This window comes from Dreissena polymorpha, chromosome 8 (genome assembly GCF_020536995.1).
Source record: "Dreissena polymorpha isolate Duluth1 chromosome 8, UMN_Dpol_1.0, whole genome shotgun sequence".
Classification (NCBI taxonomy): domain Eukaryota; kingdom Metazoa; phylum Mollusca; class Bivalvia; order Myida; family Dreissenidae; genus Dreissena; species Dreissena polymorpha.
In genome coordinates, this window is record NC_068362.1 from 15,506,299 (window position 1) to 15,650,477 (window position 144,179).

The 144,179-nt window shown below is 35.9% G+C and overlaps 4 protein-coding genes, 2 long non-coding RNA genes and 1 pseudogene across 8 annotated transcripts; all 7 read left to right on the forward strand.

Moving 5' to 3' along the window:
• The first annotated feature begins 28,788 nt into the window (after positions 1–28,788).
• Positions 28,789–81,612, forward strand: LOC127841358 (transmembrane protein 209-like). 3 transcript variants are annotated; one of them, XR_008030943.1, is made up of 18 exons: positions 28,789–28,828; positions 43,673–43,833; positions 44,516–44,574; positions 47,459–47,590; positions 51,083–51,339; positions 52,398–52,569; positions 57,101–57,184; positions 58,768–58,940; positions 60,330–60,392; positions 62,950–63,046; positions 66,550–66,675; positions 71,575–71,678; positions 73,740–73,854; positions 75,685–75,779; positions 76,144–76,217; positions 78,530–79,086; positions 79,611–79,673; positions 79,922–81,612. XR_008030943.1 is itself a non-coding variant. In XM_052370165.1 (16 exons), the coding sequence occupies exons 1-16, from the start codon at positions 28,793–28,795 to the stop codon at positions 78,582–78,584; spliced, it is 1,803 nt and encodes a 600-aa protein (XP_052226125.1). In that variant the 5' UTR covers positions 28,789–28,792; the 3' UTR covers positions 78,585–79,604. The 3 variants fall into 3 exon arrangements, 2 of the variants coding, with proteins under 2 accessions (XP_052226125.1, XP_052226126.1); XM_052370165.1 differs by lacking the exons at positions 79,611–79,673; positions 79,922–81,612 and having other exon boundaries at positions 78,530–79,604; XM_052370166.1 differs by lacking the exons at positions 28,789–28,828; positions 79,611–79,673; positions 79,922–81,612 and adding an exon at positions 28,857–28,998 and having other exon boundaries at positions 78,530–79,604.
• On the forward strand, positions 52,860–54,718 carry LOC127841360 (uncharacterized). The gene is made up of 3 exons (XR_008030944.1): positions 52,860–53,842; positions 54,133–54,327; positions 54,636–54,718. It is a non-coding gene; the product is annotated as an uncharacterized LOC127841360 (long non-coding RNA).
• On the forward strand, positions 68,883–69,361 carry LOC127841361 (uncharacterized). The gene is made up of 2 exons (XR_008030945.1): positions 68,883–68,935; positions 69,241–69,361. It is a non-coding gene; the product is annotated as an uncharacterized LOC127841361 (long non-coding RNA).
• Positions 81,613–81,738: 126 nt separating the features above from the next.
• On the forward strand, positions 81,739–100,708 carry LOC127841359 (macrophage mannose receptor 1-like). The gene is made up of 10 exons (XM_052370168.1): positions 81,739–82,784; positions 89,143–89,320; positions 90,187–90,315; positions 91,088–91,129; positions 94,611–94,705; positions 95,542–95,713; positions 95,873–96,016; positions 96,848–96,898; positions 98,199–98,261; positions 98,843–100,708. Exons 2-9 carry the CDS (start codon positions 89,194–89,196, stop codon positions 98,237–98,239), a joined length of 801 nt encoding a protein of 266 aa, XP_052226128.1. The 5' UTR covers positions 81,739–82,784; positions 89,143–89,193; the 3' UTR covers positions 98,240–98,261; positions 98,843–100,708.
• Positions 100,709–106,277: 5,569 nt separating this feature from the next.
• On the forward strand, positions 106,278–108,416 carry LOC127840341 (uncharacterized). The gene has a single exon (XM_052368749.1). It carries the CDS (start codon positions 106,278–106,280, stop codon positions 108,414–108,416), a length of 2,139 nt encoding a protein of 712 aa, XP_052224709.1.
• Positions 108,417–108,538: 122 nt separating this feature from the next.
• Positions 108,539–109,690, forward strand: LOC127840342 (uncharacterized). The gene has a single exon (XM_052368750.1). It carries the CDS (start codon positions 108,539–108,541, stop codon positions 109,688–109,690), a length of 1,152 nt encoding a protein of 383 aa, XP_052224710.1.
• Positions 109,691–133,502: 23,812 nt separating this feature from the next.
• LOC127842785 (tetraspanin-9-like) lies at positions 133,503–144,072 on the forward strand (annotated as a pseudogene).
• Positions 144,073–144,179: the final 107 nt, after the last annotated feature.

The window sequence follows — 144,179 nt, forward strand, 5'->3', positions numbered from 1 at the left end:
GTAACAGTATTCATGTTAAGCTATCTGATGACACATTTAATGGCATGGCATATTATAAAATTTCTTTCTGGGTAATGCAATATACATTTTAAGACGCTTTTATCACGGTAATACAAATTACAGACATATATTATATCGTAATAGCCTGCAACAATATAACATTTCACATATTTCAGTTTCCATTTATTTGGTCAATAAATTCCACAATATTATATTTCGCATTTTGCATACAAATGTTCAACTTACACGCATATATTAACGTGATCTTTATGGTATCACAAAACATAGTTACATAGTGGGCTTATTATGATCAGTGGTTGTCCGTCATCATCACTGTATTTAAATTATCCTCCTCTGACACATTTGGAACATTTAAAATGTTAGATATCGATGGTAATTGGATTGCTTTTACAACAGTACTTATATACGATTGAATGAACGCATTGTCGGTAAGGATGTGGACTATGTCCTCTATTCTGCAATTGTATATTTGAATTAAAGTAAAATATATTTAAAAGCCTTAATGCTTTAGGCCAGTTTTTTTCTAGATATATCCATAATGTAAACTTTAAAACTTATCCTGTCGGAATTATTCTTTTGATTCTGAAGAAAATAATAACGGCCACCGGAAAAACTTTGCGAGACCGAAATTTCGCAAACTTAAGTACCCTTTTGTTCAACATTTACTGCTTTGAGATAAAGTATTAGATTAAAGTCTTATTTTCAAATAAAAATTGAGTATTCTTTGCTTACAAAATGTGTATTTTTTTCCTTATCAAATTTATTATCAAAGTTGGTCTTCCAGTGGAATTTTTTCATTTTCCCGTGGGATTTTTTGGAGTAGTAGTAGTAGTAGTAGTAGTAGTAGTAGAAGTAGTAGTAGTAGCAGTAGTAGTAGTAGTAGTAGTAGTAGTAGTAGTAGTAGTAGTAGTAGTAGTAGTAGAAGTAGAAGTAGTATTAGTAGTAGTAGTAGAAGTAGAAGTAGTAGTAGTAGAAGTGGTGGTGGTGGTGGTGGTGGTGGTGGTGGTGGTGGTTTTAGTAGCAGTTGTAATACTAGTAGCAGAAGTAATAGTAGTAATAGTAGTAGCAGTAAAGGTAGTTAAAGTAGTAGGAGAAGTAGAAGCAGTTGTAGTAGTAGTTAAAGTAGTAGGAGGAGTAGAAGCAGTTGTAGCAGTAGTAGTGGTAGTAGTAGTAGTAGTAGTAGTAGTAGTAGTAGTAGTAGTAGTAGTAGTAGTAGTAGTAGTAGTAGTAGTAGTAGTAGTAGTAGTGGTAGTAGTAGTAGTAGTAGTAGTAGTAGTAGTAGTAGTAGTAGTAGTAGTAGTTAGTAGTAGTAGTAGTCGTAGTAGTAGTAGTAGTAGTAGTAGTAGTAGAGTAGTCGTCGTCGTCGTCGTCGTTCGTCGCCGTCGTCGTCAGCGTCGTCGTCGTCCGCCGTCGTCGTCGTCGTCGTCCGTCGTCGTCGTCGTCGTCGTCGTCGTCGTCGTCGTCGTCGTCGTCGTTGTTGTCGTCGTCGTCGTCGTCGTCGTCGTCGTCGTCTCCCGCCGTTGTAGTTTTTGTTGTTGCTGTTGTTTTTGTAGTAGTAGTAGTAGTAGTAGTAGAAGTAGTAGAAGAAGTTGTAGTTTTTGTTGTTGCTGTTGTTTTTGTAGTAGAAGTTGTTTTTGTTGTAGAAGTAATATATGTAGTATGCTATAGTCTGGTTGAGTCGTGGGTAATTTTTATAAAGTTGTTACATCACAAATATTTTATAAATATATGACCATGAATCATTATGAAAATAATAATTAACCTTTCTTCTTTGAGATTTGATGCTTTTTTCGAAATGTTTATCGTCTTTTATCATCAAAATAATCGACTGTGTTGATAGTGTCAAATTACCAGCATGAAAATAAGCTTCCGGTTGATTCGTGGGTTCTGATTGGCTGACAGAATTTCAAGATTTGCATACTATAAATAGCCTTTAAACTGACTTTGCAGGACAGGTTTATTTCTTGTGAAAAAATGTCAACAGACGATGTAGCATGGTAAATACTTCTAAATAAACGATTTTGTGTTACTTTGAAACAATATATGAACAATACATAAATGAGGAAATATTTCATACCGACCTATCAAGTTGTGATGAATTGCACTATTTACTTGTTTTGACGCATTTTTGATCGGAAAATGGTGACCGTGTCAAAACATTTTTCCGCAACGAACTGCAACATGTGCGAACATTCTATCGCGAGATTTCAGGCGATTTCTATACCCACGAATCAAACAGAACCCACGACCCAACCAGTAACAACCATAGTAGTAGCAGTAACAGTAGTACTAGTACCTGCATGATCCAAGCTGCCGTACACATTTGGATAAACATATTTATCTTGGTTGAATTTGTAATTATTTCCGATAAGGGCCTAGTATCACGAACATACTTAAGTCGATATTTTGACTCAACTTTGAGATTTTGCTCAACTTGTGAGATGAGTGTTAACACCTTGCTCAAGTTGGTTATCACGAAACGTTTTTGAGAACTGAGTCAGACTCATCTTTGAGTTTGAGCAAAAATAATTGAGCCAGCGTTCTACCTGTCTCAAGTTATAAAGCAGTACTCAAACATGGCCGCTTTTGTTGAACGCATTCAACGTTTACGAGGACGTTAGCCGATTAAACGCGTTTTTGAAGACAGCAGCAACCCTTAAGAAAAAATAAGCGATATATATCGATTTCACCCGGAAACTAATTATTTTATTGTTGGCATTGCTGATTTATGAATTGGACGCACCACGGACTCTAGATTACACGGATAAGAAACGGGACCGTTACGCCAATTATCTTGTTGTGTCTAAGTCACGTGACCGTGTCGTTACTGTCGATCTTTTATCGAAGCGCCGAGGTTATACATTTGATGTACCCACTCACGTATTTTGTTAAATTTTGACAAATTATATATCATTAGAAAGCTTACGTAACGTTGTTTTCAGATATATAAATATATATTAAGTTTTTCTTCTGATTTCGGCATCCCGGCGAGTTATAACTTAAACTTTTGCAAATATCATACCGTTTTGGAGTTTTAGAATCTAGATTTACGGTTGACATGTTCGTACTTTATACCGATTTGTAGCGTTCAGTTTTAAAAATAACATCTTGCTTAGGAGAATAGAATTCTGTATATGATAGAAAAAAATGGTTTAAAAATGAAAGCAAGTAAGCAATGAAGGCGGAAAAAAGTAGCGCGCGGTCCTAACGAACCGAACTGATGCTAAGGTCTTGGCGATTATGCTTTTGTTTAGATACCGGCCATTGAATTTCCTTTGCCATGATTATATTATATTATTTATGGAATATATTGAAATATTTTGTTCTAGAGACATATCAATAAAGCTAAGTATTAATGAAGCTTAATAAATTAACGATTTCAGCTCTTGATTATAACAAAGAAAAGGTGTTAATTTTATGAGGAAACAGCGCATCTAGCGGACCCTCTTGATATTTTTCGGCTTTGCATACTTCAAATATAATGGGTGTCAATACATTCATCGTTTGTTGTTTATTATAAAAAAGGTAATTATGTAAAATTATATGAAAGGTTATTAACCATAAATAATCAATTAATTAAAATTGTTTAAAGATTCTTGAAAATCAGGGTCAACTGTCTATGCATGTATATTGAAATATCTTTATAAGTTATCAGAGTTATAAATATATAGAATTCTAAATTATAACTCTGTATTAGTTGTATTATTCGGAAAGATTATTTAACCCCGTTGTGGTCAGATGAGAATGTTGTTTTTAATCATGTTGTTCCGTACACTACCATACACTCTTTATAGGACTACGAAATGACGGAGTTTTTACCGGTACCCGCTAAATACGTTAACTGTTAAGTATTAGATTTTTTAAATGTTTAAAATGTACATGTATAGGTATTAAGCACTTATAATTATTATGATTAAGCTGGCTAACATCTATACAGTATGTAGTTTATGGCAATCTGTATGGGCAGATGACTATAAATGTTTTCAATACGCTACATATCTTATAAACGCAAAATTGAGTATTTGGCGTTACATTACTCCAAGAAATGACCACTAATACCACGAGAAGACATGGAGGTATCATAAAAAGTGTAAACTGACCAGACATTGCCACCTGTGGTTAGGGACCAATATACAAGTATAGGTCCCTGCTGTGGCGTATGACACCATAGTGTTATTTAGTATTGGTCGGCACAGTATCTGATCATAACGAGATAATTGGTTTGTGCTGAACACAGGGGCATAAAACCACAGATCTATCAATAAACAAGATTATTGAGATATCTTTTATTGAACACCGCGATAAAAATGCTCAAACCACGGACTCTAGATTACACGGATAAGAAACATGGCAACATTCTCAGGATCATCACTGCTATATGTGTAATCACCTAACAATTCGTCTACAAATAATGTATATATTTGAGTTGAAGACGATGTACTTTTGTATAAGTCTGAATAAACTATCAGTCTGCCTGTCTAAATCTAAGCCGTCATCGTCCCAGTGAAAAAAATCTGATTTTGAATTGTTGGACATGATGCCCTGATGTCAAAATACGAAATGACCCGCGTAACACCGACCGTGATTTTCAAGAATCTTTAATAAATTGATAATTTAAGGTAAATAACATTTCATATAATTATACATAATTACCTCGTTGATAATAAACAGCAAACGGTGAATGTTTTTGACACCCATTTTATTTCAAGTATGCATGCAAAGCCGAATAATATCGAGAGGGTCCGCTATATACGCTGTTTCATCAAAAATTTAACACCCTTTCTGTGTTATAAACAAGAGCTGAAATCGTTAATTTATTAAGATTCATTTATAATAAGCTTTATTGATAAGTTTCGTGAATAAAATACTGCAATATATTCCATAAAAGAATATAATAAGATTGCAAAGGAAATTCAATGGCCGGTTTCTAAACAAAAGCATAATCGCCAAGACCGTAGCATCAGTTCAGTGCGTTAGGAACGCGCGCTACATTTTCCCGCCTTCATTCCTTAATTACTTTCGTTTTTAAACAATTGTTTTTCTATCGTATACAAAATTCTATTCTCCTTAGCAAGATGTAATTTTTAGAACTGAACTCCAAATATAAACGCTACAAATTGGTATTAAGTACGAACATGTCAACCGTAAATCTAGATTCTAAAACTCCAAAACGGTATGATATTTGCAAAAGTTAAAGTTATAACTCGCCGGGCTGTCGAAATCAGAAGAAAAACTTAATATATATTTATATATCTGTACATCAAAATGTATAACCTCGGCGCTTCGCTGTACGCTAATTGTAAAAGATCGATAGCAACAACACGTTAAAACGCGCGGTGGTAAAACATAAAATGTGTATTTCTTGTGTTTAACTCGCTATAAATCCACTAATAACAACGGGAATATACTAAAAGTTATATTGTTTTGAAAGAGGAATTAATAAGCAACAAGATAACGTATAAACCAATAAAACCGGATGAATAGTTTTGCATAAGATTGAATTTACTACAGTAAGGGTCAAATACTCGATTCATCTCCTATCAATATACACTCCGTGGATACAGGAAGCGAAGCGCGAGAATGTACCACGAAATATCGCCCTTGTGTAGATAGCCCAAAAGGCGACATATCGCGGTTAATATCGCGTGTCGCTTTGAGTATCGCGTAAAATATCGTGTGTCGCTTTGTGTATGGCGCAAAATATCGTGTGTCGCTTTCAGAATCTGGCAAAAATATCGTGTCTCGCGTTCAAAGGGCGACACACGATATGTTGCGCGATGCACGAAGCGAAACGCGATATTTTGCGCGAAACTCAAAGCGACACGCGATATTTTGCTCGATACACGAAGCGACACACGATATTTTGCGCGATACACAAAGCGACACGCGATATTTAACACGATATATCGCCTTTTGGGCTACCTACACAAGGGCGATATTTCGTGCTACATTATCGCGCGTCGCTTCGTGTATCTCGCAAAATATCGTGTAAATTCACGACCGAAATAAATAAGTGCATTCAATACATACGCAAAATGATATCAGTGGGTAATTGTACCATACCGATTGGGTTACTTTGTTTCTGCACGATCCAAATAAATAGATACTTCTATATGCCTTTGTTAACTTAATCTGAATAGTAGGGCGACGCTTTGAATGTATCGACTAAAATTTGCCGCTGGCTATCCGATTGTATAACTCAAGCCAAATTACACCTAACTTTGAATATGTTTATTTTAAAACATCGTCTGTCAATACACTCCTGTTTTGCATTGAATTGGATCAATACCTACGAAGGTGCGTGCAGACAAATGACGAGACAATCCCAGGTCTAAATTACTTCGGATTGTTTCAAAACTTAGATTTTCGGATAGTGTGCCTTTTTTATTAATAATGTTCCTATTCTATTGCTGTTTAAAAAATAGTGGAGCAATATTTTGGGATTAAAACTATCATGTTTTAAGAATACATTGTGCAGCAAAATCGAAGTGTATTTTCGAATTTGAACATACTAAACAATATCACGCTTTTTATAGTTTAACGTGTTTGCCAATGAACCCATAGATATTGGTAATACGATATGGGTACTGGTAACAATAAAATCAGACATGATAAACAGTCACATGACCGGATATTACGTGAATTTAGTAACTAAGATTTATTTCAATGTTAAGTAAACAACAAACGCAGTTATCAATGTGACAAACATGGCTTCCAATTTAGAGGATTCATTTTGTACAGGATCAGACTCGTTCTTTGACTTTTCTTGTTTTACCTGTCAGGAAAGAAACGGAAACACAGAGGCTGAATTTTACTGTAAGGAATGTTCTAAATTTTGGTGTAATAAATGTGTGGAGCTATCATAACTATATATACATGAAGCATGCAATCTTGGGAAAGGAAAACATCAGCAAATGGCCGAAATCAAATGATGGTAAATTAGAACAATTTAAGAAACACACAAAAGGGAAGCTGACAGGAACTGTTGAGGAAAACAGGTGAGATGAAATATGTAATGTCTGACATGTCCACACTTAGTTCTGGCTTCCATAACTTTAAATGTCGCTTTATATGATTTTTGACTGGCGCGACTTTGTACAGTCAGTGAGTGTTGCAAAATTATGGTCGGAACGTTTTATATTCATCTTTACAGAAATATCGATATGTGGGTCTAATCTTTTACCAAAAAGACATTATATTCAACGTAAATTTTGGTACTGATTTAAGAAAACTCAAAAATTATTATTTGATTCAGACACCTTAAAAAGAAAACATCAATTATTTAATAAAGTTTGGTGTCTTTATACAATGTAATATATTGCTATGTGTATTAACTGTTAAATGAATTGTGATTCCTACCCCCCCCCCCATAAAAGTCCCATTGGAGTTCTTTTTAAATGGGAGTTAGACGGGGATAGTAGTAGTAGTAGTAGTAGTAGTAGTAGTAGAGTAGTAGAGTAGTAGTAGTAGAAGTAGTAGTAGTAGTAGTAGTAGAAGAATTAGTAGTCGCAGCAGCAGCAGCAGTAGCAGCAGCAGCAGCACATGCAGTAGCAGTTGTAGTAGTAGCAGTAGCAGTAGCAGAAGCAGTAGTAGAAGTAGTAGTAGTAGTAGTAGTTGTAATAGTAGTAGTAGTAGTAGTAGTAGTAGTAGTAGTAGTAGTAGTAGTAGTAGTAGTAGCAGTAGTAGTAGTAGTAGAAGCAGTAGCAGTAGCAGTAGAAGCAGCAGCGGCAGCAGCAGTAGCAGTAGCAGCAGTAGTAGCAGTAATAGCAGTAGTAGCAGTAGCAGCAGTAGTAGCAGTAGTAGCAGTAGAAGTAGCAGTAGTAGCAGTAGTAGCAGTAGTAGTAGTAGTAGTAGTAGAAGTAGTAGTATTAGTAGTAGTAGTAGTAGTAGTAGTAGTAGTAGTAGTAGTAGTAGTAGTAGTAGTAGTAGTAGTAGTAGTAGTAGTAGTAGTAGTAGTAGATGTAGTAGTAGTAGTAGTAGATGTAGTAGAAGTAGCAGCAGTAATTACGTTTACAATTGACTTTTTTCCAAAATAATATTAAAATGTCCAAGGCAAAAACTTAAAATGTATACTTATTTTTTCTACTGATTTCTGAGTGTATTCATAATTGTATTTGTTATTGGTGTTTTGCATAAATTTACGAAAATTAGACGATAGTCGCAATGACGGTTTATTAATACCACAATAACGTGTTTGCTATTCAGAAAGTGTAACTTATATAAAGCCAATATGAAAAAAATATTATTCCCGATTCTGAGCTTTGTTTAAAAATGTATTTATACAATATTAAATTATTGCTTTATAGCCGTCTCAAGGAAGGAAGTTAGCAAATCAGTTCCTAATCACCTTCCTAGTTTACAAATTTCAGAAAGCCTAATAATATAAATATTGATCGCTTCCGATTAATTCTAATCGAATCCAATACGTTCCTCTTACAGGGTCATAGATGATGCGGTAGTTCGGCAAAAGTAAGTTGTGCTTTTTATCATACATTATTACCATGGTTTATTCGGTTTTATTATCTGTTTCCCAAACGTTGTAATGTTGTATGGTATTTAAGCGTAACTGCTGATATACGGTCAATAAACAGACGCAATGTCAGTTATGAACGCCTTATCTGAAATACATTTTAGTTAAAGAATACAATTAAATTTAACGATACTTCCGAAATCCCACTATATGGTATTATACGTGCACCATCATTGTGTTTCATTACACTAAATGGTTAATAAACTCTAAAAATATCATTATTTTGTTCATTAAAAGAATACAACTTTATACGACGTATTGTTTTTTTTTATTGTGTATTGTTTACTGTGAACTGGGTTTAAAGATTCGTGCACAATTGAACAAACACACATTAAAGGTACCACGGCAATGAGTCTGACGGTGTCTATAGTCTCATGACCAGGAAGGAGAAAGAGTTTTCTAGATCCACTGTTGAACATGGCGGAATGGACAAACGGTATTTTAGTAACTAACTTATGTTCTATCTTTAACGGATTGTAAAATATCAAATTCCTTTCATTCAAATTGTCACATTATGTACCGCTACTCTTGTGTGTGTTGAAGATAAGTCAAGTATCTTTCGCTCTATAAATATGTTGTTGTTAGAAACAAAGATCGTAGATTATTATAACACGATTGCTTCAGTCATTACAACAGTTATTACAACACTATTATTCAATAGATGTTGTCAGGTTATTGGTTTTCATTTTCATAAATGAATATTGTGAACTCGGGGCCCGATTTTCTTAAAAGGTACCATGGCAACAATTCACATTGTGTCGCGAGTGCCATGAGCGGACATGCAACCCCGTCGGTTGACAGCGACGGTAGCTACATGCAGCAACTCCAAGCTCAGCGACACGAGGAACGATTATTGGAAGGTAAGCAAAACTAGAATTATGTATTGAGGTACGTTCAGCACACCATGCTCTCTTTAAACAGACACACGGATAACCAGGCTGGTTTGTTTCTTACAGCTAGTAAGCAGATGGTGTACAACGTCTATGGAAACGTGATTGGTATTCTTGAAGAATATGAGCGACGTGACTCCCCCGGCAAACGGTTTGCACGATCGGACATCCATATCCCTGATCAGTCACGGGAGGGCAAAGATGACGTATGTCCATTCAAATGCTTAACGTCTAAAAGTTTAAATACTTGATAAAGTTGTTATTGTAATTTATTTAAGTATAATGTGCTAAATTTGAACTTCAAATAGAGAAACATTGCTTTGAGGAAATGTCTGAATAAAGAAAGGAATATAACCAATTGAGTTTTTTACGATAGGAATATCTGAACCAACTGTAGGAATATCAGACCCGATGATGTTATGATGATTAAATATACGTGTTTTAGTGACGTTTTGTTTACTGCAAATTATGCAATCAAAACACGTTTAGCAAACATGATCGTATTGCAGCATGTCATAGTTCTTTGTCTTTTTAGGTTGAAAGCATCGTGGAGACGCAGCTTTTGTTGTTCGAAACACAACTTAAAGCGTGCTCAAGCGAAGTACGCAATCAGCTCGGAGAAGAGCTCAAGCCAAAGACAATCAAATGGGTCGCCGTACGCCACGGACAGACGCACAGCAAGACTGACAAGTTCATCGCCCAACTGTACGAGATCCTTGCAAAAGGGCGGACAGATCATGCCTTCCACTCTAGGCCAAGGTTAGATAAATATAGATATAGCAATCGGCAGCATACTTGTTTGATCCAGTTATGATCGATGATTAAGAATGAAAAATACATAACGCGTGTAGCGTACTTATTTTAACCTTTGTATTACGCCACGGGACGTTAAATGTGAATGAACTTAAACTAAACCTGGTCGATACAAAGAACAATTGCATGCGCACATTAACTATAGAATGCCAAAGCAATGCTTATATGCGATAAAAGAAATACATACCATATAGTGCGTATAGCAGTTACAACTTTGAATATAATGTATCCTTGGTATTATGAACTTTTTTGTTCGTCCGTATGACTACAATCTAGTTTAAATGACGTCATGTTCTGTAAGTAGATGTGTTGCGTGTTTATCATTATTAGGCCGGACATTACCCCTGAGGTAATGCGTGAGAACATTCCCTACCTGATGCGTGGTAAACACTATCAGGCCACCCTTGACCACAGTTTTCGGGATGACAAGTACCGCAAGGCTGTCGCCCCCAATGTCAGGGCGGGTCCGGTGGACAGCCTCCAAAGAGGTAAAGAACACATGTCCTTGAGATGCATTGCTAGATTTATATTGCCAAGGACATCATCTTTTTAATTTACAGCACACCTGTAATTGAGGCGCATGTTTAGATTAAACTTATATTACAAATACATTTATAATTTTAACTCAATGTTAGTGTGCATTTAAAGTACTAAAAAATTGCTTTTTTTGAATCGAATAACAATAATAATAAACAATAGTGTCGTATCTGTTAATTTAAATCCGATATTAAACCACGCTTAATTTATTTACTTAATGATTGTCCTTGCATTACATGAAAATCGTTATGCAAACAAATGTCGCTTAATTCCAGGTAGCTATCGGCTTGGAGAGATTAATCCGGACTTGAAAAGTTCACTTCGGGGATATAAGAATCTACCAAGTAATCGTTAAATTATGGCCAAACATATGTGATAAAGACCTGCGCGAAGAATTTGATGTGTGTTTTGCATAACTCTTTTTGTTAAGAAGCCGAACTGTCATTCGTATTTTAACTACTATTTTCCTGTTTGTAGTGGTTTGTGTTTTCATTCAATGTATTATTGTCTCTGTTTGTGAACAGCAATTGTTAGTTATGTTATAAAACCTCTTCATGGTTTGTATTCAATAAAATGAAGACTGATTTACCCCACCCGCTTATGTTGAACCAATCTCTTGCACTACGGTCACATTACATTCACCTCTGTGTTGGGCTCAGAACGGACTATTGTTTTGAAAGCGTCTCATTCATGTCATGATCATTCCAAGCGTTCATCATTGAGGTTACAGTACACTAAACAATCTCTTGCACGACGGTTACATTGCATTAACTGCATTAACGAAAACCATCTCATACCATGATATTTTATATCAGTCTTAATTAATTATTATAAAATTGATATGTTTTTATGTTAAGAAACCAACATACATAAATACGTCGAAGCAATGCCTAACGTCACTCAATAAAAAAATATGTACAATTGTTTACATTTGTGAAGTGCGTGGAATGATTACATCTGTGTAAATGGGCAATAAAATAGTTCCAAAGAGTTGCATTAAAACTCGCAAGTTTTTGCACGATTTATCGTACATTTAACAGTCATATTTCTTAATTAAATGCATGCGATCTTAAATATCCACTCAAATATACATTGTATGCGTTTGTTCGGTTTTAGCTATTTGGTAGACAAAATGGCGTGCTGAACCTTATGCAGAGTTGTATGTGAGAGCAAGGAACGACAACTCTGCGTGGAGATTGATGTAGAACGTGTTATACTTCAGGTTACAGTATACTAAATACTTTTGGTGTTCAATGCTATACCCTCTAAAAACAAAATCGTCATTTATTTGAAGACACAATTCTCTGTATGGGAACTTGCCATGACTTTATTATTGAACATGTCTGTGTGCATGTGGTAGGGAAAACATTGCTGCATACTAGAAATTCACTGTTTTGCTTTAGGTTGGAGACAGTATAGTACCAGAAAGGCCGTTGACCAAAAACCTTCTCAAAAAGGCCTCAAAAAAAGCATAAGTGAACCAAATAGGCGTTGGCCGGAGAACCATCATCAACTGGAGATAAGCCTGAAAAAGGATGGCCATAAAACAATGACCGTTGATTTGCGTGGATTTCTTTCTTACATACCACATGACCTATGTTTTTTATTGTCATTGTGAAGCAAATACAATAATCTGTGTTCTAATTCCTTTTCTATCCATTCATAAAATTAATGATTACATCATGTTCATGAAAATGAATGTGACATCAAAATACTGTGTGTGTTTGCTATTTTCAACAAGCTTATAGTATGGGTGAGTAAAGTAGATTGAATATTGTGTAATTATCATAAAGATTGTCACTTGTGCTTATTTGTATAATTGACTAGCTTGTATGTTTTATTTTTGGTAATATCATAGCAATTTATGTCAGTACATTCACATTGGATCATTTTAATAATTTGAAATTGAAAATGATCAAGCCTCATACAGGCTCAATTGATCATTGTCGGCTCGGGTACTACTAAAGTGTAATTGGGGTACTTTTTAGTATACCTAAATGTACCCCGGGTACGGAAAATATACTGACATGTACCCGGCCTATTTAGACTGTACCCGAGTTTTATTCCCACCCAAAATCCGATGTTGTAAATCAGGCTACGGAATATGAAAAACATCTCTTTCAACAAACTCTGCCCCGACATGCATTTTTTAGTAGGAGTTTTGATAGTATTGAGGCCCTTCTATAAAATATTTACATAAATACGAACATTATTAATTTGAAAAAAATTGCTGACAATGATCAATTAAGCTTTATAATTCCTGGGTATGTTTCAGTATATTTTCTGTACCTTGGGTACATTTAAGTATACTTAAATGTAACTTGGTTACATGTATAATTGTATTGTAAGTAGTACCTGAGTCGACAATGACCAATTTTGAATAGATCCTCATTTAGATCTTTACCTAGGCTAATACTACAAGATTTCGAATAGACTTCCGTGTTAGAGCTTTAATATTTAGAATTATCTTTTGTTGTTAAAACAAAATTGGGTTAATGTCCATTACATTATACATGTATTTATTGTATTTCCAATTGTTATACTCAGTTGATTAAAAATGTATATATATTTTCAGATTTCCACAAGAACCAGCTTTTCTGCTTTTGAAGCTGGAATTTTTCTGAAAATGTTGGCTGCCAAATGTAGTTGGAGCAGTAGACGGGACTGTAAATCTAATTATAAAGCCAGCTGAATCTGAAGAAGCTGATGTGTGCAGGAAAGGGTTTATTAACATTACTGAGCAGCTGTCATTGATGCCAACATGAGGTAAATGTAAATGCAGTGTTATGATTCATCACCTTATAATAAAATTTAATAATAAAGCTGAGAAATACCATAACTGATTGAACTGAGCGTAATGCTTATCATCTTTTACATAAAAATAATGATTATCAGGGTTCGACACTAAGGCTGTCCGACAGACATTGTCTAGTACGATCGGTGGTCGGGCTAGTAAAACTGTGGGCTAGCTTGTCCGACTAGTCGGACATAAGAAATCTATACTGATTCATATAACTATAGCTAACTGAAAACCTTTTTCTCTTAATGTGTAAAATAACTCTTGTATCCGTTATTTACATCAGAACAAAACTAGCGTATATAAATAAACGCGGAGCATTCACATGATTCATAGTAGCGGATCCGTGGTCTGGTGGTAACACACTGGCTTCACAATCCAGAGATCGCTGGTTCGATCCCCCGCTGCACCTAACCTTCTAACTCGTCTTTCGCATGAGACGTTAAACCGAGGTGCAGTGTACTAGGTGCTTTACACCGGGCTCTAAAAGACCCAGGGTCACCTCTGGAACGGGGTGTCTCCTGTATCTTGCACTATCCCCCGTAACCAACTAACACGTCTTTCTGGGGGCGATGGCTATATGGGAGACAATCCCGGTGCACTCGATAAAAATCAAAAAACAACAACAACAACATGATTCATCGCTATTTTTAGACGCGAAGGAGAGCTTCCCGAAGAAATTGCTTGTTTCCATTGGTCAAGTTGTCATGAATATTAATGATTTTCTGCAGTGTCTTAGAACTTAACCATGTTTTTACGACTTATCGAAAATCGGTATCATCAATGTAAACATTTTGGCGTAGCAGAAGAAAAAATGTAATTTAAAGAATGGCTTTGTTCAAGATTGGATTTTCGTCCGACAAATAAGTTAATAAAGATGAATCCGACGGTAAAACTGACACAGATTATGATGGAAAAAGGGCCTTTGAGCTGTGGTAGCATGGAGCACAGCGGTAAAGGAGGCCAATATTTGATGACGTTGAATAAATGTCACCTGCTGTACAGACATCATTTGTTTAACTGGTGATAAACAGTGAAATTATAACAAACAAGTTATGTTGTTAAATAGTTTTATTTTATTTTTTACTCTGTGCATCAAAATAACTTTCTTGTGTTCACTAATTATTTACTGATAAAACCTGATTAAACAGTTACACAACACAATTGTGTTTATTTGCTATGTAATTTATGGTCTAGTAGACATCAGATTCAGGCTAGTTCATTTTAAGAGGAGCTTGTCCGATGGTCTGGCTGTAAAAATATTAATGTCGAACCCTGATTATTGTATGTACATGCACAAATAACATTAACTACCACAAACTGACACCATGAGCACTGTGTAATCAAGCTTCTATTCTTTAATGCTTAAGCAAATGCAGCTATCAGTTATATCTTGAAAAATTGTCTTAAGTAACACATTAACTCTTCTTTATGGTTCATTGATGCTGTGTAAAGATGGCCTAGTGCTACATATTTATGATGCTTCGGGAAACAGCACAATTTTGTCAATTAAAATGTAGAAAATTGTGTTTTTTTTAAGGAGGGCAATTTTTAAGACTCTTAGTGCTATGTTAAAGAAAGACTTGTGATATTTTTTAGATGCCTGCATTGCACTGGTGGATGCCTGCTTTTCCAAGCCAAATGAGTGCTCTGAAACAGCAAAAATTTGCATGCGCCTGCACAACCTGTGCTTGGAATTATTCATTCCGCTGATAGAGGTAGAAGTTTTGGACATGATGGATCCTGCGGTTACAAATAACGCACTAGTAAAGAGAGCAGCAGTCAATAAGAGGCAGCAGCGGATTGAAAATGTCGTAAATTGATAGTTATATATAGGACCTGGTACGAGTTGTCATATCATACCATATCTTATTAAACTCGTCCAGGAATTTTGTTAGTAAGCTCGCCTTTTATGAAATGACGAGTGTCAGATTTTTTTATCACATGCTTTTAAATGAGCAAATTAAATAAACATTTACACAAACATAATGATAAATCCCGAATGTTGTTTACATTTCGTGACGTCATTTGACGTTGCAATGTCATTTCAGCAAAATAACAAAATGCGATTGGTTAATCAAACCTAGGTTCTCATTTGAAAACTTGGGTTCTTGAAGCAATGTGAAATCTAAACGCAAGAACCTAGGTTCTCATGAGAAACCTTGTTTCTTGGGATTATGCGTCGAACCGCAAGAAACTAGGTTTCTCATGAGAACCTAGGTTTTCAAATGAGAACCTAGGTTCTCATGAAAACCTAGGTTCTCATTACAAAACCTAGGTTCTCATTCTGAGAACCTAGGTTCTCATGAGCAACCTTGTTTCTTAAGATTATGCGCCGAACCGCTTGCCATACTGAAAGACATCCTTGATATGATGCTTTGTTAAAGAATCAAGTCTTTAGTTACCCTAAAACTATTATTCATGTTAAAACTGTTAGCTACTGGTGCAATTTGTTTAGTTATTTTATAAACATATTTATGATTATAACATTTACTTGTTTTTATGCCCCCTGATCAAATGATCGGGAGTATATTGTTTTTGGCCTGTCTGTCTGTCATTCTGTCCCAAAACTTTAACCTTGATTAAAGTTTGATAACTTTTGCAATATTGAAGATAGCAACTTCATATTTGGCATACATGATTATCTCATGGAGTTGCACATTTTGAGTGGTGAAAAGTCACGGTCAAGGTCATCCTTTAAGGTTAAAGGTAAAAAATCATTGTATTTTCTTTCCTGAAACTTTAACCGTCGTTAAAGTTTGGTCATAACTTTTTGAATATTGAAAATAGCAGCTTGATATTTGGCATGCATGTGTATATCATGAAGCTGCACATTTTGAGTGGTGAAAGGTCAAGGTCAAATATTCAATGTCAAAAGTAAAAAATACAATCCAAGGGAAGTAATAAGCTTTAAAAGGGAGATAATTTCTAAACCTGCCAAATTATATATTGACATTTTATTTCAACGCGGCGCAATAGGGGCATTGTGTTTCTGACAAACACATCTCTTGTTTTATAACAGTTGGAATTGCATGTGTATTCAATAAATAAAACATAAAGAACATTCATATTTATTAAGAGTTATTTTAGAGCATGACTAAAATGTAACTCAAAAGAAACATAGGCTACAAACCACGCATTTCCTATTTACTTCTGACTCGTTCAGTCATATAGCTCATTACAAAATTGTACAGGCTATTTTGGAGTTTCCGTACATTGTTATCTCTAGATGTATATCACATGTTAAACACATTAAATAATTTACTTGAAAAAATAATTTGCACACACACTAGCTCATTACCTTCGCAAATTTGTCAGCCTAGATTTCCATGTTTCAGCTCGCATCGTATTGCCGTTTGAGCCCGTTTAGTAGACCGTACAGCTCATCGTAATGGTTTATTATTTTTTCAGACAGAAAGAGCCTTTCGCTTTCAAAAAAATATCTCACCTAGGTATGTTCACTATCATAGACGAAAAGAAAACTGACACTATTTCCCGCAAAAATGTTATAAATCAATCTCCTTTTGAAGAACGTCGCTTACATCTTTAAGAAATAATAAATATTTGAATTGAGTCGGAAAGTTGAGTCGGTCTCAACTGAGATTGAGTTCGTTCGTGGGATCAATTCTCAGCTGAGTGGAAACTTAAATCTCATCTGCTGAGTTGAGTTTAAAACCTGAGAACGTTCGTGATACTAGGCCATGGTTACATTATAGTTATCACCATTGTTTTCTTTATATTGATTGTATACGCATTGCACAATTAAAATTAGTATGCCGCCATTCAAAGTTTAAAAGTTAACAGCTTTGTTTAGTTATTTTCTTAGTAATAAAAGCATATGTATCAAGATTTATAAAACGCTGTTTGATTCTACATATGTTTTATGATGATTTTACAAAAACGAACCAATGTGTTTAAACAAGTGTATGATCTGGTTGCTTTTCCTGCTACAGTAGACTCTCTGTAAACCGGACGGTCTCGGGACCGGCCTGATCATCCGGTTTTTAAAGAGTTACGGTTTACCAAGAGTATGCATATTGCCGAAATATACATGGTATGCATTGTGTACAGAATCACATACAAATAAAACAAACCATATACATTTACATGTCCCATGTGATAAGTGTACGCAGGTACTGATGATGTTAATTGTATTCTTAAAAAATGTGTTTTTCACGATTAAAAGCAAAAAAAATCCATACCGACTTGTTTTGATTAATCCCAAGTGAGCGATGTGCTTTATACATGTACGTACGTGGCATTTGTCATATAGGCGAGTGACGACACAAATAAGATTGTTGTAGATAAACGATTTAGAGATGGTTTTGGTTGAGCAGTTGATTCCGTGATGAGCTTTATCTTATCCTCTAACGTAAGCTCTACGCATCTGCGTTTAGCTGGAGGCTGCGACATTTTAGATGCGTTCGAAATTAGTAAACGGAAATGAATGAATTTGCATACAGATGGATGGAAATTTAACAGTCATATTTCTAACAGTTTATCTGACAAACAAACAAACAACCATTTCAGCGTTAAAAACATGGCTATAAGATCTTTTAAAATACCCGAGAAGATCACAAGAAAGTGATCGTCGTAACGGCATGCATTAATTTTTTAATTAAATTGTTTATCATAGGCGATAATAAATAATTAATAAAACGATCGAGTCAATCACTTTTTGGTGTTACCGCACGTCTATTATAGACATTCACAGTTTGTTTTACATTACTTAATCGGACTCCCATTGCGCGGTAACGACTTGACACCTTTATGGTATGTTTAATCCGATTATCGATAATTGCGCGAGCAAAATGTGTGACACCGCACTCGCTGTGCTGACTAGGTATTGTTATTTTCACGCCTCGGGCATCTTCAGAATTTAGACCGTCCGGTATACTCAGTGTATTTTACGTTGAAAATGACCAAATATACGAAGATACCCGTCCGGTTTCCGGTTTTGAGAGAGTTCGGTTTATTCAACATTTTTTGACAAAGAAATACTGGTAGAAGGAGAAAATACGGGACTTGCCCGACCGTCCGGAATCGGGCGAGTTCCGGTGGACGGTCGGGCAAGTCCCGGTATTCAGAGAGTCCGGTTTTGACAGAGTCTACTGTATTACATATCAGATCTATTATTACGTGTAAGCTTAGACAGCTGCGCCGAAATATTATGATATCAAATTTGGCTAAATGCAAAGTTATTTGCAAAATTGAGTTCGTGATCCATTTAAGCAAGTTCAACCACGTGTCTTATTAACGAAAAATGATCATAGAGATTTTCCTTCTTCCTTTTTAAGAAACAACAATTCCTTTTTATATCGTTTCTAAGTATTGGACCGTTAAGTTAAGGAAGTTTTATCGTTTTCAGACATGCCTAAACATCTTTACAAAACAGCCATTAGCCAACACTAATTTTATGGCAGGTATGCATTTAAACCTTTATAGAAGGATTGTAACGCGTGAATGTGAAACATTTGAACATGATACATGTTGACCCTAGAGCTATACTAGTCTACCCGTGTACAACAACTCATTTAGCAAACCTCGCACAACGGTTACCTCCGGCATTTCAACATTTGTTAAGAGATGTGAAGCTCATACACTTTAACGGCCTGCTAGGTTACTAATATTCCAGCATAGAAACTGAAGGTATACCTTATATAAGTATAACTATAAGTTACAGTTAACATATCACTTTCAAAATGGCGATTTGTGATTAAACCGATTTCCGAAGAAGCTTATCCAATCACCTAGTATAGATATTCGTTATCATAAATCGGCTGCCAATATAAACCAGGTAATGATGGTCGATTAAAACCTGTTTCATATCATTTATATAATTTTTCCGTTTGAGTGATCAGTACATAAAAGAAAGCCATAATGCCCCCGAAGCATTCATAAGGGTACAATATTCACCAATTGTCGTATACATTACCTGGTATCCTTGTTTAAATACCACTTGTCACAGTGCGATACGAGTTACATTACAGACATCATCTTGTATTTGTCATAACAAATACGAAGTTAAATTTACGTCCTCTAGGACATTACGAAGAAAGAGAAAACAATCAAGTTTGCTTCAGCTTGTACTGCGACCTTGACTTTCATCGAGAAGATTTACAGATGCACGCTACACATTGTCTTTTCGTGTGAAAAACTATTTCGAAATTATAGTTTAATACTCAAAGCTAAACAGAGGAACAAAAATGTATTACCGTTGACTTTGAAGTGTGGACTCGACTTAAAACCGATAAGCAATTGATTTGTATTAGACGATATCTGATCATGGAGGATTTATAGTAAAATCCTCCAAGGCACGTTAAACTTACCGAGCAGAAACACACACGTGTGTGAGTAATTGACATTCAACTTTTTCCTTAAATTGAGACAGTTCAATCATTGGCACATTAGCCTAGGACCAGTTTTATTAGGCCACGTACGCAATTCTAAAGATTACGCACATAATTTGACTAACATTAACATACGGCTGCGAGCTATCAACTTATGTGGGAATCAATAAAACAATCCACAAGAAAGGTAGGTCCTTTCAATATATGGTTTGTGCTGGATATTGATTATTCAATGGATGAATGCGATAAATAGAATCAGTTGCTAATTAAGTTATTATAAATAATTACTCGTTTGAGTTCGATTGAATACAAAGGAATCAAGGTGATCTGTTGATATAAATATATAAGTATAGCGCTCAGCATCGTGCTTCGCAAACGTTAAGCTTTTTACCACTCTAGAGCCCACATGTGCTTGTGAAACTTGTGTTTGAATCTGAGTCATGTTGAGTAACAAAATCAGTTCGCAATGTCAAATCTGAGACAGGCCTATTTACCCAAACACTCAATCCTTAATACCACACACGTTGTATATTCTTTTTTGTAATTTGTTTTTCGTGGACGACTAAAAATGTGCCCTCCATCTGTTATGTATGTTTGTCAGTTCGTCCATTATCCAGTTATACATAAATACGTATTCAAGTCACTTTGTTGAAACTTGGTATACATCGTGAAATTATTCGTCTTTGATTTTTACCGATGGTTGAGGTAAAATTCACAGTAAATAATACAAAAGCAAAACTCAGTAAATGCCAACAGCTTAAAAACGTGCATTAGAAAGTGTCATGAAACTTGGCGCTTTGGGCTATTTATTTCAATCTTCCATTTAAACTGATTCAAGCAACCCATCATACCTTTCACAACCCCAATTTCTAAAATTACATGGTAACTTGTAAATAATATTGTAGAAAAACGCACCATATACGGCAATACTATTCACTTGTAAAACTGGTATGATCAAATTTTTCAAAATATGTTTACATGACAATGCTTATTGTTTGTCTTGTTACAACCGGTTTTACTTATTACATCAGTATTTTTTATTATTGTAAAAAACGAATTCGGTCAGAAAAAAATATTGAAAGCTGTTCGTGGAATGTGATTACGTGAGCAGGCTGTATCAACAGTTTGTCACGTGGTCAATCGTAAAATCACGTAGTCCACAATTTCAAGAAACAATTCGTTTAAAATAAACTACCTTGAACTTCATAAGTTTTAAATATGCGAAAACATATCGAATGTATGACCTTAGTTTTAATTTACTAGCGCTGTTCGTGGAATGTAATTATATCAGCAGGGTGTCTCCAAAATGTAGGCCGTAGTAAAATATCATGCAACAAAGAAAATCTCAATACCAAGAATTCATATTTAAATAAGGGCTTATGTCTCATATTAGGCACAATATCGACATGAGAAAAGTGTATTTTCCATTACATCTCTTCCAAATACTACTTTTTATCCGGTTAGCTAAAGGCATGAGACGTTCTTCATATTTGTTTACAACGTTAGTGGGACCAATGTAAGAAAATGACAAAAACAAGCTGAGTGAAAAACAACACCATTAGTTTAATTAAATAATGCGGAATTAATAACACAAGTTAAAAAAGATAAAGAGCATACGACTGTGTTTGTATATAGATAATGTATAACGTTTAAAGTAAACCTATTTTGTTATTTTAATTGTTAAACAATTGCAATAACAATATACTCAATAGAAACAAATTATTTCGAAACCTATCGTCTCATTGAAAATTGAAACAGTTAGGGGAACACATACTTTACGGATTTAAAGTTTTTGTTGGAAATTCTAAATTGAAATTATTTTCCTCAAAGAGATCGAAAGTAAGATTTTTTGCGCGACTTTGCTTTGAGTTTGTTGATTGGGCATGCATGAAGTATAAACTTTTCTTTTTTGAATAGAGGTCGGACGTCTTGTGAATATTTAAATACTTTACTTCCTTGATGGCTTTATATAATAGTCGATTATGGACTTGGCCCATGTACATATATAACGAGCAATACAAAGCTACTGCTGATACTTAAAGAGTTACAGTATTTCATCATAAAAAACTCCTGTATTGCAAGAAAATTTGTAAATCGTCATGTTTAAATGAAACATGTGTTTTTCGGAAATTGTTCAAGTATTCATATGGAATAAATGCACATAACATAAACCAAATTTAAAGTGTATTTTTCCAATAGCTACAAACGTAAACATGCGAGTGTTCGATTTTTCATAAGTTACGCCACTGGAGCATTCCGCGTATATTTTTTCTACATTTTATTCAAATAACATTTTCTTATTACCGCTAAATATGCTTTTCTTCAAATAGTGGGGATCGAGTGAATAAGTTTGATTTTTCGATTAATGTGACTAAAGCTGTCGGTTAAATGAGACCTTCAAATGACAAAGTTCGTGCACCGCAATCACATGTAACTGTTTAATTTTGTAGTTAACAGTTAATGTGTTTAGTATACCGAAAACGTACCTATATCGCGGGTTGATTCTATCCTTTCAGACAATTGTTATACTTGGTAAGATTGTCAATTACATATGTTCAGATCGTCTGTGCCGAAAACGGAGACCTTCATGATATACAAAGTTATCCCACGGATGTAAATATGAAAATTGTATTGGGTACTTAGTATTTATTCATATACTTAAAACTATCAAGCACTGAGATCACTGGCGGCCATGTCATAAATAGGGTCCGAGCCATTTTCAGTCAATCATAGTTTGCATAGTTTGTTTATTAGTCCATTACCGGTGAAACCGAGGGGGGGTGCTTATGGTTTGCGCTATGTGCATCAATCCGTCACACTTTTCTGTTTTAATAAATGTGCCATATCGGTGTACGCTAAACGCCCCTACCCGCCCGATCTCAAGTTAAATTTGTACGACTTCACCATACGAATGTTACCAATTATCGAAACTTATCCCCTGTCTGTAACAACAATTGTGCTCGTTCGTTGTTAATGTTTTAATTGTCAGGCAATTGATTCCCGGCATCATTATGGCATGTTGTTTTATTGGCCTGACATCGTTAATTTACATTATATTGCGCGTTCAAGATCGAGGTTGTAAGATAAAGTCCTTGAACAATTATTTCATACAAAAGTTTCATGTTATTCTTTTATTGAAAGTTTACTGGTCATCTGATTTTTTTCAGTACTTACATTTTACAGTTGGCTTTTGATAATGACACTGCGCGTTCGGTACGCGGTTATTTGCTATTCTGTGTTCTTTACGTACCTTGATTAAGCTCTATCTTACTTCTTTTTAGACATGAGTTGGTCTTTTCGACACAATTCTATAGCAACCACAGAAAGCAATTTATATTTGTCTCCAAATTTATTACACAAGTAGCTTTGATTAGTTTTAATTGGTGTAGATTTGGAGAGATTTGGGAAGATTAATTAGTAAGTGGTGTATAACCTATATTTGATTTAAAGTATTTTTATTGGGAAATTACATATTGTCACGAGAAGAATGAAGCATTAAACGAAACAATAGTGCCCATCACACAAACATGATCATGTAAAATAATTATTTTTATGTAGATTTGGGTAGATTTGGGGTAAATTTGAGTAGATTTGAGTAGACTTGGGAAGATTTGGGTAGATTTGGGTAGATTTGGGTAGATTTGGGTAATTCGTGCCGTCCGATATAGACAAAGAAGGATTATTGGAAAGAGCGGATGATATGAACAGAGAAGGAAATAGGAGACGATGTGGATTGTTATTGAACAATTGTTTTGTAATTGTTCTCGCGTTATGTTTTGGTACTGGAATATTTGAAAGTAAATATTAAGTTATTTAAGTTTAAATATAAAGCACAATAGTATTTTTAGGCTACTGAATATATATGTATTTAGCAAATAATAATTTCGTTAGATATTGACTTAAGTTTAAACAAAAAGCAGAATACTATTCAATTTCTCTCTAAATATACATGAGGTAGTTTGCCAACAAAATGAATATGTGGCCCAGCTCTTGCCACGTGGAGGCCACCTCTTAAAAGAGCCAAATTTTGAAAAAAAATAGGCCGAAATCGTCACTTATATAAAGTTAATAAACAATAAATAAAATTTTGAAGCAAGTGTAATTAAACATATGGTACATTATATGAATACATATAATAAAAAATGAGTCATACATTACTATTTATCCCGTATTATGTTTTTATATAATAGAAGTTATTGCATGTTGCAAAAATAAGATAATTATAATAGAAAGTATAATTATTTTTTTTTAAACAGGACATACACCGGTATTTTGGCCGGAAAGTGTAATTAAATATATGGTACATGATATAAATACATATAATAAAAAATGAGTCATACATTGCTATTTATTTTGTATTATGTTTTTATATAATAGTAGTTATTACATGATGCAAAAATTAGATAATTATTATAGAAAGTAATTACATATTTAATAAAACAAACAGGACATACACCGGTATTTTGGCCGGAAAGTGTAATTATATATATATGGTACATAATATAAATACATATAATAAAAATAATAAAAATACTTAATAATAAAAAAGTGTAATTAAATATATGGTACATAATATAAATACATAACATATAATAAAAAAATGAGACATACATTGCTATTTACCCCGTATTATGTTTTTATATAATAGAAGTTATTACATGTTGCAATTTGGGCAAACAAATTGCACATCAACATTAGAAATGTCCGATTGTGCATGAACACATTGCTTGTGAAACCAGTTTGAGCATTTGTCGCATTGAACTTGATCTCCTACACATGATGGTAAATTACAAATACAATATAAATCAATTGTTATTGACTTGGATTTATTTTTGCGTCTAACACTGATAGTTTTACTGGTTGTTGGAAATTCAATCATATGTTCGGAATTTAACAAGACAAAAGATGTTCTCTTAACTTTAAGGAATTAAATATCAAATCAAAACAAGGTGTTTTCCTAAAACACAAAGATGTTGCGTGCGCAATTGCATAAAGACCACAATCGACGGAATTATCTTGTTTTTGCACTGACGGAACTATAATATTAATTTTGTCTTCGCCTTCACCATAAATTTGCGCCAAAATTTGTATTTTCAGACCATCAGGAATGATCTTATCATCGGGTCTTGTATTGTCCTAAACTGTCAAGTAAATAAATTTTATTTTTGTGTTCGAAAGATGTTACCCAATGATCGTTGTGGGTGTGATGGATCTGACACGACAGGTTTTTATATATTGGTTTTAAGGGGATATGCGTTACCCGTTTTTCGTTGTCTTGTCAAATTGTGGGACCTTCTCAGGTAATTGAAGGCCGCCAATATCATAACCGAATTGATTTCTTAAAAGCTTATTGACTGCCTCCATATGCTGAGAATGTAGTTTTTCGTTGTTTGTAATGTCATTTTTGTCATCAATACGTTTCATTTGAGGTTTTCGTTCCACCATAAAATGATTTTATGTGGACTGCTATCGCGACGGTCGCTGATATCAATACATGTACATGTGTTAATCGATTCTATCTGTGTAAGAGGTTTTTCTTGAACTGCTAAAAATTGTTTATCATCATTTGCTAGTTTAACATCATTTTCGCAAAATGTTATCACGCTATCATTTCGACGGTCGCTCAATTCAATGCATTCATTTATTTCGTGTATAATTGACAGGTCAGGTATTTTCTTAAATTTACATGGGTCTTCTGTAGGGGATAACTCACGTTTTATTTTATTTCTACTTGTGGAATAAGGCGTTTTAATGAATGATTTTGGCGTTGAGGCGTCAAATAACGATCCTACGAACATTAACGGTTTGTTTTGCGGCATTATTAGGTGTAATGGAGGACGTTAGCATGTCTTTTTTGAATTATTTTTAATTATAGAATTCGAAGCCGCATTAACTTGAATATCGTTAACACCCTTTCTTCCCCTTTTAGTTCCGCATTTTTTACTTATTATGGTACGACAGTTTCGCCTAAGTTGTGTTAAATTGTAAACTTTTTTGTCATCCGGTTGTGGCATACCGATTGCCATCATCGCTGAAATTATATGATAACACCTACTAGTCGATGGACACGTGCACGATTCTTTTGGAAACAGTGTAACGGAATACTTGGTATCGTTTGACCCCTGTACCATAAATGCCCCCATTTGCGGCACTAAAACTATGTTATTTTCTTCAATTACTTTAATTGCTAGCGATTTTTGAGTAGTACATTTTTTAACTTAATTCTCTTTTTTAATTTTGTCATCATTTTCAACATTAGAGATCTCGGCGTTGCCTAAAATACTATTTAATTCACCTTTAATCAAATCAATCATTTTATCAGGATGACATACATTTTTAGGAAGTATTACAGTGTCAGGATCTAATTTCGCGTACAAGCAATTCGATTTTAACGTCCACTCACTTTCATCACAGAACGCACGAATTAGTTCTGATTACATATGGCCCTGCATGTAGTACAAGAACAAAACTATTTGGTCGATTGCCTTTTCCTTGTTATCAATTAATTGTAACAATAAAATTGTTAATGAAAATTAAAGGTAAAGCTGTCAATCATTATAGCAGATCACAACAAATCCATGTATCAATCTGTGAATTATTACAAACGTTTAACAGACATGGTACCTTAATAGCATAATAAAAGTTGATTTGTTGAGTGTTTGTCTACAGTTGCTTCTAAACAAATTAATTTTTCCTTACTTATTAACTGGTAAGTTGTAAGACTTGGATGATCAAAAAAAAATATCAATAAGCTATGCATTTTGGTGGAAACGTGAGAAAAACATCGAATAAATTATTTCATTTATAAGTGAACATATGAATTGCGATTATATCGACATATTGTGAATGTCGTTTTTTTTTATTTAATTAGAACGGAAACAAACAAAAATTAAAACAACGACAAATCTATTATACTTTTTTTTATTTCATGAAGTTTACTTATTCATATTTGCTGCACAAAATACATACAGCGTTTATGTACTTTTACTTGCATGTTCAATTAGTGAAGATGTCTTTAGAAAATATGTCCTTTGAAATTTGTTAAGTTTAATATTTACGTTATCTTATTTATATATTGGTAAAAACCGTTTTGCTACGCTTTAATGATCTGGGTGACTTGTTCTCAAGATTATTATCAGCTTATCAACAATTAGTTTAAAATAACATGCCCATTTCTTGTGTACTAGGAGCAATCGATAATCAATAATGCGCTAAATAGCTTCAGTAAGGACACTAAGGGTGCGTATTAATGGTAACAATAGGGAGTCTTAACAGTTGTTGTTTACTTTTTCCAGAAAAAAAGACAATAACGGGGCAGATATTTTATTTTATTTTTTTCATTCATAAATGACCCTTATCACACAATGATTTCATCTATACTTCGAAAAACATAAAATTAACCCAATACACACACACACATATATATATATATATATATATATATATATATATATATATATATATATATATATATACCAATACATAGTGCCAGTTACGCGGTCTCTGTAGTTTTCAGACTGTACTTACGAGGTCAATATAAAAAACGGGGTCTATATACAACCCCGCAATCTAGGCTCCTTTAATTACTATGAGGGGGGTGTAGGGGAGGTAATGCAATCAAATCTCACAATAAGGTCTTAAATCGAAAACCACAATCAGGTCTGAAATTGAAATTGTATATACCTCGCAAATAAGTTCGCTATATATTTCCTTGTATAAGACGTTAAATAAATGACGTATTTATATACAATAATAATAGTAGGTACCCCTATATACCTTATTTCGTGTTTATATCGGATAAAAAAGGGTATGGAGATACATGTATTTAAAGTGGGAACCCCATAACCTATTTCTAAATCAGAGACCCCGTAACTGGCCATATGTGTGAATATATATATATATATATATATATATATATATATATATATATATATTATGATGCTTTTGTGGATAAAAATGTAATTCATTTTATAAATCTAACATTACTGATGTGTTTATTATCAATAAAGTAATGTCTTCTATTAAAGTTGGATGTGCAATAAAACTTAGTTTTACAAAAAAATAATAATCTTATCATCCTTTTTCATTGAATCATAGCCAAACATATTTTAAATACTAATTCTTGTTAGCCAGTCACACCATTCAGTGTACTGTGGTATATTGCCGTCTTTGTTTATCATGTCCACAGTTTCCTTATTTGTTCATATCATCCGCAGATTCATAATGTCCGCAAATTTAAAAAGTATTCATATATCCGCAAATCCCTTCTTTGTATATATCATCCGTTGTTTCCTTCTTTGTTCATATCATCCGCTCTTTCCGATAATCCTTCTTTGTCTATATTATCCGCTCTTTACTATATACCCTATATCATCCGTCCTTTTATCCGCCTTTTAGTACGTGCCAATAGTTTCCCTATATAATGCAATGTAAAAGCGACAACTTTGAGCGAAAATAAAGTCAACATTTTGCAAATAGAGACCCCATAACCATAACTTTTCTTAAAGGCCATTCTAAGCGGAATCGATTTATGCAATAAAAAAGATATGTCATGTTCAAACCAAAAAAGAACTTGACGCTAATCAAAATCGACTGTTTTTGCAACTTTTTTTTTCGGCCGTTTCTTAGTGGAATGTAACCTTTTTCAGTGCAAGGCTTTACTAAAGTCTCCAAGTTTATCATATTTCATGGATTCGGTCGTGAACACCTGTTTATGCCCTACCATTATCACCAAAAGGTAAAACCCGAACAATAGTTTAAGATGTAAAACATGTCTTCGAGTCAACTATGATATTTTTTTATAGAGTACAGCACATGAAACGAGTATTTAGTATATTGTAACCTGTAACCTCGAATGCAAGCGTCTATTGATGTAGATGAATTTAGCGAGGTAAGAAACAAAACTACAACTTTAACCAGAATAATCATATTTTTGTTTTCGCCTTTCTAAAAGTTTAGAAAATGAGTATAGCTTGCACAAAAAATACGTTTCATCATTCTGGTTTGATGTAAACAAAAGAAACCGTCGAACAGATCAGTATCTCAGGGTTTTACATTCATGTAAAATATTAGGGGTCCCCAGCCTAGGACTCTAGATCAGGGGACCGTTTCAATAAGCTCTCGTAAGTATGTTACGACTCGTAAACCAGTTGCGATTATCGCAACTTGCCATTTTGCGTTTCAATAAACTTTCGCAACTTACGATATCGTAGAATTCTCTCGTAAGTCTACGAGACGTAAGAAGCAGTCGTAGTTACGTCGAAAACAAAATGGACGCCGCGTATGTTGTGCATATAGACGCCGAATAAGAAGCTTTTGGCTCCGTCTTTTTATCGACGACAATACAGAGGAAGTAAACATGTTGTTTTTTATCCCTTGATTACTTTCTGCAAAATATTTAACGTTGGAATCAATATGTCAGTTACTGCCCTTTGTTTATATTCGATAAGGATGAATAAATCAAAATAAATTGCAATTTATCATACGTGAAAACCCTACGTGTTTATTATGTGTGTGGTTCAATTATATTGTTCAACAGCAGTTGAAGTATATGCGCTTTCCGCCGCTCAAATTATTGCGCAATGATTAATTTTGCTGTAAGCTTTTATCTCCATTGCATGTGATTTCGGAAGTTTTTTTGTTCGGATAAGTACTCAATGGAGCCTTGTTTTTTTATTGGTAAATGTTTGTTATCAAGGCTAAACAACTCCTTACAATCTATTCCTTTTCTTTGTACACTGTAACTCCAATATAGCGCGGTCAATGGGGTCCAAGCCGCGAAACAGCGTTATAACGGATCCGCGTTATAGGTTTTGAGCTTATTTACTGCAAGGCGCTAAAAAAAAAAACAGGTATAGAATAGCCTATAATATAGGTCATGTATATTGCCATGCTGTGTTGACGCAAATACATGCATATAAACCGAATCGTATCGATAACAGTATACATACCGCTTTTCTTATGTGCACATTTATCCGATAATCCAACAAAATTGCAACATCACTTAAAAAATAATAATCTTGAACATTAATGACGATATATGTTTAAGAAATTCGTAAACACAACCGTACGCATATATGCCATTTTCAGAAGTGTTAAGAGTACAGTGCATTATGGGGCAGAGCTTTCATTGGACGAGCGACATTAAATTTAGATTGAATGCAATACGACTCATGTACAAAAAAAATGTTTTATTGCGTCATACGCATGCAAAAAACGTGTTTCTCAGGGACTTTCTGATACCGCGCGAAAATGAAAGTGAACCTCTGTTAACAATTGCCGGTACACTGCGTTCGCATGTAAATAAATCGTCTGCATTATTTAATTTCTTATACACGAACTGAAAGATTAAATGACAAAATACCAGAATGATAATGAAATGACAGAAAAAGTTGTTTAATACAGTAGGCAGTATATTTCACAGCCGCGCATTTCATTTAGTCAAACTGCATCCATATCAAAGTAAGAATGTTTCAATCGTTTTGAATTACTTGAATTGTATAACTATCCCGCTTGCACTTATGGAAATTATCGCACTGAACCGCTCTGATGAGGAATACATGTAATAAACACTGACACGCGAGTTTTTCACACCTTTATTGACATTACACAACAGATTAACACCAATTAGCTGTCGGTGTTGTTTAACCTCGAGGCGATTATAATCGGATCAACGGACGGTTGAATAAAGCAATCAACATGACTGTGATTGCCGCCATCTTTGAATTGTCTGAAAATACATGAAGTTGCATAATACGGATTTGAATCAGAAATCAAATGGAAGGTTGAAGAAAAAATGGGATCCAAGCACCCTCCGCGTTATATTGGATTCAGCGTTATAACGGAGCGCTTTATATTGGAGTTACAGTGTAGTATGTTTATTTAATATTCTGTCAGAACGATACATGCATTGCTAAATTATGTTGGATTGTAAAATGTGCCCAGTTAGGCAACTGTTAGCCTACATGTGTATCAAACCTTCAACCACAAAACACCAAAGTGATGATCATCATGAAATAACAAATCAGTTACTGAGTTATCAAAATATCTTGTTGTTCTTGAACACACATACACAACAGTAACATATTATAGTATTTTCATTACATTAGAAGACTAGTATTATTCACTTTTTCATATTGTACTACACCAACAGGTACTCATCACTGACATCATTTAAAGATTTTTGGCCAAAGGAAACATCTATTCCAAGCTGGCAGATCTTCATGGAATCAGCAGATCATCTTTCATTATTTGACACGCCTTCACGAGTTCAATCAGCAAACATATGATCAGTAAATGTCTTTATTTCTATAATCAATTACTCAATCATGATTTTAAACTGTTGTAGAAAAAATGTTATTTATTTAAATACATCATGTCTTACATATAGGATCTGGAACGAGTTGTCATATCATACCATATTTCATTAAACGAGTTAAGAAATTGTGTAAGTAAACGAGCCTTTGGCGAGCTTACCAATGAATTTCCTGGACGAGTTTAATAAAATATGGTACATGTATGATATGACAACAAGTGTGAGATCTTTTTTATCACATGCTTTTAAATGAGCAAATTAAATAAATATTAACGCAAACATAATGATAAATCCCAAATGTTGTTTACATTTCGTGGCATCATTTGACGTTGCTACGTCATTTCGGTGAAATAACAAAATGCGATTGGTCAATAAACGAAAACTAAGCCAATGAAAACGCTTAAAAAGTATATTACACATGTGTAACAGGGTATAGCATGTGATAAAATCTCATATAGATTTTGGGTCAAATAATTGAAGTTAAAATTATTTTTCATTTTACAGGGATGGTTCAATCATAATTTATTTACTTTTCATCTTTTTTTATTCCTCATTTGTTTTTTTTATTTGATACATAAACTATATGTGAATAAAAAATCAATAGATGATGAAAACTTGAGCACAGTTAATCAATGAAAATTTAAACACAGTTAATCAAATCATGCATATAAATGCTTTATCATGTACTGTTAATTTTAAACACATGATACATTCCATAGGTTTCCAGTCCGTGTACAACAACAAACTTGCATGAAGGTTGGATTCTGCCACAAGGCCCGGGTGCAGTGGATGGGACTCTTATACCCATAATACTGAATACGTTATATTACACACATGCAGTTGACCACAGCAGGAACTCTTGAAGAAAAAAATGTGTATTTTTTATTCGAACTTAAATGTAAAATATATATTTAATTTCAGCTCGACTATACCTTGAATGATAAGCTGTGTATAAAATTATGGTAAACATGCAACATCCTTATATCACTGTTTCTATTACATATTTTCATTAAAAGCACTTATGTATTCAGGGTCATTATGTCATTGTGAGGTCACTGTCCAAGTTGCTTATCTCTGACCTGCATTTAGCTTAATAATGCCCCTTTTGTACTTAAAATGTTCCACTTAAATTGTGTGTACAGCTACTCCATATCCCTATATTTTCCACAGATAATCCTTCACATATGTCGTCAGATTTTTTAAAAATCATATAAATAATATTTCTTTGGGTCATTGTTATAACCACTACAAATATTTACTGTTGTTGCGAATAAAGTTGTTAAAACTGTTTAAACTCGATGTTGCGTTAGTGAATCTTTAAGAGAAGAAGCTTCTTGAATAATGTCACTTTAGCGCCTTACTTCACAATCTTTTTATTCAACATGTAATTAAATACACTTTAAATTATAAAGTGGATTGCAATACAGAGAACGCAGAAGAAGCGCTTACATTTGTACTTAAAAAGAATGATGTTTGAAGTTGTCAGCATTTTCATGGTGAACATTTTGATTGTATGGCCCCAATGGAAAAAATACTTTGTTTCTAATTTAAATTTTAGCAATTAAACACCTAATAATGCTTTTAAGAATGTTTCTAAAGTAAAAATATGTCCTAACCTAGAAAAGATACACTTTAAACATTTTATAAATTGAAAAGATGTACTTAAAACTCCAGTGTCTAAGAAAAAGTGGATTATTTATTTAAAAAAAAGAAAAATACACTTCCGAATTTAAAGAACATGAAAAAAGGCTTCATCTGTTTCTCATTAATTAATGCAATAAAGTGTACTCTCTGGAAAATGCAGAGATTAGCTTAAACAAGTGCAGATAAAATGCCATTTTTTAAGAGCATTTTGGTAAAAAGCACATTTCATTTTCAGAAGGGTTACTGCTGATGCAGATATTAGAAACAATGATAGGACACCATTTGAGATTCCAGTTTTTCTTCATTATTCTAGGAACACACTGTTATGTGAAGTTGGAATAAGACTTCAATTTGGGAATAAATAGTGTTTTTTCAACACTGAAGTACATGCAGTTGAACCTGTTATTAATTTGTACAAAATTAAGTAAAATAGACACTATTGCATATATAATCAGTGCTCCAGCTAGGCCTAAATCGAAGGGCGCCGCGCCCTGCCCTCCCGAACCTCCGCCCTGCCCCCCCGAACCTCCGCCCTGCCCCCCCCCCCCCCCTAAAAAAATTTTTTTTTTTTTTTTTTACATATGATAATTCATAAATCCCTTATTACATTGTAATTAGTTTAATCCTCATTGTAGACATTATCTTAGAATGGTTTAATAATAATGGGAATAATACAATTATTTATAACATGCAATAGGAAGCATTCCAGAAACACCCGTGCGCTCGAACGTGCCCTTTTCACAAAATACTGCGCGTCGAAAGTGCCCTTTTGACAGAATACTGCGCGTCGAAAGTGCCCTTTTGACAAAAAAGCCCCCCTGCCCTTTTCAAATCCTAGCTGGAGCACTGATAATTGTATCATTTTAATTGATTTCACTGGGTGTTTAATTTGATTTTTTCTTAAATCCAAAAAAAATGAAACCCTGTGGATGTGTGCCTGCACACAGTTTAAAAATACAATGAAAATAATAAAAATACCATCACCGTTAAACATTAGAAAAGTACAAATAATACAAAAGTATACACAGTATTTAACAAAAATACATTCAGAGCATGAAATGAATTTGTATATGCAAGTATCTATTTTACTAATAATTTTGTCAAATAAATAAACACAATAGGAAAAAAAGCACATTATAATTGTTGAACATATGTTATATTCCAACTTCACATAGTGTCACTGTGTATAATTTAACATTACAGTTTTATATTGAACTTGATGGGTAGCTATATTTTGAAATACTAGTAATAGCAATACAAAATGCATTTTGTCAACCATAAGTAAACCATTTTAGGACTACTGCTCATAAATAGGCGTTGGTACATGTATGTATATGAAAATGTAATTAATGCAAATTTAATACACTTGTGTGTACTTTTTCAGTTTTCTTTATTCCAAAAAGTTAATTAAATTATTTGAAAATATACTTAAAACACAATTAAAATGCACTTATGGTTACCTACTTATTTTCTGATGAAGTGCATTTTTCACAAGGAGAAATAATTTTTTTAATACACAAAAATGAATGTATGCAGGAAACATGCAGGAAAAACAAGAAATGTGTTTGTCGGAAACACTATGTCCCCTTCTGCGCCACTTTGATTTTTATATAGTCGCTGCTTCGTCTGTCCGTCCGTCCGTGTACAATTTTTGTCCGGGCTATTTCTCAGCAACTAATGACCGGAATTCAATGAAACTTTATGGGAAGCTTCACTACCAAGAGGAGATGTGCATATTATCAGCGGGTTCTGGTCGGATGATTTTTCACAGAGTTATGGCCCTTTGAAATTTTACATTAACTGTACATATAGTGCAATTCTTGTCCGGGCTATTTCTCAGCAACTAAAGACCGGAATTCGATGAAACTTTATGGGAAGCTTCACTACCAAGAGATGTGCATATTATCAGCGGGTTCTGGTCGGATGATTTTTTACAGAGTTATTGCCCTTTGAAATTTTCCATTAACTGTACATATAGTGCAATTCTTGTCCGGGCTATTTCTCAGCAACTAATAACGATTCAATGAAACTTTATAGGAAGCTTCACTACCAAAAGGAGATGTGCATATTATCAGCGGGTTCTGGTCGGATGATTTTTCACAGAGTTATTGCCCTTTTAAATTTTATATATAAATATTCTTGTCCCCCCAACTACTGTGCCCTCAAGACGTTTCCTTTTATCTGAATATATAGTGCAATATTGTGACAAAAAAAACTTTGAGGAGCATCACCCGTCTCCGACGGTTTCTTGTTTTTACCTTTGACCTTGAAGGATGACCTTGACCTTTCACCACTCATAATGTGCAGCTCCATGAGATACACATGCATGCCGAATATGAAGTTGCTATCTTCAATATTGCAAAAGTTATGGCAAAATGTTAAAGTTGGAGCAAACATACCAACAGACAGACAGGGCAAAAACAATATGCCCCCCACTATAGTGGTGGGGGACATAAAAATGATGTTAAAAGTATATTATTTTTCTGCATGTCAAGTTTATTTACATGATCATTAAACACAGACAAATATGGTGCAAATACCCTCCATTTCATTTGTCAAGACCTTTTTGTGTTGAAGTTTAAAAGGCAACATAGTGACTGTAATTTAGGAACAGTTACTGAGGCTTGATTGGTCATTTACGGCTCGGGTACTACTTACATGTACCGCTGGTATTCTTAAGTATACTTACATGTACCCCGGGTACGGTAAATATACTAAAACATACCTGGGAATTTTCACGCTAAATCGGTTGTTGTCTGTTATTTTTTTTTAATTAATTATGTTCACATTCATGTCAAATTTTCTGTACAAAGGCCTCTATATTATCAAAACTCTTACTCAAAAAGCATGTTGATACAGTTTGTGTTTAAAGATTAGTTTGTTGAAGATAAGCAATATCGTTTTAGGGTTATCGGTGACCCGGGGTACATTTAAGTATACTTAAGAGTACCCAAGGTACATGTAAGAAGTACCCGAGCCGACAATGACCAATCAAGCGTTACTGAGAGAGTTGGATGTGCATTGTGATAAACCATGTTTTATGAAGCAAAAAAATGAGTAAAACATATTGTAAACTGTTCTAATATGTAACTACATGTATTACAGAATCATCAATGATTATATGCACTTTTGAATAAATTAAAGCTTGTCGGTTTTTTTTAGGTCACAGTGACCTTAGACCTTGTTACCCAAAAATGGGTGTGGCATATAGAACTCATCAAGGTGCATCTACATATGAAGTTAAAAAGTTGCAGGTGGAAGCACTTTGATTTTAGAGCAAAATGTCAAAGTTTTAGCACGATGCGGAAGGCAGACGGCGGGCGACGAGCTGGCTATGACAATACCTTGGGTAAAAAGGTTTCCCTGGAATATTACATAATTATAGTGTCTGTCTAGCTACTTTTATCAGAAGGTCCCACTTTGATACCCACTGGCAATGAGGGAGGGTCCTCAAGATCATCTCTGAAGACACAAAGTATTGGTTCTACTCGGGAAATAGACTCCAGTGTCTTGATAAGCATCATACTTTTTCAGGAATCAAGCTTTAATACAAAGAGTTAAATAAATATTTATATGTGAAAGTGTATGATATTAATGTGAAAATACTGAGCAAAAGCCGGGGATTGAACCCACGACCTCCAGAGTGGTAGTCAGACACTTTAACCGCGTCGCTAAAGAGCTAGCCCAACAGCCTTAGTGACCTTATTTCACTACACTCCTCCCCCTTTTAATGTTTCAAGGCCCAGACACGCTCGCTACAGCGTGTCTTGCATCTGCATGGCCATCCCAGAAACCATTAAACAGCTCAGACCCAGTCCCGCATTCACAGTTCGTTTTTTGCCTCGTCGCCATTAATGTGAAAATACTGAGCTCAAGCCGGGCATAAAACCCACGACCTCCAGAGTGGTAGTCAGACACTTTAACCGCGTCGCTAAAGAGCTAGCCCAACAGCAAGGCTGTTGGAAGTGACCTTATTTCACTACAATATGTTAGTAAAATAAACACTGCACAATTATTTATTTTACCTGTATACAAGTACCATTCCAATCTTGGCAGATAGTGAACTATTTTAAAAGCACCATAACTATGAAACACTTATATAAGGCATATCGCAGTGTTCCACAGAAATGATGCTGTTGATAATTCAGCATGATGATTAGACATTTCTAAATTCCGTTTCCACTTACGACGTTAGTAACAATTCCAGTGAGTTCATGGACTTTGCACACAGTGAAAAACAACACTATTCCACTGTAACACGGTACGAAAGATTGATTTATGCAATAAATCGTCTATTGATTCCGTGTGAGCCATCTCACTCTCTGTTCAATGTTTGTTATATATGCTTTTTCTCAAATATTCGCAACACATTACGAAAACAACACTGTGTAAACACCCTACCGGATGTTGACAGTTTGAATATAACCCCAAAGAAAACCGAATGTACAATAAAGAAATCGTAGATTGCGAGAGCGATTTACGAGGACATTTACGAGGGCGTTATTGAAACGGTTTACGAGAATCGTAAATCCAATCGCAACTACCCGAGTTACGATATCGTTATATTTACGATACGATATCTTATTGAAACGGTCCCCGGGGTTTTTTCCCACGTTTTGGGAAGATAGCCCATGGCTTTGGATTTGGGAATTTTATCGGCATTTTCATGAAATTGGGAAAATAAATTCATTAGCCTTTTTTTCCACACGAAAAGTCCACAGATAAGGGAAATACTTAATTTGATATAACTCTTTATAATCATTCAAATTAAAAAAAAAAATCGTATAATACTTTGTTTGGGGTAATTGAATTAAAATTGAGATAAAATACACATTAGACACTTCTACTAAAAAAAAAAAAAAATATTTTTTTTTTTTGTAAATTGGGAATTTTTTGCCGCATTTTGATAAAAAAAAGTATACTTTTTGGGATTGGGAACATAGCCCAATTTCGGCTATAAAATCGGGCCAAAAAAAAACCTGTAGATAGTAATTTTCAGGGGTCCTGTCAATAAAAATGAGGGTCAAAATATTATGCTGGCTGTATCAAAGTCAATTAGTTAAAAGTATAGTTATTGATTATTTACCTAAACAATAGCCGAGATTTAACACTTACCTATACAATTAAAGATTGTATTTATTTTTATAGTTTGATCTTGCTTGCCAGAGAATATGCTATGGTAACCTCAGTAAGCTTTTCTTTCATAGCGACATAAATAGCTCACATTTACTCAATGTAATCTCAATTCGGGACTTAGCACCCTACAACAGCAGGTTCTCGATAACACGATTGGTTGATAAATCAACAAGCGAGACAACTCGTACATCCTTCTAGAAAACTACGTACTGCAGTTGTCTTTCAGAGTTTCTTGATAATATGACGTGAACCAATACATCAAAATGATTGTGCGCCCCATGGGACGCAAATTAACAAATATGACAGGTCCTGACTTGCATTTTATGCGTATTTGACGCAGAATATTGTGTCCCGTAAAAGCCTGGGGACCGTTTCAATAAGCTATCTGAATTTAGTTGCAATAATCCAACTCCCTGCTGTTTACCCTCTGGGAGTTGCAACTGGTTACAGCATATTCCATGTCATTATCTCCTGCCTGAAATCTGGGCGGTACTTTAATCAGTAATATAAGCAACATAAACTATTTTCTGGCATTAATAAACTCAAACAGATCATATATATATCACTAAAGCGCAAATCAAAAACAACTTACATGATGTGGTGTGCTCATAGAATAATTATATTAAGACAGGGTTTCAAACACTTCAATGGTTCATGAAAATTTGTAAGTTTTTGCAATTGAAAAATACGAAAATTCCGAACTAAACAATACGCTATTGATTATCCCCGAGAAAAACCTAATCAACCAATCGAGATCTCATGTCAAATCAAACAATCATAATACAGTCCAGGGGTTTTTATCTGATGTTGGGAAAAGGGCCTGGCCTTTTTAGAGGGGAAAAATCGCGCAAAACGTCGGATTTCGGGGGAAAAAATTGCATGAAACGCCGGATTTTGAGGAAAATATGCAGGGTCTTCCCCAGGCCATTTAAGCGCCCCTTTCCGGGGCGCTTGAATTTTGAAATCAGAGTCCCCGGGGCGCTTGAAATTTTCCGATCAGTGTATACTTCAGTAAAAGAAAGTGGAGATTGTCCAAAAAAATCAAGGTTTTCCTATCAGTGTATCAATATTCCCTGTTTAAAAAGAGCACTCGGTACCTACTTTCACAAGTAATCGCCATAAACACCACATGGGGTAATGGATAATCCACTGATAAGAGAATAGCATGACGCGCGTATCGATTATTCTAGCCACATTACACGGTCATTTAAATGCTGACAAGGATGTATCTGGTAACTTTCCAGTCGTCAAACTGTGAAGTTCATCATCCAATCGGTTACGCGAATGCTTATGAGGGCGGGGTTAACTATCGACCATTATTTTTGATTGACGTCGGGCATGAAGTAAGAGTTTATCGCAGCTTGATTAGCAAGAAGTTGTACCATTTGAGTAATATAAAACCGGTAATTAGTACAGTACAGAACATTAAAGACGGTTTCGAGCATCATCATCACACCTTTTTACTGTAAACAAGTGACTCATAATTAATACGAGAAATTAATTGCAAGTGGTAAACAATTAATTATTATAGCGAGTAAGTTGTGCAAATGACTCCCGGTTACAATTATGTGATAACAATTTATTTAATTCCAGTACATGTATATTTCAACATGTCCATTTATAGAACTGATTCACCTCGTTTTTCTGACATTTATTCGACACGTTATGCGCTTTAACAAATTTTCCTTGAATTAATTACGCACACTTATAAATGTTTCGTCCGATAATCGATAGTTAGAAGACTGATGATGGCAACCGGCCGTGATTCTCGTGGACAACGTACATTTCATGCATAATTCCGTCAAAACATTTATTCGACTCGTAAGTGTTTAAACAAATTATCGTTGAATATATAACGCAACGGTTAATATTTGTTGAAATCTCAAATGGGAATAATCAAATTTGTAATCCGAAACCCATTCCCGTAAGTCGATGTTAACGCGTTTTTAATCCGAAACGCACTTCCGAATGTAAATGTTACCGCAACGTTAAATATTTTTGCTTCAAATTAGCAGTGCAAATTTATTTTGTGTCGAATCTTTTTCTCAACTAAAAAGAGCGCGAAAATTATGCAACATGTACAACGTCGCGTCTATTGCATACAAATGGCGTGTATTGAGCGTTTTAACAAGCACAGGCATATTCAGAGGCAATATTTCATCAAATCTATAAATAGTCACTTAAAAAATGGCAAGGTTTGTGTTAAAGAAATAACTGAAAGCTTTTATCGTTAATATTTACCAGAAAGAGATTGATAAAAACGGAATAAACGGGATTATCGGGTAATAAATGGGAGGCGGAAAACTACAACGGGCGAGGCATGGTATGGTATTGCGCAAGGGGGGGTTAGAGGGTTAGGGTTTGGGTTAGTGTTAGGGTCGGGTTAGGGTTTGGGTTAGCCTAAACCCAACCCTAACCCTAACCCGACCCCTAATCCTAACCCTTACCCTAACCCTTTTTTGGGGTTATTACCCCTGACCATGCCTCGCCCGTAATAAATAGAAACTTGAAAAATAGTAAGTATACAGTAATAGAGTCGGGTTGAAACGGGTGTATTAGGGGAATCGTTCGAGTCGGGATTTTACTATCTGTGCGGAAAAGTTTTAAAACAATTTAACAATATAAAAGATATATATTTTTAAATGACTGGGGGATTTTTTTGAAGAGTCATAGCGCACCAAATGACGTCTTTTGACGCTGTTTTTCTTTGAGTTATAACGCACCACAGAACGTGAATTGACACGTTAAATTAAAAAAAAATCAACGTCGGGAGGGGACACCCCTCCCAAACCCGCCCCCGATCGGCCCCGGGGCGCCTGAAAAAATTCCTGCGGAAGGCACTGATATGGAAAGTCTTAAAAAATAAATATAACATATTTTACTGGGGTTTTATAAAACAAATTCAAGGCAACAGATAATCAAATTATGCAATATTTTTCTATTTTCTACACTGGATCAGGTGAACTTATATATTTAAAGGTTACAAAAAAAAAAATTGGGGTGGGGGGAAAAGAATATGAAATCTAGGGGGAAATTTACCTGCTGAGGGGGGAAAAAATCCGAGGGAAAAGGGCCGTTTTTCGACAGGTCACAAAGAAGGGGAAAAAACCTGTACACCGACTTTCTACGGAACCTTCGTAAGATAGATCAAATCAAAACTTCGACTTTCGGTTTGATACCGTAATAACTCTATGTTTTCGGACACTCTAAGTTTTCGGACACCCCTTTTTTAGCAAAAATAATTATTTTTCGTGACTCTTAATTTTCGGACACACGAGTTTTCGTCCATAATTAATGTCTCTAAGTTTTCGGACAGCATATTTTACAGCGCTATTTTGCCAAATTTCGGTCCTGTTCGATATCTCATGACATCGATCATGGGGTTTTACAACCAGATTAACATCATAAAACACAGCAGGTGCATGCTGAGGGCAACGGACCATTACATTTGCGTTTTGGGTGGATAACCTTGTAAACCGGTATTAAACAATGGTTTCGCCCGATTGCATTTGAATTGATGCCGTTTTAAGGAAGCAGTATGTTTAATATTATATATCTTTGTTCCATATAATTTCAGGTAGCAAAGCTGTGTGGTTGTATTTATTGAAAAGCAGAGAACGAAGAGTACAACACAATAAATTATTGCACATGGATTTATTGCTTTTATTTCAATTTACCGGTAATATAAGACCAACAAACACAACACACCCGGTTCATACCGGTAATGACATTCATTTTCATTCATGTTGGGCATAATTATTGATGAATGACATTTATAGATAAAACAAATTCCTTATGAACATTACAACTTCTGAAAAAAGGTTGTATTGAAATAAAAACGCATGTTACGATTACCGGAACATGTAAGAACAATTCTTTTGAAGGATTGAATGAGTCTTTTCCTAAACTCAGAGCCCCGTTTCTTTTACATTTTCACAAACTTATCCATAATTAAAAGTGAACAATTATATTGCTAAAATAACATTCGAAGTCTCAGGGTAATTTGAATGATGGAATTTATCAAACAGATTAAAGCTAATATACCGATAATGCAGATTGAACGTCGATTGGATCGTTATAATTCACCAATCAGATTAAAGAAATCAGTAATTAAACGTTAAAAGCCATAGTGGAACAACGTAATAATGTCAATTAGTGCCAATTATGATAATCTTAAACAACTTTCTTTTGAAAATAAGCGTTATGACAATTACCAGGCGTAGTGCCAATTAACAGTTCAATTATCTACCGCAATGGTACTACCCCTTTCTCAGTAAAATAACTGTGATAAATATACTTAACGCTTCAAAGTGTGATGCACCCTATTACAAGTTTTACGAACAATGGAAGGTGTTAGACAACAACTATTGGAAATGAACAAACAAAGAATTCATATTTTCCTTTTTTTATTGCGTAAATTACAGGTTCATACTAGCGAGTATCGGTACATCATATGCTCATCTTTGAACTCGTTGGTCAAAGTACAACCTTGTAGTAACTTTCTGTAAAATAAATTAAGCATTTAAAATAATTAAAAATGCAGTGCAAACATATATGAATGTAATTTATACTATACGGCACGGTTTTTTTACAAGCACGTGATAATATCGGTAGTCGTCGATACAATTGACGCTATTTTCGGACACTTTAATTTTCGACCCTAAGTTTTCGGACACCGGTATTTTGTGAATATTTTTCGTATCTAAGTTTTCGGACACGAAAAAAAATAATTATTTTTATGTGTCCGAAAACATAGAGTAATTACGGTAATGTTTTTTTTGTTTAAAGCTTTTATCCACAGACAACACGTAAATTGATATGGATTGTAACAGGTATTGTGTTTGTTACGCTGTTTTGGGATAATTGAATTCGAATTTATAGGCAAACTTGAGTCATTTTTTGTGTTAGTTTTGTAAAAAAAATAATTATAAAGATAAAAATATTTATTTATTTTTTTTTCTGTCTTTATTTTGTGGGTTTTTCAATAATACACACTTCTTAATGACTGGTAACTGTTAGATTTATTTTAATTTAGCAGGGCCCTCAATCTATCAAATCTGCGGCCGAAATTCGGCCGCGGTCCCCCACCTGAAAAGTATAATTTTTTCCCCTTTTGGGGGAAAAAACTCCCCCTGAAATTAATTTTTTTTTTTTTAATAAGATGTGTCTCATGATTATTATATCTCAATTCTATTTCAATTCAATCTTGTCAAACATACTAAATTATGAAAAAAGAAATGAATATAGTGCAAACATGTACAAATGTAATAATGAGAGAGAAAGTAAAAAAATATCCCCCCAAAAGCGAAACGCCGCGAAAATTCCCCCTCATGACAGTAGTGACCCGCTTCCCCTAAAATGGATTGAGGGCCCTGTTTAGAAGTCTAAATCACATTATTTTTTATTAAAAATTACAAGGTATTAAAAACTTTCATACCACTTGGAAATAATTCAAGAGAAAAAAACGTGAAATTACTTTCACTTTTTACCTCTAAATTAAGGGTCTGATGATATCTTACAGAAGTTCCCACATAATGCAGCTTCAGACTTGTAATAACTGTAAACCCCAGCAACAAAAAGCTGGCTATTAATTATTTGCTTTGGATAGACATGATTATACAGAAGGATCTATTCTTTCAGATGGGCCAGCCCGAAAGCCCCTCCCCCTTGCCCCAAGGAAAGACATCCACAGAAATTCTTGAGAAATCCTGGAAAAAACGTCTGTCATACCGAGATGTCAGACATTCTCAGAAGTCCACTGTGTTCTGCATTGTTGCGATTGTTGCAATATATATTGAAATGTAATGTTTTCCTTTACTTTGAGAAAGTATTATAACACCACCTTAGAATAAGATAAGCAGTGATAAATTTATTAAATGTGGTTAGAAAAAATTCAGATTCAGTTTTTAATCTTAGAGAAATTCCTATAATATTGATATTTGAATAATAAGTGAAAGTAAGGTAAATAAAACAGATAAAAGAATAGCACTGGTAAAATGTTTATTTTCCCCTACCGGTGAAATCGGAGGGGACTTATGGTTTGCGCTCCGTGTGTCAGTCAGTCAGTCTGTCCGTCCGTCACACTTTTCTGGATCCTGCGATAACTTAAAAAGTACATGTACTTCATATTTTTTAATGAAACTTTAAACATGGTTAGATGGCAATATGGGGATTATGCACGTCATTTCATTTTGTTCCTATGTTGAAAATTCTGGTTGCTATGGTAACAAATACATAAAATAAAAAAAATCTGACAATGGTGGAGTTTCACCGTTAGGGGACCATATTGCTTGACAATAGTCTTGTTCTAATTATATTCAAGAAATGCAGTTACAAACAAAACAATTTGAATCAGTTCAAGTTTGTAATTAATGTTTAATAAGTTAAATAAGTATCTGATGAATGTTATCAAGCTCTTCACACATTTTTGTCTGATACTTGTATAAGGTATATATTTTTCAAAACCTTTATTACGGATTTCAGGAACACACACATATTTGAAACGATTTTCAAGACCAACACATCAGTTTTTTGGTATATAGGTAATGTTCTGTTTTCTTGTTTTATTTAAAATAAAGATTTTAAATATTCTACTTTGTGTTCATTTGTAAATGCCCACACCATCAATGCAGTGGGGGGTCAAAATAGAGGTTGGTTAGTTGTTAAGATGTATGTATGATACCTATGTAGGGATTCTTTTAACTCTGTCAATTGTTGACATATTGACGGTCATTCAAATAACTAGAAATGTTAAACATATTGAGATTATGTGTCAGGTTGAAGAACCAGATCCATAAGTTAAAAGTCAAGGACACACTTATCGGACAAAGGTCAAATGTAAGATTTTGAGCCATAGATCCCGTTCAGCATGAAAACAATTGTCAGGGCTTAAGTATTCAGCTTGGGGAAATGGCAAGTTCTACACAAAAACAAGCACATAGGGTCATAACATTTGTCATTTGCAGGGTTCGACACTAAGGCACGTCCGACAGTGATTGTCTAGTAAGATCGGTGGTCGGGCTAGTAAAACTGTGGGCAAGCTTGTCCGACTGGTCGTACATACAAAATCTTTACTGATTCATATAACTAAAACTAACCGAAAACCTTTTTCCTTTGATGTGTAAAATAACTATTGTATCCATTTTTTACATCAGAACAAAACTAGCGTATATAAATAAACGCGGAGCATTCACATGATTGCTATTTTTAGACGCGAAGGAGAGCTTCCCGCAGCAATAGCTTGTTTCCATTGGTAAAGTTGTCATGAATATTAACCCTTTGCATGCTGGGAAATTTGTAGTCTGCTAAAATGTTGTCTGCTGAATTTCTAAAATTAGCATTTTCTTCATTTTTTTTCAAAGAATACTATCAGAATAGCAAACAGTTTGGATCCAGATGAGACGCCACAGAACGTGGCGTCTCATCTGGATCCAAACTGTTTGCAAAGACCTTCAAAATTCGGTTCCAGCACTGAAAGAGTTAATGATTTTCTGCAGTGTCGTAGAACTTTACATCATGTTTTTACGACTTCTATCGAAAATCGGTATCGTCAATGTAAACATTTTGGCGAAGCAGACGAGAGAATGTAATTTAAAGAATGGCTTTGTTCAAGATTGGATTTTCGTCCGACAAAAAAGTTAATAAAGAAGAATCCGACGGTAAAACTGACACAGATTATGATGGAAAAGGGCCTTGGAGCTGTGGTAGCATGGAGCACAGCGGTCAAGGAGTCCAGAATTTGATAACGTTTAATAAATGTCACCTGCTGTACAGACATCATTTGTTTAACTGGTGATAAACAGTGAAATTACAACAAACAATTTATGTTGGAAAATAGTTTTATTTTATTTTTTACTCTGTGCATCAAAATAACTTTCTTGTGTTCACTTATTATTTTCTGATAAAACCTGATTAAACAGTGACACGACACAATTCTGTTTATTTGCTATGTCATTTATGGTCTAGTAGACATCAGATTCGGGCTAGTACATTATAAGAGGAGCTAGTTTGATGGTCTGGCTGTAAAAAAAGTTAATGTCGAACCCTGATTTGTGCAAAAGTTATTATCCGCTGCATTTGGCAAGATCTCAACATGAAACTTCATGGGTTTATATATGTCAATTATGGGAAGTGGCATGCACAAGAACCACAAGAATCCTTAAATAAGAGTTATTGCCTTTGTTTTTTGTTGTTTTGTATGATGTAACTTTCCAGGACTAAATCTCAGATACTTAAGAAGATTTCAACATGAAACTTCATGGGTGTGCAGAAATCAATGAGGAGAATTACAATCCATAACATCAATAACCTTACACTTTGTAATTGTCCCCTACCGGTTTCACCGGAGGGGACTTATGGTTTGCGCTCTGTGTGTCTGTCTGTCTGTCTGTCTGTGAGTCTGTCTGTCTGTCACACTTTTCTTGATCCTGCGATAACTTTAAACGTTCTTCATATTTTTTCATGAAACTTGAAACATGGATAGATGGCAAGATGGAGATTATGCATGTCATTTCATTTTGTTCCTACGTCAAGATTTTTGGTTGCTATGGTAACAAATAGACTAGAAATACTGCTGAAAATGGTGGTTTTCAGGATCCTGCGATAACTTTAAAAGCTCTTATTATTTTTTCATGAAACTTTAAACATGGATAGATGGCAATATGGACATTATGCACGTTATTTCATTTTGTTCCTACGTTAAAAATTATGGTTGCTTTGACAACACATAATAAAAAAATTATTTTTGACAATGGTGGAGCCGGTAGGGGACCTATATTGCTTGGCAATAGTCTTGTTTTATTTGAGTTCTGCAACCATCCATGAACACAGTTTATTTGGCAGGGGATATCAATTCAACTAATTTGCTTGCTTTTTTGTCCCCTACCGGTTTCACCGGAGGGGACTTATGGTTTGCGCTCTGTGTGTCAGTCAGTCTGTCTGTGTGTCCTTCACACTTTTCTGGATCCTGCAATAACTTTCAAAGTTCTTAATATTTTTTCATGAAACTTGAAACATGGATAGATGGCAATATGGGCATTATGCACGTCATTTCATTTTGTTCCTACGTCAAAAATTGTGGTTGCTATAGCAACCAAAAAAAAAATTCTGAAAATGGTGGAATTTCTGACAATGGTGGAGCCGGTAGGGGACCATATTGCTTGACAATAACTTTGTTTAATTTAGCTTATTTATGACTTGCTTGTATTTTATAAACAAACATAAACTAGCACTTCTTTTTAAAACTTATTTGAATTTATTCTGGTACACGTGGTAACCTAAACTCTGGCAAACACTTTTTAATAATGCATTGAATTGTCAATGTCAAATTTTAAAACCCAGTATTTGTTGAATTAAATTATTATTATTTATGTTCAGTTTAGTCTTTCATTTATGACATATACTAATAATGGCTGTTTACTTTTCCAGAAAGTTGGTTGCTGATAATCTTTGTGTTAGCTGTGATTGTTGATTGCACAAGATTCCTGTGGTACAAGTGGTTCAATACACAAGTCCCAGTGACAGAGACACAGAAACGTCTACTGGGGGTCAGGGATAATGGTAGGTAACTCTTACAACAAGGTTATTGTGTTCATGCTAGCTGTGGTAGTCCACTGTGCCTGGAACCTGTGGTAAAAGTTGTTCAGTTTACAGGTCACAGTGACAGAGACTCAGAATCGTCTACTGGGGGTCAGGCACAATGGTAGGTAACTCTTACAAGGTTATTGGGTTCATGCTAGCTGTGGTAGTCCACTGTGCCTGGAACCTGTGGTAAAAGTTGTTCAATATATAATACAGGTCACAGTGACAGAAACTCAGAAACTTCTACTGGGGGTCAGGGACAATCGTTAACTCTTGCAAGATCAGATATAGCTTGTAAACGTTTTTAGAGCTTTTCTGAGTGAGTAAAACAGATATTTGTGGGAAACATATTTGTTCAAAATCACCTTTGCATGAATCTAATACTTCGCAAGTATGTCTGGAAATGAAATTACGCAAAATGTGTACCCTACAAACTCAAATGATTCAATAGTATTCCAGATCCAGGTTAATTATGACATGCTTTAGGGATTAAAAAATCAAATAAAAAATAAAAATTAGTATTAAAGGGGACTTTTCACGTTTTGGTAAATTTACAAAATAAAAAATTAGGTTCAGATACGCAAATTTTCGTTGCAGTTATGATATTTGTGAGGAAACAGTAATACTGAACATTTTCCATGCTCTATGATATCCATTATGTGCATCGTTTGACGCTTTAAAAACCTGAAAATTATAAAACGCTGCAAGTGCAACGCAAAACAATTGAAAAATTTGGAGAGTTCTGTTGTTGTTGTTATATTTTGTGATACTCTGAGGATTGCTTCTATAAGGTATAAAATACATCACTCATTTTATGAGCATAGATGGCCGAATGGTCTAAGCCATAGACTTTTACTCCAGGGGTCTGTGGTTCGAGCCCGGTTGAGGGTAACTTTTTATACGCCCGTTTTTTCAAAACGTCACATATTATAAAATCACCCTTGGCGGGCGGCAGCCACAGGAGAGTCCGCTCTCTAATTGAAGTAATTTTTATCCAATCTTCACCAAATTTGGTCAGAAGTTGTGTCTAACTGATATCTAGGTAAAGTTCAAATATGGGTCATGCCGGGTCACAAACTTAGTCACAAGGTCACATAGTGCATTTCAAGCATTTAGCATGGTGTCTGCTCTCTAATTGAAGTAGTTTTTATCTGACCTTCACCAAATGTGGGCAGAAGTTGTGTCTAGATGATATCTAGGTCAAGTTCAAATATGGGTCATGACTGGTCAAAAACTAGGTCACGGGGTCACACTCAGTGCATTTCAAGGATTAAGCATGGTGTCCGCTCTTTAATTGAAGTAGTTTTCATCCGATCTTCACCAAATTTGGTCAGAAGTTTTGTCCAAATGATATTTAAGTCAAGTTAAAATATAGGTCATGTCGGGTCAAAAACAAGGTCACAAGGTCACTTAGTGCATTTCAAGCATGTAGCATGGTGTCTGCTCTCTAATTGGAGTAGTTTTCATCGGATCTTTACCAAATGTGGTCAGAAGTTGTGTCTAGATGATATCTAGGTCAAGTTCAAACTAGGGTCATGCGGGGTCAAAAAATAGGTCACATGGTCATTTTGTGTGTTTAAAACAATCACCATTTAGTTATCAAGTTGTCCAAAACCTTCAAACGGCAGTATCGTTGACAGTTTGGCACTCTTGTTTTTCATTCTTTAATTTTTTAGCATTTATTTAAGCTTTAAATAAAAAATTGTTAATTTTGACTGCTTAATTATCCATCGCAATACTAGCTCATTTGCGGTGGTCGCAAAATCACGTTAAAATCGAAATAAGCATCTATGGAGTTGAATTAGAATGTGCAGTTTGCGGTTCCTATTAATTTTTGCAAAGTCATGCAGAACATTTCGCACTTTATTGCTGTTAATTTTGGTAGAAGAATCCTCAAACTAAACGTGCTTACATCTCAGTCGTCAAGCGCATGCAATATAAGGTAATGGATAAAGGGAAGTCAATCTTAATGTCTTCAGTGTTTGTTAACATTTTTTTATGATTTTGACAGAAAACTTCTTTATTGTAAATAAATTGGGAAAATGTCATTTATATTTGATTGGGAAAGGGGGCGTTTTTTTGTTTTGTGAATGCTTTCATTTTGCGGAGGCGCAGACAGTGGTGAAAAAAACCTGCAATCAGAGGAGATGAGTTTAAAGACATTGATTAAAACAGTTTATATTTTTTCCCCAACTATGTCTCTTTCGCACTATATTTTCCCCTTTCACCCAGCGTCCAGCGTCTTCCCCTTTTTCTAAAAAAAACCCCTGATAGCATAGAATACACTTATGTAGCCAATATTAAATGCTTGTTTTCTATATTACAGATCCATGTATCTTATAAAATAAACTAATGTAGCCAATATTTAATGCTGGTTATCTAATGTTCAAATATTGGTATCAAATAAAAGAAACTATCATAGGCAGTGTTAAATAGTGGTTATCTATGTTTTAGATTCAGTTTTCACATAAAATATTACAATCTAACCTGCCAAAGTGACCACCTTTAAATAGCGACCCCCTGTCCATAACCACCACATCAATTTCCTCCGGAACCATTTCACTATATATTTAGCTGCAAGTAACATTCCACTGCAAATAATGATAAGCAATCGCCATTTTACATTCCCCAAAATCCATTTTGAAAGCTACATTTAACAACAACCACTTCAATCATAACAATCAAGGATTTTGCAACTTTTTATAAAACAATGGTCGCCATGGTTTTGTGATAGTCACGTGATGAACATCTTACAGGTGCACGCGTCTGTTGGTATGGAGATGTTCACAAATGACAGTTTACTGAACTCAATTGCAGTATTTTGTTATTTAACACACATTGCTAATTGGTAGACGCCTGCTTCTTTTATGCATTCAACAGTTTGTCAAAAGAAGTTTCATTTTTACTTGAGTGGCTTTCCATTAATATACTAATTGCTGAAAATATCAAAGAAATTAAAATTTGGGGCCCATGGGGCTCATGGGTATGGCGCCGGAAACTCATTTAGGAAATGTACAGTTTCCTTAAAATTACAATGCCAATTGCACATATACATTTTGATATTCATTCTTTTATTAAATTTCAGTATTCAAACATTTCAACAATAGAGCACATTCATAGATAAGGTACCTGTTCAAAGCCCTGAGCATATTTTGCAAAGCTTCAATCAATCCTGTAAATAAAGACCACCTGTGAACAAAGACCACAACAACCCCATTCCTTGAGTGGTCTTTATTGGCAGGTTAGACTGTTGTTAACTATCATAGCATGTATCACATGCTGTTTATCTGTTTTCAAAATTCACATGTTGCACATGAAAATATTAGTAAACTATGATTGCCAATAGTAAATGCTCATTATCTATGTCTCCAGATCCTGGTTTCAAATTGTCACTGCTCCAGATTGAGGTTTCACATAAAATATCAGCAAACTTTCACAGCCAGTATGAAATGGTGGCTAACTTTATTCCAGATCCCGGTTTCACACTGTCACCCATCAGGAGCCCAGGCGCAGCCAGCAGTGAGCCCAGCCTTGTGTTCTCCAGCAGCACCCCATCCAGCAGTCACACTGCCTACACCCCAGGGTCCATCCCATCCAGCCCCTGGGGTAGCGGAGGTCAGCTGACCCCCACAAATCTGGGCTCCTTGTCGGACTCAGCTCATGGGTATGGCGCCGGAAACTCAAGCCACTCTTTCCTGTCAAACAGTGGACATGCATCTTATGATAGGGTAATTATAGCAACTTTTATTGCTGTTTGTTTTTAAGCTCACGTCAACACAACATGCTAATGAAAAACTTTTATGGTCTCGTTTTGTCTGTCCAGAGTTGTGCGTTGTGCTGCGTAAAAATTCACCTTGTAAATTTCCATGAACCTTGGTCAGAATATTTCTCCCAATGATATATTGGCAGAGTTCGAAACTGAGTCACATGAGGTGAAAAACTAGGTCACTAGGTCAAATCAAAGAAAAAGCTTGTTAACACTCTAGTAGTCACATCTTTAGTCCAATATTTATGAAACTTTGTCGAACATTTGTTATAAAGATAACTGAGTTTGAAAATGGATCTGCTTCGTAGAAAAACAAGCAGATTAGGCCTTTGGGGTAGCAGGGCAAACTGACCCCCACAAATCTGGGCTCGATGACTGCTTCGTCCCATGGGTAGTCCGGCAACACGAGTCACTCCTTTCTGTCAAACAGTTGGAATATCCCTTATGAAAGTTTAATCCTAGCAACTTTAATTGCTCTTTGTTTTAAGTTAACCAGAGCACAAAGTGCTCATGGTGAGCTTTTTTGATTGCTGTTCGCTTATTGTCAGCATTTGATTTGTCAGCTATCTAGAGGCCACATATTTTGGTTAATCTTCGTGAAACTAGGTCAAATGATACCTCAGCCAAGTTGTGAACAGGGTCATGTGAGGTAAAAAAAAGAGCTAGGTCACAAGGTCAAACTAAAGAAAAAGTTTATTAATTCTCTAGAAGTCACACTTATAGTTTTTGTCTTTATTAAACAGTGTTGAAACATTTGTTGTAAATATGAAATAAAAAATGGTTCTGGTTTGTTGGAAAACATGGCCACCCTGTCCAGCTTTTTGAACCAAACCTCAGCAAATATAAGGTTAAAAAGACTTATTCTCAATTTTATAGTATTTGCCAGCAAGAAAATGCTCAACTGAATTCCCCAATTTCAGTCAAAACAACACAATTTTTTCCCATTCAAAAGAGCCATTGCCCCATTTCCAAAATTGTAAAATTAACACTTGAGCAATGTCTGTGACAATCCACTTGTAGCACAGCACAAGCCTGCCAATAATGGGCAGCAACGCAAGCAGCTTGAACATGTCGTCACTTTCAAACGCATCGTTCCACAGCGGGGCATACTCACCTGGGGCATCCCTGTCTAGTCTGGACTGGAGTGGACTGCGGTCTAGACTCTCGCTGTCATCATCCGTTAGATCACCATGTAAGCACACTCATAGGATTTCTTGCTATTCTTAAGTCAGTTTTTCGTCACTTTTGTTTTCAGCAGAGTTGTGTTACTGTTTTTTATATTTACAAATAGAAATTAACGTTGCTGAATCTATATACCAATATATATATAAATGAATATATTGCTTATACCTTGTAATTGGGCTAGGGTGTTTTGCTCACCTGGGCCTGGGGTGGTTCTTAAATTACACACCCCTGATATATTCTGTGTTTAAAATAGTATTTATGATTTTTGTTTCACATATGTGACGTCGTCAGCGAAAATCAGTCTTGTGTACGCTGACGTTTATGTCGGGAAATCGCGAGATAAAAATCTTGTAAGAAAATGCGCTGGATATTTCGTCTTTTTAATACAATTTCTCGGCTCATTATTTTATGACATGCTTTGAAAATTTCCACAATATAGCATGAATATGTCCTTTAAACACTGGCACAATTGGTTGTTTGTTATCCGTTTATTTAATTCAAATTATTCCCCTTGAATGACACAGTTTCGTTTGAGCAGTTCATAGGTAGCGCAACCTGTCTCGTAGTGTTCATTTTCAATGGCTACTAAACGCTGTAAATCAAAATGACATCGTGCACTGTTACATGTCTTCAATCGAAGAGGGTTCGGAAATGATATTTCCACATGCTTAAAATAGGTAAGTGAAAGATATATGTGCATTTTGGCTTTGTGATTAATTTTCGCGACTCGCAAGTTTGACCCGGAAGTAAACTGTACGATAGCAACTGAATTGTTTACATGAAATGGTGGTAGATTAAAATTTGACTTCAAAATATCATGTCTCAATTTATTAACACCAACACTATTCCATGTGAAATTTCACAAGACCAGGACACTTCGTTTTTAAATTTAAATGATTTATCGAATGTAAATGAACTTTATTTTGAAACTTCTCACCCCGCTACTCAAGATTTGTTTGATGTGGTAGATGATTATGAAAGTGACCTTGAGTCAAACCATGATGAGTCTGATATTGATATTGATGTTGAAGCTGTCAAAAAAATACATCAGATACTGCGTTTATTGAAAAGTCTGAACTTGATGTGGCAGAAGCTGATAAACAAAACAAATTTAAGGTTGACTTTTTAGAAATGTTTAAGCACAAATTTAATTAATTATTATTATAAAAAAAGTGTTATGTAGATAAATAACCAATAATTTGATATTCTACAGATTGGAAAGTTATTTTTCAAGACCCTGAGGAAGTGTGAGGTGTATGGAATCAGCTGTGAAGGATCTGGTATTTGAATTAATTTTATATCATTGCTATGCACAAACTTAATCAGTCTAAATTTAATCAACTACCAATTGATTATTTACTTTTTATTGTTGTGTGTGTGTGTGCGTGTTTGTGTGCGTGTGTGGTCTGGAGGATATCATTCTTGTCTAATATCAATCTTTTATGATAAGACAATAACCATGCATTATCTAAATGTTTCAAACCACCTATTAATTAATTGGAAAAAAAAGAACTATTTGGGTATCTCTAGTAAGTTATTACGGTTTATTTATTAATCTTCTGTTTCACAGGAAAGCAGGTGTTTTACCTCGCAGACACAGGCCAGTCACATGGTAAAGGTGCAAATGCTGTGGTCAGCCAGGTTCACCACTACCTCAACACATACCGTTTTGGCGAACAGCATGCTCACTTTCAGTGTGACAACTGTTGCGGCCAAAATAAAAACAACATAGTCATCTGGTACCTTCTGTGGAGAGTTCTTGTAGGTAATAACAAGCCCTTAGTTATTGTGTTTCTGATAGCTTTTTTAATGTTGAGAAATTAATTTAGCTAAATCTGTTGTTAAAAATATTTGTTTGCAGTAATGCAATTGCAAAATGGTAAAGCGTGTTGATATGTAGTGAAAATGTTAAACAAAAATCACTCTGGTATCAATCCCAAAAAGAAAAATCTCTTAAAAAAATATATTGAAATGAGTCAAACCATTTTTAAGTCAATCAATTACTACAAAATACATATTCTAAATTGTAGCGTGACCTTTTTTAAAAAATTATTTTTTAACATTAATTTTCAGGTTTACACAGAATCATCACACTAAGCTTTATGTTGATAAGACATACAAGGTTTACACTTTGGCATCTGGAAGTCAAAGTGGAGGTAAATTCCTTATCACAGTATGGTGTATGTGACCTGCATGATCCTTCTTGATAAACCTTGTTTGCATTTCCATAGGTCTAAACAGTTGTATTGTTCTGCCATGTAATAAAATATAAAAATAATAAAAGATCACTTAAAAATAGTGTGTAGGTACTTTATGTCTTGTAACAGGAAAATAAATATTTATTTTAGTAGTTTCAGCTGTTTTATTGGTATGAAATTCTTGATATGGCAAACAAAATCCCATGCAAAAGCATCCTTCAAACTTTGTAGTTTTCTATTACAACAACAACAACAACAAAATAATAATATGATTATAGGAAAACTATATTTTGCAATTGTTTCTTAATAAAATGGTAATCTTGATACAGAAACTTCAATGCAGAAATGTTGTCTGATGTCGCTGCAGTCTGTGGGGTTATCGTCAAGGACAGGGCCACAACATCCCCCAGCTTGTGGGGGACTCTTCCAATCCTGTTGTTATCTAAGACAGGAAGGATTACCTATCGACATTGTTTCACCACATAAAGAATGGCACTAAATTTCATCAATTTCCATGTGTCAGCAGATCATCCCGGTGTTGTGGAGTGCAGGGAATTTAGTGACTCACCAGTAGTCAGAATCACTCTCAGGAAGGTCTCGAAAGTGAATGTTAATGTGAGCTGTGACAACCTGCCATAAGAAATGTTTGCGAAAGGGCTTAATCTGGACCATCAGTGGTATTTATTTGAAAACATTCGTGAATTCTGTCGCACAGATGAACCAAAAACTTAACATGTCCGAAATGCGCTACTGGTGAGCAACAAAAAACAGACTGTGCCCCCCAAAAAAGAAGATGCATTCAGATGCGCATCTGATCTTCTCTGATCATGCCACAACAATTACATACATCATGTATCAGTGTTTATTTTGGCCAAGGTATTGGGTGATATATTTTCCCCCAAACAATGCAAAAAATCCTCTATTCCTAGGAAAGCTAAAACATGAATACGAGTGCTAAATGTGTCAGTTGATACAGGTTTTGAAATGTTCAATACAAACGTTTGTTGTTCTAATTGCGCTGTTGTTCTAATTGCACAAGCTTGTTTTCAAGTTTTTTATATCTCATATTTACAAAACAAAAATAATTTTTTCCATGTAACCATGCAATTGTTTTCACCTTTTGGACACAGACTGCCTTTCCCAAAAACTGGAAAAAAAATCAGTGTGAATATTGTATTTATTTATGTTTTACAATGAAAATCCTATATTTTTGTTTGTTTGCTACATTGTTTCCATAGTAACAAAAACAAACAAATTTTTATGTTTAAGTTATTGTTTATTTTGTCTATTTTTCTCTATCAGAAATAATAATAAATAATGATTATTTCATTTACTGAAACATTTAGTATCCAAGTGTACTTTCAACCAACACTTTTCAATGCTGTTTTTTTCCATTCTGTTGTGTTTGAGGTTACATTATACTTAAATACACATGTAACTGAATAAATAAAGGAAATTGTTCATGGAACACACTAATTATTGATTGTTATTGTTTACCTAGTTACAAAACAGTGAAATTAATGTTGTGTTTGCCTTTAAACAAACACTTGATTGAAAATACAATTCATAGATTTATAAAAGGCATGATTGTGTGCTCTGGTGATTATTAACATGTAGATCAGTTGCCATAGCAACACAAATGGTACATTTTAAATGTCCATAATGCTGTTGTCAGTTTATTGCACTATAATTATGTATTTGACTTAAGGAAAGATTATTGTTTTAATAAAACAATGTGCTTGTTGTTTGAATGTTTTCGTTGTTTTTTTTGTATTAAATGATGACTTTTAGTGAAAGTAAAATGTAGGGTTGGTCACTTTGGAAGGTCATAAAATTAGTTTTGAATGTGATGAATAAAAAATCTACATCATTTTTGTGAACTACAATGTTTAGAGAATCCAAAATGACCAAAAAGTCAAAATGTGATATTTTGAACACAAGACTGATTTTCCCAGCTTTGGTCACATATAATGTTTATTTAAAGCTTGAAGTATTTTGCACATGTATTTTTTTGAAAATGTGCTATTCTGACTTACAAGGATGGGATGGCTCAAGCTTAAAAATGTTTTCTCAACAATTTTACAGTGAAACAAAATATTATGTTTATTGGCCATATTAAGAGTTGTTATTTTCTTAATTGTACTGACATTCTATTCATGATTTTTAGGAGATTACAAATGCATGAGTCATGTTCAATTTTATATGAAACATCAAGGTTTTTGTTAGGTTGTATCACATGTTGAGTCCAAATTGATGTTGGAATCGTGTTTTATTTTCCACAAACTACAGCAAAACAACAAAAAAGGACTTATTCTCTTTTCTTGATTTGCCTATTTCCAGCACCCTCAGACAAGATGACAGATCTCCAGTCACTGTCCATGTATCTGAAGGACCAGGAAGACAAGGAATTCAAGGCTTCCTTGAGTAAGTACAATATCTTATATCTTGAGTAAGTACAATATCTCATATCTTGAGTAAGTACAATATCTTATATACAACAGAGCTGTGCTCTGGGAAAACAGGGCTTAATGATTGGGCATAAAGTGTCATCCCAGATTAGCCTGTTAGGTCTGCACAGGCTAAGCAGGGACAGCGGTATCTGACTATACTTGATTTTCATACTTAAAGAAGATACTTCATTTAAAAGAAAAATACAATAAAAGTAAAAAGTAAGTCTTCCACATCACAGCCTGTGATTAAATTTTCCGCTCATGCAAAGTCCTGTTTTTCCAGACTGCATCTCTTAAACAATACTTTTCATGTCATTCAAACAATGTGGGCGTCACCATTAAGGCATTTTAGCATGTACAGTTTCATTATAGTTATATACGAGGTATCTAAATATTATTGTCCCCTACCGGTGAAACCGGAGGGGACTTGTGGTTTGCAGCTCTGTGTGTCTGTTGCTCAGTCTGTCAGTCCATCACACTTTTCTGGATTCTGCGATAACTTTAAAGGTTCTTCATAATTTTTCATGAAACTTTAAACATGGATAGATGGCAATATGGACATTATGCACGTCATTTTTATTTTGTTCCTACGTCAAGGATTGTGGTTTCTATGGCAACAAATAGACTATAAATATTGCTGAAAATGGTGGATCCTGCGATAACTTTGAAAAGTTCTTCATATTTTTTCATGAAACTTGAAACATGGGTAGATGGCAATATGGAGATTATGCACATCATTTCATTTTGTTCCTACGTCAAGATGTTCTGGTTGCTATGGCAACAAATATACTAGAAATATTGCTGAAAATGGTGGAGTTTCGCCAGTAGGGGACTTGTATTTCTTGGCAATAGTCTTGTACTTATTAAGAAATTACCACATGAATGATGAGGCACATCTGTTTGAGATTTCTTTATGGCTCGTTTAGTGAGATATGCATATTTAAATTAATTGTAATTTGAATTGTAAGGCATCCTCAGGTAAGCTGGCTACCATACTAGGGATAGAAATAAGTGGTCCCCCATTTGCCCAGGACAAGTAGATTCAGGTCTGGGCATGTTGATTTCAAACTTGTGTAAGTTTGTACTGGCAGCTTACTCTTTAAAAAAGCTTGAAACATTGTCTCGCTGTTTTTAAAATGCCCATTAAAGTTTTGTAAATTAAGATGCAGGACTTTTTATCTTGATTTGGGAAAAGAGCATGGCCTTCCATTTTGGAGAAAAAAAATATCGACAAAACTGAGAATGGGGAAGAAATTTCTAAATGTAGGCTTGAATTTGTGGAAATTGTATCATTTTAATGACATTCTGGAATAAAAGCCCGTTGATGTGGAATGGCTAACTTTCTCTTTGGTCTGGCTACTAAAGTACTTGAGATTGTTACCCTTCTAGGTAACCTAATGTGAAAATTTAGTTTCTATCCCATATACAGTATTGCTCAGGTCTTTTTAATAATGCAGGCATGGCTGTCAAGGAATTTTAATGTTGTGTGCAATATTGATATTCATATCAGATTTGTTAAGAAATTCTGCCACTATTGTTGTTTCACATTACCTGCAGGTTCACAGGTGGACGCATCGTTCAACAGCTCCTCGTTCTGGAGTTATGGCCGTCCCAGCCTGGAGATTGGTAACCTTGGTAACCTGCTGCGCAAGAGCCAGTATCAGCTGGCCAGTCGCTCCCCCCAGTCACACAAGTCACGCACCGACGACACAGATAACATGGGAGAAGAGGTGGGCTTAACGCATGTGCAAAGAGTGTCCTCCCATATTAGCCTGTGCAGTTTGCACAGGCTAATTAGGGCCACCTTTTTTTGCCTGAACAGGATGTTCCGCTAAGAAGAGACTTGGAAACTAAAATACAATAAAAGCGGAAAGTGTTGTCCCTGATTAGCCTGTTCATACTTCACTGGCCAATCTTTGACTTCACTTTACGCAAATGCGTTTTCACAGAATTGCTGCGCAAGATCCAGTATCAGCTCGACACTCTCACTAGTCAGGCACTGAGGACACTGATAACGTAGGCAAGGAGGAAAGCTTTAAGCACGTGCTCCTTAACTAGATTTTGGCTCAGTGGAGACTAGCTGTAAATGTTAAATACAATTAAAGCGGAAAGTGTTGTCCTTGATTAGCCTATGTGTACTTCACAAGCTAATCTGGGACTACACTTTGCCCTATGTGTACTTCACAAGCTAGTCTGGGACTACACTTTGTGCAAATGCATTAATAGATATCACAGAACTGTTGTGCAAGAGCCAGTAGCAGCTCACCCCTGTCACTCAAGTCACGCACAGTCGACACAGATAAGAGATGCTGTATGTTTACTATGGCAACATATCTTTGTCTATATAAGTCGTGGTGCAGTGTGGCTGCTGTGGCAACATATGGTCCTTGTTCTGGGAAAACTGGGCTTTAACTTTGCAGTCCCCATTAGGCTTATTAGTATTAAGAATGTGCGTAAAGTGTTGTCCCGAATGTGCCATGCACAGGCTTATCAGGGACAACACTTGTAAGGAAGTCGCATCTCAACATAAAACATGTTTAAGCTGAATGCGCCATCACTGATTAGCTGGTGCGCATTGCTCAGGCTTTTGTGTCAAAACACTATTCACATGACTTTGGCCCAGTTTTCACAGAAGGAGGCTTATATAATGTCTTAAGTACCAGTATTATATATTGAACCAATCACAAGCAAAGGAAAAAGGGGGTAAACTGGAGTCACCCTTGAAGGTCTGTGATAATAATTTTGTGTAATGTCAATTCTTTACTGAATTATAAACAAAGCAACAAGTGATTTATGGTTATAGATGATTTTTATAAAAACATTTGCTGATTTTCATTTAACATCTTTTCCTTGCTAGTTATATGCTTGTTGCATGATCGTGGGAGGATATTTAAACAAAACTACCTGTCACTTACGCAGTACTGTTGAAAATTTGCACAAAAATAAATAATTTGGGGGCATCAATTTTTACAAGACAAAAGGGTCACCAGTTTTGGAAATTCAACAGGACCTCAGTTATTTTTATCAGAAATGCTTGAGGTCTGATGTCTTTCCCATGTGTTGCTGATTGCTTTATAGTGTGTAAAGTCATTCATGTGTGTTGTTTGTCCCATTCCCAGGTGTGGCGTCCATTAGGAGTAACAGATGACAAGTTGTTTATGTGGATTGAAAGGCTAAGAAAGGTATATTTATTACTTTACCGAATTGTTTATGCCCCCGGATCGAAAGATCGGGGGCATATTGTTTTTGGCCTGTCTGTCTGTCATTCATTCATTGTGTGTGTCCCAAAACTTTAACCTTGGTTAAAGTTTTGCAATAACTTGTGCATTATAGAAGATAGCAACTTGATATTTGGCATGCATGTGTATCTCATGGAGCTGCACATTTTGAGTGGTGAAAGGTCAAGGTCAAAGGTCAAATATATGGCTTCAAAGCGGCGCATTAGGGGGCATTGTGTTTCTGACAAACACATCTCTTGTTCCTTTTACTGTTATTTAAGCATTGAAACAGTTTTGCTTTGAAATATAAAGGTCCATTAATGATATCTCATTTATTTTATCAGAATATTGATCATACCTTCCAAGTACGTAGTAGTCTGTCCAGACAGGATTATTCTACACTTTTAAGTGCACAATATTCCAACTAACAGCCTTTGTTCCCCATGATATGTAGTTTTACAATACATAGGTTAAGCCCCTTTTTCAAATTAGACATTCTTATAACATCATGTCCTTTGTTTGTTTTTATACTTAATTTTGGTCTAGAGCATATCGTGGAAAATAAAGGAGATGTTATCTTGAAACTTTATATGTAAGTAGATCGTATTGGGGGCAAGTTCAGTGCACAAGTACCATTACTCTTGCTCCCATACTTTTATAGTTATTGCCCTTTCTTAATTTGGTACTTAAATTTTGTGCGGGGCTCATCTTGAAAACTCAAAGAGCTATCAACTTGAAACTTTATTTGTACCTATATCTTATTCCCGGAACAATAACCATTGCTTCAATATTTGTAGAGGTTTTTTTACTATTGATTATTTCTATTTTAAGTTTTTAACTTAGAATATCTTGAAACTTTTAAGAGGTATTAAATTGATGCTTAATATGTATGTAGGTCTTCTTAACAGGTTGTTTACTGGATAAGAATCATAACTCTTCCTCCATATTTTGAGAGTCATTGCCCTTTCTAATGTATTGCACTTGAATTTAAAACTGGGCATATCTTAGAAAACTATACAAGGTATCGACTACACATTTATATGTAGACTTCAGTGGTTGGAAGTGCAATGCATAAGAACCATAACTCCTGCTTTCATACTTTCACAGTTAATGTCCTTGTGAATGCTCATTCTGAAATTCTGTCTAGGTGATATCTTGACTATATTGTGATTTAAAGTGAAGCTTGCATTTTTGGAACACCAGTTGTTTTAAACTGAACTCTCAATGACCTCTGACAAAAGTGGCATGCGGGGAAAAGTTCATTCTAGCTTGCGTTAGATAGATAGAAATAACTTGAATGTTTTACCTAATCGTTTTGTGAAATCCGATTCAGAAAAAAAGTGCTCAACAAAGGTTTTATAAAAACCAGTCTTTAGATGAGAAAAAAATCCATAAACCATTGAAACTAGCATGGGATGTTTTAGCTATGCAACTTAATTTCTTAAGACTAATCTAAGTATCTGATAGAGTGAATGAAGTGTTAAGATTGACTACTCCTTAATACTTCATCTTTTTAAGTGACATAAATACTTCATCTTTTAAAGAGACATATCTCCCCATGCTACATTTGATCTCTTGAGAGTTTTTAGCAGATCAACAGCGAACATTGGTATTTGCAACTTTTCAGTTTCAAACTAATTTCTAAGGTCTTATGACTTTGAAAAAGTGGTATTCAACTTTGCATCAATAAGGCAGATTTAGAATTTTAATTATTACAGTGCGGGAACCGAATTTTGAAGGCCTTTGCAAATAGTTTGGATCCAGATGAGACGCAACAGAATGTGGCGTCTCATCAGGATCCAAACTGTTTGCTATTCTGATAATATTCTTTGAAAAAAATCGAAGAAAATGCTAATTTTAGAAATTCAGCAGAAGACATTTTAGCAGACGACAAATTTCCAAGCATGCAAAGGATTAATCATTTGCAGGAATTCTCTGCAGTATTCTGGAAGGTGCTCTGTGCGCTCTGTCCCTGCAGTCAATAATGTGCTGTATACATTTGTATCTACAATCTGTCCTAATTCTTGAAAAAAATTGGCGTAATGCATGTGCATTAAGTGTTGTCCCAGATTAGCCTGTGCAGTCTGTGCAGGCTTTTCAAGGACAACACTTTCTGCCCAGAGTTGATTTTGGTTTTAAAAGAGACTTCCTTTTAAACAAAAAAAATCCAGTAAAGCAGAAAGTGTCGTCTCTGATTGGCATGTGCTAACATCACATACATGTACTTATCTTAACCCATTTATGCCTAGCGTCCTGAAAAAAGGGCATTGCAAACAGCATAGACCCAGATGAGACGCCGCATAATGCGGCGTCTCATCTGGGTCTGCGCTGTTTGCTTAAAGGAATTTCTGTATGAAAAATTCTAAAAATAGAAATAAATATACTAGACATCACTACTTTTGGAAATAAATTGATCCTAATTTAGAAGGATGGGAGAGTCCACTAGGCATAAATGGGTTAAACAACACTTAAAGCACATGCATTAAGTCCAGATTTCCCAGAATTTGTATGTACATTTCAGTGGCTGGGCAACACGATTATGGTGAAGCTGGCAAGGGAGATAGACAGTGTGAACTCACAGCTGAGGAAGATAGGTTGTGAAGACACAGAGATTGGAGGTTAGTGAGCAGTTGCCAACCCTATACGTCTTGGATAATCATTAATCCGTCCTTCCGTCTGTCCGGCTGGCACTTTTGTATTTGGAGCCATATCTTGGAAGTGCTTTGGGGGATTTCCTTGAAACTTGGTATGAGTATATATATAGATAAGAGGATGATGCACGCCAAATGGCATTGTACACCATCGGATAATAAAGGAGTTATTGCCCTTTGTATCTTGAAAAAATGCTTTTTTTGTGTGTCTGGAGCCATATCTTGGAAGTGCTTTGACGGATTTCATTGAAACTTGGTATGAGTATATATATGGATAAGAGAATGATGCACATTGGCGTTGTCCATCTGTCCAGAACACTTTTGTGTCAAGAGGTATAATGACGGGGGATATAAATTCAACGAATTTGCTTGTTTTTTAGCTCACCTGATTGCTCAGGTGAGCTTATGTGACCGGTCTTTGTCTGTCGTCCGTCGGTCCGTCCACATTTGTTCTTAAACACTCTAGAAGCTACATTTATTATCTGATCTTAATGAAATTTGGTCAGAAGCTTGGTCTCAATGAAATTTCGGTCGAGTTCGAAACTGGGTCGTGCCGGGTCAAAAACTAGGTAACTAGGTCAAAAAAAGGAAAAAAACTTGAAAACACTGTAGAAGTCACATTTCATTCCCAATCTTCATGTAACTTTGTCAAAATGTTTGTCTTAATGATATGTTAGTTGAGTTCAAAAGTGGTTCTGGTCCGTTGAAAAACATGGCCGCCAGTGGGCGGAGCAGTTTTCCTTTTTTGGCTATAGAGAAACCTTGTAAACACACTAGAAGTCACAATTTTTGCCCAATCATCATGAAAGTTGGACAAAACATTGGTTTTATTGATATCTCGGACGAGTTGAAAATGGTCCAGATCGGTGAAAAACATGGCCGCCAAGGGGCGGGGCATTTTACTCTATATGTATATAGTGAAAACATGTGAACACTCTAGAAGTCACATTTTGGGCCCAATTTTCATGAAATTTGGTGAGAACATTTGTTTCCTTGATACGTGAGTTGAGTTAAAAAATGGTTCTGTTCAGTTGAATAACATGGTTGGCAGGGGGGGGGGGGGGCATGCAGTTTTAAACCAGGTTTTTCGAAGGAAAAAACTGGTTATTAGATTGGCGAATGCGGGAGGGCTTGCTGGCGGGCGGGCGGAACAAGCTTGTCCGGGCCATAACTATGTCGTTCATTGTCAGATTTTAAAATCATTTGGCACATTTGTTCACCATCATTGGACGGTGTGTCGCAGCGAAATAATTACGTCGATATCTCCAAGGTCAAGGTCACACTTTGAGTTCAAAGGTCAAAAATGGCCATAAATGAGCTTGTCCTGGCCATAACTATGTCATTCATTGTGAGATTTTAAAATCATATGGCACATTTGTTCACCATCATGGGACGGTGTGTCGCACGAAAGAATCACGTCAATATCTCCAATGTCAAGGTCGCCACGACTAAAAATAGATTTTTTTTAAAAACAAACTTACAAAGGGGGTTAATTTTGTTTGTTCATTTCAAAAGTTCAGTTTGAGTTTTCTCCCTTTATCATATTTTTTTTTCACAATGAAAACCTGGTTTTGTGACAATTTTGTCCCTTGTCTTATATTTATATAGTAAAAAAAGCTTTTAAACACTAGAAGTCACATTTTTTGCCTAATCATCATGAAACTTAGTCAATACATTGGTTTTATTGATTTCTCAGACAAGTTGGAAAATGGCTCAGATCTGTGAAACACACTTTTTAGCTCACCTGATTGCTCAGGTGAGGTTTTAGAATTGGTCTTTGTCCGTCGTCCGTTCGTCCACATTTGGTTTGTAAACACTAGCATTCACACTTCTCAAGCATTCTTTATGAAAGTTGCTGAAAGATCTCAGTCAAGTTTGATAATGAGCAAAATCACATAATTAATGCCATAATTATTGCCCTTAGATTGTCAAAATTTTCATTATATTATACAAAATCCTTGTAAACACTCTAGAGGTCACAATTTTGTTTCAGATTTTATGAATCTTGGTCAAAATATTTATTTTTGTAAGCAAAGTTTGATGTTTGGTAAGGGGGGTCAACTCAAAATATAGGTCACCAGGTAAAATCTTACAAAAACAAAAACACTCCAGAGTTTTGGTTCAATAATGATGAAACTTGACCAGGATGTTTGTCTGGACAATATCTAGGTCAAGTTTGACGTTTGGTAAATATTTATGATATATAAGATTAAATGAACAGACTCCTCTCAGGTGAGCGAACTAGGGCCATCTTGGCCCTATTGTTTTTGTTTAGTCCATTTTAAAATCAAATTTAATTGAAGAACTTTCTAAGGAGATTCATGTTTTAAAGCCTTTATTTCCAACCATAAGATACTGATTATCCAGAAAACAGCACTTAAACTGTGAGTTTCTGGCAGTTTGTTCTGGTTTTATGCTGGTTGCATATAGCTGTTTTCACTTTTATTCTGAGTGAAGGACTATTAAGCATTTCTTATTTGCTGGCCTATTGTTTGCTTCAAACTTGAAAAGTTTTGCCTGTGTGATGTAAAAGCATATTTTGATGAATGCGATTTAATATAGGAAAACTGAAATTCCATAATTCAGAAGAGAAATTTTTTGTCACTGTGAGTAAGTATTATTTGATACAAAATTATAAATTGTAACTTTTTAGCTCAACTATTTGATATGAAATATATATAGCGAAGCTATCCTACTCACCCTGGCGTCGGTGTCTGCATCTGCGCTAGCGTGCAAATGTTAAAGTTTTCGTACTACCCCAAATATTTTCTTTGTCCCTTGACATATTGCTTTCATATTTTGCATACTTAATTGTTTACCAACATGACCCCAACCTATAAACAAGAGCAGACAACTCTATCAAGCATTTTGTCATAATTATGGCCCCTTTTCCACTTAGAATATGCAGCAAATGTTTAAGTTTTCGTACTACCCCATTTATTTTCATTGTCCCTTGACATATTGCTTTTATATTTTGCATACTTGTTTACCAACATGACCCCAACCTATAAACAAGAGCAGACAACTCTATCAAGCATTTTGTTATAATTATTGCCACTTTTATACTTAGAATATGCATATTATTGATAAATCTATGTTAAAGTTTGCGTACTACCCCAAATATTTCCTATATCCTTTGACATATTGCTTTTATATGTTGCATACTTGTTTACCAACATGACCCCAACCTATAAACAAGAGCAGACAACTCTATCAAGTATTTTGACATAATTATGGCTCCTTTTACACTTAGATAATTTTTATAAGCCTGAGGCTTTTGATGCAATCAAGCTAAAATAAATAGGTTTAAACTAAATGCAAAATATTGGAAACTGTTGTCCCAGATTAGCCTGTGTGGACTGCACAGGCTAATCTGGGGCATCACTTTACGCACATGTATTAAGACCCATTTTTTTTACAGAACAAAGCTCACATATATTCATAATCATTCTGTCACTCTATATTTCCAGAGGTGGGAGTATCCACATTGAAGCAGCTGGCCCTAACCAAGGGCCCTTATGTCCCCACATTGAACATCCTGGTGCCTTACCTGGATTTCTCATCCAACCAAGAGTACCTCATAAAGCGTATCAAAGGTGAGCAAACCGAAAGAGTGATGACTTTTCTGATAATTCTGGGTCAAATTGCTTACAACTTTAATGGCTAGATGAGGAAAACTGAGGATTCAAATAAAATTAATTTTCAAAGTTTTTATCAAACATACCGGTATTCAAATTATTTGAGAATACAAATTATTTTACAATTAACACACAATAAGCTGTGTCACATGATTTTGGCTGTATTTTCCATATAAGGTCAGTAGGGTTTGTATAAGGCCTAGTCCTGTAAAGTAATTCTTCACGAGTCATTGTTCATCCTCACAGTACACAATATGACATCCAGGTGGTGACAAATATTTCCAGTGCCATTTGTCAATTAGCGATCACTTCTGACAAAACTTTACTCCTGTAATTTTGATTTATACGCCCTGCTTTTTTTTATTGAAGAACATAATTTTTGATAGAAAGCAATCAAGACTTGTTCACTGAAAGATAAACCTGAATGTCTTTGCTGATCATGAATTATTCCCATATTCCCATATACAAATAATTTAAAAACTATGTAAAAACTCTAATTAACAATACAACATACTCAAATGTAATCAAATTCTTCACAGAAAGACCTGTCTAACTGTCTTTTTTACTGTATCAATATATTAAATAAATAATCAATTTTTACCTCACCTGATTCCTCAGGTGAGCTTTTGTGATCGGTCTTTGTCCGTCAGTCAGTCTGTCTGTCGTCCACATTTGGTTTGTAAACACTCTAGAGGCCACATTTCTTGTCCGATCTTCATGAAACTTGGTCAGAAGATTTGTCTCAATGAAACCTCGAACAAGTTCGAAACTGGGTTATGCTGGGTCAAAAACTAGGTCACTAGGTCAAAAAAAAAAGAAAAACCTTGTAAACACTGTAGAAGTCACATTTCATGCCCAATCTTCATGTAACTTTGTCAAAATGTTTGTCTTAATGATATGTTGGTTGGGTTTAAAAGTGGTTCCGGTCCGTTGAAAAACATGGCCGCCAGTGGGAGGGGCAGTGTTCTTTATTTGGCTATAGAGAAACCGTGTGAACACTCTAGAGACCACATTTCTTGTCCGATCTTCATGAAACTTTGTCAGAAGATTTGTCCCAATGATTCCTCGATCGAGTTTGAAACTGGGTCATGCTAGGTCAAAAACTAGGTCACTAGGTCAAAAAAAGAAAAATCTTGTAAACACTGAAGAAGTCACATTTATGCCCAATCTTCATGTAACTTTGTCAAAATGTTTGTCTTAATGATATGTTGTTTGAGTTCAAAAGTGGTTCCGGTCCGTTGAAAACATGGCCGCCAGTGGGAGGGGCAGTGTTCTTTATTTGGCTATAGAGAAACCTTGTGAACACTCTAGAGACCACATTTCTTGTCCGATCTTCATGAAACTTGGTCAGAAGATTTGTCCCAATGATACCTTGATCAAGTTTGAAACTGGGTCATGCTGGGTCAAAAACTAGGTCACATGGTCAAAAAAAAGAAAAACCTTGTAAACACTGTAGAAGTCACATTTTATGCCCAATCTTCATGTAACTTTGCCAAAATGTTAGTCTTAATGATATGTTGATTGAGTTCAAAAGTGGTTCTGGTCCGTAAAAAAAACATGGCCGCCAGTGGGCGGGGCAGTTTTCCTTATTTGGCTATAGAGAAACCTTGTGAACACTCTAGAAATCACAATTTAAGCCCAATCATCATGAAACTTTGTCAAAACATTGGTTTTATTGATATCTCGAACAAGTTCCAAAATGGTCCAGATCGGTGAAAAAAACATGGCCACCAGGGGATGGGGCAGTTTTCTTTATAAGTATATAGTGAAAACATGTGAACACTCTAGAAGTCACATTTTTTGTCCAATGGTCATGAAATTCGGTGAGAACATTTGTTTTCTAGATATGCGAGTTAAGTTCAAAAATGGTTCCGGTCCGTTGAAAAACATGGCTGCCAGGGGGACGGGGCAGTTTTCCTTATATTTATATAGTAAAAAAGGCTTGTAAACAGTAAAGAAGTCACATTTTTTGCCCAATCATCATGAAACTTGGTCAAAACTTTGGTTTTATTAGCTTGGCTGTTTTTGGAGAAAACCCAAGGTAGTGTCATAGCCAGCTCGTCGTCCGCCATCAGCCGTCCGCTGTAGGCGTCGTGCTAAAACCTTAACATTGGCTCTAAAATCAAAGTGCTTCCACCTACAACTTTGAAACTTCAAATGTAGTTGCACCTTGATGAGTTCTACACGCCACATCCATTTTTGGGTCACTAGGTCAAAGGTCAAGGTCACTGTGACCTCTAATATAAAACTTTTAACATAGGCTCTAAAATCAAAGTGCTTCCACCTACAACTTTGAAACTTCATATGTTGATGCACCTTGATGATTTCTACACGCCACACCCATTTTTGGGTCACTAGGTCAAAGGTCAAGGTCAGTGTGACCTCTAATATAAAACTTTAACATAAACCTTAACATTCGCTCTAAAATCAAAGTGCTTCCAACTACAACTTTGAAACTTCAAATGTACATGCACCTTGATGAGTTCTACACACCACACCCATTTTTGGGTCACTATGTCAAAGGTCAAGGTCACTGTGACCTCTAATATAAAACTTTAACATAGGCTCTAAAATCAAAGTGCTTCCACCTACAACTTTGAAACTTCATATGTAGATGCACCTTGATGAGTTCTACACGCCACACCTAATTTTGGGTTACTAGGTCAAAGGTCAAGGTCACTGTGACCTCTAAAAAAAAAAAACATATTTTTTCTGACAAGCTTTCGCAGCCGAGCGTTGGCACCCGTTATGCAGTGCTCTTGTTGATATCTCAGACGAGTTCGAAAATGTTCCAGATCAGTGAAAAAACATGGCCCCCAGTGGGTGGGGCAGTTTTCTCTATATGTATATAGTGAAAACATGTGAACACTCTAGATGTCACATTTGTTGGCCCAATTTTCATGAAATTTGGTCAGAACATTTGTTTCCTAGAGTACGAAAATGTTTGTGGTCTGTTGAAAAACATGGCTGCCGGGGGGTGGGGGGGGCACTTTCCTTATATTTATATAGTTAAAAAAGCTTGTGAACTTTCTAGAAGTTACATTTTTGCCCAATAACCATGAAACTTGGTGAAAACATTTGTTTTATTAGATCGGCTGTTTAGGAGAAAACCTGAGGTATTTTCATAGCCAGCTCATTGTCCGCCTTGCTAAATTCTTAATTGGCTCTAAAATCAAAGTGCTTCCACCTACGACTTTGAAACTTCTTATGTAGATGCACCTTGATGAGTTCTACACGCAACACCCATTTTTGGGTCACTAGGTTAAAGGTCAAGGTCACTGTGACCTCTAAAAAGACATTCTGACAAACTTTCATTTATTCAAAACTGCACCCGCAGCCGAGCGTTGGCACCCGTTATGCGGTGCTCTTGTTTATATCTCAGATCAGTTCGAAAATGGTCCCAACCAGTCTTAAAACATGGCCGCAAGGGGGGGGGGGGAGTTTTCCTTATATGACTATAGAGAAACCTTGTGAACACTCAAGAAGTTACATTTATTGCCTAGTAATCGTGAAACTTAGTCAAGACAATGGTTTTATTGATATCTCGGAAAAGTTGGAAATTGGCTCAGATCAGTGAAAAAAAAACACTTTTTAGCTCACCTGATTGCTCAGGTGAGGTTTTAGGATCGGTCTTTGTCCGTCGTCTGTCTGTCTGTCCACATTTGGTTTGTAAAAACAATCTAGCATTCACATTTCTCAAGCATTCTTTATCAAAGTTGCTGAGAAGCTATATGGCCACAAGATCTCAGTCAAGTTTGATAATGAGCAAAATTGCATAATAAATGCCAGAATTATTGCCCCTAGATTGTTCAAATTTACATTATATAATACGAAATCCTTGTAAACACTCTAGAGGTCACAATTTTATTTCAGATTTTATTATTCTTGGTCATAATATTTATTTTTGAAGCAAAGTTTGATGTTTGGTCATGAGGGATCAAAATATAGGTCACCAGGTCAAATCCTACAAAAACCTTGTAAACACTCCATACGCCAGAGTTTTGGTTCAATAATGATGAAACTTGACCAGGATGTTTGTCTGGACAATATCTAGGTGAGTTTGACGTTTGGTTATGTGGGGACAAAATCTAGGTCATGGGACTAATCTTACAAAAACCTTGTAAACACACTAGAGGCTATAGTTTTGGTCCATTAATAATGATGCTTGACCAGGATGTTTTTCTTGATGATATCTCGGCAAAGTTTTACATTGGGTCATGTGGGGTAAAAATCTTGGTCATGAGGTCCAAATCTTACAAAAACCTTGTAAACATGTAGAATTAGCATTACTTGCAAATGTTTGCATTGCAACAAAATCCATGCAAATGGACAGTCCTCAATCAGAATTAATCATATGCTCACACTGCAAAAGTAAACAGAAGAGAACCAATCTAATATGCTCTAGAGTACTGAATTTTCAACTAAGCAATGAACAAGGCCTTGTAAATAAAGGTGAGCGAACTAGGGCCATCTTGGCCCTCTTTTCTAAGATTAAAAGCAGCAGCATCAACAAAACGAAAAAATTCTACTCTACTGAATTCAACAATTATTGTACCTATGACGTCATTGACATTGTCAAAACTAAAATGCAGTTTTTTGTGTGGCCAGTATTTTGTTTGTTTGGCAAGTTGTTTACCCTATCTATCTTTGTTGCAGGAATTTTGGCATTGGATTTATTTTATCCAACCAGGAAAATGCAACTTGAACAGCTATAAGAGCATTCAAAAAACATAACTTGCTGAGATTCAGCTGATTAATGATGATTTAATATTATTAATGCGGATTGATTATAATTGATGGATATTGATGATGATTGATAATTATTGATGATTATTGATGTTGACTGTCCCTGTACAGAGCTCGGTGGTGATGGTTGCATCAGTGAGTATGTCTGGAACAAGGGCGGGACAGGGGGCCAGTACGGGAAACAGTGGAGTGAGCACCTGCCCACTGACGCACAGGTATGTACAGTGTTTGAATGTTAATTGGGCCTCGCTCTGGAAAAATGGGGCTTAATGCATGTGCAATAAGTGTCATCCCATATTAGCCTGTGCAGTCAACCTTTTGGGAATACAGCACTAAAAGCATGTGCGTAAAGTGTATAAGTGTTAAAGACACTTTCCACTTTAATGCCATTTTTTTAAAAGGAAGTCTCTTCTAAGCTCAAATAAAGTCATGGCGTAAAGTGTTTCCTTTATCAGTCTTTTCTGGCATCACAGGCTAATCTGGGACGACACTTTCTGCACATGCCTTAGGCCCAGTTTTTTCCATAATGATGCTCAAATAATCACTCATAATAAATCTATGTTGGTTTTAAGCTCTACTGGCTGAAGGCCTGAAGAGCTTATGTCATGGCTTGGTTTCCGTCGTCCGTCTGTGCGTGCGTTAGACTTTTTCTTGTTTTCGCGCTAAAGTCCACAGTTTTCATCTGATTCTTTTTTAACTTGTTCAGTGTCTTAATATTAATGAGGACTAGAACCCTTTTGAAAATGGGTTACATCAGAATAAAAAGTCCAGAATTATCACCCCTTGAATTTGAGAAAATTGTGAAATAAGGCTTGTTTACGCAATAAAGTCCACAGTTTTCATCCAATCATTTCCCAACTTGCACAGTGTCTTTATCTGAATGATGAGTCAAACCCTATTGAAAATGAGCAATATGGGAGTTTTAAGTCCAGAATTATCTCCCCTTGAATTTGAGAAAAAAATGAAAATCTGTAACATTTTGCCATAACTTTTGCAATATTGAAGATAGAAACTTCATATTTGGCATGCATGTGTATCTCATGGAGCTGCACATTTTGAGTGGTGAGAGGTCAAGGACATCCATCAAGGTCAAAGGTAAAAAAAAAAATTCAAAGCGGCGCAGAAGGGGACATAGTGTTTCCGACAAACACATTTCTTGTTTGTTTACATATAAAGTTCTTTCCTTTTGAAAATTCAACGGATGGTTTATATCATCAAGGGCCAGAACCCGATTGAGTGTGAAGAAAATTTGTCCAACTTATTGTTGAAAAGGAGCCAATCGAAGTTTAATTTTACGTTTCTTCTTGTTTATGCGATGAATTTCCCCTTTTGGGTCTGTTTATTTAAAACTTACTCAGATTGTTCATACTATCAAGGGCTTGAGCCCTATTGATTCCAGCCAGTAGAGCGATTCAGGCCCTCATGGGCCTCTTGTTAACTATAGCTAGTGTTGAAAGAATCATGGTTGTTTGAATTGACCACAACAAAAATGGCTACTTAGCTTTGTATAACCCTGGGCAGTGGCTTTAATTGTCAAGAATTAATATTTTGCCCCCAAAATTCCTAATAAATATACACAGTCCATACAGAAAAATCGTCATATAGTTAAAAAAGGACAAATTTATATTGATGTACAATATTGTGCCATAACATTTCTTTTGTATTGACTGGCATACCAAAAGTTAACTCTTCGAGCAATTAACAACCACATGATCATATGAGTCGCATTCTGAGAAAACTGGGCTTAATGCATGTGCATAAAGTGTCATCCCAGATTAGCCTGTGCAGTCCACACAGGCTAATCAGGGACGACACTTTCCGCCTTTACTGGATTTTTGTGTAGGAGAGACTTCCTTTAAACGAAAAATACCATAAAAGTGGAAAGTGTCATCCCTTATTAGCCTGTGCGGACTGCACAGGCTAATCTGGGATGACACTACACACATGCATTAAGCCCTGTTTTCTCAGAATGCGTCTCGTATTCTGCACAATATGAAGCTGAGTTTTGTTATATGAAAAATATCTGATTTTTTGGCACGTCATACAAACTACAACATCAAAAGTGAGCTCTTGTTATCCCTTTCCCACTCTGGTCTGTTCAGGTTTTATGCTGTTTGCTGCTCATCTGTACCTTAGGGTTGGAAATGAAGCCTTTACAATTTCAATATAGTAAGAAATGTATTTAATTTAATGAGGGACTACACATGTTTCCTAGTGCGTATCTTAAGTTGTAAAGGCTTAATATTTTCATTCATAAAACTATGGGCCTATTTCAGCTGGTGATGCACATGTTCTGCACTTACATGGACTCCAGACTTCCTCCTGACCTAAAGTACCCTGATGGAAAAACGTTCACCAGTCAGCATGTTGTTGTAACACCCGACAAACCAGGTAAGCATCAGGCAAATGAGCCTTGCTCTGGGACAACGGGGTTTAATGCTTGTTCATAAAATGTGGGAAAACGGGGTTTAATGCATGTTCATAAAATGTGGGAAAACGGGGTTTAATGCATGTTCATAAAATGTTATCGCAGGCTAATCAGGGATGGCACTATCTGCATACATTGGATTTTTGTTACGAAGAGACTTCCTTTAAACAAAAAATACCATACAAGCGGAAAGTGTTGTCCCTGATTAGCCTGTGCAGACTGCACAGGCTCATCTTGCATGACACTTTACACACATGCATGAAACCGTGTTTTACCAGAGAGAGGCTCAAATGTATCCCATGTATTTCTGAATTAAAATAACCCTATGCCACTTTGATACATATTTTAACATGTTTTTTACCCTTAGAAAGTTTAATTTAATTAAAGACCTTTCTTACTAGATTCTAGTTTTAAAGGCTTCATTTCCAACCCTAAGATACTGATGAGCAGCAAACAGCTTAAAACCTGAACAGACTGAGAGTTACTCTCAGGCTGTTCTGGTTTTATGCTGTTTGCACATAGCCGTTTTAACTTTGCTTTGAGAGAAATTGAATTAATTGGGGTAGGTTAGCTCAGTTTTAGAACACTTTAAGTATATACAATCTCCAGTACAAAGTAAAAGGAGATATTTGTAATAACCATGAATGTCTCTCCGTCCGTCTGTCTTTCTATCAAAACAAATTTGTCTTAAGAAGTTCCATTACACTTTTCAATGTACAATGTTCAAACTCACTAGCACTTTTCCTTATCATATGAGCTTGTGCATGTGCAAGATTTTGATTGTCCTATGCACAAAATTACAAATTGTATGCAATAAGTATTATGATTTTCACTAAGGACTTTATAAGCAAAACTTTATCTTTTTGGAACTGCTATGTCCAGATATGTCATACATTGCATATTGACCCCCCTTTTAGTTTCATCAAATCATGACCCTGAGATCAGTAGTTGCCCCACCCAGGGGGGTCAAATAGATTATATAGCTTTATATAGCAAAATAAAACCTGAAAATAGATCCCTCTGAAACTGCAAGGTGTAATAATAGTATTTGGCATGCAGCAATGTATTGTGGTTCTCTACAAAATTTGTTCACATAATGCTACATATTACTACATGTGGTATTGAGGGGTATTCATCATTTCCGTGACAAGCTTTTGTTAAGTCTAGTAAAAAAAAACGAGCTTACACAGGAAATGAACAAGTATTTTAACTTACTGCCATGATAATAAGGACTTAAAGGGACCGTCAACCACAAATGAAGAAAAAAGAAAGTTCTAAAATACCATATTTTTTTTACAATTATTAGTTTATATTAATCAGAATATAACGACTATTAAGAACTGTTATAAACAAAAGAAAAATATATTTTAAAATGTTGCTGATTTGACTGATTACTAAAGAAAGACATAAGAAAAGATGAGCATGTCATCTTTAAACCCACATTTTATTCCATAATCACCCTCACCTCTCCCCGAGTACTTCCATATGATCCTGGGGCCTTTATTCACAAAGCACCTTGATTGGCATTGTCCTGGGACATCTGGGCTTAATTCCTAAAGTGTCTTCCCAGATTAGGCTATACAGTCTGCACAGGCGAATCAGGGAAACACTTGCAACTTTTATGGAGGCCTCTTGTATATTATATCAACTTAAGGCGGAAAGTGTGGTCCCTGATTAGCCTCTGCAGACTGCACAGGCTAATCTGGGATGACACTTTGTGCACATGCATTTAAACCCAGTTTTCCCATAATGGGGCTTTGAGAAACTCAATGATTCCCCATTCTGTTGTACAGATCTCGGCAAGGACAACCTGTTGCTGTACCAGTCCAGCATCAGCCCACCTCACTTTCATGTGGTTGTCAAGGATACCATATACAGTCTCCCTAAGGTGGGTCCAGACTCCTCACATTGGATTTGTAGGGGCACTAATCAATAAACTTCTACAAAGGATAGAAAATTTATTTGGTAATTAAAGGCAACCTGATAAGATTACAATATACAGGCGTGTCATATTATACATGTACATGCATGAGTTGTGAATAGCTTTATGTTTATACTTTTCGTATTAAGATATATGAATAATGCAATTTTCTTCAATGTCAGGTATTTTTTCTTTTTCATCAGATTAAATAAATAGATTTCTTCTCAGTTTCCACTATACAAAATAAAAAGGTGAATGTTACATTCTTCTTGAAAATTAGAACGATGAAAAAAATCGTGAAATTTGTTTTCAATTACAAAAGTGTTTTCAGGGCCGTAACAACATGTTCCATGCAATCCTCTACTTCCTTCATCATATCCGGTACAAGGGCAACGGAATGCTGGGGTATGTACATAGGAAGAGTACCAAACAAGCAGAAAGTTTCATCCCTGATAAGCCTGTGTGGATTGCAATGGCTAACCTGGGACGACACTTTGCGCACATGCATTAACTTACTGTTTGCTAGAAAGTCTTAAAACGACATTAGATTGCACCTGGCCTGCTAGCCTCGCAGGTAAAGCACTGGACTACAATTCTGAGGATTGTAATTTTATTAACGCCCTGTCCACAAAACTCTTGTGGTGACAGGTTATGAAATTATTTCTACTGCCATTCTGTAACTTTGTCTAATTCAGGTAGAGCAGTAATCATTTACGTGCATAAGTTTGAGCTCATAGTAGTGGTTAACCAGCTTACAACTGAAAAATGTGAGGAGATTTACAGACTGCTTTGATATGACTGATATACTATTGAACACAGCACAAAATTTAAGTCAACAAAACATTGAGAGAGGAAAACAGCAAAAAATATAAGTAAATTAAACAACGAGAGAGAACTGGGTTGACCAAGCCCACCAATTTTTGAAGAAAGTACAGATTCAAGCGAAAATATCAAAAATGGCCTCATGAGTTGGTTCAATAGCTTATATATCAGTTGACTGGAATAAGGCATTTAGACATGCAGTGTTTCACCAAGAAAAAAACTCCGGGCACAAGGTTTTGTGTCAGCCTATCAGTTTGGTTCAAGATGTTTTGTGTCAGCCAGTTTGGTTAAAGATCAATATTTCCTTTATTTCCTTAAATCTGTGGTTGGTTTTTTAGCTGGACTATTATTTATGAAATATATATAGTGGAGCTATCCTACTACCCCGGCGTCAGCGTTTCCGTTCCGTTTAGCGTATGTGTGCAAATGTTAAAGTTTTCGTACTACCCCAATTATTTTCATTGTCCCTTGACATATTGCTTTCATATTTTGCAACTTGTTTACCAACATGACCCCAACCTATAAACAAGAGCAGACAACTCTATCAAGCATTTTGTCATAATTATGGCCCCTTTTCCACTTTGAATATGCAGCAAATGTTGAAGTTTTCGTACTACCCCATTTATTTTCATTGTCCCTTGACATATTGCTTTCATATTTTGCATACTTGTTTACCAACATCACCCCAATCTATAAACAAGAGTAGACAACTCTATCAAGCATTTTGTCATAATTATTGCCCCTTTTATACTAAGAATATGCATATGAGTCGTGTTCTGACAAAACTGGGCATAATGCATGTGCGTAAAGTGTCGTCCCAGATTAGCCTGTGCAGTCAGCACAGGCTAATCAGGAATGACACTTTCCGCCTAAACTTGATTTTCGGTAAGGAGGGACTTCCTTGAAACTAAAAATACCATAAAAGCGGAAAGTGTCGTTCCTGATTAGTCTGTGTGGACTGCACAGGCTAATCTGGGACGACACTTTACGCACATGCATTAAGCCCAGTTTTCTCAGAACACGACTCATATTATTGATAAATCTATGTAAAAGTTTGCGTACTACCCCAAATATTTCCCATATCCTTTGACATATTGCTTTTATGGGTTGCATACTTGTTTACCAACATGACCCCAACCTATAAACAAGAACAGACCACTGTATCAAGCATTTTTACATAATTATGGCCCCTTTTACACTTAGATAATTGAACATTTTGCTTAAATTGCCATAACTTCTTTATTTATGATCACATTTTATATTTACTTTGACAAAATAACACTTACCTGAATACCACAATGGATTCCACCCAAACAATACCCCACGCCCCTACCCAGAATCCCTCCCCCCCCCAACCTCCCCCCCCCCAATTTTTTTTTTAAACTACAACTTATTAATAAATTACCCCCCTACCCCCCCCCCCCCCCACCCACCCCCCACCCACCCCCAATTGTTTTTGTTTTTTTAAACATCATGTAATTAATTACCCCACCCCACATTATACCCCCCTCTAACCCCCCCCCCCCCCCCAAATTATTGAATATGAACAATTTCCCCATGATGGCTTATGTTATAATGTCAAGCACTCGAATAGTCGAGCGCGCTGTCCTCTGACAGCTCTTGTGTTAGATACAGTTGATATTTAAGATCAGGGTATCACTTCAAAGGGAATACTTTCAAACTGTTTCGTAAGTGTAAGCTCTGTAAAATAAAATAAATTAATTTACAGCAATAATTGTACTTCTTTACTAAGTGTTCATATGATTGGTCTTAAATAGACAAATTTAAAATCAATAAGTATTTCAATAAGTTGGGGTTGTGTTTTTTAAGCACATTGCCTTTTGTAGTATATTATATTCTAACTTTTATATAGGGATGTTTTCTTTGTTTAATAGGAGAGTCAACCTTGGCATGTCAGGAGTCAACATTCTCAGTGTCCTCGATGAATGAAAAGGATTTTTCACTACCAGAGTAATAGATTGTCCATCATGAAATGTGAACAGGACGTAATACCAATTTTCTAAAGAAATTTGTTGTACAATGTTTTAGAGATTGTTGTAAGAAGGGCATTGGAATTAGTTTAATGAAATTTGTTATCAGATTGAAAATAGAATCCTAAAACTGAACAACGATGAGTCAGCAGTTTTTAATACTGAACCATGATGAGTCAGCAAGTTTGAATAATGAACCATGATGAGTAAGCAGTTTTGAAAACTTAGCCGTGATGTGTCAGCAGTTTTGAATACTGAACCATGATGAGTCAGCAAGTTTGAATACTGAACTATGATGAGCCAGCAAGTTTGAATACTCAACCATGATCGGTCAGCAGTTTTAAATACTGAACCATGATGAGTCAGCTTTTTGAATACTGAACCATGATGGGTCAGCAAGTTTGAATACTGAACAACGATGAGTCAGCAGTTTTGAATACTGAACCATGATGAGTCAGCAAGTTTGAATACTAAACCATGATAAATGAGCAATTTGGAATACTAAACAATCATAATTCATTAATTTTGAATACTGAACTATGATGAGTCGCAAAGTTTAATACTGAACTATGATGAGTCAGCAAGTTTGAATACTGAACCCTGTTGAGTCAGCAGTTTTGAATACTTACCATGATGAGTCAGCAGTTTTGAATACTGAACCATGATGAGCCAGCAAGTTTGAATACTGAACCATGATGAATCAGCAATTTGGAATAATAAACTATGATAATTCATTAATTTTGAATACTGAACTATGATGATACACCAAGTTTAACACTGAACCGTGATGGGGCAGCAGTTTTTAATACTGAACAATGATGAGTCAGCAGTTTTGAAAACTGAACAATGATGAGTCAGCAGTTTTTAATACTGAACCATGATTAGTCAGCAGTTTTGAATACTGATCAATGCTGAGTCAGCAAGTTTGAATGCTGAACCATGATGAGTCAGCAGTTTTGAATATTTAACCATAATGAGACAGTAGTTTTGAATACTGAATTATGATGAGTCAGCAGTTTTGAATACTGAACCATGATGAGTCAGCAATGTTTAAATACTTAACCTTGATGAATCAGCAATTTGGAATAATAAACTATGATAATTCATTAATTTTGAATACTGAACTATGATGATACACCAAGTTTAACACTGAACCGTGATGGGGCAGCAGTTTTTAATACTGAACAATGATGAGTCAGCAGTTTTGAAAACTGAACAATGATGAGTCAGCAGTTTTTAATACTGAACCATGATTAGTCAGCAGTTTTGAATACTGATCAATGCTGAGTCAGCAAGTTTGAATACTGAACCATGATGAGTCAGCAGTTTTGAATATTTAACCATAATGAGACAGTAGTTTTGAATACTGAATTATGATGAGTCAGCAGTTTTGAATACTGAACCATGATGAGTCAGCAAGTTTAAATACTTAACCTTGATGAATCAGCAAATTGGAATACTAAACTATGATAATTCATTAATTTCAAATACTGAACTATGATGAGTCACCAAGTTTAATACTGAACCATGATGGGTAAGCCTTTTTAATGCTTAATTATGAGGAGTCAGCAATATTTGATACTGAACCATGATGAGTCAGTATTTTTTTTAATACTGAAAACATGATATTTCATTATTTTTTATTACTGAACAATGATGAATGGGCAATTTTGAGTTCTCAGCATTGATAAGAAAGCAGCTTTGAGTACTGAATAATGTGAGTGGTTTTGAGTACTGAAATGCCATGTTTATGCAAAACATGTATTGTAATTATTTGAGCCACATTCTGTGAAAAAGGGGATTAATGCATGTGCGTAAAGTGTCGTCCCAGATAAGCCTGTGCAATTAGCTGTGCACAGGCTTATCAGGGACAAAACTTTCCGATTAAACGGGATTTTTGCCAAGAAGAGACTTTCTTTAAACAGAAAATATCAGAAAAGCAGAAAGTGTCAGCCCTGATTGGCCTGTGCGGAATACAGGCTAATCTGTGCCGACTGAACAGGCTAATCTGGGACGACACCTTACGCACATGCATTAAACCCCCTTTTCACAGAGCATGGCACATATGTATCATACAGTTTGTGTTCTTATGTATTTTAATACTGGCAGTATGCTTGCCTAAACTTGTGTATGGCTTTGCAGTTTTTAAAATCCATATGTGTTCTGATTTATTCATTCTTGTATCTTTTGAAAATCATCAGTCAGCATCATGCATCATTTGTTTCTTATTGTTGAATATTCATTTTATGATTCCAGTCAACAAATACAATACATGAAACAATTTTCTGGTGCTGGGTAAAGTAACCACAGGTTTGTCATGTAGTTGACTGTACATGTTGTGATGTAGTTTTACTATAAATAAGATGAAAACATATTTTTAAAAGGCACGTTATTTATTGCGGTTTGTACAGGACAACTAAACTATTGGTACAGGCAAATAATACAATAATCTGCTAGTCCAATGGGACAAGTCTTTTTTTAATATACTAGTACTTAAATTGGTCTTAAAAAGCCAGTATGTGGTTTCAAATTAACCTACAAAACATTGTGTTAACCTGTTACTGCATTCTTACACACTATACCATATTGTTGATAAGGGAAAAATGCATATTCATTTCCCAAAACTGTTGCAGTGTGTTCCCTTATGTTTTGTATAACCCTTTGCATGCTGGGAAATTTGTCGTCTGCTAAAATGTCGTCTGCTGAATTTCTAAAATAAGCATTTTCTTCATTTTTTTTCAAAGAATACTATCAGAATAGCAAACAGTTTGGATCCAGATGAGACGCCACGTTCATCTGGATCCAAACTGTTTGCAAAGGCCTTTAAAATTCGGTTCCCGCACTGAAAGGGTTAACAACGTCATATTCGGTTTTGTTAAATAAATAGTTGTGTATGCACAGTAATTGACAGTTAAAATATTGCTGCTGGTATATCAAATGTGACTCATGTGATCTATGTTAGAGTAAATTAATAGTTTTCAATATCAGTTATTTTGCATCTTTAATGTGTGTAAATTGTGCTGAAAGATTTAGGGACAACATAAGCAGGCATTGTTCTAGCCGTGCTATGCAACTGTATATATGTTGATACATTTTAAGGACAAGACAAGTTCTTGTTGGTCAGGAAACGTGAAATTTTAGGGCACTAGTGTGACTGGAGAAGCGGATTTTAAGGTTTGTGTTGAGCCCTGAAAACGACACGATGAGTTATTTTTTACGCCATGACCCATTTTTCATATCATGCCGTCATAGAATGTTGACATCATCACAGCATCAGGGTGTACCAAATACGCTTCCATAGATTTCTGATTCTAAAACGTGATCATGTTAACATCTTTACTAAAGCTCCATCGCTGCAAAAGCTAAGCATCTTGTTAGGACAAAGCCGTTTTCAGCGTAGATTTTGTGTAACAAGAAATAAGCACTTGTTTATCATTTTAAGTAAATTCTTTAAAAGTAGGCAGCAAACAGATTGGCCCTAAGTAGTTTCTTTAAGAGAAGGCAGCAAACAGATTGACACTTCATACATCTTGAGATGTACTTGTTTTGTCATACACTTTCGTGTATAATTTCGTGAAATCGTGATAATTTAATTGCATAGTGTTGATGTTCCGCCCAAAACAAAAATGTTCTGCAGTCTGGGAATTACCTTTGACTAACTGAAGATTTGCGGCACTCAAACTTCCCGGAATGCCATTTAAATTGAAGAGCGGGATGTAAGATGCTACTTTAAATAATAATTTTTATAGGCGACAAAAATCCCGTTTTATTATCATTACGCGCGCCTGATCTTCGTTTAACGAGATCTCATCAAATAGAACAATATCACTTAAATAAACATTACAGACGCGTTCAACTTTTGTGATAAGGCGTTAAATTTACGAGGCAACATAAGCCGTTTGTTCGCGTGTTACTTTTATGTTAGTTTAGTAAGTAAATTTACATTATCCTATCGACCCACTTGTTATGAATGCACCAAATATCGCCATGCCGCTTGCTTAAACAAATACACCTTGAGAAAATTGTTGTGTTAAATAGACGGGGACACAGTGTGCATTAACTGAGCGTGGGATACCTTGAAACAGTTCAGTGCTTTACCGCAAATAGGCGGGCACGGTTGTGAATTTGTGGATTGTAAATAGAACCGTTTACCTTACAGGTAAGTTGCTTGTAATTTTTCATATATTCATTGTAACTCATGATTCAAATGCAGGATGATGAGCATTTTTGTTTCGAATAAACATATCTGTCATATTTGCATACGGGTTGAGTATGTGCAAGGAAGCGATTAGGTTTCCGATCGAATGTAAAATAGCCGATATAGATTAAACAGGTATTGATTATGTTACCTTTAAATCAATCTATTTAAAGTTAAAACGCAAAACTTCCTTTCAAAAAGTGTTTAATTCACAAAACAACTCTAAGGTATGAACAGGCAGTGACATTTGATTTTGTTACTTATAAATCACTCTATGAAAGAAACACGAGACAAGCTACTCTGCTGTAGATACTATAACCAATGTTTCAAATTCGGCCCTGTATCTCTGCTACCCGTCATCATTCAATTTCTCACATTTCAGCATCCACGCCCCACCCCGTGGCGAAATATGTGCAAAACTATCGATATAATAACATTCCTCTGTGCATTGGTTTGTGCTGAAACCGAAAAGCTCGTCGATTTCATCTTATACAAATGTTATACAGTACTAAGGTAGTTTCCTGTATTTCTATATTATTGCGGTCGTACGTGAATAAATATTACCATATATATAATCTCTATTTGACAATATCATTGCGTAAGTGTGTATACATAGGATATCATTCAATTTGATACATGTGTCATGGTATATACTACCGAACTAATATTGAGGCTATTTAAAACATCACACCCATTTACTGATACTAGATTTCACGGTTTATCACCTCATTTTAAAACAGCATTTTTCGCTATTCATGGTGTCACGAAACCCGATCTTACAATCATTTCTATATAACTCGATTTTTCGTTCATTGGTGGTTATTTTGGGGTTTAAAATTACCCTTGCGAAAAAGTTTTTTTCTCCTATTTTAACACAACCGTCATAGTATTTGCTTCATTTAACAAGCTTATTTAATTCAAACGAGAACAAATATATTTGTGAACCATGAAATGCATTTCAATAAACATAGTTACCCGGTAAATCAAAATAATATTTAAAAAAAATATGATTATGTATAATAATTATTTTGCAAAATTCTCGAAATTACCCTTTGCCGTAAAACTCCCCTCTTGAAATGACCTACCCTTCGTTGAATTCCCTTCATGGAATTTCTCGCCCCTCTGTTAAATTCGCCTGTTCGATTTCCCACTCGTATATTAAAGGGGCCTTTTCACAGATTTTGGCATTTTTTTAAACTTACTCATTAAATGCTTTATATTGATAAATGTAAACATTGGATCATAAAAGCTCCAGTAAAAAATCAAGAAAAAAAATAAAAAAAGGAAAAGAACATTGCCCGGATCAGGTTTCGAACCAGTTACCCCTGGAGTCCTGCCAGAGTCCTGAAGTAAAAACGCTTTAGCCTACTGAGCTATTCCGCCAAGTACACATTCTTGACGTATTTTATACCTTATATAAGCAATCTTCGTAGTTTCACAAACTTTAACAACAAAAACAGAACTCTCCAAATTATTCAATCGTTTCGCGTTGCAACGCTTTATAATTTTTAGGTTTTAAAATCGTCAAAAGATGCATATAATGGCTATATTAGAGCATGGTTAATGTTCAGTATTACTGTTTCCTCACAAATATCATAACTGAAACGAAAACTTACGAATCTGAAACATTTTTTTTCAATTTTGTCAATTTACCAAAGCGTGAAAAGATCCCTTTAAATTTCCCACTTGGAATGTCCAGCCCCTCTCTTCCACTTTTAGAATTCAACGCTCGTCTGTAAAAATACACTCTTGGAATTTTCCGCCCCTCTGTTAAATTTCGCTCTTGAAATGTTCAATTTACGCTGTTGGAATTTCCCACCCCTCTGTTAAATTCCGCTCTTGTAATTTTCCGCCGCTCTTGTAAATTCCGCTCTCGGAATTTCCCGCCCCTCTGTTTTATTCCCTTCTTGGAATGACCTACCACTCCGTTAAATGCTCATGGAATTACCCACCCTTCCGTATAATTCCGCTGATGGGATTTCCCACAACTCTGTAAAATTCCTCTGTTGGAATGACCTGCCCCTTTCCCTCAAATCTTAATTTGTGTTCGTATAGAGTTAATTATATACATGCTTTTTAAATCTTAAAGATATAATGGTTTAAGTAGAAACTTGACCTTTCGTTTGTGTTACATGTGTAAGATCCACTTCCTTATACATCGGTTATGAAAGGACCACTTTACCACATGAAATACGTTTTGATCTTGAATGCTTTAACCTATATATTTTTTAGCATTTCATTGTGTCTTGTTGTGTAATTTGATTTTTGATATGAAGATTCTTCCTTCAAGCGAAAAATACCATTATACACAGAATGACCATGCTTATCTGGGACATTACTGTACACACATGCATTAAGCCCTGTTTTTATAGAGCGAATCTAATATGTTTTGTCAAATGTATTGAATTTTTTTAACACTTAGATGCTCATAAAATTAGGCAAAGCTATAACCAAATTTATCTTGCTCAAAAAGTTAATAGAGTTTGCATTGGTGACTTCTAAAAAGTACCTTTCTTTTATATGACGATAAATACTGGTAATTTTATGACGAAACGCGATTTTTAGACTATCGCGGTTTATTTCTGCCATATAGTTCTTGCACATGGTTTTTGGTTTCAAGGTCGCGAACCAGAGATCGCTACTGAACGACATAAAGGCGACACTAAGGCGACAAATGTTATCATTGTCGTATTGGTGCGTTTTGTCGTTTGTGTGTGTATATTTGTCGTTCTTTCGTGTTTTCGTGCAGGCGACTATGTTCGAACCCGTCAACATGTCAGGACGATACGGCATATATCAGCCACCTTTATAGGTAGATCCTGAAATTTTCGCAGTTAAAGTATCATATTATAGTGAAAACTATTTTGCTAACATTCAATTGGAGACTTTTCTAACGCAACACGTATTCAAATCAATATAGCTCCCTTATTTTAAGGTGGATTTTGTTGAAATTTAAACCAAGAATAATTCAAAAAATAATAAACGAAATTATGTTTATTTAATTGAAATCGATTGCCAAAAAAAGAATAAAATTTAAAAATTCAAAAAAAGTCATTTCATGTCAAATGCTCAAAATCGTTCGACGTAAAATAATAACACTACACGAATATAAAAAATCGAGTGGGTAATTTAATGTGTCCTCTCGTGGTTTTTACAACGCGAGCACATCTCATTCTCATTGAAGCCACCCAGTTGTTTTTATAAAACTTTTCGGGATGTTTCGTCACCCGTCCACAAGGGATACACTTTGGGACTTTTCTATTGCAACAATTTTTTAACTTGATTGTCTTCGTTACAAATAAAGATTTTGTTTTTAAAATGTACACGTTGTTATTTGTAAAATGTACACGTTGTTATTTGTAAAATGTACTCGTTGTTATTTGTAAAATGTACACGTTGTTATTTGTCTACATTCTGAGCAAGCTCACGATAGAATCATACATCACCGACGTTCGGACGCTTTAGCATATGGGGAAGGTCGCGGTTGCGAAACGGAATATTCGTTCGAACCATATTGTTATTTTAATTAAATAATGTTGTCCTGGTGTAAGAACCCACCTAGCATGATGAAATCGAAATAAAAATATAATTATACCGCATTTCAACATTTCCTCGTGCATAAAGTCGAAACGATACCTGCCCCGCGTGCGACAGTATCCGATCGTCACGGATGAATGATTTTATCGCGAGCTTGTAGTAAGATGATCACATGTAAAAATTTAAATGAAAATCTTTACTCATAAGTGGTATATTCAAGTTTAAAAATAGTTGCGGTAGAAAAGTCTTCAAGTGTATTGTAAAATATGTTTAACCGGATGTGAATAAGCCACGAATGCTTACACTAAATCATGTATATACGAACAACTCGGTCTAAAACCGTCGTGGTTAAATTCATTCGGATTGATGTGACCTCAGAATCGTAGTTTATTCACAACTAACCAACTTAACATTCGAAAACTATTAATTAAATATATGAGGCGCGCTCTTGGAAAACGGGGTTTAATGCTTTTTGTGCGTAAAGTGTCGTCTCAGATTAATCTGTGCAGTCCACACAGGTTAATTATGACGACAATTTCCGCTTTTTTGGAATTTTTCGTTCAAATAAAGTATTTTCTAAACGAAATTCCTGTCTAGGCGGGAAGTGTCGTACCTTATTAGCCTGTGCGAACTTCACATATTAATCTGGTTCGACAATTAAACGCAAATGCATTAATCCTCGTTTTACATAGCGAGGCTCCTATTATAAAATCACAGAACAGATATCCTTTTCAAGAATGCAATGGTTTCAGTCCACGAATAATTGCTGAGAAATATAAAAGGGAAATATGAAGAACGACGAGTGATTGTTGTTATGCAGCAAAACAAAACCATTGAACGGGCGTTGAATGTCTGAATGAATACTCCTCCGGACAATTAAAGCTTTAATTGGTTGACTACAGATTTATGTAATACTGGAGGGCCTGTTGATAGCATTAGCAAACAATACTAAAGTATACTAGTTTTCAATGATGGCGTTCTTAGCTTTTGTCCCGACCTCTTTAATTGAGGTTGAAGCCCTCATTTGAACTGTAATGTTCAAGATATCGAGTGACCAAGATAAATCGACAGTAAATTCATGCACAATGCACTTTGGAACCTCTCTTGCTAACAAACAAACGTACAAACGAATCCATGCAGGTAATATCAGGTAACGACCTATTCATTTTTACGTATAAACACATCAATACTGTCATGTTAAGCCGGAATGAGCTGGGGCGGTTTCGGAATGGTCCTTGTCCACAGAAAATTCCATCGTGCCAAATCAAGATCAATTAAATATTGAGTGTTTTCCCCTGTATTTTCATGTCGATTGCATAATTATTTGCCCTTAAAAGGATTTTGATGAATACTATCTCAAATAGTTCTAACAATACTGCAATGTGACATTGGAATGAGACGTCTCCTGAAGGCGTATGTCACTTTTTTACTGTCAAAAATGGGTTCAGGGAGAGGATAATATATGAGCCGCGTTCTGAGAAACAATGTGCGTAAAGTGTAAAAATAAACACAGGCAATAACTCCCAAAATATGGAAGCACAATTGTGATTATTGTGCCAAGAAGATCTACATACCTATTGAGTAAATACCTCGTAAAGTTGTCAATATAGGCTCATTCTAAACCTGCAATTAAAATAAAATTAAAGGGTAATACAAAATATGGAAGTACTTGTTATGGTTCTTGTGCACTGCACATCTCTGAAATTAGATATGGTACCTATAAACTTTCAAGTTGATACCCCTTTCAGTTTCCGGATGTGATCTACACAAACTTTAAGAACACAAACTAAGGACCATAATTCTAAAAGTATGGAAGCAAGAGTAACAGTACTTGAACACTGCAATTGCCCCTTCCCCCCTACCCAATAAGATCTACCTACATATTAATACTTAAGTTGACATCGCCTTAATTTTTCAAGATATTCTCCAAATAACATTTAAATATAAAATGAACTAAATAAATCATGCTATAGAATGTCTAGTTGAGAAGGGGGCATAACTTTTGTACTTGTGCACACAGGTGGAAACCAATAGCACCTGCACAAATCCATATCATGAGAACCAATGCTTGTTAGTCTGAATAATCTACATTAAAAGATGTTGAACCCCTCTGCAAAAGTGTGGTCTATAGGCAGACAGACTTCCACGTACCGGGGCGGGTATCATTAATATTCTGGTGCAAACACTTACATGTCATACTTCAATCAAAAGAACATTATAATATAAAGCAAAACTGTTTCAAACGACAGTAAAAGCAAAAACTTCCGCGAAGTGAAAAATACACCTTTCTTAGCCTTTCGATCCACAATAACAGCTTGTCATCTGTTACTTGACGCCACTAGCCAAATTTGCCCACAACAAGGCTCATATTGTTGTGGACGGCCATCTAAACTTTGACTTCCTCGTGTGCTTCTCGAGCTAAATTCCACCATATCAGTATAGCAGATATTGGGGATATTATTTTTGATCGATTCCAATAAAAAGCTTCGTATATATTAATCGCAACGTTTTTATTTATAAATATTATTGAACCTCGCTTTAGCTTTAAGCTTTTGTAGTTTTCATCGAAAGGAAGTCTCTTTTTAAAATAGAAAAAAAAGTTTGGACGGGTAGCATTGTCTCTGATTAGCCTGTGTTGAATATTAGTCTAATCTGGGACAATACTTTACGCAAAATCATGAAATCCCGTTTACACAGGGTGAGTCTCATTTTAATACTCTGTGGTATGTTTACAGGTAACATTATAGCCTCACGATAAAAATTACACTGCATGTTTTTGCAGAATGAGCTGTCGGTGATACTGTGTGTCTGACGACAATAGAATCGGGGGACAATGAGCAACACAGTGAATTATTCGAAGAAAAAGGAAGAGACTAACTTCCAAGCCGCGGAAGAACACCACGCTGCTGGAAAGAAGCAAAAGACAAGAAAAGAACGTAAAGGAGATGGGTTAATAAAAGGTTGGCATATGTTGCGATGTCTAAAAGGATGGGACATCTTTTAAATAATATAACCTTTACATCGAGGATAAATAATTAACAGATCATGAATTATGAGTTGGTAAGTCGCTCTCAAGATGACGCCCCTTGATCCAAGGTTAAGGTCCTTACTAAAGCCTCAAAACTCAAATACAAGAAACCAATATAAAATGCTTGTTCAGTGAAAAGCTTTTTAACAGCATGGTTGTTAGTTTTGAATAACCTAACCGAAATTACTTCGTTTTTGAACTGGTATACCACACGCAAAACATATGGGTTTTACGTGGAAGATCAAGGTCAAAAGTAAATTATAACAATGGTGAAATTAGTCCAAGGTTAATGCTTACATTTGGGATAACTTTAATGAAAAGGTGCGCAACACTTAAGTACATGTTGTTTGGTCTTAGGTCAAGGTCACGCTTTAAGGTCACATAAAAAATTGAGCCATAAGCGCTGATCTGATGCTATGAATCACGGTTTGTCGTACAACATCCTTATGACTATTGTTAAGGCCATAGTTCAATATCAAGTATTTGTCGATAGAATAGTTACCTCATCAATGGAAAGATTGTTAAAAATTGACAAAATAATTGTCATGACGGTTTGCATATGTTATCAAAGCGTCGGGTCCATCCGTCCACCGTTAAGGTGACATTCAAATATCTCGTTGAAGTAATAGTATTTTAAGATCGCCATCATGAAATGTAGGAGTAAAGCATCTATATAGCATTGTTATTAGTTTACTCTCATGTGACCTTTATCCGGCCGCCACACCCGGGTTGTTGTCTACTGATTTTGTTTTTCATTTACGAACTAAATGCATTAAAATATAATTTCCTTTATTCAAGGTCAGGCAGACGACAGAGAATACCTGTCCTGGTTTCAAAGGAACCGTCGCCTGGTGATAATCGTTGCCATAGTTACCGTCCTCATAATTGCTGCAATAGTTGCCATCGTCGTGGCCTTATTAGTCGCAGGTATGTTTTATATCAATTCCATGTAAATATAATCTAACCTACCAATATGTCACCGGATTTAAGCGATCACCTTGCATAAGCGGTCAGTCTAGATACCCTCGACGAAAATTAGTCATGATTTCACCTGAGTTGAACAGTCACCTACCGTATGCAGCTTACCGCCAGCATATGTTACAATGAACGTTTCGGGATGCTGTCATTGCGAGGTGGGAGAAAAGTGAACATTCAAACCACTCTGACTCGTTGGTCTCGCATCTCTGGAGATTGTGTGTATAGCGCAATTGTAAAACGGGGCGTAGTAACGGGGTTCTATGGATTAGTCGTTAAATAAAGATTTAGAGTCTATATTTGCGAAATACACTTTTTGACATTATTAAAACATTTTAGCTGCGCTCTGGGAATACGGGACTTAATGCATTTACGTAAAGTGTCGTGCTAATTAGTAACGACACTTTCCGTTTTTATTGAAATTTCCGTTTAAAGAAAGTCTGTTCTAAACGAAAATCCAGTCTAGGCGGAAAGTGTCGTCCCTGATTAACATGTTCAGGCTGCACATGCTGATCTGGAATGACATTGAACGCACATGCATTAAGCCCTGTTTTCCCAGAGTAAGGCCCATATTCATGCACACATATTGCGACTTTTTGCGTCTTCTTTCAGTCCGGTCTAGCATGTGTATTTTAAATCCGCAATATAGTACTTATGCAGTTATGATGCATTGTTTCTTTGTGATGATTAAGAGTTTTTATCACATTTTGCAATATTTTTTCAGGTTCCAAATCAGATTCGCCGGACAGCTCTCAGCCAGTTCGAAGTGAGTACGTAAGAAAAACGGGTTTAATGCATGTGCGTAAATTTTCGTCCCAGATCAGCCTGTGCAGTCATATCACATGTTGACATATCTAGTTGGCTATTTTGTGAAAATGCCTATTATTAAAGAAAATTAAACACAACAACGACAACAGCAACACAGTATCTCGTAAAAAATCTCTTTGAAACAAACTCTTTTAACATTTCATAAATACACATGAACGGGAATGTTGCTGAAAAATCTCTTTCATTCAAACATTATGGAGTATGAGAGAAATATAGGTCATGTATAATAACATACATGTATTCATAACCCGTATTTTATCAATGGGTGTATTCATATTTCGCTGCGTTGGCGTTTCCTATCCGTACAATATATTTTAAACAGGAATAAATGTTAACTTGATAAAATTCTTTCGTGTAGATCTACGTAATTGAAACGTTTTCAATGATTTGAGCTGCGTTCTGGGAAAACTGGGCTTAATGCATGTGCGTAAAGTGTCGTTCTAGATAAGCTTGTGCAGTCCGCACAGTCTAATCAGGGAGGACAATTTCCGCCTAAATTGGATATTTTTTTAGAAGAGACTTTCTTTTAAACGAAAACTTCCATAAAATCGGTAGTGTCGTCCCAGATAAGCCTGTACGGAGTTCTACCGCTAATCTGAGAGGGCACTTAACGCAAAGCATTTCACACCTTTTTTCCCGGAACGAGGGTAATTTTCATCGTCAAATACTGTTTGAGAGTGCTTTTTGCGAGTGACATGGGCCATAGACGCATTTATAGTGTCAGGGTTGTAGGGTGTAACATGCGTCTGTTGGCCCATCCGATCTACCTTTGAAATTCGAAATCCGAGATCAATGTTTTGGGGTTTGTAGGATTTACTTTATCTTGTACAGAAAATTTCCGTTATTAATGTTTTATTTATAGTTATTGTCTACTTTGGTACCGTTCACTTTAATTATGTTAACAGGAATTAAGTAATATATTTTAGTTTTGTGTTTTCTCTTTGTCATACTAAATGAAACAAACATTAATAGTGATAGTGAGAACCCTTTTATCATTTGTATATATGAGCCGGTATTCACCCTTTAATTGATTCTGTTATTGCACGGTATATGAATCCCATTTATGGACATAGATGGTGGTTAACGATGATACATCAATGACTTGGTCATTGCCAGCAGGGCCGTGTCTGGACGTATGTTGAGTGAACGAACACTAGCTAGAGGAGGCATGATCCATCGAACAATAATCCCCTTGTAAAGCCATAGAAGCTTTTCAGATGTTAATTGATAACTTAATCTATAAAAGGGACTGTCAACCACGAATGACGAAAAAACAAAAGTTCTAAAATACCGTATTTTTTTACAATTATTACTTTACATTGATTAAAATTTCACGACTGGTATATTACATTACTTGAAAAAAGTTCATATTTTCAGTATATTCGGTAATAAAATTTCGCGATGTGAAATCGAAAGGACGTCGCGGAAATAGGTGACATAACGATATACACACTACAAATAACGCAAGTAGATTGATCATTTTATATATAAAATATATAAAATTCACTACGCATGCACAATATGAATTCCTGGGTTTACCACGCGACGATGATGATCAATCTACTGGCGTTATTTATAGTTAACTGGTAGTTACCTGGTAGACATACCCAGTAAAATTTATTACCGAATATACTAAAAATATGAACACTTAACAACTTTTTTTCAAGTAATGTAATATACCAGTCGTGATATTTTAATCAATATAAACTAATAATTGTGAAAGTATACGGTATTTTACAACTTTTCTTTTCTTCGTCGTCGTGGTTGACAGTCCCTTTAATATAATAGTTTAACATGAAATATAAGAAAGATGCTGTTTTAGTGTTAAGGTCAATCTGTCACATCTCTGTTGTATGTACTTAGATGACCATGGTATGCCTAAGTCGGGTACGGCGTCTGTTTTTCAAGCTCAACTAAGCACACATTTGTAATGCAAAGCTTTTAGGATACCGTGTTTAATAAAAAATTACAGCAATGATCCTTGGGTGACTACGGCGGCATAAAGTTGACATACACTCCTTTTTTTAATTGTCATCCTCCTTTTTTCTATCCCGTTCCCACGACATACTTACTCAAGGGAACGACTTACTAACTCGTGGGAACGAGTTAGCTATGTCGTAGGAACGACTTACTTAGTCAAGGAAACGAGATAGAAAAGGATCATCATCATCATCATCATCATCATCATCATCATCATCATCATCATCATCATCATCATCATCATCATCATCATCTTCTTCTTCTTCTTCTTCTTCTTCTTCTTCTTATTCTTCTTCTTCCTCTTCTTCTTCTTCTTCCTCTTCTACTTCTTCTTTTCTTCTTCTTCTTCTTCTTCTTCAAACATTGTGGAATGGCCGACTGTCGACGCGACACACGCCAATAACCAAACACGCACGAAAGTCTATCAAAAACAAATCGCCTGTTGTACAATGTCATATGTTGCGTTGAAATGTATTGTATCGCCTTGAATATATTGTGCCTTTCACATGCGATTTAAATCGACGATCGAAACGTACACAATATTTGCGCAACACAAAGTGGAGTTTCATTGTACATCGTTATATACAGTATTGGTCACGTGTATCGCTTTGAATGTCGTGTCTAGTACTTACATGATATAAGTACACAATTCCGCGATATATAATTCCGGGAGCATGGAATGACTAACATTCGACCACTTGGTACTCGTATATCCTGTATCAATACAGCTTGAAACGATTTTCGAGAGCACTTCAATAGTGTACGTTGACTCGATCTGATATAAGTAACAGAACAGAACAAAACAGAACAGAAATAAATATTGTATTCACTTAAGCATATAACTGCTCATCGTGATAACACAAATAAGTAAATCTCTGTGCGTGAACGTTTGGATTCGGCGTCATTTTTTCTGTTCGTTTCACGTCGATAAGAAATGGAGTTAAATCGCACTTTAATTGTTGTTGTTGTTTCGCTTGCATTGTGTTTTATGGAAGGTAAATATGTTTACGGATTGAATTTGTGCTTCATATTGAAGCTATTATGAATAAGAACAGATCCAGTATGTTTGTGTGTAGTCATGTTGGTCGTATTGTTAGTTTCGATGGTATTTCTTATCGCAAAGTAAGTACATGATATATAACAGTAGTATAAGCAGCCGCAGCAACAACAACACCAGAATTGGCAGCAGTAAAAGTATTAGTAGCATTAGAAGCATATACTCCACTACTACCATCCGACCTCCCGCTCTTGCATCGTCATAATCACGATCTTCATCATTATAATCATCACCACCACTATAATTACCTTCTCTACTACCAACATCATCAGCAACATCACTCTGCTATAACAATAAACATCACGAATTCTTTCATTATCAACCTTAAAACATATCACCACAGCAAACTCCACGGCAACAACAATCCGCTTTCCATTTGCAGCCCTTTCCGACTGCCCAAATATTGAAGACAAGGAACGCAATAGCATCGTGATCGGGTCCATGTGCTATCACTACGTGGATTCAACGACAACCAGGGTAAAGGAATTAATAAATCAGTGTTTTATTTATAGCGTGAGTGTGTGTGTGAGGGAGCGAGTGATTGTTTGTGTGAGTGAGTGAGTGAGTGAGTGAGTGAGTGAGTGAGTGAGTGAGTGAGTGAGTGAGTGAGTGAGTGAGTGAGTGACTGAGTGAGTGAGTGAGTTCAACAGATGGTATTGGTGGAGGTGGTGGTGATGATTATTAAAATCGACGTCGTCGTGTGTATCAATTATTTGTAATAATTTGCATAGATAGGTTTGAATTATCTGAGTGTAGAAAGTAAATTCGAGCATTTGCAGATATACACCCGGTATATTACTTATTTTATGCAAAGCAAAAGAGTTAAGTGTTTATAATGTTTGAACAATACATCCGAAATACATTTTCTTGCACTCGTGTAAATACTAAATTTATCCTTTTCAAAGATTATATTAAGCGTGACCACACACTAAAACACGTTATTCCCTGTATATATATGAACCAAGATTTGGGGGAAAAAGGAGCTTAATGCATGTGCGTAAAGTATCTTCCCAGATTGGCCTGTGCGGAAGATGCATGTCCGTAAAGTGTCGTCCAAGATAAGCCCTGGCATTCCGCACAGGTTAATCAGGGAAGACACTTTTTGCCCAAACTGGATTTTCGCTAAGAAGGGACTTCTCTTAAAATAAAAATACCCGGTGCCATACAAGCGGAAGTGTCGTCTAATGATTAGCCTGGGCAGACAGCACAGGCTTATTTCTGACGACACTTTTCGCAGATGCACTTGATTCCGTTTTTTAGAGCGGGGCTCATTTTTAAATGATGGTGTTAATATTCAGATTAATTTTCTTAAGGTCACCTACGACGAGGCCCAGGCGGACTGCAAAACAAGGAGTAGCAATCTGATGACGATTGCGGACAACTCCACGCAGACGACACTAGTGACGAAACTAACCGACCTCTCGGATTATCACACGATACTTCTCGGTCTTAAGAAGTACGAGAACGCCTGGCGATGGATCACAGGTAGGATATTTTACGTAATTATCGGGAATTGCTACCCTGCAGTTTAATTGTGACCTTTATTTCCGTGTCACAAACGTGACTTTTTCGTCTAATTGAAGCGCTTATGTTGTGTACCTATAAACTTCCGTCCGTGTAACGTGATGGCTATTAAATTTGCAGGAAAGCCGTTAACATACGTTAATTGGAACCCAAAGTCGAACACTTCCGGAGATTGCGCGGCCATGCGCCTGGACAAAGGCGGCTTGTGGGAACCAGTCGGATGCGGAAAGACGGACTGGTACACTGTGTACGTGTGTGAATACAGTAAGTAAATACTCACATGGGTCCCGATTTACTAACCTATTCAGTTAAAAGCTATTTATTTTAGCTCAATGGCATCGACAGCTTTTTTGCACGCGTCCGATTCCGTTTCTTGGGTAAAACTAGTACTCCGTGTCTTTTGGGTAGATCACAGACGGCGACCTTTGACCTAGTTTTTCACACAGCTCATTTGATAAATTCACAGATTCGGCAGTTATGTTTTTTTTATTAATTTGCGGAAATTATGTATTTATTTGAAAATAGTTTTTAATGACTGTAAAAGTGTTTTAAACAGATTTTAACAGCGACTTTCAAGTAAAGACAATACAATGAATTTAAATAAACTCATGTGTGCGTAAGCCTACTTATTATCATTCTCATCAACGTCATCACCATAATAATGATCATCATCAGTTTATTCATAATACATCATAATTCATTCATTATATCAATCATACGATTCATCATTATCACGAGAATCGTCTTCATGATCCCCATCATGATCAACATCATATTCAACATCTCTGTGTCATAATTTTGTATCTTTTTTATTTATTCATTGAGCTTTCAGCTGTTGATACCTCTGCCATTTACGCTCTTCTTACACCGTAATATAAAAGTGTACATACGTTAATACATGCGTACATTTTTACTCATCAAAATAGCATACTGATGAAGTACTTTATACGACTTCCTTTATTTCCATAAACAGCGTAAACACGTCCGTTACTCATTGTTTTCGTTTGAGTGCTTAGTTGTTCAATTTATAATATTTCAAAGAACCCAGTAATAAGTGCGTCAATGCGTACAAGTATATTGATTTTGTTTTTCTAGCTCCGAGCGGAAGTTCAAGTGGACACTTAACTACGTTCAGTATTCTCATGCGTAAGTGCCCGGATAATGTCTCGTGTAACTAAGACGCGTTCTATGAAAGCTGGGCTTAATGCATTTTCATAAAGTATCGTCCCAGGTTTAGAAGAGATTTCTTTATTTCAATGAAATATTACATAAAAGCGGAAAGTGTCGTTCCCGGTTAGGCTATGCGGACCGCACAGGCTAATCTGGGGCGATACTTATCAGCACATGCATTAAGCCCTGTTTTCTCACAGTGAAGCATGATTATAGTCTGCGTATATATTTTGATGGCATACCTTCTGTGCATTATATGCATTTATATATATGTATTTATTTATTTCTGTAACTATGTCCATTTATAGCGCCTTACATTTTCCTATGCTTAAAATTGGTCATTTGGTGACCCAGGCAAGTACATGTACCACTACAACACAGGAAAATGTAGTGCGCTTACTATGGAAAGCCATTACGGACTTCATATGACTGTTGTCGTTGTTTGCAGTACATTAACCATTATTATCAGTGGAATATACATTATGCTTTGTGCAATTTTCTTTACGTTCGGTACATTCGTCATAACGTGCAGCAGTAACATAATTATGTGCAGTAGAAACAACATTACGTGCTGTGCAAACACATAATGACGAATGTACCGAACGTAAAGACGTTTGCACAGCGCATAATGATAAAACTACTACACATAATGTTGAATGTACAGAACGTCAAGAAGTGTGGATAAAACATATTTCGCGTAATGCTTTAACTACTGCATTTAATGAGGAATGTACCGAACGTAAAGAAAATTGCACAAAGCATAATGTATATTCCACTGAAAATAATGATTAATGCACTGCAAACAACGACAACAGTCATATGAAGTCAGTAATGGCGTTCCATAGCTTACCACTTGACCTTTGTTTACGCAGTGTTCGTTGTCACACAATTCAATTCACTGTTCTAAAACGATGTATGGTTATAGTCAAACGACTGGTCAAGTAAATGGTACAAGTAGTAGTTGTTAAGTTGTGTTAACACATACGTTGTAAATAACATGTGCGTTTAAACCACACAAAAGTTAGGTTTCAACATGTTTTAGTTATGAATTTAAATACATGTACACAGTTTTTGTACAAGACGCGCCCATTGGAAGCCACAGTTAAAATTCCCTTTGTTAACAGTGTTAGTCAGTTAATAGATGTACACAAACTATGTAACGTTTTCAACAATACTGTCTAAGCAGAATTTGCAACAGGGGAACAACAGCTCATATAACATGTTTTTGTATATCCGTTGAAATTAATAACTAAAATCTTCTTTAACTTTCTTTCAGACGTTGCGATCTCACTATTGATAACACTTAGTAGAGTGTAGCCGACTGATGGCGGTTAGCCTAGTAAGTATGCACACTGTTGCCATTCTATACATAGATGGTGACGTCACTAAGTAAGACCGGTGTGACACAATGCACTGTTGCCGATTGCCTCCATCGCCTACTAGTCTATGCTGGTGAAACTTTGTGATTCCGATTTACAACATTGAGTATTACATGTAAAATATAATAGCTCACAAAACAATCGTTCATTTACATGTGATTTAGAAGGAAAAAAACCCACCTAAGTTAATTAAAGTAGTTTTTTTTTTCTTCAAAATTATCATTTAAATTGTGGTTAAAATATACCAGAGAAGTAGTTAGACCTCGAACAATATAACATATTAATTGAGTTGACTACATGAATCATTTGTTGTTAACGATTTGTGACATTTTCGGACCATTCATACAGCTCTGGTGAGCCTGGGTAGTATGGTGGCTATTCGTCAATATTTGTCTCGTTCTGTCATAACTAAGCTAAATGCTTGTGCGTAAACTGTCGTCCCAGATTAGCATGTGCAGTGCGCACATGCTATCAGGGACGACACTTACCGCTTTTATGGTATTTTCGTTTAAATGAAGTCTCTTTTTTGTCGCAAATGCAGCTAAGATGGAAAGTGTCGTCCCACAGAGGTGCCAAAAGAAAGAAATGAGGCTAAAATGATATGGCTGAGGCAGCACTCCATCGACGCTTTAGATGAGAACAGCCAATAGAACATAGACATCAGGGACTAACATTACTGATCATTCATTTGTCCATGTATATTCTTTGTTGAATGTTTAAGTTGTTTGTATACAACTTTATGATAGTATTGATTATATTAGTTGATTTACGGCTTGAATGTTGCATTTATAAGGAATTAAAATGGGACATTTTTCCGTTTTAAAAACGGAAACATATTTCGTTGCTATGGATCTTTAAAATATGATAGTGTAGAGTATACCTATATGATGTAACTACTGATAAAATAGTGTTTTGATTTCAAACGATGTTGACATATGCTACATAATGTATGGTGTGTCATTTTGTTTAACAGTTTTCAAGCTTGTATCTACAAAGCATACTTTTTCTCGAATTAAATATATGTTAATCTAATACTGTACAAATAGTGTGCGCTTGTCTAAAAATGCGCTATTGTTCACCTTCCCATATGGAAACATATAATTATGTATACTTTTGGATAAAAAAAGAGATAGCCTTACAACATTATTGTCCATTTAAAAACTTATATATTCGTGTGTCTTTTTTGCAGTTCGATGCAAAGACAAAATACAGCATGCGTTTATCGATTTTACTCGGATAAATGACTTGTAAAAATTAATATTACTATGTAAGTGTTCACAGCATATTTTATGAAATTAATGAAGAAGAAAGCAACAGCAAACAAATTAGGACACATATATAGGTTAGATTATCCAAATGATCTGAATTTTATTATTATTTTGATATTTAAGATCCAGATGTTCATTTCATTATGTGTACCGGGGTATTCAATGTACGGCTTTTAACTTTAGATATGCAATTACTTGTACATTCTGAATTTTTCAATTTTTCATTTCTTATTAGATGCTTAATAGCATGAGAAATTTCAAATTGTTTCTTAACCGCTATTTTAATTTTGATCAACGAAAAAAGAAACCTTAATGAAATATGATATGGTTAATACAATTTGCATGGCGCGTGCTACTAATATTAATAGGTGTTTGCAATATCAACTAATATGACAAACTAAACGTATCAGTGAATATGAAATTTCCTTCAGTTTTTCAATCTTTTGCGTTCAGACCATGAATGTATACAATGACTTGAATATGCAAAAGTTTGATTAACATAAATTGGAGTCGTGTTCTGAGAAAATTGGGCATAATGCATGTGCGTAAAGTGTCGTCCCAGATTAGCCTGTGCAGTCCACACAGGCTAATCAGGGGCGACACTTTCCACCCAAATTGGATTTTTGCTAAGAAAAGACTTTATTTAAACGAAAAATGTTTCGGACTGCACAGACTAATCTGGGACGACATTTTACGCACATGCATTAAGCCCAGTTTTCTCAGAACACGACCCATATTATTCGTTTCCATTTGGTGCTCTATCGCGTTTGATAAGCGGGTATGTTTTCGTCAATGTGCATGCATCCCAAATGCGTGTATATGCCGTCTGCACAGAATAATAACGGGATGACATTTACCGCTTTCATTGTATTTTTCGTATAAACGAATCTTTTGTGCGTCTGAAAAATTCACTTTAGACGGAAAGGGTCGTCCCTTATCAGCCTGTGCGGGCACATGCAGAAAGCCCCTTGTCCCATAGCGCGATTAATTTGTAAATTGTTAAATATCAGCATCAGAAATTTTCATCATCACCCGGGACGAATATGTGTATAAAGCAACTATGTTTATTTATGTGTTATGTATTTTCATGTTATTATAACCTTATACTTATTTGCATTTAAATACACGTATAAAGTATATGGGTGCGTTATTTAAAAAGTATAAACTAGTTTCGAGTCGTTTTGTTTACTTTATAATTATGTTTTCAATTGTTATTATACTCATATTGAACTCGACACAATATATGTAAAGGCGTATTTCATATTGAAATATATGTAAGCATGTAAATGTATATTTTTCTATTGCAATCAATAAAAAATAAAAATAAACCTGTGTGTAGCTGTCTGTACATGTTACAAACACGAAACATACAGGTGTTACGACATTGGTCTAGTATAACAAACATACTTCAACAAACATACTTCATGTAAAATTATGACTCAACCTTGTATTTTTCTCCTTTTTGACGATGCTGGAACAGCAGCGTCCAAGGTTTGATAATCACCTAAAGAAAATTCACAATGGCCATCTATGTAAAAGACCGAGCCAGTCCGATTGATATAACTCGATTTTTCAGTTACTTTCCTTGGGCATACGCCACTGCGTAGGAGCATTGATAACATTCTCCTAGCAGAGTTGTCGTTCGTGTTTCAACATTCAACAATGGCCGCCTTAATGAGAGTCTCGATAAAAAACTTTCTTACTGCATACATTGGCTTGTTTCGCTATTTAGAAGCTGTCATTTAGGATATATGAATTATTTATTCACTAAATCTCCGCTTATGACAACAATAGTTGGAATTCGAAGGATATATACTCAATGTGAATGAAGGACTTTCTGGATCGTAACAGCTTGACACGGCAAAACCACAGGTGGAAGTAACGTACCTTGGATAGTATTTTTTTTAGGAGCCCAATATATTCAAATAAATATATTAAATCATGTTTAATGAGAAAAGAATTGACAAAGAGCCATGAAAAAAAAATCCCACCCTCTGATATTGGAATCATAACAAGGTCATTAACTAGACTTTATTATAGACCTGTCTTCGCGGGTCGCAAAAATGTCAAAAATAGCTTTAATCCAAAGCATCCCTTGATCCTCCTGTGGGTAATTGGACAACCTTTCCAAAAAAGTTAACTTCAAAAATATCTGTCCAGCTGTTAACTCACAGTCAGTCGAAAACCGAGCAATATTTCGAGTCCGTTTGTCAACCCGAATAAATCTTCTACAGACTTTCAAACAATATTTTTGACTTTTCACCCCTTATTCGATAGCTCGCGTCCTATTCATTTAAAACAACGAGGCGTGTCACATAATGCATGCATATGCAACCACTTACCCCTAAAAACTAATTCCAAAACAATCAGAATGATAAGTATTTTTCATTTATTTACTTTTATTAAAACATAGTTGTTGTTGATTGGATATTTATGTGCCTGGCTCTGTCAGTGTAATTCACCGGCAAGCCTGGTTCAAGAGCGATGGCTACTTTCGTTTTCAAGTAAATCAAATTTAGAGTTAAAACAGTTGTTGCAAAGAAAATAAATAACATTTTGGAATTAGTTTTTAGGGGTAAGTGGTTGCATATGCATGCATTATGTGACACGCCTCGTTGTTTTAAATGAATAGGACGCGAGCTATCGAATAAGGGGTGAAAAGTCAAAAATATTGTTTGAAAGTCTGTAGAAGATTTATTCGGGTTGACAAACGGACTCGAAATATTGCTCGGTTTTCGACTGACTGTGAGTTAACGGCTGGACAGATATTTTTGAAGTTAACTTTTTTGGAAAGGTTGTCCAATTGCCCATAGGAGGATGAAGGGATGCTCTGGATTAAAGCTATTTTTGACATTTTGCGGCCCGCGAAGACAGGTCTATAATAAAGTCTAGTTAATGACCTTGTTATGATTCCAATATCAGAGGGTGGGTATTTTTTTCATGGCTCTTTGTCAATTTTTTTCTCATTAAACATGATTTTATATATTTATTTGAATATATTGGGCTCCTAAAAAAATACTATCCAAGGAACGTTACTTCCACCTGTGGGCAAAACTGGCATACTGATTACTGGTATTTTTAGTTATCAATATAAGTCACATTGTGCTTTATAAATTGTATTCGAGCATTTTGCGACTTATTGAATGACTATGATACCCGATATCAACATTTCATCGGGGATTTGCAGATCACCAAGCTGTCCTGAGATTCAACATTGATTTCAAACTCTTTACTGGTTAGTACACTTTCTTAGTGTTAGTACTTTTTATTATTTAAAAGTTAAATAAACTGTGTCACAGTAAAAGAGACATTAACCCTTTCAGTGCGTGACCGAATTTTAAAGGCCTTTGCAAACAGTTTGGATCCAGATGAGACGCCACAGAACGTGGCGTCTCATCTGGATCCAAACTTTTTGCTATTCTGATAGTATTCTTTGAAAAAAATGAAGACAATGCTTATTTTACAAATTCAGTAGACGACATTTTAGCAGACGACAAATATCCCGGCATGCAAAGGGTTAAGGCGATTGTGGCCAGTTTGGCTCTAGATCAGCCAGCAGTCGCTTGAAAGCTGTTTGCTTAAAAGCGTTATTCTGACAATAACAAATAATTTAATTGGATACTGATTTGACTGCGCTTTTCCTGTGACCTGGCTCAAATAACAGAATTGTCATAAATCAAATTATTTATTTCGAACATTAATCAATTGTTTTTCTTGTCCCTCGGGATCAATGACGCCAGCACTTTCCTGTTGAGAATTGAATACTGCTAAAGGCGATGCTAGGGGGCATGAGAGATGTTGCACCTTCCAGTATCGCTCGATTGTTCATTGTCGGCTCGGGTACTACGTACATGTACCCCGGGTACTCTTAAGTATACTTACATGTATCCCGGGTACGGTAAATATACTAAATTGTACCCGGGAAATTTAACCCTAAATCAGTCGTTGCCGGCTATTTTTTTTGTAATAATTATATATACACATTTATGTCAATTTTCTGTAGAATGGCCTCTATATTATCGGAGCACATAATCAAAAAGCATGTTGATGCAGTGTTTTTTGAAGAGAAGTGTGTTTAAGATAATCGGTTGCGCGTTTTACGACATCGGATTTTGGGCGCGAATACAACTCGGGTACAGTCTAATATGGACCAAGTACCATTTCGTTTATTTACCGTACCTGGGGTACATGTAAGTATACTTAGAGTACCCAGGGTACATGTAAATATACTTAAGAGTACTTGGGGTACATGTAAGTAGTACCAGAGCCGACAATGACATATCAAGCTCCATTATCCGTCATGAACCGACTCAAAAAACCGAGTCGGCAATATTTGACTTAATTTTTGGTTTGGTTGCTTTCGAGGGATCGAAAATTTCAGAATCTTCCTAAAAGCCCTACGGGTGTGATCCCCAGAAGCCACATTGAAAACTAGCATACTTTGTTATCTAAAAGGTTGCTAAACCTGATATACAATGATAATGTGAATTTTCTCTCACATGATGTTCATCAGTCATATTATATAAAAACTTACAGCAGTAGTAAACAACTGGACAATAATTAATGAACGCATCTTTCATTTGTCTTTGACACTTTGATTTTGACATGGCCTAGATTTAAATATGTGGCTGGACTTTACCAGCACTCTTGTAACAGAGCTAAAGTTTAAATGTACCAATGAAGATCGCCTAAATCCAGATTTGCTATTATAGACGTGTGGAAAGTTTTAAGGGTGTGACAAGTAAGCAAAAATTGGTCATTACCCAGAGGCCACAACTGATCTATGACTGTATTAAAACAAGAAAAATCAGTGCCTGATTTAGATTTCCTTAGATAGTTCAATAAAAACTAATTTCATAAGCCTGGTAACAGTTTAACGGTAATGCTACCAATGTGTCACACCAGGGCCTTGAATTTGAAATCTAGGACATGCATGGTAATTTCTTCATGAAATCAGGACACAAAATTGTATTTTAAGTCCTTAATTGACCTGGCTATAGTTCTCAGATTATTATAAGCTCAATCAGTATATTTATATAATTATTTATGCTTTGTGTATTGTAAACATATACACAATCATGCAGTTACAAGATAGCAATAAATAATATCAAAGCTACCCATACTATAAAGGTCATTGACAAAGCCTATGGTCAAAATGTGAACACATTGAGTGTAATCGCCCTCTCGTGCCAGCAAAAACAACACGTTGACAGGTTGTCATTTTTGACAGTTCTACTTTCACTTTCATTTTGTGATATCAAACTATTAACAATTATGTGGCTGAGAAAAATATCGCCATTGCTTTTTATGCTCCCGGTAGGGTGGCGTATATCAGTTGAACTGTCAGTCTGTCAGTCAGTCAGTCAGTGTGTCAGTCTGTCCGTCCGTCCGAAAACTTTAATGGCCATAACTTGTTTAATATTGAATATAGCAACTTGCTATTTGGCATACATGTGCATCTCATGGAGCTGCACATTTTCAGTTGTGAAAGGTGAAGGTGATGGTCATCCTTCAAGGTCAAATGTCAAATATAAAGCGTCTGTCTGTATGTCCGAAAACTTTAACATTGGCCATAACTTTTTCAATATTGGCGTCCATGCGTATCTCATAGAGCTGCACATATTGATTGGTGAAAGGTCAAGGTCATCCTTCAAGGTCGAAGGTCAAATTTTGCAATATTGAAGATAGCAACTCCATATTCGGCATGCACGTGTATGTCATGGAGCTGCACATTTTGAGTGGTGAAAGGTCATCCTTCAAGGTCAAAGGTAAAATATATGGGTTCAAAGCTGCGCAGCAGGGGGCATTGTGTTTCACAAACACAGCTCTTGTTTAATATATTTTCTGCACATATCTTCAAAAAACTAACATCAATACACGATTTTTTTCGTTAATTCAATAATTCCTGAGAGACTTGTGTACATATTTCGCTTACATTTTGACGCGCGTAGGTAGGACTGCATTACCGCTTCCGAAATGTGTATTCATACTATTGCCTTCGAGGAACTTATCTGATGTTGGACGGAAAGGGCCGAAAATGTGCGAGTGTGGGTCAAGTTCCCCACAGGTACTACTTTCCCGTTCCCCCAATTTTTTGTCCGTACCTAAAATTTTTCGTACCCAATTTTTTTTTCGTACTCAATTTTTTTTTCGTACCCAATTTTTTTTTTCATCCCCAATTTTTTGTTCGTACCCAAAAAATTTTCGGTCCCAATTTTTTGGTTCCCAAATATTTTTTCGTACCCAAATTTGTTTTCATACCCAAATTTTTTCCGCAAAATTTTTGTACCAATTTTTTTTTTGTACCAACATACAATTGTGGTGATTATGGTGATGTAGATAAACTTAACTTGATGCTTTTATATCCATCCTCTTAAAAGCATCGTCACACCAGTACTGTCAGTACTTTGATTGAGTTTTATCGTCACGCTCAATTTGGTGTTCGCACATTTGTGAGTTTTATGTCTGGATCAACTCGGAGTTTGAAAAGGAATATGTGCATATTTTTACAGCTGATATTTGAGTTTATCCGTGCGCTGACCGACATTCTCAATACATGGATGAGGGGAATCTCGAAACATGTACTACCTGTAATGCACGCACACATAGATTAAGGCGAAGCGATACTGAACGTCCTTTAAGAACTTTGCTTTTGGTCCAAATATAAACCGCCAATATCGTAGATCTTAGTTTCAACTTGATTGCGTTATGCACATAACGTATATCTTTACGACAACGACACGGCTAGTCCAATCGACATTGACCGGAACAAAGGCAGAGGTGAAGTGTAGATGTGGAAAGGTGTGCAAGAACCTTAGAGGCTTGCGTATTCATCAAGGGAGAACGGCATGCGGGAGCACGGCAAGGCAGCGGCAACGCTCAGATTTTACATCTGGTGAGACGTGGGAGGATCCTAGTCAGGACTCAACCCACAGTACTGGGGACCTCTACGCAGCTGAGAAGCCACGCACCAATTCAGCAGATCCTGATATTGTCTCGCAAGTCAGCGACATCTTCGAAGAAGATGACCCTCTTCTAGAGCTTTTAGGTACTCCAGACGACCTGAGGCCAAACACAGACACACAGCACAACACCCGAAATACAGCTTCCAATACTAATGCCACAGCTCAGAAGGTTAGAATTACATGGCCCAAGACAAGTGACAGGAACCTGTGGAAACAGTTTGATGAAGACCTCAACACCATCCTGGAAACAACACTCCAAGGGCCAGTAGAGAAGAAACTGAAGTCTCTGACCAACCTTGTCCACTCTATCGGCAAAGAACGATTTGGTGAGGTGAAACGGAAACCCACCAGAACCCCTGCACAGCCAAATAGAAGACAACGACAGATCACAGAGATTAGGAAAGAGCTGAAGTCACTGAGGAAATCCTACCAAAAAGCAAATATAGAGGAAAGACCCGGACTTCAGCAGCTTAGAGATGAACTCAGACAGAAACTGACCGATCTTCGTAAGGCAGAACAACTCCGAGACAAGCGGAAGAAGCGAGCCAAGAGGCGAGCTGAGTTCATAGCCAATCCATACAAGTTTTCCAAAGGACTCCTAGACAAAGAAAAATCTGGGAAGCTTGAAAGCAGTATGGAAGAGATACAACAGCATCTAAAGGACACACACTCCGATCCAGCAAGAGATAATCCATTAGGAAGCTGTCCAAGAATTGAACCAGTCCCAGAACCCACAATTCCACTAAACATAAAAGAACCCACAATGAAGGAAGTATCTGATGTAGTGAAGAAAGCAAGAAGCGGCTCCGCACCAGGACCAAACGGTATACCCTATAAAGTATACAAGATGTGCCCGATGCTACTACGAAGACTATGGACCCTACTTAAGGTGATATGGCGGAAAGGAAAAGTCCCAGATTGTTGGCAACAGGCAGAGGGAATATTTACTCCAAAGGAAAAGGGCTCCAAACATGTGACCGAATTCCGAACCATTTCACTGTTGAATGTGGAGGGGAAAATATTCTTCGCTGTCCTGGCAAGACGAATGACCACGTTCCTGACAACCAATCAGTACATTGACACATCAGTACAGAAAGGGGGGGTTCCGGGCTTCTCTGGCTGCATTGAACACTCCAGTGCCATCAGTCAGATCATCCGTGAAGCAAAGGTGAACGCCAATGACCTCACAGTCGTCTGGTTAGACCTCGCCAACGCCTATGGCTCCATACCACACAAGCTTATTGAAGAAGCAATGAAGCACTATCATATCCCAGAGCATATACAGGGTATCATAAATGGCTACTTTGATGGCATACAGCTTCGATTCTCAATCGGTGACCAGACAACGCCATGGCAGAGGTTAGAGAAGGGGATAGTAACTGGCTGCACCATCTCAGTGGTACTATTCGTGATGGGCATGAACTTGATCATCAATGCCGCGAAGAGGGAAACCAGAGGACCAAAAACAGCGTCAGGTATACACCTCCCATCCAGCAGGGGGTTCATGGATGACCTGACCATCACTAGCACCACACATGTACAGGCCCGCTGGGTACTAACAGCCCTACAGGATACAGTCACATGGGCACGAATGAAGTTCAAACCCAAGAAGTCAAGGAGCCTGATTATCAAAAAGGGAAAGGTCACCAAAAGATTCACTCTACAGGTGCAAGGGGAAGACATTCTATCCATTATTGACAGTCCAGTCAAGTGCCTCGGCAAGTGGTACGACGCCAGCCTGAAGGACACTAATAACATCACTAGAGTCAAAAACCAGCTCCAAGATGGCCTGAAGCTTATAGACCAGACAAGTTTAAGGCATGGCTCTACCAACATGGGTTACTACCTAGGCTTATGTGGCCCCTTATGCTGTACGAGATAGCTACAACCACTGTACAAGGATTCGAAAGAGTTATCAACCGGCATCTCCGGAGATGGCTTGGTGTCCCTCCTAGTTTCACCAGCATTGGACTGTATGGCAGAACCAACCAACTTCAACTCCCAATGACCTCACTAGTTGAAGAGTTCAAGGTTGCCAAAGGAAGACTGGTGGTAACCCTAAAAGAGTCATCAGATGACATGATATGGAAGGCAGGCATCGAGACACGCACAGGGCGAAAGTGGTCAGCAAGCCAGGCAGTCGCCCAGGCAGAAAGCAGGCTACGACACAAAGACATCGTAGGCACCACAGCTATAGGAAGACAAGGTCTGGGCAGTTCAAAACCACAACGCTGGAGCACTGCCAGTAAGAAAGAAAGAAGCCAAATGGTCCAGTATGAGATCAGGCTTTCAGAAGAGGAAGACAGGCGCGCCAGAGCAGTCGGGATGGGAGGGCAGTGCGCATGGACACAATGGCAGACCACAGAAAGACACCTGACATGGGTAGACATTTGGCACTACGAACCACTACGACTCAAATTCCTACTGAGATCCGTATATGATCTGCTGCCATCTCCAGTCAATCTACACAGATGGGGGTTAGTGGAAGACCCAAAGTGTCAGCTGTGCGACAAACCAGGAACAATGCAGCACACCCTCTCATCTTGCCAGACAGCGCTAACACAAGGCCGCTACAGATGGAGGCACGACACAGTCCTCAAGGAGCTAGCAGACATACTAGAGCGGGAGAGAAGGAAGACAAGACCTACCAACAAGAAGGCAGTACCAACAATCAAATTCGTCAAGGAAGGACAAACTGCCAAGAAGGCAAGAACCGCAGCAACATCTATCCTTGATGAATCAGAGCGTTGGGAGATGAAGGTCGACCTAGGAAAACAGCTGGTATTCCCAGACATAGTCCATACCACACAGAGACCAGACATAGTTATATGGTCTCCCAAGGACAAGAAACTGGTGATGATAGAACTCACTGTACCCTGGGAGACTAGGTGTGATGAGGCCTACGAGCGGAAAATGGGAAAGTACACTGAGCTACAAGAACAGTGTAAAAGTCGCGGTTGGAGTGCCTGGCTGTTCCCCGTTGAAATAGGGTGCAGAGGATTTCCAGCCCAATCAGTATGGAGAATGCTCAGCAACATTGGGATCAAGGGAGGTGACAGGAAGAGGGCTGTAGGCAGACTTGGACAAGCTGCAGAAAAAGCATCCAACTGGCTGTGGATGATGCGAGAGGAGAAGAGCTGGACGCTAAACCACTGACCCGTAGTGTTTGGCCAACACTACGGATCCACTTCCCGGAGAGTGTCCTGGGATTAAAGGATAGAAACACTTGATGATAGGCAGTTCCCAGCTGATGAGTCAGTGGTTTGTGCAGTAGTATCTGTATTTTACACACTATAATAAGTAGCAAACTGACGTCACGAGCGTGTCGTCATTTTTATTCACCTGACCAATATGACGACATGGGCCCGCGCTGAGATTGAACCCTTTACCACTTAGATACGTATTTTGACACATGTGTTGTCCAATAGAAAATTACAAAAATTATATATTTTTGACCGAAAGGGAGCTATTTGCTATAACAAAGGTGCTTTCATTTTCAACTTCAATATCGTTTTATTTCTGAGTAAATATATTTCTGAGATTTACAGCAAAAATGTGTCAAAATCTACCAATCTGCACAAGAACTGATATGTCATTTAGCCAAATCGGTTGGCTACGTTGCATTTCTAAAATCGACTTAAGAAAACTGATGTCATTTTATCACCTCTGCTGAATGAACATTAAATATCTCACGAAACAAATATCCGAGTACCGACTAGCGCTATTTCAAATCCGAGGCAGATCATCACAGAAATGAATTATAAAAGACATGTACATGTATAAAGTAATGGAAAAGTATATCCTTGTGAACTATCATACAGTTTATTGTGAGTCCACTATTACTCCTCGAAAACTGACGTGGAAGCGTAAAGCAAACAATGCGATCCGTCAATATCACATGGAGCAATTTACGGTACGCGTCACAGGGAATCCAGAATTCGCGCGATTTAGAGTCGTTCACTTTCACATCATGGCCGCTCGCATCTGGAACGCGGCGAAGACACCTCATGAAACAACGGAAGCCTCGGCAGCTGTGCGTGTCCTAGTGACCACACTGGGACAAACCCTCGGACACATTTGCATACATTGTGGTCTCATAGTCAGTGACAGCGACATTCATGCCGTCTAGTTAGCCTAAAAATCTGAGAAATGTGCTTGGAAAAAAACTTAGTTGGCATTTTTTATGCATGGCTTCTTTTTATGTTGTTTGGTATCTACATACCCTCTGCTGAAAATCTAGAGGGGATGTCACCTTCTCAGGTGCTTGACATTCTTTTAGTAAGGTCAAAGGTTAATGGGTATAGATTTCAATTGTTCAGGAGATGGAATACATCTCGTTGTGATTTATAACCAAAATTGAAAAGCTTAAGGCAGTAATATTGTCTGAAAATGAACCTGCTTGGATCTAATTAAAATTTTATCTATTCTAGTGTTCACTTATATAGGTCAAAAGTTCATTTAGTGCACTTCTATGCCAAAATTAACATGACAACTGGCATTGAAAATCAACAGAATAAGATAAATGTTAAAAAAGTATTTTTTTTAAACAATGGAATAGTTTTGCTATTTTTTGTTAACTCTATGAACATATTTGTAAAGTAAAAAGAAAAATTAAAAGGATCAATTATATATAATGAAGTACAACGTACGCTTGACAAATCTTATTACATTGTTTTTAAGTGTACATCCTGCATCCTGTTTAAACTGCATTATATCTTATACTGCTGATCTAATCCCTGTTGACTAATCCCGGTTAGGGGCCATATGCTTGCATATGAGGCGATTTGGAGGTTAAAGTTAAGATATTTTCGTCAGTGGTTAGAAATCTAAGGAAGAAGAAATTCCAGAACTTGAACATGAAGTTAGAGAGTTAGAGGTTGCTTTTAAAATGAAAAGTCGCTTGAACCAAGAGGGTATTTTGAAGCAAATGATAATCTTCTTGAACCAGTCAAGGAGAAAAAGATAGGTGCATTACTAGATAAATTCGGCAAAGAGAAAACTGAAGTGAAGAAGTTGTCTATCTAGAATTCCTACCTACATTTGGTTGACATCCTAATGAAGTTCATTAAAGCCCAGAGAATAGGCGATTGGCTATTGCACATTGAAGCCTTTTCCGAGATACTACGTACCGTGGCTAATGGTGTACGACCACACAAACTATGCCCGTTGGGGTCCTGTATATCTAGCAGACATAAAAGCATTAGAATATGCAGCATCTGAAGTGTTCAAATAGTTAATTGAAGGTCACTTTGTAGTCAGGCTGAAAGAAAAAGCATTCAACAGAGTACCTGTCGACCTAGCTACTGAGTGGATAAACATAATGTGTAAACCGACAGGGGGTTTTATTGGAATAACAAGACAGGACCAGGCAAGAGATAGGTTTTGTATTACGTATTCAAGAATAGATCTGATGTTTCCAATACAACGATAATATTGTTCAATCAACATGATGTTGACGAAGATATTGGAATATTCAAGAATAGAGCAGATGAAACTCGTTCGAGAGATTCTTCAGACAAAGAGAATGCTGCAGCTCTTTGGTTCATATGATATATTCGGAGTGCATGAAGAGGAGAACAGACTGTTCTCAATAGCATCTAAGGACGTTGCAACTAATGATATCAGAGATAATTTATTAACCTGTAAAAGTCGAGGTAAAACATTACTCAAGGAGTTTGCGGAGAAAAGTCTGAAAGAGCAGAATGTTGAATTTTATGCCCCTATTCAACAGGTACAGTCCAAAAATTTTGCATATTTCCATAAGTAGACAGTCAGTGAAACGCACAAAGTAACACAGATTTAAAAGGCTGACAGAAAGCTAATGCAGAGACTTTTCAAAGCAGCTAATTCAGGCAGAACCGTAGAAACAGCATCTGTACAAGAACATTAACTGTCTGATGTGTCATTATCATTTGCAAAGGCTAGTGGGAAAATGCATGGATCCTAGAAATCAAAAATACTTCAAGCGCTTACAAAGGACAGTGATATCGTGACGCCTGAAATTGTTCCGACAACGACTGATGCAATATGTGCAATAATTGATGGACACGCGATAATACAGAGTTTGGGTATGCCTAAGGACTGTTAAACATTTGGACAATATGCAACTGTTTTTGTAACATCTGTTTTAAGGCATTTCAGTGCAAACACTACCCGATTTGATTTGACTTTTGATCGATACGTTGGAAGTCAATCTATCAGAGAGAGTTAAGAGGAAAGGAAAGCGTCGACCTATTAGGAAGCGCATAACAAGTCAAGTCGTTTCTCTTCCGCAAATATGGGAACAGTATATCACACACGATGGCAATAAAGCAGACTTGGCTGAATTTCTTTCAAACGAATTGCTAAAACAATAAAAAAAATCTTCCAGCAGGATCAACTATAGTTGTAGGAGTTGGATTTCCAGGTGATGTTGATTCAAAGTCGAGTACTTTTGATGCGACAAACCTATGTGTAAATCATGAAAAGGCAGATACACGGATGATATTGCACTCAAGGTACGCTATTGATAGAGGCTACACGCTTTTAGAAGTATATTGTAGAGACACTGACGTTCTGCTCTTGTTAATATACCACCTTGGAGCTGACGCCGATGTATATATAATATCTGGTACAGGTGAACAAAGAAAATGTTATCCTTTGCACACAATATCTGAAAAACTAGGTGACAATGTCAGAAGGAACATTTTGGGGTTTCACGCATTGGCAGGATGTGACACCACGTCTGCTCTAAATGGAATAATTAAGAAAAACGCCTGTGTGAGGTATATCGCACAACCTGATACATTGTAAGGAGTTTGTAGAGATAATGATGCTATAGCAGCTTCTAAATTTCTGTGTTTGCCGTATGGTTGCTGTCAGGGCCACCCACCAAACATTGACACATGTAGGTATCGGTTATTTTTTAAAGCAAGGAAGAGTTTGGATTTGTTACCCCCTACAAATGATGCGCTTGAACTTCACATTAAAAAGTCAAATTATCAGGCAAATTTATGGCTAAATGCCACAGATAAGGATGTTCAGCCTGATGATCCTCTCGGTTCTTGCGCATGGAAACTAAAAAGAAATTCATTGAAACCGGTATGGATGAGAAAACCAAAGGTCCTTGCAGCATGTGTCCAGTTAGTATCATGTGGCTGTCAAGCCAAGTGTAGTACAGCACGATGTAAGTGCTATCGATCTGACCAAAGATGCTTGTTTGAATGCGCATGTGAAGCGAATGGCTGTTTAAATCCTAGATAATTATTGTAAAAGATAAGGAGATACATAAACTGCCATACTAATTCGTGTTTTGGAACAAAACTGAATTTATGTAACGTATGTTAAATAAATTATCACACAAGACCAACATTATCTTCAGCATGATGATACATTAGGTCATAAAAGTGCATTGAAGTCAGATGAACATTTTTTTAATTTAATAAATGGTACTTCAAGATCTTGAAATATATTACTCAATAGATCACTGGTTTTGGTAAAATAATTTCTGTTTTACATTATTCATATCTATTAGAATTCATACTAATTTGGTGAAGTAAAAATAACTTATCTTGCATGAATATTACATTATAGAACGTACAGTATTAAGAACTTCATTATAGTATACTATTGGAGCTGAAATCCTTTATTTAAAATTGTATTTGGCATAATATGCATATAAAACAATATATATATTTAGACTGTAACGTAGATCACACATATTTTCTTGTAACTATACTTTCATTGTTTAAAGTCTTTTAATTGTATTGATAGGATAATGCAGAAATAATTTTGATTCTTATTGTAAAAAGTTGTTATATTATAAAACGCAATAAGTATTAAAATTCTAAAAATGAACACTGTTTTCTTTTAATTTAGGTAACATAATTTACAAAGTTAGGAACATTCACTTAAGATACAACAGAGAAATACTCTTTTCATCATCAAAGTACCCATCTCTCATTGAAAAGTTACTTACAAATATATAATACATGGTTCTTTGTTAAGTTTCAACATACACTGCAATTTACGTTCTATACGGGTTATAAAAGTGCACTTGATGACCTTTGACCTACTAATGAAAAGCCAAAATCAGTTAAACAAATGAGAAAACCCTTCAAGTATCAAATATAAGTCAGGTCAAAAGTAACATCAGTAATAGTATCTGATATTTCAAAACTTTGGCAGTGTTACCTCAATTGTTAAAGCAAAATGCACTTATTGACCTTTTGACCTAATTACAGGGTCGTCAAGCATCCGAGAGGGTGACATCTCCTCCAGATTTTTTAAAAAGTATTTGCAATCATAATAACATAAAAGGAAGTCATTCATAAGAAATGCTATCAGATGTCAGTTTCATGAAATTTTAGGCCAACTAGTCGCCTCCTGTCAAAGACTGAGAGAATATAAACTTACAATACTACGAGCGTGTGAAATTCTCTCCGATACTAATGTTCATGATTAAGTGACGTTACTTCTATCAGAGGCCAACACACTCGATATTGAGACAACCGGGAGTATATGTACTTTCATTCATATGTGCATAACGCTTAAGTTATTTATTGTGTTAAAAATAAACATACGTTTTATTGATCTCTTTACACATATGTATATTCAGATGTACCGTAAATTATGGAACGCCTTTACTGTACTTTATAAAGGCATTACTTCTTTATGTGAAGGCAAACTATCTTTATATGAACATAAATCTTTATGCTATAATGATAACGATTTTTTTCTCATTATATATAGGCATGACTTGTTTATATAAAGGCAAAAAATCTTTATATAAACATAAATTGTAATTATATAAACACATATCGTCTGTATATGCAGATACAACTTGAAAAATACGTTAACAATCTTAAATTAATTTATGTAAATATGTAATCTCAACACGTAAAGATAAATTTATATAGCAGAAAGATTTTAATGTTTTGTATGATCCTAAATAGTTGTTTTATTAAGATAATAACGTTATTACATAAATCCATACTACGTTAAGTTGCTGATGATCATCGAAATAAATTACATTAATACAAAATTGTGTAAGCAATAGTTAGTAAGTTTATTGTAAACAAAAGCCTCCGGCCCATAATACATCATGTATACATAATATATATATATATATATATATATATATATATATATATATATATATATATATATATATATATATATATATATATATATATATATATATATATATATATATACAGATAATACAGAGAGTTGTCCCTACGTATATATGTACAATATCATTTGACTGGAGAAAAAAAACAAGAAAAACGAACAAACATACTTCAACTACAATTATTACGTTCCATATGAAAAACTTATTAACTGGTTAAAATAAAAGGCTATTTTTTTAATAACAAACTCATTTTCATTTCTTAACAAATCAAAGAAATTCGAAATAGTTTGCCTGCCATGATACCAATTATACAAATAGGTTTGCCTAATTTCAGCATATTTAGAACATTCAAAAGATACATGATATTCATCCTCTATTTTTACGGATTCATTTTCTAATTGACAATGTGCACATAGTCTAAGATTTCTTGGTAATCCTATTTGTCTACCTAACTCTATTTGAAACCTATGGCTCGAACAACGAAATCTCGCTAACGCTTGCCTGCAATGAAATGGCATTGCAATGTCTAAATATCATTCCGTGTTTAATAAGCTTTTAAATTGCCTGAAAGTATCGCATCTAGAAGAGTCATTTATGTTTTCGTGCCAGGATTGAGTTGCACAATCAGTCAGACGTTGTTAAAGAAGGAGCATGAATAAATCAATAGCAATATATAATCTAAATGAATTAAAGATAGCATTAAATATACGAAGCTTTTATTACACACAGGATAAAATTTGTTTTGCATCATTTCACAACAATGAATGTGGATTTGATACTTGAGCGACTTGGAGTGGACAAAGGAGTGATACGGCGCTTAAGACAGGAGAAGATAACAACGGACATCATATCACTTATGTCACTGTACGACTTTAATTGCTTGGGTGTAAATGACAAAACAACCTCACGAAATTGCGTGTTGAATGTATTTGTTACCGGAGTAATCCGTGGTAACATAATACTAATTCATGTTCATATAAAGATCCTTTGCCTTCATATAAAGAAGTAATGCCTTTATATAATGGAATATTATATATCTATATATAAGAAAATTATATCTTTATATATTAACGCTTTATAAGTATATATTTGGATTTTGTATTTATATATTGTGATTGTATATATATATAATGATTACATTCATTCATGCACAGTAAGATTGACGTAATATCACAAGTTTTAGTATTAAAAGACAGTCGAGGCGTTCCATAGTAAATTATTGTTAATGTAAATAGTACCTAAATCTATGTTAATATGAATGAATGTATAATTTTGATTTTACTGTATGTTTCTTAAATCACTGAAAAGTAAAAATAAAAATTATAATCATAAATATCACTTTATCTCTCTCATTCACTTGCCAATTCACTCCCTTGCGAACTATCTACACACATGATCAAAGTTGTATTTGGTTTTAAACGAGAAAACGACAGAGGTAAATAACATTTTAACAATTTAATTTACAATAAATGCATAAAAGTAAATAGGTTAAAACAAAAAACCATATAAACGATACGTATTGTCTGATCACTCATCGCCTATTGGTATCAAGGAGAGCGAGTAGAGAAGCATAAACCTCGTCTTTAACGGCTGTGCCTGGTTAATGTGATTGTCCCAGATGTTATCCAAGGCCGCGTAGATCGCCTCGGTGATGGCTCTGTTTTCCGCGGTGTCGCTATCTACACCGACGGCCCCTGATCGATAATTATTGTCAAGTTGAGTCAGCAGTGAGTCGACATAATGCGCCTTCGCGCTCAGCGTCTAATGTTTGATCCTCATCGTCGCTGTCCGATTCCACACGCGCCCGTTCAATGCGAATTCCTCAGGCCTTTGGGGTTCGGCGGCTACAAAACCGGAACTTGTACCCGGCTGAACGTTTTGCCATCCCGGGTCCTTTGTCCAGTCGTAGTCTGTTCTTGGTTTCGAGGCTCTTGATTTGGTTTTGCGGAACACTCTTTTCCACCACTTCAGTTCTTTCTCTGGTTGTTTTAATTCATTTACGTCTGTTTCTTGGTGGACGGTTACTTAAGTCTTACTTTGCTTCATTATCTTTTTATAACACATTATTCGCCCGATCAGACACTTTACTCTCACTCCAGGTGTGTGATACAGCTTTTCGGAAAGGCAAGATTTTCCGAAGCTGATGTGTTAGTTTTTTACCAAAGCTCTTCTTCCCAGTTTCCTCCTTTTGATTACACTTTTTCGTTTTTTTCAACGTCTTGGTGTTTGTATTGTCTGTTGTCTTGTCCGTTTCCTTGTTCGTTTTCTTGTCAGATTTCATGTCCGTTTTCTTCGCCTTTTTCTTATTCTCATTGAGTTTCTCCTTTGGTTTTCGTGTCTGTTTATTATCTGTTTTTGTCTCACTATCCGACCTAATTGCTTCGTGTGATTTCGCTGTTTCTAAAACTTCTGTATTGTCAATATCCGCATCCACCGTTTCCACGCTGGCTATTTCGTCAGTTGGCGTAGTACAACTACGACTGTCATTCGACAGCATGATACTTTCGGTTGGTTCACGGTTATTATTCTTGATATAATACTGAATCCAGGCGTCGTATTGCTCCCGCTTTGGTTTTAAACAAATCTCCGACAGAGAATTATATATAAAACTGAAATCAATCGCCGTTGGATTGTGCAGCTCAGTTGTGCAGTTGTTAGAGGTGATACAATTACCGTCTTCCAAGTATTCCACGTCAATATCATTCTTGTAAGAACACGCTTGCTGTGTTCGTCTGAATTGCCGCGTGTCCAACTGAGGGAAATTCATTTGCATCCACTTGAAAACGTTGTCTGAATGGCTTGTTGTTCCGGTAAACGCCGCTCGGCTCTCCGGGTGTGACGCCAGGCCTTGAAAGGGTTCGATCATTTTCAGAAAAACGACTCGATTGGATCCAACCTTTGTTGAATATCGCATACGAAACCAAGTCGGAAACTTTAACAACATGCGAGTAATATCTTTATTGTCCTCGTCAAAAAAGCGCTCATAGTGGGTCAACAGCTGACTTCTGACTGACTTTTCCATATTCTCAAATTCTTTAAAGACAGCCTTTCTGTATCTGTCCATCAACTTCACAAATGCATTGAAGGCACATTTTTGCCCATTGAATATTGTGTCAATGGTGATTGGTTACAATGTTCTTCAATGCGTTTTCACAACTTTTCTATGAATTCCTTCTGTTCATGCAGCGATGTTTGGATCCTTTCCTGCCGTTGAAGCCATGCCTCTACCTTCGGGTATACATTCTCTTTCATGTGATCCAATGCTTCCCGAAAAATAGATTCGCGTATTTGCTGTTTGTATACAAACTTGGGTTTCTCGTCCAAATCTGATGACAGGCATTTGTCTTTTTCCAAATCAATTTCATCGTCATCATTTGAAGATGAGGTGCTATTGCACATATAATTTTTTTCGCTACCAATAACTGGCTGTTTCGGTGACAAAGGAGAGGACAAGCGCTTTTCTTTCGGCTCGTTTATGACACTTTCTCCCCTAGATTGATCGAAAATAGGTGTATTCAACATATGCATCCACTTTTTGAATCTTCTCTTTCTAGTTTCAGCATATGTGTATTTTATTTCTGTGGCAAATTGTTTTGGTATTCAGTTTTTTGTTCATAAGCTCTAGAGTGCTATAATTGCATAGGCAAATGCCCATCATCAACCCAATGTTAGCTCTGGTTTTCAATCCCATAATTTGGTCCAAAACGATGTTTGCTTCCTCATTTACAACGAACAGTTTGTCAAACTGGTTTTTACTTTCCGATCCTTCGTTAACAAATGTTTTTTTTATATTTTGCACGCAGTTTCAACAATCTCTAGTTTGCCAAGTTACAATTCAATTAAGACTATGATATTCCTAAACAATTGTCTCAAAAGTTCACCATCAACGGTAGGATGTTGTCTTGACTCTTCGTTTTGAAGTTGACTCTTCAATGATGAAACTGCATTGTATAACCCTAAGGCCGTGCAGCCATCGACATGGTTTGTAATCAATAAATCATATGTGTTCCACTATTTGTTCACAAGGCGTCTAGCTCGCGTGAAGGCAGTGATTTGTCTCTGAACAACAGGTACCATTCGCCGATACAATCCTTTATACAGAATCTCAAAGTGTTCAATCTCAAGAGAATATTGTTTGGTGTTCTCTATAGCCTCTAGCAAGTGGTCTCGAAACACTCGAACGTCTTCGCTTATTAACAAGAGATCTGCAGTGATTGCATTCTTGTAGATTCTTTCACACTTGACGTCAGCCAAAGGTGGGTGTATGCGAATATTTGTTGCAATATCATCAATAGCAGTCTATTGAGAAAAAAAACATGTTCGGGTTTGGGTTCAACATTTAGAATGAATGTTCGACCAACCTTTTCAGACTTCAACTCGTTTTTGACAGTAGACATTTTTTTGAACACTTCACAGTGAATTTTAAGATTTCGTATGCACGGTTAAAATTACTTGCTATCGCTAGCGAGTTCGCTTTTGCAATTACGCTGTCGTCAACGTTGGCTTATACGTAATGATGGTCAACCAAATCTGCATAAGTTTCGCATATATCGTCTAAAGAAGCCCTATTTTTCCACGGAATCCTTTGAATCATTGATCCAGTACCCAGGTCCCCTTGAGCACCGCAGCTCCCTAATTCCTATATTGCATGGGCCAGAAGAAGTCCTCCGCTGTCAAACAGAGATGAAGGTCTATCACTAAGTTCATATTTAAACATTTCCTCAGGGTTGTCTAAAACTGAATCAGGTACAGTTATGAGTCTTTGAAATAGTACTTGGGTGTCTACATCAATTTATTCAATGTCCTCAGCTTTAGTAATAGTCCGATAGTGCTTCATCTTTGCGCTTAAAACTAACACTTGTTACACTTTGGCCTTCCATTTTTTTGATGACTTTGGAACCAATATCTTTTGCTATGTCGACAGTTACTAAATCATTTCCAGTCACACCCGTTTCGATATTTCTCAAGTTTTTTTTCCTCTGTAAATGGGTTCCGTTGCCTCAGGAAATCCAAAAAACATTGGCGGTCTTTAGAGTCCCTTTCAATTCTAGCTATTGAAGTTTTCTTGTGTTGATTACTAGATTCCGACTCCGTTGCTATACATGTGAACACTTGCACAGCACGATGATTTACTTCGGCCATGGCAGGAGCAGACAATAACCACTGGGCTCTTTGTGATTCTGTCATACCCCTCCGCCTGGTCAAACCCCCAGCTGATTTCAAACTTCTCATCAAGACCTGCTCAATAATCAAATCTGTGGTTAGACCTCCCCAATGCCGATCAGTCCTGCGTACAACGTGCAAACCTGAGCATAATGCTTGATATACATCTGGTTTCCTATTCGGAAGGTCTAGCATTTCCTGGATATAAACATATGCAGATTTAAAGTAGTTAGAATGACCAGCCGCTGCGAAATATGGAAGCATCTTTTGCAGTGATTTTAAATGAAGACTCAAATTTCCTGTACGTTCCGCTGTAATAAATGATTTCAATTTGTCAATCGTATCAATGTAAGTGAATATCCAAAGCCTAGCTGTTCTAAATTTAGACAAATATGTCTTCAGATTATCAAATCTTGCAAACATAGTTTTCATTTGGCTGTCCGTTAATGAATTTACTTTTCAACTTTTAGTTCATTTATTATTTCATGAGCCTTTGCCAATTCTGATTCATTGCAAGGTTCAAGTTCATACGTATCCAAAGAAGTGTCTTAAATACTGACAAGCTTTTCTAACAGAAGTGTATTCAGCGCATCATCTACCAAGAAGTGACCCCTAACTGCGCGATTAACAGCTTTTCCATCCAACATATGGCCAACTGTATTTTCCACATAAACAGTTGACAGAAGATCCTTCAGACCAGAATTTTGCATCAGACGCCCTATACATCCCAAAAAACTCATCTCCGAGTGAAATCCACTTAGTCTCAAAACAATGGATTTAATTTCACTTGTCTCCGATTCATTCTGGATAATATTGAAAGCTTTCCAATATAGAGGTTGGTCAAATGTTAGTACTGCTGAAGTACTATGATTTCGTGATTGTTTGGCTACAAAGTGTAAAGTCGGAAAAATGCAAGAAAGGTCACTTGAGCTCATTGCAATCATTTGCATAAATAATACTGTGGACTGACCGTGGTGATTTCCTTATTGCATCATCTGCATTGTACCAGACCAGCCTGCCAACTCTATGTTCAATGGTCTTGCCACTTACAAGATAAATTCAAGCTCCTCTAATTCCTTATCACCAGAGACTTCACTCAGATGTTTATATTCAATTCTTCCATGAACAAGTTTGTAAAGTTTAATATCATTTTTGCTGTTTGAATGACTTCATCATGTGATACATTGATGCGTGGTATCACGTGCGCACTCTGTAGCTATGATACCCATTACGTGAAATGTATGCAGACCATCAATTGTACAAATGTTATGATCAATATTGTCAGCTACAAACTGAACAAATTCATTACTTATAGCTTCTATCTTAGCACCATGCGTCACTGCTGCACTTCTTTCATATTCACCTAATTCCTGATAAGACACACTGAAATCTGAAAGAAAAAGAGATCATATACATGTAATTAGATTGTTCATGTGTCACGACTAATAGATGGTTAAAACGAAATAAAATACCTTTCAATCAGTAAGTCGCCAAACTCAAAATGATTTATGTAATATTAAATTACTTGTACTCGATCATGATACAAATAGTTAAATGCAGTTATTTATGCACCCTTTTATATTATAACTAAATTAGGAATATAACAAATCTTGATTTGTTGAATCAATTGTAAAATCAGTTGTAAAATACAGCTAAAATGGCTATATTTTGTTACATACTTTTAATCAAAAATAAGCTTAAATTAAGTCGTACTGAAATTATTCACAAATTAATCTGCTACTTTCAGCCAATATGAACAGAGAAATACTTTGATTTTCAATTTACCTAGGTTGCTTAAACAGTCAACCATTGATCCAGACATATAATGTACCATCATGCCATACCCTAGCTGAAGCGGACAGATTAAACTCCTTGGTGTTGATGTTTGCACTATGGATTGTCCAATCGATGCTTTTTTCTGTTTGCCCTGATTATTATCAATAACCTTTTGAAGAAATACCCGGTAACTGCAGAATCTCAGGTACATAATCTATATTTGAAATTAAGGATGTAATTTCTTTGGCTTGGGGATAAGTATTTTTGTCTTTGTTCAAGGCTTTTATATCGTTTAGGATGAATCTAGCAGCTGTAGATATGATTGCTGCCTTTTCAGTCTTACATTCGTCACTTTTGTTTCTTTTATAAAACGAGTGAAGGATGACATGCGCTTCACTTTTGAATATAACAACATCGTGTTTGCCATTGATTTCAGCAATAATAATATTGTCTCCAAAGTACTTCAAATAATTTTCTTCATATAAACAGAGCTGTACGAGTCATTTCCACATTATTCCCTCATAATGTTCACCAGTTCGACAACACTTAATTGTTCATTTTCATGGCTTTCTAAGTATTTCATTGTATCTAAAAAATCCTTTGAACTTTCATTAGTAGATGGCCTGCCTCTACCCTTCTTATTGACTTCACTATTCTGTCTGTATTTTTCAGGAATGTTCTTAAGTGTTCTAAAGTTACTGTTACAGCTTTGGTGATAGCGTGCTTCTGCAGCTGGAAGATCGTTTATGATTTCGATTCTACCAAGAATATCACTTGCCCAATCATCATTTCTTTTTTGCACAGAGCCTTAACTGATTCTTGAAAGTCGAATGTATCTACTCTGTGTACAATATCACATTCTTCATCAAGTTTATTTTCATTCTGATTTTCTATTTTTGTTCCACATAATACGCAATTACGTTCGTAAATAAATCTACTTCCAGATATCTTTCTTGTTTAAGGGCTTATTACTGTGTCGTCGTTGGCATCTTCTTGTTTCATCTTCCTGTTGTAATCAGTACCGGTACTCTTTTCTACAATCTTCGTGAACGTGCTGTTTAGGTCTAATATCTAGCCCATCATCTAAATTAGAAGGTTAAAGTGATATTATGGGCATCTAAGTTCTAACAGTATATAGGTGTCTATCGCAAACGTTGTTTATTTTTGACGGTTTCACTTCATATACACTTATATTTGTTAATGCAGCATCAACATACTAAAACAATATCCCGGAAAGAGAAAAATAATCCAATTAAATATCCACCGTACTATCGTTTTGACAACTGACGACAGAAAAGATTCGATGTACGATGTGAGTCTTAATGTAGTTTTCATTCAGATTCGTTCATACGACACAGAGATACAATTTTGTTTTACGGATCATTTCGGCTTAGAGGACTGGGTAAGTCATGAAAAAAACATCGAAAATAATATATATTTTTATAAACAACTTGTAGGAAGAAGAGTTGTAGATAATTCGTCAGTCACCACATTTTAACTAATTCTTTTGACCTGTTAATTCTTTTCAGCTCAATTCAACAGTGAAAAATGCCCATAATATCACTTTAAGAGAAAATGAAAATGTCATGCGTTGTTTTTTGAAAAGAAACACCATGTGATAATATGGAAGATTAAGTAAAAATACTATCAATATCCACTTTTATATCTTAAATGATTTGAATTATTTGATCAAAATCTTTATATATGCATATTTCATGAAATAGTTCTCATCATATTTTTTTCTTTTTGAAAATGGCCATTAATATAATAGAAAGAAACACTGTTTGGGACACACCTTTTGTTTTACTGTGAGCAATTTAAGTGTTACCGGTACATCCCTTCTGCGACAGCTTGGCTAATGGCCGACCATCATTTTTCTTACATAGTACACATACACGTTCATCATCATATTCACCATCACCACTGAAATTGTTGTTTGATGCAATTAGTTAAACTACTTGAAAACAATGCAATACATCAATTTTACAAAACGTGTATGTGAATCATTGAAATAATTAAATCGCAGTGACCAAAATCTAACAATTTTAGAATAATAGGTTTCATGACTTCAACTTCAACTTCAACGATATACTCTTCAACGCCTAGAGGACATCAACTGAAGAGGGCTAAGAACTGTGCGTATGTAGAGTGCGGAGTGCTTGTTAAAATATGAATAAAAATAGCTTTCGCAAACGTATGATACACTGTACAACTGACCTACTACTCTTGGCACGGAACACTTGCAGTGGCCGGACAGCAGACTTGAATGTGTCCAAGATCGGGGCTGTCACTGCTGCGGTGGGTAAGGAGTTCCAGATAGATACTGTTCTTGGACAGAACGAGCGTTGATATACGTTACGTATGGTTTGTGGAGGGATTTGAGAGTTGCTTTGTCTGGTTGTTCTGACTATGGCACGTTCTGGTAGGTATGAAGCTGGTACGGCAACAATACCATAAACAACCCTGTAGAATAGCACCAAGTCATAGTGTAACAAGTTAGTTGTTACAGAACTCAAGCCATAACTCTAAACATCCAAAAATTTCTAATATATATCTCATATTGTATTTTTACTTAGTAGTTGTAAAATGAATAATTATAGGCTATGTTTATATTGCAAATGCAATATTATTATGACTTAAATACTTTATTGTATGTTTACTTGGCCATTGCCCAAGTATCAATGTTAGGCTTATATAGCCTATGCAATATAATAGTTAAAATGTGATTTTATTCACCAGTAATTTACTTGGGAACTGTTGAAAATGTATTTAATGATTTATTGATGTGTTGTTATTTTGCAGTTTTTGCTTATGCTTAAAATAAGTATGATTATGAAAAAGGTCACCCTTTTTATATATTTAATATGTTTTTCTTATAGCTTAATGGCTAAATGAGATTGTTCATGTAAATGTATGTAATGCACTTTTTAGCAGTTTTCTCATGTCAACTTACTTGTCAAACGTCATTCTCATCCGCCATCTTGTTTGGAAGCTGTCATTGTCAATTTTAGAAACGCGGCGTTTGATATCATATTTTTGTCTATAAAAAACCATATGTGGTGCCATTTTATTCATTAAATATTGTTCTTTCTAAATATCAAGTGAACGCCACATACTAAATTGTAATTAATTGTAGTTTTGCATCAGAAGCTAAATTTTCTCTGAAATATTTATTTTAGAACGCCAATGTCACTTTGTAACAAGTGTTTTCATTGGTCCGAATTTTGTAACGTGCAACCCGATTGGCTGATACTGTCTGCAAAAAGGCGAGCGTCACAAGGCGGATTCATTTAAATTTTCAACTCTGAATCGACAACATAAAAAAGTCAAAATAAGATAAATAAAATATAATCTAAATAAATCGTAAATTTAAACTCTAAGTATACACAAATTAAAACAACTGGAAATTAACTGTCAAAGGGTGAGCCTTATATGTACTTTAGTATTCACGTTATATTTACAAATGTTGTTAAACTTGTTTAGTTTGCCTGGTGATCCATACTTTTAATGACGGAAAAATAGAACGTTTAGTGAACCGTCAAAAGCTTTCGTTTATCTATTCAACGACCCAAAACATAATTTACAATACGCCATCATGACGTCTGTTACAATAGCATTGTCTACGTTGTTGCAAAGTCTGCCAATTGAGTTAATTGATAATTGATGTTACACTATCCGGCTGGTATGGATTGAAAGGCTTATTCGCAACGAATCTGGATGCGTTCCGTTGTACTTGTTCAATTTGTTTCAGTTGAGTTGTTTGTTTCTGAGTAGGATTCCAGATGGGTAAAGAATATTCCAACTTTGGTCTAACTAATGATTGATAAGCTCTCTCTTTAACTAGATTGGGGCATTTGCTAAGGTTTCGTTTAATAAATCCCAAAGTTTGTAAAGCCTTGCCAGTTATTTTTTCGATGTAAGTGTCAATTTTCAAGTTGTCGTTCAATTCAACCCCTAAATATGCATGATGGTCTACGGTTTCTAAAGATTCACCACTCATTGTATAATTATAACGTTGTTTGTTGGATGTGTTCGCGATATTCATTATTGCACATTTGTTCACATTGAATTCCATCTGCCATGACTTACTCCATTCTACAAGTTTATCAAGATCTTGCTGAAGTTTCTGTTGATCTGCTGAAGATTTAATTACGCGATATATAACACAATCATCTGCGAATAGACGCACTACAGAGGAAATGCCATCAGCAATATCATTAATGTAAAGTAAAAATAAGCAGGGGCCGAGGACAGTTCCTTGGGGCACTCCTGAGGTTACATTGGATGTTTCTGATGTCGAGTCCTGTACCACAACTTTCTGGGTCCGATCTGCTTAGAAACAGTTAATCCGTCGCCTGGTGTCATTGCGAATTCCATAAAATTCCAACTTTGATGACAAACGTTGGTGAGAGACCTTATCGAAGGCCTTCGAAAAATCCAAGATGGCCATTTCTATCTGTTCACTGGCATTCAGGTGTTTAGCGATATCATCTGTTGTTAAGAGCAACTGTGACTCACAAGTACGTTTCTGTCTAAATCCATGTTGATTTGCACTCAGGATGTTATAAGAGTCTAAATGTTTCATGATGCTGGAGACGACGATGTGTTCGAGCATTTTTGAAGCGACTGAGGTGAAGGACACAGGCCTATAATTTGCAGGTTTAGAACGATCACCATTTTTAAAAATTGGAACGACATTAGCAGTTTTCCAGTCAGATTGTACAACTCCAGTGTCAAGAGAACGTTGAAAAATGCACATCAGGATTTCAGCTACAATTTCACAGTTTCGTTTCAGAGTTATGATTGGAATTTGTCCGGTCCAGTTGCCTTTTCTCATTTAAACGTTTAATGCTGTTTATGACTCCTTGGAGGGTGATTTGTATTTGCTCCATGGGTTTGTGAGGAGGTGGTGCTTTGTTTGGAATATTTTTAAGATTTACTATTGTAAATACTGAGGTAAACTGTTTATTTAACATTTCAGCCTTTTTCTGGGGTGAATCACCTATGGTACCTTCATGTTTCAGCGTGCTTATCCCAGCTGCATCATGTTCGTACTCTTAATGTATTTCCAGAAACTTTTTGAATTGTCATCTTTTTTCTGGGCTCAACATAGTATTCAAATATTCATAATAGGCTTTACGTAGTCTGTATTTCACTTCCTTTTTTATTTCAGTGTAAGTATTACGTAGTGATGTTGATGGCGAAGTACGTAGTCGTTTGTGCATCTTGTCGCGTGTTTTCATCAATTTTCTAAGTTCATTTGTAACCCAGGGAAGATCTACCTTTTTGCGAAGAGATTTGGTTGGGATGTTCTTTTTCATTGTAGATGTTACGGCAGTTTTAAAAATGTTCCAAAGTATATCAGCACTGGTGGATGATTCTGAGGATAAAACACTTTTTCGACAATCACTCAAATCTGACTTGATTTCATCCCAATTTGCTTTACCATAGCGGTACACTGTACGTCTCTCACGTTTACTTGCGGCCGACGCCCACGAGGTGGTTACCTGCAACAGTTCGTGATCGCTCATGCCGATAGGAGGACATATGGTTTGCTTAATCACTGTGCTTGGGTGCGATGTAAAGAGTAAATTCAAGATACGACTTTCGCGTGTGGATAAATTGTTGATCTGTTCAAGAGAATGGTCACGAATAATTTTACATAGTCTATAACAATGTCCCTTGTCCCTCGATCCTGTAGGAGCTGCTGAGTTTTCCCAAAATGTCTCCTAGGTTGAAATCCCCGCCAAGTTTGATAATGCAGTTTTTATATTTGGCGTTGTTTTTTATCTTACATAATGAATTATTCAGTTGATTTTGAGCTTCTATAGATGATTTTGGTTCACGATAAAATGCCCCAAACAAAATGTTTTTCTTATTTGGCATAGTAATTTTCACCCAAAGAATTTCACAGTCGGTTTCAAGGTCAGGACACTGTTCGCAATCATAAACTAGCTTGACAAGAACGATAACATCTGGCACTTGTTAAATAGTTAACAAATACCACTATGAGATTCTTTTGCCAGCACGATTGTCAAAGGTCATTTGTTCTCTAAACATGTCCATGCCCGTGCACTTAAGGGGGGCATATTAAGTCTTCATTCACATTGATAGTTATATTCGTCACTAGCTAAACTGACCTTTATTTGTAACAGTTGTTTTATCAAACATTACTGACAAATATCTAAGAATGGTCTTGAGTTGTTGATTTTGTTTTAATTTTTATCTATTATTTTCATAAACGCAAAGAATACCTCATATCTGCGTTTCTATTCTTGGACATATCTTACTACTCTTCTTCTTAGGTTAGCTAAAATAAAACGAAAACGTGTGGTCTACATTTCGAATATTATATCGTTTTTTTTCAAGTTACAGGACATTACAATGCAAAATTTCGGCCATGTATGTCAGATCTATACAGGCCCCAATAATTAGTGAAAGATTATAACCCAGTATTCTTGAAATAGCCTTGGTCCTTTAGCAAACAAGGACAAAACGAAACTATTATTTTACATAAATAACCGAATACGTATTAACCGAATACGTAAGCTCTAAATGTTTTGATCTTCTAACGACTATCGACATTTACTGAGAGTCACGCTGCTGTTGCCCAAACAACTAGATTTAAATGCTGAACCTGAAATAAAATGAACTAGCTGAATAAACAATTGAAATCATCTCAAATATAACATTCCTACGCTAAACACATGTAAAATCGACATCCACTTATTAACAAAAATATTACGATGTTCATGAACTTTTGACGAATATGCGCTTCCGTAGTTTATTATCCCCCGCCATAAGTGGAGGGATATTGTTTTGGCGTTGTCCGTCCGTCCGTCCGTCTTTCCGTCCTTCCTTCCGTCCGTCCGGCACTTTTGTGTCCGGAGCCATATCTTGGAAGTGCTTTGGCGGATTTCATTGAAACTTGGTATGAGTATATATATATAGATGATGCACGCCAAATGGCATTGTACACCATCGGATAATAACGGATATATGGCCCTTTGTATCTTGAAAAAAAAAATGCTTTTTTGAGTGTCCGGAGCATATCTTGGAAGTGCTTTGACGGATTTTATTGAAACTTGGTATGAGTATATATATGGAGAAGAGGATGATGCACGTCAAATGGCATTGTACACCATCGGATAATAACGGAGTTATTGCCATTTGTATCTTGAAAAAATGCTTTTTTGTGTGTCTGACGCCATAAATTGGAAGTGCTTTGACGGATTTCATTGAAACTTGATATGAGTATACATATGGATAAGAGGATGATGCACATTGGCCTTGTCCATCCGTCCAGAATACTTTTGTGTCCAGACGTATAATGGCGGGGGATATCAATTAAAAGAATTTGCTTGTTTTTCATGCATTCTCGCAGTAAGGTAACCTTGAAAATTCCAACAATATTTGTTCACACTTTATTTTCATCTTACGACCTAAGGACATGTTTTATACAGATGTTTGGTGTAATAGATGTTGTTACATTACAGATTATTTACAGTTTCAATCGATGAACGCTGTTTTCAAACAACACGCGAAAATGCATAACACTCTCAAGTATTTTTTATATTAAGCTGCATTTCGGCAAAAATATGGAAGAAAAACGTAAATACAATTTAATACGGGAAAAAGCCGGCTTCGCGGGCGTTGACCGTTCATACATATGGAAATTTAGACATAAAATTACATAAGAATACCACATAGGAATGCGTCTCAAAAAAATTGCCACGCGACATATATTTTCGCGATGCTATTTATGACCTTGAATAAATCAAAAACACTTTGACATATGCTAAATCACATGAAAATACATACCTCAGGAAAAATTGTATCAATGACATCATAATTGTGTAGCGAATCGCACTAAATATTCTCGCCTTATTTGTTTTTCTTCGCAACCGTTCCAGAATTAAGTCATTACTCAATTATCTCCCCTGAATACTCATCTTCAGTGGGTATAAGCCGAAGACTGGTTCACTACATATAGTGACAGTCTTAACAAACACAATTAACGTGAACATAACCAGTCTTAAATATATTGTCGAATCTCAGATTTCTGTCGAATTTATTTGCTTTGATCTTTTCGATATCTTATTGTTATTATTATCCTGACAAATCACAAACGCTTGTTAAAATATTAATTTTTTTTAAACATTATAGTTGGCATCTCTATTCTTCCAGTATTCTCGCGATATTTCAATATCGACACCCTACTGTTTATTTGTCAGAATTCGTGACGCATTTTCCATTCGCTCTCAGAAAGAGGTTTTACGTGTGATCATGAGCAATATTCTGGTAAGTTGTCGTTGTTAATCATCAGAAACACATTTATTCACAAAATTTAAAGATATTCCGATCTTACTTTTTAGTCGTTTAGCTTTAATTTTTAACGTATTTACACCTCGTCTGCTCGCATTTTACCTATATCGCGAAAGGTTTCATATCACTATAATAAGTTAAGGCCTAAACCCACAAAATCCGATACCGTTGGATTTTCGTACCACAATCTTACGTTCAAAATCTTCCAGGTTCGAAATCAACAGAAAAAAACCAAGACATTTATAATTTGTCTGCATTATTGATCAAATTTTAAGATATTTGTTGGTTTTCCGTTTTTAGAAGCTGTTCTGCAAAGGCAAGAGCTGGGCATCACACAAGCCATTCTATCCAGCAAAACTGACAGTTTTGGTTAACAGAAATCAACAAAGTAGGGATTACTGAACTATCAAAATTTCCAAGCTATACACACAGTTATTATCTGTGGTGATCTTTATTGGTTCTGTTGGTTTACTTGGATGAAATGTGTGTGAACTTTTATAGAATTTTGAAAAGTCTATATCTGTCTATCTATCTATAATCAAAAATCATCTATGGTATAATAAGATTAAATGTGCAAACAATGTCAAAGGGTTGTTAAATTAACAATTTGAAGGCAATTATGCTGAAAAAATATGAGAGTTCCAATGCAAATTTAGTCTGTATATCGACAAGTGTCTGCCAATAAATGGCAAACTAGTAATACAAAACTTATCACAAGTATGGAAAAGCACTAAGTACCTGTAGTGATCATTTTTAGTAACATAGTGTAATTCTAAACAGTAGCAAATAGCTTGTTTAGTAAATGCAAAATGCAATTAATATGATTTTCTTTCTATTGTGTAATTAATAAATTGGCTGTTACTTGTTAATCCATGATAAATGTTTTATGGCTAGTACAAAACCAGCATTGTTAATTTTGTAAAAGGAAATAAAATAACACCACTTTGTAATTTCATATACGTAAATATTCTTGTACTGTAGGTTGATGACAGTGTTTAAGTTTTACTTATTTTGTAACTATTATTTTATGTGCAAATAAATGATGTGAAGTGTGTTGTATCTCTACTTAATACCACATACCTTTTTATATATGTACTGTGGTATGTGTTTTATTGAATGTTTAAATAAAAATGGATGATATAACATGATGCATTCTAATATTTGCATTCAAATTGTAACTATAGAGCTAAGTGTATGCAGTTTAGACTGTGATTTAAGAATTGCTACAAAATGGCTAGTTTAATAGTGGCGACAAAATTTAAACTATTCAACAATAGTTTGCGAAAGAAAATTAGAAACCTGCAAGATACCTGTATTTATTAAATATTTTAATTGCGAAACAAGTATGTTGTTAAGCTGTTACACATTATTATACAGTGATAATAAATAAGAAAACAATTAACGGTGTTAACGTTTCCCAACAGTAGAAATCATTCTTCTGATGAAGTCAGTGGTACACGGACGAAAGCTCCAGGTATGGCTTTCAATACGTAATGTGTGTCATTTGACAGTCTAAAACTTATTGGATTGAAAAAAAAATCCTGTCAAATTTGTCAATCAAAATTGATTTGACACATCACGTGATTTTGATTATGTTAAATCAGTGTACTGTATGCTAAATGCAACTGCTTTAGCAAGCTGTCAAGTTGAATTGAGACATTTGATGAAACAAACTGTATCCTGGGTAGGACCAGTCCTTATTTGTTTGTTTGTTTTTTGCCATTCTGATATTTTTATTCATTTTGTCCTCAATTTAAAAAGAGATTTTAAACATTTATTATAAATAAATCTGAAGGAAAAGCGGCTCAAGAGACAAGTGTTTTGATTGGCTGTTCAGAAAATGTGTACGTCGAAGTACAAACATGTATGTCGAAGTACAAATTGTACTTTGACGTACAAATATATACTTTGAAGTGTATTTTATATTAGTATGTCGACGTACAAATATTGTACTTCGACGTACATTTCTCTTTTTGGTAGAACCTTGTAGGTCTTCTTGACTTTCAACCCATATGGTACGCCATAGTATGTCTTTAGGGTTATCTAAAGTATACTCCCTCTTAAGGGATCAATACAGAGACCTCCCAGTGACTAAGCCAGTTAGCAGACTCCCCATCCACTATATCACAGCCACCGAACCAGCTTTAAATTCCTGTGGCTAGAAAACACAAAATATAAGATGCGAGATCTTTAAGCTAGGAACATGTAACTCGTTTTAAGATTGATTTTTTTGGATGCATTACTTAATTATTGCAACAATTATAATATGTTGAACACAATCATGTCCATATATTTATTATAAAATACATGGTTATCAAAAAACTTAAAAAGCTTTTGCCCGTAAATTAGGTAGCACCTATAATCATATTAAAAATGATAACAACTAACAGATGCATTACCTGTTCAAGAAATATGCTGATTCTGTTCTGAATGAAAATTAAAAATCTGCCACGCGCAAAACTGTTGTTTACTTCGACACCGGTTACGGCGTGTTTAAAATGGTAGAGGCTATATGGAAGACGGTATTTCACCATAATGAATATTCATTGTATTTAAATGAGGCTCTTGGCAAAGCACAGCGTTTCAATGACAGTCTAAAACACTGGTCTTTAGAAATAGATCGTCTCATTTAAAAACAGGCAATTGTGCGAACAACACGGAACATTTGTTTTGTCTACCTGAAAGAAAAAGGCGTCGCTTGTTATATTTGTAGGATTAATAACAGGTATGTACATGTATAGATTGTTTTTATTATACTGTTTGCATGAGTTTAAAACATACTTTTAATTGCAATGATATTATTGTCTTTTGATTGCGTGTGTAAGTACTTTGCGCTTCTGTTATTATGATAGTCTATGCTATTTTAATTAAAACGAATGATTATAAAGTTCTTGAACAAATTAAAGAAAACAATTTGTTAATCGGACCATTTTTATAAACGCATATAGTTTCCGTTTTTTTTTCATCGCGTATAAAATAACCCATTATGCGGCAAAAACCACGTCAGTACGAATAATTAATTATTATTATTATATAAATACGTAAAACCAAATGAATTTATGAAGTAAAAGATGTGTTTTAGTTTGTTCATTGCGTCCAAAGCATGCTTATAGGGGTTTCAAAATATTAAAGTATGCAGGCTGTATGGATAGGTAAGACTTTTCAATGACACCAGGCTGCATTCCCGGAAAATTGACACATCCTTGTCACGTTATTGTGCATTTATCGCACATGGAGAAATAAAGTCATAACAGGAATAATACGTTGTACAATCTGTCTATATGTGCGTATTGTACCCATTATTGCACGAACATTTGACTAAGTATTTATTGGCATGCATGAAATATTTCGTTTCACCTGGACACATTTGTTTGATTTTTAAACAGCACAAAATAATGACTATTCAAACTAATTGTGCGAAGGTATTTTCCTCCCGAAAATATGTTTTGTACTAAAAATAAAACAAAAAAAATATTATGATGACTATATACGGTAAAAAAATAAACAATGTCGATACATTCACTCGCATTTTGAGCTAAATCATCTAAAATTAAAACTTTTAATCCTGTTTCAAGAGACCAAGCATCCATATTTTCCTTTATCGGTAGTCCTTTAAAAAAATAAATGTGATTTACGCTGTCTTTCATGTTATTAAATAACGATTGATCTGTTGAGTAGCAGTAAATTATTTTCTTTGGTATCATTTTAAACATTACATCCATATTTTTCAAAAGAATAAACACAAAAGTAGATTTCCCGCTAGAACTAGGTCGCGCTACAATACACATAGCTGGACTTTCAAACGGTAAAAGTGACATGATGTGAACAGTTATACAACTTTATAATTAATGATTGCATAGCAAAACAACACCGTTTTTTATTTATGACTACTTTATTTATATATTTTTTCAACACAAACACACACACACGCACACACACACACGCACACGCACACACACGCACGCGCACACGCACACACACACACACACACACACACACACACACACACACACACACACACACACACACACACACACACACACACACACACACACACACACACACACACACACACACACACACACACACACACACACACACACACACACACACACACACACACAGAGAAAGGATAGAAACGAAGCACACCTGTATAAAATATTTATACGGTTTACCTGCTGACTAGTGTAGCCGCTATATACCGATAGGCGCTTAAAAAAAACATTGCGATGTTGTACCGTTGTTGTCGCGTAGTTGTTATAGAAACGAGTGATCTTCTGCGGATGGCTCAGCAAATCCAGCTGAGTCCGTCACCCTCGAGCCGGACGTCTTCTTCGCTGCTGGGATTGCTGTCTTCTCCAGGATGCAGCGAATCTGACCAATCCGCTGTTTATCGCCGAGAGTTCGCCTGCCCGTACCGGTCCAGAGGTCCCGTCTGTAGAGGGACGGGTACGGCGGGACAGCAAGACCACCAGTGGAAGGACATGATACGGGACGGACTCGCGGTTCCTTATGCGGGGAGGGAACCCATGAACATCGATGGGGTGGCTTTGGAGAGGGACCCCGGGGCGGCGGTACTTAGTGCGCTCAACGCGCTGGGGAAACCGTCTCGGGGATGAAGACGACAGCCGGTGACAGCGAGAGGGGCCATAAAGGCAGAGCGGTGCTTGCACTCCCTTGGCGGAGGCGTACAGACAAGAATTTGTCTTTGAATTGTCAACTACCAGTGCACATTAAGGTCTCATTGGCCACCGTGCACTGGTATATTTGGATCTAAAGTATATCTTTGGCGAATACCCGGGAAGCCGGGGTAAATTTGACCTACTTTGGCTCAAAACTAATCTTTTTCCCCTGAAAGGTCACAGGGGCAGGTCGGACTATAAAGACCTCGTGAAGTGGCCAGTAGGACCTGTCAATAAACTCTGATACACACACACACTTGAGAGGCAGACCTGAATCACCGCTCGAAGCTGCTGATATTTATCATTTTATTTCATATGCAAACATAAGGCCTGACAAAAAGTTGTTTGTTACCACTATTCAACCGACCCATTTATGTGTGCATACCCTTAGATTTTTTGTATTCAAGCTTCAGGTTTCGATCAGTTTCGTTATGTTATGTTTCTAATTAATTTGACGAAAAATATAAAGATGTATAACAAATAACCAATCGCACATTCTCTGCCCTTTCCTTCAAACATCGAATAAGTACTTATCCGATGTTTGACGGAAAGAGCCGAGAATGTGCGATTGGTTACTTGTTACATCTTTATTTTTTCCGCCAAACGACGTTACGCATGTATAACGTTGACGTCATTTGTGTTTATGTTTATATTGATACTACTGCATGAAGGTAATACTAAAAGCCGAAACTTGTTTGTAGATCTATTAAAGAAATTTAAATAACAAAAGCAATTTTAATATTCGTAATATATATTGTATTTAATTCAACACTAATTAACAAATTGAAGTGCGAGCATAATATGTATCATTTTTAATATCGTTTTTTGTGTGTTCAATATTGTTTTTCATATATCGATACACTGGCTTATTTCCATGTTGTCTTCAATCGACGGCGGTTAACACTTCAAGCTCTTAAGAGATATACAATAGTGTATATAAAAATATCACATATCGTTACTATAAATAGTAACAAAATGACGTCGCGAGCGGGCCGTTATTTGCATCTAGCGGGCCAATATAAATTATATCAGCCCTAGGGCCGATTTTTCATATCAGAAAAGAATGGGATCGCGCGGCTAATACTGAACAATATGGCGTCCACATTCAGTCTTAGCCATAAAGAAGTAAAACATCATCTACTGGCTATTGTTCTACTCACCGAAGTTGTGTTATAACCATGTTTATTTTCGTAAAATTTAATTTGCTTCCACGACGAAGTAAATTCTGGACACATTTTATCATCGCCATCCATATTTTCCATTTAAAAGGACTGGATGTAAGCAGGCAATTCTTTGAGGATAGACATGCTTTGACCGACTGACAAAGGTGAAAGGAAGGACGTATTCATCAAAGAAATTACCCTTTTAATTCAACATCGATTTCCTTCAAACAGTTAAAGAACCATTCACTGACACTTATCATAAATTTAGGCATAATCCATCAATTGTTCAACAAAACATCGCGTTATTCGAGCGACGAGTCGACATTTTAACGAAATCGAAAATGCAGTCTCACCAGTTTCATTCCAGTTTTATATCCCAACACTTTTATTCACATTCATAATATTATATTAATCCATCGTAAACACACACACAAGGCCTAATCGTTCGATGCTTAACAACATATTTAACTGTTAAATAAAACACTCCAAGTCCGATTTGTTGTTGTACTCAAATCCAGAGAGTCTAGGTAGTTTCGTCATTGAAATGACGTCACATGAGGTACGTCATAAACTGCGTAATCAATTGAATGAAAATAAAAGTACGGAAAGCTGTTTCTGTATAAATTTTCGTGAAGGACCAAAATAGTAGGATATGTGATATAAACGATAACACACGACAAAGCTGGGCCGGGCGTCTACAATCGGCCCTTGCCGAATAATGGCCCTCTGGCCAAAGGCCATCGGGCCGTTATGTCGGCAGCGGGCCGATTATAGACGCCCGGCCCAGCTCTGCCGTGTGTTATTGTCTAATTATCTAGCAGTTAAACAATTGATCTGGTTTAACTTAAGTTCAGTCATATTGACACTTAAAAGCACTATCTAGCCTTAAGATGATCGCAAATACGCCGAGTACGTGAACACGCGCAGTTAAGTCAGGTTGATCAATATGCACTTAAACAGGATACGTTTTTCAATACAATAGGACAACTAATCGGGTAGTTTGAATTTCGAAATCTTGTTTCATAAAGCGCTTAAAATAGATTTTTCTAAGAAATTATATTTTATTATATTTTGTTAGTTGAACTCTAACCCAAACAAAACTGAACAATGTCATATTGAATAATATATTCATATAGATAGTGTACGTTATATTTACGAGTATTATATACTGTCTACCTATCTTGCTTCTGTGAAATGTTACCTTAATGCTTAAATTAAACAAAATTTAATCTAATCACGAACTCATATAAAACACACTAGTATTACACAACATTAAGTGAATTCGGAAGGTAAGGTCTCTCTCTGCGATTGAATGAAGCATGTGTTTCTGCAGATGTCAGTTGAATACTCTAACAGTTTATCATCGAACGCAGAGATAACGTTGCACTATTTCCGAATATTAATCTGCATCTGACCTTATTATGTTTTCGAACCGGTTAAACCATTTAACGACGGAAATAATTTATAGCTTTGTGAATGTTTTTATGTTTGCAGGTTGCTTGATCACGTAACATATACACAGAAGGCAAAATGGGTCTAAATCTGGGCGGAAAATGTGGCATGTTCTTCTTGATCACCATTAACGGTATCTTCCTGGTAAGTGGTGGTCTCGTAGTAAAAATGGACAGTCCTCTCTTAAAACAAGGGGTATACTGCATGTGCGAAAAGTGTCGTCCCAGATTAGCCTGTGCAGTCCGCACAGGCTTATCAGGGATGACACTTCTCGCCTTTATGATATTTTTCATTTAAGGAAAGTCTCTTCTTACCAATAATCAAGTTTAGGGGTATAGTGGCGTCCCTGATAAGCCGGTGCGGACTGCACAGGCTGATCTGGGACGACGCTTTACGCACATGCACGAAACCCCCTTTTTCACAGAGCGCGGCTCAAATATTATACTTAATTTAGAATACTTTTCTTTGAACACAAAATATGTCAACTTTCAAAACAGCATATGGGAAGCCCGAAATGACATTCTGTAAATGCTTTACGACCTTGCTCTTCGAGAGTTAAAGCATGCTATTGAATAGCCATTTGAGTTTAGAATGAAGGTAATATTCTTAAACAAAATCAAAGCATTCGACACATTCTTAACAAAGATGTTTTTACGAAAAGTGTTAAAACTGTTATTTTGCACATAATTATCTGAAGTATAAAATAACTGTTCAATTGCATAACACAGCAGTGCACGACGACACTTTCCGCTTCAACTGGATTTTCGCTAAGAAGAGAATTCCTTTCAACCACACATAACAAAAAAGTGCCGTCTCTGATAAGCCTGTGCGGACTGCACATGCTTATCCGTGATTACCATTAACTCACACGCATTAAGCAGTTTTCCTAGAACAAATCTCTTTTTCAGGCTCTGGGTATCGCTCTTCTGGTCATCGGCATAATTCTGAAGGTCGATGCCAAGGTCATTAACGATTCCAAAGTCATATCTACCTTAAACGAGGTGTCGTTTAATGGACTCAAGTTCGGTAATCTGGCCAACAGCCTTCCGATAATCTTTATCGTTCTCGGCGTGGTCATTCTCGTCATTTCCGGTCTCGGAATGTTTGGCGCGTGCTGTAAGAATCGCTGTATGCTCGTCATGGTAAGTATTGATGGGGTGTGTCGCAAATTGATAATTTTTGACGTTTGTGCGCAAAAGATTATAAACGTAAATGATTTTTAAACAAGGCAAATATAAGACATGTAAACAAAAATACTTGAAAAAATTAACATATGATGAATGTGACATTCTTATTTGAGATCGGTACAATTATAAAGCGCATGTGACGCTGTCGATTGTTAGTTTGAAAAGGCTAAATTGTACATGTATTTGAATAATTCATTTCCGTCATGAACCGATTTATAAATAAAAATATAAACTTTAATATCGGTACGTTGATTCACATTAAAAGTTGCTTTTGCAGTATAAAAACGTTATGGATTCTTCAGATTTCTTACACAGTTAGCTCCTGATATCGTACCTTTTAGTAATATTGAAACCGCTGACTTTGTTTTTGCTCAAACATTATATGGACTCAAATCATTTGTTCCCGGCGTAATCTTATACACAGGATAACACAAACCACCTTTACTGATAACATACTTAACATGTACGTAAATACTCCCACTGCAAAAAGCGCTTCACAGATATTGGGCTTAACATACAATACAGTATAAAACCCTGACACGCAGCCTTGGCCGGAAGTAGCTGGCTGTAGTCATAACGGGAATTCCAAATATACTTAAATAATATAGAGGATATTTGTTGGATTCGGTGGATTATCGATTTTAATTCACGAGTGATCATAGAAAATCACTGCGCCACTCGTGAAAACAAAGTTAACGGTTTGCATGCTGGGAAATTTGTCGTCTGCTAAAATGTCGTCTGCTGCATTTCTAAAATTAGCATTTCCTTTGATTTTTTTCAAAGAATACTAAAAAAATAGCAAACAGTTTGGATCCTGATGAGACGCCACGTTCTATGGCGTCTCATGTGTATCCAAACTGTTTGCAAAGGCCTTCAAAATTCGGTTCCAGCACTGAAAGAGTTAACTGTCGGCCGACAAAAATAGGGTCGTACGGGTTAGTGGTAACACACGATTTTTCACGCCTAAAACCAAACGAAATTATTTTTATAGTTTGTATTGCTTTATATATTAAGCCATATTCCCATTCTGAAACGAAGTGATATTTTGTCTTTAATGCTCATTTCTTCCAATTAGAGTAACAGATTATCGGAAAAACATCGTCACATAATTGTCATTGATATGTTGTGTGTTTCCACTTCGCCATTATCGTGTTGCTGATCTTCATTCTTCAAATTGCTGCCGTGCATCTGTACGGAATTCTCAAGAACAAGGTAAACTGACCCGCGTCACGGAAAAATGGGTCTTATGCGGACAAGAGTAGCTCTAGCCCAGCCTGCGCATCCACGCAGTCTGGCCCGGAGCTACCATGTCCGCGTATGTGACATTGAAACATTCCGTTATTTTTTAGCAAACAGAGTAGCTCCTGTTCAGACTGTGCGATTGCACAGGCTGGTGTTGAGCTATTATGGCCACATTGCTCGTAAATACGTGCATCATACTCGTCAAACATGTTTGAACTGCTTCTCGAATCCCTACCAAGTTTAACCCATTTATGCCTAGTGGACTCTCCCATCCTACTAAATTGGAACAATTTATTTCCTAAATTAGGTTTGTCTAGTATATTTATTTCTATATTAGAATATTTCTTACATAAATTCCTTTAAGCCGCATCATGCGGCGTCTAATATGGGTCTGCGCTGTTTACCAAGGCCTTTTTCTAGACGCTAGGCATAAATGGGTTAAACTTTTGCTTAAAATTTAGGATGAATGAAACTCCTGTAACGTTGTAAGAGATATTATATTGCCATCCGCTTATCCTTTATTATGTCACGTGTTTATTTGATCTCACAATACCAGGCAATGCAATATGAAGTAAAGAGAAGAAGTATATGTCTTCTTGTATAGAAGGTCAATGACTTCTCTAATGACTTTTTTTTCTTGAATATATATAACACATGGGTTTATACAATTGCTCTACTCAAATTATGCTTTATAGTCACATAGAACATATTTAAAAACTCTTTGGCTATATACACATATAGTAATTGTTGCATTCTATAAAATTTGAATTCATTTACTCATGTGTTTGTTTTGTTCTTTGCAGATCGAATCAGAAGCGAAGAGCCTTTTAAAGAAGGGTATGAACAATTACGCTGGGGTATCGTCAACTTCAGAGGTGTCGAACGGGTGGGACCTGATTTTCATTGGGGTAAGTAGCTTTAGTAAGCTGACTTCACAAAATATAAGAGCCTCGCTCTGGGAAAACGGGGCTTTATGCTTGTACGTTAAGTGTCGTCACAGATTAGCCTGTGCAGTCCGCACAGGAAAATCAGGGACTACACTATCCGTCTTGAGAAATTTTCGTTTCATCCTCTTTTAAGTCTCTTCTAAACGAAAATCGAGTCTAGGCTGAAAGTGTTGACCTTGATTAGCCTTTACGGCCCGAACTGGCTAATCTGATACGACACTGTACACACACGCATTAAACCCCGTTTTACCAGAGCGAGACTTGTATGGATTCATTGATGTGACCTATGTTTGGTTATGACAGTTATTCTTCAACGCCTATAGTAATGTTGTACATTTTCTATGTTTGCAGTTTGATTGCTGTGGTGTTGAAGCCGTTAATGCCGGCAGTAATCAAGAATTCAAAGACACTTAATGGTGGGCGAACAGGGGAGCTGATCATATCCCCTACAGCTGCTGTACAGCAGCCACCCAGGATAACTACAAGACTACTACTGATGTGGCATGCACCGCATCCTTTACAGGCGCCCAAACAAAGGTGAGTGACATATAGAATAACACATTTGGAATCGTCAACGTAAGAGATGTAACTACATATTATTGATCTTCATGGATTTCGAATGTTCCACTTTGCAAAAATTTCTTTTTTTTCTTTTTTTTTTAATTTACACAACACACATACTTATTTAGTCAACCCTTTTCCAACGTTATAATAATCAAGTTTCCTTATAAAGTTTCGTGTTAGTTACTGTTACAGTAATATCTTGTTAATTGATAATGACCGTTGTTTATGTTTACTAAAATTGATTAAAATGCAATGCACGCTTAAAGCATGGATTTAAACTCATCTCAATGTATGAAGTCTACTAAGCGACTTCGTTATCCTCAAAAGAGTATTAAGCTTTCTTAATGAAAAGTAAAATGCCTGCGAAAGCTATTAAGCGAAACTGTAATATGCAATTTAGCCCGACAATTATTTGTTTATGAAAGTACCCTGCACAATGTGCGGACTACCGGTACATTTGAGACGCGCTCAGTCAAATTGGGGCTTAATGCATGTGCGTAAAGAAAGTGTCGTCCTAGACTGGCCAATGCAGTTCGCAAAGACTAACCAGGGACTATATTTTCGTAAAGAAGTGACTTACTTAAAACGAAAAATCCATAAAGGCGGAAAGTGTCATCCCTGATTTCGGACTGCACTGGCTAATCTTGAATGACACTTAACGCACATTCAAAAAGCCCAGTTTTCTCAGAACGCAGCTCAAATATGCAACTTAACTTGACAATGTGTTCATCAACGTACATAGCAAAATGCGCGAACTACCGGTACATTTCACTAACAACTACCGGTACATTTCACAAACATTGTCTTAACTTCCGATAATTGTCATGCTTTTAGGGATGTTATGACGCCATCAAGGATTTCATCCTGAAGTACCAAACAGCCGCCATCGCCATCGGTATTTCTCTTCTTGTGATCGAGGTAAGGAAGGACATACTTTGATGTTTCCTATTGTACGGTCAATCAAGGCATTTTAAGAGTAGCGCCATTACACATAATTTTATGATGTGTTAAATAAATATTTATGTAAACACTGATGTCGATTTTTCTTGTTTTAATTTTTGTTTAAAAGCTTTCAACGGAGAATTGGTTCGGTAGTTTAAATACTGATGTACTTGATATATAGATAATTTTTAGCTCTCGCCTATTCTTTCTCTTTTCTTTGTTAATATAATTGTTAAATATTTAATAACTTTAAAAGGCAAACACAATGCCTTTCAAGCAGAACGATTATACAATGTATCCTTGTTTATACTGAGATAAATTATCTCATTCGGTGTTTACAATAGTGTCATGTTATTCATTAAAGTCATCTTCATTACTATCGTCATTATTTGACATGGCTGTTTTTTGTTTTCAGTTAATTAGCATCGTGTTTGCGTTCGTGCTGTGCATAGCCATCAGTAAATCTGGCGAGATTGTGTAAAGTACGACTTATGCTGCAAACGCGTGAAGGGACCAAGAGACATTGTTAATTCTTGAGATCGTATAAATTATTGGTATACTATAAACCGTGCGAGGTATCGTGATATGTGTGCAGAATTTCTTAGAAATTCTACAACCAATCATGTGTTATTGTTTAAAAATACATTTTCCTCATAAAATTGAAAAAAACCCACTCTAATTGTTGAAGCAGAATAGGATCTATTTAAGAAATAACGATGTACAGACAACAAGCACATTAACGATGTACAGACAACAAGCACATTACGATGTACAGACAACAAGCACATAACGATGTACAGACAACAAGCACATAACGATGTACAGACAACAAGCACATTACGATGTACAGACAACAAGCACATAACGATGTACAGACAACAAGCACATAACGATGTACAGACAACAAGCACATAACGATGTACAGACAACAAGCACATAACGATGTACAGACAACAAGCACATAACGATGTACAGACAACAAGCACATTACGATGTACAGACAACAAGCACATTACGATGTACAGACAACAAGCACATTACGATGTACAGACAACAAGCACATTACGATGTACAGACAACAAGCACATTA

Excerpts from the sequence above, each read along its gene's own strand:
- LOC127841358 (XM_052370165.1), top strand. The coding sequence starts at position 28,793 with ATGCAAGCGTCTATTGATGTAGATGAATTTAGCGAG. Across the intron at positions 43,834-44,515 it reads GTTGCAATATATATTGAAAT|GAACACACACATATTTGAAA; the intron begins GTAATGTTTTCC and ends TACGGATTTCAG. Across the intron at positions 66,676-71,574 it reads CCTCATAAAGCGTATCAAAG|AGCTCGGTGGTGATGGTTGC; the intron begins GTGAGCAAACCG and ends GTCCCTGTACAG.
- LOC127841359 (XM_052370168.1), top strand. The coding sequence starts at position 89,194 with ATGAGCAACACAGTGAATTATTCGAAGAAAAAGGAAGAGACTAACTTC. Across the intron at positions 89,321-90,186 it reads AGGAGATGGGTTAATAAAAG|GTCAGGCAGACGACAGAGAA; the intron begins GTTGGCATATGT and ends CCTTTATTCAAG. Across the intron at positions 96,899-98,198 it reads TACGTTCAGTATTCTCATGC|ACGTTGCGATCTCACTATTG; the intron begins GTAAGTGCCCGG and ends ACTTTCTTTCAG.
- LOC127840341 (XM_052368749.1), top strand. The coding sequence starts at position 106,278 with ATGCACATAACGTATATCTTTACGACAACGACACGGCTAGTCCAATCG.
- LOC127840342 (XM_052368750.1), top strand. The coding sequence starts at position 108,539 with ATGACCTCACTAGTTGAAGAGTTCAAGGTTGCCAAAGGAAGACTGGTG.